Genomic DNA, 144,179 nt, shown 5'->3' on the forward strand with positions numbered 1-144,179 from the left:
TAATAGGTTCTAAGCAAGTGAAAAGGTGGACAGTTTTTTCTCATTTATTTGTTTAGGGGGTGATGTGACCATCAATTCACTCAAGACACGATACGAAGTAAACTGTGGCTTTAATAGACTTACAACTGAGCCTGCCTGTGGCCAGAAGAACTGAAGGCAGACTCACAAGGCTGCAGCACTTTATACTTCCGGTAGTGGGAGGGGCCATGGGCGGAGCCAAGGGTGGAGCCCTGTACATGCTCCTCATCTCCCCCTGTGGGCAGAGCCACGCAACGGCTCACAGACAGAGCCCACAAGGACACAATGCTATACAGTGTGAATTACATGATGTACATTCACCACAGGGGGTATGGATGCCGCTGGTTAGGCCACCATTTAATGCAAGTTCCTTTGTGAAGGTGGTGGTGAGCCGCCTTCTTGAAGGGCTGCAGCCAATCTGGTGTCGGTATTCCCACAGTGCCGTTGGGGAATGAATCCCGGTGACAGTGAAGGAACGGCGATACAGCTCTAAGTCAACATGATATGCAGCTTGAATTGGATTGGATTTATTGTCACATGTACCGAGATACAGTGAAAAGTATTGTTCCGCGTACAGTCTAGACAGCCCATTCCATACATGAATAAACATAGGACAACAATGTAAATACATAGGCACAAACAGCGGGTGAGCATACGGAGTGTAGTACTACTCAGTTGAGAAGATACGTGAAGAGATCAGTTCAGTCCATAAGAGGTTCATTCATGAGTCCGGTAACAGTGGGGAAGAAGCTGCTTTTGAACCTCTTATTGCGTATTCTCAGACATTTGTATCTCCTGCCCGATGGAAGGAGTTGGAAGAGAGAATAATCTGGGTGGAAGGGGTCTTTGATTATGTTGCCCAAGGCAGCAGGAGGTGTATACATAGTCAATGGATGGGAGGCAGGTTTGCATGGTGGACTGGGCTGTGTTCACAACTCTCTGTAGTTTCTGACGGTCTTGGGCTGAGCTGTTGCCATACCAGGCTGTGATGCAGCCAGATAGGATGCTTTCTATGATGCATCTATAAAAATTGATAAGAGTCAATGTGGACATGCCGAATTTCCTTAGTTTCCTGAGGAGGTATAGGCACTGTTGTGCTTTCTTGGGCGTAATGTCGACGTGGGTGGACCAGGACAAATTTTTGGTGATGTGCACACCGAGGAATTTGAAGCTGTCAACCATCTCCACCTCGGCACCATTGATGCAGTCAGGGATGTGTACGATACTTTGCTTCCTGAAGTCAATGACCAGGGCGGGATTCTCCAGTCGCCGACGCCAAAATCGGCCGGAGAATCCCCCGTTTCCGACAAATCGGGGGCAGTGTAGCTTTTGCTATGCTCCACCCCCTCCAAAGCGGTGTACTCTAGGAGTACGCCGCGTGCCGTATCGACGGCCTTAAGATATTTCCTGAGGCTCACCCCCAATACTCTGCCCCCGAACGGCCGAGTTCCTGATGACATGGGTCTCTCATGGTCTCATCTATCGCATGGCTGCTGCGGACTCAGTCCAGCGCTGCCACAGTCGGGGAAGAGGTGATCCGCGGGCAGGGGGGACTTTGTCAGGGACTGGGGCACTGTTGGGGGGTGGTCAGGGGCTCGTGAATCGGCCAAAGGGGGTGCATTATTTTGCAGGCCGGGTCTGCGCGCTGCCGGCGCCATGTTGCACAGCGTGGCCGCTGCAGGCCGCCACCATGCGCATGCGCGGCCACGGACCCAGTAATTCTCCAGGCCACATCAATAGCTAGAGCGAGGTGCGTTACGCTGCCTTCCTGCTCGCCCCCAGCCAAACGGAGGATCGTGGCCTTTTTGTGCCGAATCTTCCGTTGTTAAAGGCCACCATTCCCACACCGGCATCAGGACATAACCTGAGAATCGGCAAATCTAATCCCAGCTATTTAGTTTTGCTGACGTTGGGGGAGCGATCGCTGTCATTATATCATGCCACTAGGTTCATTATCTCCCTCCTGTACTCTGACTCATCATTGCCCGAGATTCAACCCATTACGGTCGTGTCATCAGCAAACATGTCGATGGAGTTGGAACCATATTTTGCCACACAGTTGTGTGTGTATAGGGGATGTTGGAAAGGAACTTGCAGGGGTGGTGTTCCCATGTATCTACTGTTGTACTTCTAGGTGGTAGACATCACTGTTTCAAAGGTGCTGTCAAAGGAGCTTTGGGGAGCTGCTGCTTTGGATGTTGTAGATGGTACACACTACTGTCACCGTGTGTCAAGGAGCTGGATTTTATAGAGAGGGGAGTGTAGCATTGCAAGAGTCAGTCAGCAGCCAGAGAACTGTAAAGAAGACCCTCCCCCCCTAAGACACCTAGCCATCCCTCACCATCCCACACAGCCATGTTACACTGACAGAAGGTCACACAGGCTGAGGGCGGTGCTTCAGTCACTCAGTAGGAAGAAATCCCACCCTCGAGAGCTGCCAGCCAATCAGATTAACCAACAGCTCTAGCAGTTGCTCAAATGCCAAAACTTGGGCCAGTGGCTGCCTCTGAAACTGTGAGCAGACCCAGGAAGAGGGTAGCCATGGGGCCAGACACAGGTAAGTTGGAGGTCTCATTCAGGGAAGTTCAGGCAACCTATGAAGAGGGGGTTGAGGTGGGTGACAGGATGTGTTTTGGAGGCCAGTCAGGGAAGAACAAAGAGGAGGGGTTAACATCTTCGGGGAGTTGCCAACAACGCGAGAAGGGTCCACCACCAAACGCTGTGCCACCTTCTTTTCTGCCTTTACAAAAGTTTTTGTTAAACAAACAGCCTGCTCACTTCCACTCACCTGCCCATGCCAAGCATTTTATAGCATGAGCAGCATACTATTTGCGTTAATTGGCTTATCAACAAGCTTTATTTATTAGGCAGGCAGTCAATCCACCCATTGCATTATGGGAGAACAGAGTGGGTGGGAAGGTAGTGGACATGTCATATGTGAGATTTTACATGCACCCCACCACCAGTGGAATCACAGACAACAAGTGTGGGGGGGGGGGGGGGGGGGCTCAGTAAATCCAGCCCAAACTTATTTTGTAACATTTAAGGGAATCTCAGATGATGTAAAAGAACATGAAGGTACAATATCACTGGCAGGAATGAGAGACCCCAGTCCATCCAGGCAACCCAGCCTAATTGCAACCCTTCTACCCACACGATTGAGCTTTGAGGGTTAAAACCTCAGGCAGAATTTTACTGGTCCCCAGGAAGTGGGAAAGGAGTTGTGAGGTTGGCAAAAATGACAGAAAGCCGCGCTGGTTCAGTTCCCCAAACATGTCCCGCCTTCGGGGGATTTTACTGATGTATGGACGGGAAAGGTGCAGAGGGCTTATCACATGGCGATGGCCAACCAGCCAATTTAAACATGCAAAAGGCCTATTCAGGGGCATTTTACTAGGCCGTCGGCATTTGGAGGAACAGATTGGGCGGCAAATCTTGGAAAGGTGCAGAAGTAACAGAGTTGCTGTCATAGGTGACTTCAACTTTCCTAATATTGTCTGGAACCTCCTGAGTGCAAGTGGTTTGGATGGAGCAGATTTTGTCAGGTGTGTCCAGGAAGGATTCCTGACTCAATATGTAGATCGGCCGACTAAGGGGGAGGCCATATTGGATTTGGTGCTTGGCAACAAACCAGGCCAGGTGTCAGATGACTCGGTGGGAGAGCATTTAGACCATAAGACCATAAGACATAGGAAAGAATTATGCCACTTGGCCCATCGAGTCTGCCCCACCATTCAATCATGGATGATATTTTCTCATCCCCATTTTTCTGCCTTCCCCCCATAACCCCTGATTTCCTTATTAATCAAGAACCTATCTATTCCGGTGACAGTGACCACAACGCCTTGACCTTTACCATAGTCATGGAGAGGGATAGGAACAGACAGTATGGGAAGGTATTTAATTGGGGGAGGAGAAATTTTACTGCTATTAGACAGGAGTTGAGGAGCATAAAGTGGAAACAATTGTTCTTGGGGAAATGCACAACAGTAATGTGGGGGTTGTTTAAGGAGCACTTGCTGCGAGTGCTGGATAGTTTTGTCCCACTGAGATGAGGAAGGAATGATAAACTGAAGGATGACAAGAGAAGTGGAGCTTCGAGTCAAGAGGAAGAAGGACGCTTACGTAAGGTTGAGGAAGCAAGGATCAGGCACGGCTCAAGAGGGGTTACAAGGCAGCCAGGAAGGAACTCAAAAATGGACTTAGGAGAGCTAGAAGGAGGCATGAAAAAGCCCTGGTGGGAAGGATTAGGGAAAACCCTAAGGCGTTCTACACTTATGTGAGAAATAAGAGGATGATCAGAGTGAGAGTAGGTCAATCAGGGATTGTGGAGGGAGCCTGTGCCTAGAGTCTGAGGAGGTAGGGTAGGCCCTAAATGAATATTTTGCCTCAGTATTCACTAGCGAGCGGGACCTCGTTGCTTATGAGAACAGTGTGAACCAGGTTAATAGATTCAAACAGGTTGATATTAAGAAGGAGGATGTGCTGGAAATTTTGAAAAACATCAGGATAGATAAGTCCTCTGGGCCAGACGGGATATACCCAAGGTTCCAATAGGAAGCAAGGGAGGAAATTGCTGAGCCGTTGGCAATGATCTTTGTGTCCTCACTCTCTACTGGAGTAGTACCGGATGGTAGGAGGGAGGTGAATGTTGTTCCCCTGTTCAAGAACGGGAATAGGGAAATCCCTGGGAATTACAGACCAGTCAGTCTTACGTCTGTGGTGAGCAAAATACTGGAAAGGATTCTGAGAGATTGGATTTATGATTATTTAGAAAAGCATAGTTTGATTAAAGATAGTCAGCATGGCTTTGTGAGGGGCAGGTCATGCCTCACAAGCCTCATTGAATTATTTGAGGATGTGACGAGACACATTGATGAAGGTCGGGTAGTGGATGTGGTGTGTATGGATTTCAGTAAGGCATTTGATAAGGTTCCCCATGGTGGGCTCATTCAGAAAGTAACTTGGAATATAGTGTCCAGTCATGGCCGCCTCATTATAGGAAGGATGTGGATGCTTTGGAGAGGATGCAGAGCAGATTTACCAGGATGCTGCCTGGACTGGAGGGCATGTCTTATAAACAAAGGTTGTTGGAGCTAAGGCTTTCCTCACTGGAATGAAGAAGGAAGCGAAGTGAATTGACAGAGGTGTACAAGGTGAGGAGAGGCATGGATAGAGTCAATACCCAGAGACTTTCCCCAGGGCAGAGATGGCTGTCGCGAGGAGACATAACCTTAAGCTGATTGGAGGAAGGTATGGGGGAGGTGTCAGGGGTAGGTTCTTTACACAGAGAGTGGTATGTGCGTGGAATGCACTGCCAGCGGAGGTGGTGGAGTCAGAGTCATTAGGGACATTTCAGTGACTCTTGGACAGGCACATGGACAGCAGTAAATTGAAGGGGTGTAGGCTAGGTTGATCTTAGATTAGGATAAATGCTCGGCACAACATCGTGGGCCGAAGGGCCTGTACTGTGCTGTACTGTTCTACGTTCTATGTTATAGCAACAGCCTGTCATGTGGAGAAACCACCAGTTAAATGGAAGTCCAGGGAAAGGGCGGGTGGAGGGATTGTTTAAGCAAAGAGTAGACGGGGGTGGGGAGGCATCCCCGGTGATTATCTGAAGGTGTTTCTGCTCCAGCAGTCAGCCCTCACAGTTATTTTTATCCTTAGCTGCTGAATGCAGTTGGCCTCCAGCCTACCTTGAACTGCGGCCATCATTCCTACTCCTCTGATTGGGCCAGCAGCTCTTGAGGATTGGGGTCATCCCTTCCAGAACAACAAACCGAACACCATCTGCTTACTGAGGTGTTGCCCCTAATATCCAATCAGCAAACTCAGTCCAATTATAAATCCAAGAAGGAATCCAGGGAAAACCTGGTTACCCAGAGGAAGGTAGAACTAGCGACCATAAATAGTATAGTTGCAATTAAGGGGAGGTTAGCTACGGACACGAGGGGGAAAGAAACAGCGGGATTTTAAAAACATTCATTCAAGGGATGTGATCTTCGTTGCTCAGACCAGCAATCATTGACCATCTTTATCTGCCCTTGCGAAGGTGGTGGTGAGCCTCCTTCTTGAAACGCAATGGTCCCTATGGTGTAGGTACGGTTAGGGAGGGAGTTTCAGGAATTCAACCCAGCAACAGTGAAGGAACAGCGATATATTTCCAAGTCAAAATGATGATTGTCTTGGAGGGGAACATCCAGATGGTGGTGTGCCCATGTATCTGCTGCCTTTGTTATTCTGGTTGATAGTGGTCATAGATTTGGAAGGAACTGCTTAAGGTGCCTTGGTGAGTTCCTGCAGTGCATCCTGGAGCTCCTGCAACATCACTGGTGGTGGGAGTGGATATTTCTGGAAGAGATGCCAGTAAAAAGTGCTGCTTTGTCCTGGATGGTGTTAAGCGTCTTGAGTGTTGTTGGAACTGCACTCATCCAAGCAAGTGGAGTGTATCACATCACCCTCCTACCTTCATAGAACCATAGAATCCCTGCAGTTCAGGAGGCAATTCAGCCCATCGAGTCTGCACTGACCAACCAAAAGAGGATCCTGCCTGGTGCCACGCCCCCACCCTATCCCTGAAACCCCATCTAACCATCTGGACACTAAGGGGCAATTTAGCATTGCCAATCCATCCAAACTGCATATCTTTGGGCTGCGGGAGAAAACCAGAGCACTCGGAGGAAACCCACGCAGACACAGGGAGAAAGTGCAAACTCCACACAGACAGTCCAAGGTCAGGATCGAACCCAGACCCCTGGCACTGTGAGGCAGCAGTGCTAACCACCGTGCCATGTAAATGGTGCACTGCCTTTGGGGAGTCAGTAGGTGAATTACATGTCATAGGACTCCTAGTCTCGGACCTGCTCTTGTAGCTACAGTATTTATATGGTTAGTATAGTTGAACTTCTGGTCAATAGTAATAGAGGTACTGGGATAGTAATAGAGTTAGAACAGCATGGTAGCATAGTGGTTAGCACATGTTGCTTCAGTGCTCCAGGGTCCCAGGCACGATTCCCAGATTGGGTGACTGCCTGTGCGGAGTCTGCACGTTCGCCCCATGTCTGCGTGGGTTTCCACCGCGTGCTCCAGTTTCCTCCCCCAGTCCAAAGATGTGCAGGTTAGGTGGATTGGCCATGCTAAATTGCCCCTAGTGTCCAAAAAAGGTGAGGTGGGTTGACTGGGTTACGGGGATAGGGTGGAGGCATGGGCTTAAGTAGGGTGCTCTTTCCAAGAACTGGTGCCAACTCGATGGGCGGAATGGCCTCCTTCTGCACTGTAAATTCTATGAATTCTATAAACGGCAGCGAGCGGCAAAAGTTCTTGGAGTGTGTGCAGGAAAGTTTTCTGCAACAACATGTGTCCAGTCCAACAACAAAGCAAAGATCGGTTGCCTTGGTTCTTGGGACTGCGTAGTTCAAGTGTTGATAGTAGGATGATAATGTCATTGAACATCAATTGGCCACAGTTAGATTTTCTCTTGTTGGAAATGGTCATTGCCTGGCACTTCTGTTGATGTCGTGGTCTCCCAGGGCAACTCCCACCTGACTGGATACCATTGTGCCATAGCCTCTGCTGGTTCTGTCCTGCTGGTGGGGTAGGGCATACCCAGGACAGTGATGGTGGTGTCCGGGACATCGCTGGTAAGGTATGATTCCATGAGGATGACTATGTCAGACTGTTGCTTGACTAGTCTTTGACACAATTCTCCCAATTTAGGCACAAGTCCCCAGATATTAATAAGGTGGGCTTTGCAGGGTCGTCAGGGCTGGGTTTGCCACTGTCGATTCTGGTGCCTGGGTGGTCTGTCTGGTTTCATTTCTTTCTGTAAGCATCGTAGTACTTGCACTGAGTTGCTTGCTGGGCTATTATACATTCTGTGCAAGTGTGCACTTGTGTTTAACATACTTTGCTGGAATGATCTAGTTTTGTCTAGTATTCAACGAAATCAAAAGGATGTGGGGGGGGGGGCATGGTTTGTATTGGGTGTGTGGGGGGGGGTCAGGGGGTAAGGTCAATTAAGCCTATGGTTAAGGGTAGACTGCAGAGTAACCCTACAACATAATTTGCTGTATTGTCCATAGAATCTCATACAGTGCAGGAGGCCATTCGGCCCATCGAGCCTGCACCGGCTGTTGGAAAGAACACCTCACCTAAGCCCACAGTTCCACCCCATCCCCGTAACCCAGTAACCCCACCTAACTTTTTTTTTGGACACTAAGAGCAATTTAGCATGACCTATCCACCTAACCTGTAGGTGGATTTTGGACTGTGGGAAGAAACCGGAGCACCCGGAGGAAACCCACGCAGACATGGGGAGAACGTGCCGACTCCGCATGGGCAGTGACTCAAGACAGGAATCGAACCTGGGAAGTTGGAGCCGTTAAGCAACTGTGCTAACCTCTCTGCTACTGTGCTGCTCACACTGACATCCCTCATTCTCAGAATTAAAAAATCCAAAATTAAATACTTGGCAAAATGTAATTATTCTAGCAAAGTACATTCAATATAACCATACGATTGCATATAAATAATTGCACAAAAGAGGTTCGTCAACCTTGTCCGTGTTGATGTTTATTTTCCATGTGAGCTACCTCCCATTCTAATTCATCTTCTAACCCCATTAAAATATCCGGCTATGCCTTTCCCCCTCATGCATGTAGCTAACCTCTCCTTAATTGCATCTGTGCTATCTGACACAAGTAATATCTGTGGTAGCGAGTTCTTACTTCTTCAGATAAAAACGTTGCCCCTGAATTCCTCGTTGAATTTAGAATTAGCCAGTGCCGGACTGAGCATTCCAGACCACAATTGTCTGGTTTCAAGCCTGCGTTGTTCATTTTACACTCCAGTGTTAGCAATGGGAATCGAAAAGAATCTTCCTACCACAGTTGTTAGCAGCGTTGTATAGGAATACGCTCATGCTGCCACGGAGGGCCATTGAGAGCAAGATGCCTAATGACCTTTGCTGGGCATCACTGAGATCTGCGTTCAGCTCTGATTGATTGATGGTCACTTAGCATCCACTTGGGTAAAATGCAGTCTCTGAGTCAAAATGCATTGCTTTGGAATTCCGTTATGAAATACAAAAATATAAACCATCGGAAATGTGTTCCTTGGCAGAGTGTATATGAATGATATATATGTATCTTGTAGCAGTCCAATATAATGCAGTATCTTGCATCGGGGAGATGGCAGTACAGTTGTGACATGTATTGCCCTAATCCAGTATTCACGCTCCAATTCTTGGAGCTCCCTGCAAACTCAGTCAAGAGATTCTAGCAATGGCCCGATATGAATCTTGTGCATTAGCGAGTTCACACGAACATGCTCCAAGGCGGCAATTTTAACAGTTCACCCGTTCACCTGTAAATGTTACCAACATTGCTACAGTGCCACTCAGCAAGTAACATTTTGAGAACTGCTGGCAGCTATTTTCAGGTCTCGTGGCAACTGCATATGCTTTTGGTTGCCTGACTGCTCAATTCTATTGAGTCTTAAGTGTGATCAGTACCGTTCGCAAATTCTTTTTTCCTCTTCTTTACATATTGCCTCATTTTACACTTCGTTTTTTTTCTTCAAGATCTCAGAGTTGATTTTCTTTCTCATTTTGACTGAGGTTTACAATTTTCAATCAGCCCAGGTACAGAGATGGCAAAGAGGGATGAGAGTAAGGGAAGTTATGAGGGAGAAAAGGATAATTAAAAGATCAGAACAAAAGAAATGAGCTATTTTAACTGTGAAGACGGCCATTTGAACAGAGATATCAGAAAATGAAGTAAAAGCTCAAAGATAAACAGCAGGAGAGCAAAGATTCCAATTGAGTTGGATAATCAGCCATGATCGTGATAAGTGGCAGAGCAGGCTGGAAGGGCCAAATGGCCTCTTCCTGCTCATGTTTTCCATGATACTATGTAAATGTATCTTTGTTATTCTCTCCAACTACTCATTATGATAGTGAGTTCCACATTCTCACCACTCTGGATAAAAAAAAGCAAAAGAGAATTTGGAATATGAGTGAATAATAAACTATAAACTATAAAAATAGACAGTAAAAGTTTCTACAGGATTATAAAAGGGCAACAAAGGAGCTAAAGTGAATGTTGTTCCCTACAAGGATAACTGGGGACTTCATAATGGATAACAAGAAAATGACAGACTTTGAGCAAATATTATGTATTTGTCTACTCAGTAGAAAACACTAAAATCATCTCAAGAGTAGCAGAAAAGCAGGGGTCAAATGAGAGGGAGGAACATAGAACAATTCTGATCACGAGAGAAAAGGTATGAAGAAAACTAATGTGCCTAAAGGCTGACAAGTGTAGCCTGCAGCCTGTCATGTTCTGTAGACTGGCCGATATGAACATCTAGTTCAAATAATTTATTATGAAACAACTGCGTGGTAAAGATAACTGGAATAAATAACTAACACTAACTAACTATTGTAGAGCTATTGCAAAATACGTCCCTCCACCAACACGACTTACTCCCAACTGCCTCAAGGCACAGAGCCGCATGGTAGATTTACACTGCCACCTGCTGGGTGGAGGCCATGCATAATATTATATACAGAATTGCTTTATGCAAATCATGACACAGCCTATGGACTTAAAAGAAGTAGCTGTAGAGATGGTGGCTAAGCACACAAAAGAAAGCAAACACAGAGGGTGAAAGCAAACGCAGATGCACACAGAGGGTGAGCTTCTGAATTTGGTGAGTGAGGAATTTAGTGCAAATCTGACCTTTTACCTAAATTAGTGGACCAAGATAGGCAGCAAGAGACCAATAGCAGGACATGAGACCTAAAGCCAGGAAGCATTAATAGCGTCAATTTGATGGGCAGATAGACGAGTAATTAGTGGGTTTGTTTTTCTCTCCCTCACTTTGTCTATAACTGGGAGCAATAGTTTAAACTTGTGGAGTATAAAAATTGACAAGTCATGTTGCAGCTGTATAGAACCTTAGTTAGGCCATACTTGGAGTATAGTGTCCAATTCTGATCACCACACTACCAGAAGGATGTGAAGACTTTAGAGAGGGTGCAGAAGAGATTTACCAGGAGATTGCCTGGTATGGAGGGCATTAGCTATGAGAAGCGGTTGAATAAACGTGACGTGTTCTCACTGGAATGACGGAGGTTGAGGGGCGACCTGATAGAGGTCTACAAAATTAAGAGGGGCGTAGACGGAGTGGATTGTCAGAGGCTTTTTCCCAGGGTAGAGGGGTCAATTACTAGGGAGCATAGGTTTAAGGTGCAAGGGGCAAGGTTTAGAGGAGATGTACGAGGCAAGTGTTTTACATAGAGGGTAGTGGGTGCCTGGAACCCGCTGCCCGAGGAGGTGGTGGAAGCAGGGACGATAGTGATGTTTAAGGGGCATCTTGACAAATACATGAATAGGATGGGAATAGAAGGATAAGGATCCCGGAAGTGTAGAAGATTTTAGTTTAGACGGGCAGCATGGTTGGCGCAGGCTTGGAGGGCCGAAGGGCCTGTTCCTGTGCTGTACTTTTCTTTGTTCTTTGTTCTTGTGCTGGAGAGATTACAACAAATAAGGTGAATTAATGAATGGTAGAATTGATGAATATTAGTAATGTTAATTAATAACAATAACGTTTATTAATATCAGCAAGGTTCGTTATTGTTCGTAAGGTTTATTAGAAGTGGTATGGTTAACGAGTAAATAAAGAAATGGATGGGTTATTCCAACCTTCAGGGTGTGCATCCTGTGCAATGTGTGAACTACAGAACACTTTGCAGGTCTGAAAAACCATTTTTGTGGGAAGTGTCATCAGTTGCAAAAGCCTGGACTGTGGGCTTCAGTACGCAAGAAGGAGCTGGATTACCCTGGTGTATCTGTGGGGTTGACAGCCTTGTGGCTTGCCAAACATTTACAGATGTGGTTATCCCACAGCTTATAAGTATGCAGAGAGAGAGTGTATAGGTGACCACCAGGCAATCAAAAAAGAAAAGACAGATTTAGTAGGAACCCCCTAAATGCATCCCGCTCTCCAACCAGCATTCAGTCCTGAATACTGATGACAGTGGTGATTTATCTGGGGAGTACAGCCAGAGCTACATCTATGGGACAATGGGTGGTTTAATTGTACAGGGGCGCACAAGGAAGACTGGGAAAAGAAGAATGATAGGTGATAAGATAATTAGGGGAGCAGATATGTGTTTCAGTGGCTGAACACGTGGATTCAGGATGTTGTGTTGCCTCCTTGGGTGCCAAGATTAAGGATCTCACTGAATCATTGCAGAGCACTGTGATAAGGGCCAAGGTTTAGAGAACCCCAAAGTGTATCATGGCGTTCACCTGACCCACAACGTTTAATAGATTGTGGTATGGGGAGCACACAGCTCACTCTACAGGTGTAGCAGACATCTAACTGTATTTTTTTAAGCAAAACAATGTTTATTCTATGAACTCAAGTTAACCTTTTTAAAACATACAGTGAACATCTTCGCAACCATTAATTCAAATACAACCCCCAAAGAATACAACACTAAATAATCCTTAAGCTTTCCTTTTAACTTCCATAAGACTTAAAAAAAACTTTCAACAGAAGCACATCAGATTTAAATTCACTACTGAGAACAGTTATCGCTCTGAATTCACCAAATGATCAAGAGATAATCTTTACATGGCAGAGAGAACAACATTACACCTTCTGTGGCTGACTGCAGCTGCAACATTGAAACGAAACAACAAAAAGCACACACAGCCCAGCTCCACACACACTCTGACATCACTGCTGTAAAAACACCCTTTTCTAAAAGGTACACCTACTACAGTTATTCTATAAAAACACCCATTTCTTAAAGGTACTCTCACATGACAACTGTGAGAATGAACGTGAACAACCACTGGTCAAGGTTAGAATTTATTTCACGACAGCTAAGGAACAAGAAAAAGGTGCAATTAAATTGCTCAGTGTAATCTACAGGCCACCAATTCGGGGAAGGATGTAGAGGAACAAATGTGCAAGGAATTTTCATGGAGGTGCAAAAATTATTTTAACATTTTGTTAAAAAAAGTAATAGTTACGCAGCGGAAATCTCCATCAGTGGGATTCTCTGGTCTGCTAGCAGCGCACCCACGCCCGTGAGGAGGCCACAGTGGAAAACCTCATTGGCCGGCTGTGGGAATGGAGAATCCCGCTGCCTGCGGGGGAACACTGCACCGGCAAACACAACTGGCAGATCACAGAATCCCACATACCGTCTTTTGCGCCAGGGTTCCATTCTGGAATTTTCCACTCCAGTTATAACACCAACTGGGAGGGCAGCATGGTGGCGCAATGCTTAGCGCAGCTGCCTCACAGCGCCGTGGACCCAGGTTCGATCCCGGCCCTGGGTCACTGTCCATGTGGAGTTTGCGCAATCTCCCCGTGTCTGCGTGGGTCTCACCCCCACAACACAAAGATGTACAGGGTAGGTGAATTGACCACGCTAAATTGCCCCTTAATTGGAGAAAAAGAATTGGGTACTTGAAATAAAAAAATAACACCAACTGGGATAGTAACATCTGTTAAAGCACAAGGGCAGGAGGTCAGAAATTCTGCCGCAATAGTTGAAGCAGCTTAGCTGAGTTGAGATGTCTGTTATTAGTTGAGATTACACTCTGGTTCTGCGTCCACTCCTAAATGCTGCCGTGGCATTCTCCTGAAAGTCCCTAAAGTACATTTATCTCCTTTGTGGGTGTGAAGATAACGAGGAATTTAAAATTAACATTGAAGTCCTGCTGAATTTTAAATTACATGGAATTTAAGAGTATTTAATGAAAGAGACTTAAAGACTGGATTTTAGATTTTCTTTTCATTTGCCATGATCAAAGAAACCTTTGAAGGGTTTACAGAAAAGTAAAATATGATGCGCTGGTAATTGGTCAAACGGTAAGAATATAAAGTTGAAGATGAAAAGTAGTTCTCTGTTCTTTGTTCTTTCTGAGTGTTTTGGCCAAGGGTGGTATCATGACCAGTACAGGCTCGGAGGGCCAAAGGGCCTGTTCCTGTGCTGTATTGTTCTTTGACGTTTTGTTGAATGGAGACAGCACTTCATAATTAACAGGAGCAGAGGGGAAATTTGAAGGTTCCCAATAATTCTCAAAGGAATAGTGTTTGTCAGCTTTTCGTAGTTAGCATATAAAACATCATCCCTGAAATGTTCTGTGTAAGACTTTCTTCAGATCTTTCACTTAATCTTGTTGATATTCTTTTCCATTTCACTTATTTGGTTGGTTAATAGGAGAAAGAACATTTTTCGGCAATTAAACTCTAGGAGGATGTAAACGGACAATTGTGAGACAAGAACTAATTTTCAAAGTAAATAATTCTGCCCCTGAAAACCTCATTAGCCAAAAGGTATCATATTCTGGAAACGAGGAAACATTTCAGTTCAATTGTTTATAATTCCAAATGCAGCTAATTAGCAGATCAAAGAAAACAAGCTTGAAAAGATCAGTTACCTTAAAACCGCAAAAGGCCTCCAGGGACAAATCACTAAAGTATTTTTAAAATTCCTCCGTCTGGAATAATGCTGTCAAGCTTCATAATTTTCAAGGTATAAATTGGCCACATTTGCATTGAATCACCAATTCTATTTGTTTTTGGACTAAAATTGTAACCAAGTGCCCTTCCAAATCTGCAGAAAGTAGTTCTGAATATTATACATGTCCAAAAGAAGATTTCATTATTTTCATAGAATTCCTACCGTATAGAAGGAGGCCATTCCGCTCATTGAGTTGCACCAAGCCCTGGAAAGAGCACTCTTCCTAGTCCCAAGCCGCCACCCTATCCCCGTAACCCAGGAACCCCACCTCACCTTTTGGACACTAGGGTCAATTTAACCTGCGCAGCTTTGGACTGTGGGAAGAAACTGGAGTATCCAAAGGAAATCCATACATACACAGGGAGAAAGTGCAAACTCCACACAGTCACCCGAGGCCGGAATTGAACCCAGGTCTCTGGCATGGTGAGGCAGCAGTGCTCACCATGGTGGCACGGTGAGGCACTGTGCCACCATGGCAAACTTTAAATCAAGGCCCCATCTGATCTCTCAAGTGGATATACAAGATCGGCTGACATATTTTGCAGAATAGGCGAGACTTCTTGGTGTCCTGATCGATATATATTCCTCAACTGACATTAGAAGAGTATATTATCTAGCTATTTATCTCATTGCCATTTGTGGAACTTTGCTGCGTGAAATATGACTGCTGCGTTCCCTACATTAGAATAGTGGCAATGCTTGGAACAAAAAAAGTGTTGGGCTGTAAAGCATATTGGAATGGTCCTAGGTCATGAAAGAAACCATTTCAATGCAAAAACAAAACACTGCGGATGTTGGAAATCTTTTTTTTTAAATTTAGAGTATCCAATTATTTTTTTCCAATTAAGGGGCAATTTAGCGTGGCCAATCCACCTAGCCTGCACATCTTTGAATTGTGGGGGCGAAACCCACGCAAACACGGGGAGAATGTGCAAACTCCACACAGACAGTGACCCAGAGTCGGGATCGAACCTGGGACCTCGGCGCCGTGAGGCTGCAGGGCTAACCCACTACGCCACCGTGCTGCCCTTGATGGATGTTGGAAATCTAATATAAAACCAGGAAATAATGGACATACTCGGCAGGCCAGACTGCATTTGTGGAGAAAAAAAAAGTTAACATTTCAGGTCTATGATATTTCATCAGATGCAAAGGTAGTTTTCTCTTCATTCTTGAACATTACAAAATTGAAAATTTGAGGCAATTTACTACTTGTTAAAACTCATCCACCACGCTACACACTTGAACTGAAGCAACAGGTTCCACCTTGCCAATGGGGATTAACAAATGTGCTCCAGAAATTCAGGTCAATTGAGAACAAAATCTGTGCTGAAACCATTTCAGGGTAGATCGATAGTTTCATTAGATTTTACCCCACCCCAATCAGCATTTACGCTAGTGCAAGCTGGAGACAAATAGCTACAAGATGGGAAGGTAGGAAGAAACTAAAGTCAGTCTTGGGAAACTGAAATAGGATGACTATTTATCTAAGACAGAATAAGCTGGCCTCGCCGTATTGGACCAACCAGTACAAGTTTTGTTCCTGAGAATTTGCAAATTAAATCTTTGCCAGACTAGGAGCCAAAGTAGACTAGGGAGTACAGGGATGAATACTGAATGAGACTTAGTTGACAGACAAGAGAATCTGGATGAGTTCAGAGGTAGAAAGTGAATGCTGGACCAGAGAGGACTTCAAACACAGATGAGTTGAAGCAGGCATGACGTGTGGAATCTATGGGCAAAATAAGTATTTTTTGAGGCAGACCCTAATTGAAAAGAGAAACTGGGGAAGGAAACTGAGAATGGAAACTGTCTTCCCCAGTTGTGAAGGAAACTAATAGTGAAAATGAGAATAGAAATGATATAAAAAGACACAGAGCCATCAGAGCTTAGTCCAGTGGTGCAGGTACAACACTGATACCGACCCGGCAATGTGGAAAATTTCTCAGCTATGTCTGGTACACAAGAAACAGGACAAATCCAACCCGGCCAATTACCACCCCCTCTGTCACCTCTCGGTCATCAGTAAAGTGATGAAAGGGGTCACCAACAGTACTACCAAGCAGCACTTAGCAATAACCTGCTCACTGGTGCTCAGTTTGGGTTCCGCTAGGACCACTCAGCTCCTGATCTCATTACAGCCTTGGATCAAACAAGAACAAAAGAGCTGAAAACCAGAGGTGAGGTGACAGTGATTGCTTTTGACACCAAGGCAGCATTTGACCGAGTATGACATCAAGGAGCCCTAGAAAAACTGGTGTCAATGGGCATCAGGAGAAAAACTCTCCACTGGTTGGAGTCATGCACAGTGGGTAGCACTGTTGCTTCACAGCGCCAGGGTCCCAGGTTCGATTTCCGGCTTGTGTCACTGTCTATGCGGAGTCTGCACGTCCTCCGTGTCTGCTTGGGTTTCCTCCGGTTGCTCCAGTTTCCTCCCACAGTCCAAAGACGTGCAGGTTAGGTGGATTGGCCATGATAAATTGCCCTTAGTGACAAAAAAAAGGTTAGAAGAGGTTATTGGGTTACGAGGGTAGGGTGGAAGTGAGGGCTTAAGTGGGTCGGTGCAGGGTCAATGGCCTCCTTCCGCACTGTATGTTCTATACCTGACACAAAGGAAGATGATTGTGATGGTTGGAGGTCAATCATATCATATTATGCAGTACCATCCAGACGAGAACTACCACCTAGGAGGGCAGCAGATACCTGGGAACAGCACCACCTTGAGATTGTACTCCAAGTAACTCACCCCCGACCTGGAAATGTTTTGCTGTTCCACACCGTCACTGGGTGGACCGACACTTCAGCAACTGCAACAGTTCAAGAAGGCAGCTCGCCACCACCTTCTGAAAGGAAACCAGGGATGGACAATGAATGCCCAGCGATGCCTATATTCCGTAAAAATGAACTTTTTAGAAGTGCTGGCACGGTCAAGAAGTCAGAGGCTAGATTCCGAAGCTGAGAATCAGCAAAAATACAGTTATTGCAGCTTTCACTGTTACTTGAAGATAACATTGATGGATCAGGGCCGTCCAGATCATAAGTGGAGGCGAGATAGTTCTGTACACACGCCACTTTTGATGAAGACCACACCTTTGAAATTTGGTTTGATTATGCAATTGACTGTGGACGAAGCAAAATCCTAGAAGAAAAGCTGAAATGCTCTGAGGAAGACAGAGCTTTGAAGGATGTTGTGACTAAGATTGATGACTTATAGATCAAGTGGACTGCTGAACCAATATGCAAGATCTGTTTTAGTTGTATCTGCAAATAACATATGATTATAGTTTATAACTATATATAATTATAGTTTATAACTGACTGCCATTTGCCTGCTGGTTCATGTATCACCTATGTTGACTCAGTTTTTGAATATTGCAGGTATGCAAGATAATATTTAATATTTGCTCTGTTTGACTCTTGTACGGTAAAACATATTTTGTTTTAAACTGTGAAATCTAGTGGCTTCATTATTTATTCAATAACTGGGATTTCAGATTTCTTCTTTCCTAAAAAAGAAATTATGGTTCAGATTGTGACAGAGAAGGTTGGCAACATTACCCAATAGTTGGCCTTAGCGACTGGAGAGGATTGGAAGTTCAGCTAGAGGTCACAATGGACACCAGGCATTGAACAATTCAGTTCAGCCTTACAGAGTGGCCAGGGAGTGGGGTGATATCAATAGCTAGGGGGCAGGGTATGTGGAGGGGAATAAAGACAAAACTTCAGTCTCCACATTTAATTGGAGAAACATCACACTATTTAACTCCCATTCGGGTAGATTCAGGGCCTCAGCAGGGAACGCCCCATCGAAGCGACATTTAATCCCAAATCTGCTCACCTAAACTCCTTAGTGCAGAAAGAGATTGGAACGCCATTTAAAAATGTTGTCCCGATCATTCGACCCCCCCCCCCCCAAGCCCCAACTGAGCTATAAGGTGGGCCTCAGGCTCCCCGCACCTGCACAAGGTACCCCCAGGCCCCGATCTGCAGTGTGGGAAAAATGCCAGCTTAGCACCCTGGCCAGAGTTCTAGCCAGTAGTGCCAAGGGGGCAAGCACCAGGGGCTTCTAATCCTCTGGGAGACCCCACCCATCTTGGTTTGTGGAGTCCAGCGCTGAACGGCGCTCACTCGAGATCTCCAAGGGAAAGGGGGTTAGATCATGGGATGGCAAACCAGACAAAGACTAGCTGTCTCACTCCAATATGCAGATTTTCTAAAATGTGATCCACCCACAATGAGCCGAATTCACATCACGTCTCACGAGATAGCGTTAGATTTTGCGAGGCAGGTAACGAAATGAAAACGAAGTGAAAAATCCTGGGTCGATCCCAGAAGAGGAATCTCCCGCAACTACCGGCTGCATTGAGCCGCGCCACCTTTTGGTGGTAATGTTGATCACACCCTCGATGTCAGACAAACCAGAGTCTATGGAGAGGTGGTGGTGAGCAGTTAAGAGTCGACCATGTTGCTGTGGATCTGGAGTCACATGTTGTGTGTGAACACACATTGGCCAGACCAGGTCAGGACTAGACAGATTTCCTTCTCTAAAAGGACATGAGTGAACCAGATGGCCTTTTAAGCCAATGAAAATGGCTTACTGCTCATCATTACACTTTTAATTCCAGATATTTATTGAATTCAAATTTCACCGTTTGCAGTGGTGGGACTTTAACCTGGGTCCCCAAAGCATTACTCTGGGTCAGTAATCCAATGACAATACCACTATGCCACCACCTCCACTTGAGTGGGATGGAGTGGAGTGGAACTAATTGGAACATTGGAACAGGAGTATGCTACTCTGTCCCTTCTCCACCAGAGCTTACTGTCGTCTGTATCTTAATTCCTTCCAGCTTGCTTTGGCCATAACCTGTTAAACCCTTGGCGAGAAAAATCATTGCTCAGTCTCAGGTTTATTATTAATTGATGTAGCAACTTCTTCAATTTGTGGGCGAGATCCACATTTCTATCTTTCTTTGTGTGAAGAAGTGTTCTCTAACTTCTCTTCTGAATATCAATTCCTTTCAACACCAAAAAATCTCAGAAATCACCTCTTAACTTTCTATATTCCAGCAAGCAAAGGCTGAGTGTATTCAAGTTCTCCTCATGGTCTGATCTTTTCGGATCTGGTAACATTCTGGGGAACTGGCTGTCCCTTGTCAATATTTCCAAGGTTGGGGTCCCAGACTGTACACAGTACTCCAGGTGTGGTCTAACTAAGACATTGAATAGCGGTGGCAAATTCTCCATCCTTCATATTCCATTAGTCTTTTTGTTAATTTCTCTCCATGGCATCACCCTTACTTGTGAACAACAAAATCTCTTTGGACTTTCATGATTCATCATTCAAAAAATATTCAGTCCTTTCTTTTGGTAAGAATTTATGTCCTTACACTGATTGCATTGAAATCCATCAGCTAGTTTGCCTCATCCCCCAAGCCATTTACATGTCTTTGCAATTTAATGCACCTGCCTATTTTACTTTCAATTCCTCCAATCTTTCGGTCATTGGCAAAACTGGTCATTTTGTATTAAGCTATAATTACAGTGATTAGTTGAGGCTGCAGCACAGATACATGAGGCCCATCACTAGTCACTTCCTTCCAATTTGAGTACACATCTAATTATCCCTATTCTCAACTCCTATCTCTTAGCCAGGTTAATAATTTACCTTCAATTCCATGAGCTTTAATTTGAGATAACAATCTTTGTGTATAGCTGAATAAAAGCAAATTGCTGCGGATGCTGGAATCTGAATCCAAAAAATGCAGAAAATCTCAGCAGGTCTGGCAGCATCTGTAGGGAGATAAAAATTATAACGTTTTGAGTGCAGATGACCCTTTGTCAAAGCTAAAGACAAAGGGCAGGATTCTCCGACCCTGGCCTGGCCTGGCCTGGCCTACGATCGGGACTCACCTATTGGCGGGCCGGCCTTTCTGTCTCCCGGCCTTTCGTCCGCACCGGCGCCTTTACTCCTGTGCCATGTTGGGTCTGGGCCGGCGCGGACAAGGGAGACACCGCGCATGCGCGGAAATCGCACTGGTGGGATTGCGCATGCGCGGAAATCGCACTGGTGGGATTGCGCATGCGCGGGTTCGTGCCGGACCCACTGCGCATGCACGCATCCCCCGGCGCCTATTCCACAGACGGATCAGCAGCTGGAGCGGCGTGAACCGCTACAGCGCCCAGCTAGCCCCCTGTAGGGTCCAGAATTGCTGATCCTGGGGCCGTGCTGACGCCGTCGGGAAATGCAACGGCGTTACCGATGGCGTCAACACTTAGCCTCAGGATCAGAGAAACCCGCCCAGAGAAAGCCTTTAGCTTCTCTGTCTTTAGCATCGACAAAGGGTCATCTGGACTCGAAACATTAGCTCTTTAATCTCCCTACAGATGCTGCCAGATCTACCGAGATTTTCCAGCATTTGCGTTTTGGTTTGTGTATACCTTATTGTGTATGTCTTATGGAAGTCCACAGTACCATAGCTATTGCCATCGACTACTTCACTTACTTTCTCAAGTGTTCAATAAGATATGACCTACCATTTTACAAATTCACATTGGCTCTTTCGAATCAGCTCAGATTTGTTCAGCCATTCCCTAATATAGATTGTAATAACTTTCTCACAACCGGAGCGGCACTGTAGCACAGTGGTTAGCACTGCTGCATCACAGCACCAGTGACCCGGGTTCAATTCCCAGCTTGGGTCACTGTCTGTGCAGTATACACGCTCTCCCGGTGTCTGCGTGGGTTTCCTCCGGGTGCTCCGGTTTTCTCCCACAAGTCCCGAAAGACGTGCTTGTTAGGTGAATTGGACATTCTGAATTCTCCCTCTGTGTACCCGAACAGGCGCCGGAGAATGGCGACTAGGGGATTTTCACAGTAACGTCATCGCAGTGTTAATGTAAGCATGCTTGGATCAGGGTACTTCCGGTGGTGTTTGTGAACTGAGCAGCCGCAGATACACAAAATCACGTTTTTTTTTGTGGGGCGCATCCCGACGGGTTTTTTAAGAAAAAAAATTAAAGTCCTGCGACATCAGCCTTGCCTCCCTCGCCCTACCTGGGCGCCAAAGTTATGTTCCACAGAGCTGATGAGGGGCAAAAAAAAAGGTGAGAGAGGCGAGACTGGTCCCAGTGTGCTGCACGTGGAGGGGGAGTGGGGATCACGACTAAGAAACAGCTTGAAAGTCGGAGCACGGAAAGGATAAGGCAAAAAAAAAAATGTTATTCAACGTTTTGTTCTCTGCTGAAAATTTGAAAAACTTTTTTAAAAAACAAAATTCCTTTTTATAAACAAAAATAGCTTTTTTAAAAAACCCTTGGGGTCTTTTCTTTGGGGGTTAAAAAAAAAAAGAATTTATTTTTCGCACGAAAACCCAGCAAAAAGAGAAAGGCACATAACAGAAATATGCCTGCAAATAATAATAAAATGGGGGGGATGACGAGATGCAAGAAGGAGCAGCAGCGAAGGCGAAGGAAAAAGGCAGGAGCTGTGGCCTAGCAATCAGATGGCCCGAAGATGCGAGACGGAGGTTCAGGCGAACCAGGAAGTGGAAAAGCTGGCGAGCCGAGCAGGAACAGGACGCGGCGACCATCTCCCCCCCCTCCCCCTCACCCGCACAGGGGGAGGAATGGAGAAGCGTGCTGAAAACGGAGATAAACACCATAAAGGAGGAGATAAAACGGAGATAAACGCCATGAGGGAGATACACAGGACGGAGCTCCACACAACAATGAAGGAGATGCTGGTGGAGACAACGGACAAAATGCGGCGAGCCATCGATGGCCTGGAAAAGAAGGTGGAGGCCCATGAGAAAACAATTCTGGAGTTGGAGAGGGCCGCCTCAGACCAGAGCGTAACTCTGGTAACTCAGGACGGCAACTCAGGAAACCAAGGTGAAAAGGCTGGTAACGACCCAGTGGAGCCGAAGAGGGAAAGTGGACGACCAGGAAAATAGGTCCAGACGGCAGAATGTTAAAATAGTGGGTCTGCCAGAGGGGATGGAGGGCAGAGACCCAACAGGCTACGTCACCCAAATGCTGGGCAACCTAGTGGGAAGGGAGAAATTTCCAAACCCCCCAGAAATCGACAGGGCGCACAGGTCGCTCCGACAGAGGCCCAAAGCCGGGGAGCAGCCCAGAGCGATTATCGTGAAGCTGCACCGGTTCCAAGGCAAAGAAAAAATCCTAAAGTGGGCCCGGCAGACAAAATAGAGCATGTGGGAAGGGAAGATCATAAGATCATTGACCTGGCCAAAAGGGCTGAATTCAACAGGGCCACATCAGCACTCTACAAAAGTAATGTGAAATTTGGGATGTTATTCCCAGCCAAACTCTGGGTGACATTTGAGGGGAAGGAGCTGTATTTTAACACCCCAGAAGCGGCTGACGAGTTTGTTAGATTGAATAAACTGGGGGAGGAACAGCCACAACGGCCATCATGAAAGCAACGGGGATGTAAAAGAAAGGAAGAATTGGAACAAAGAGCGGAGGACAGATTGCAAACAGAGACAATAAGATCATGAACTGTACATGTGTTGGGTGTACTGCGCGGGACTGTGCTGACTCATTCCCAGGCTTGTTCCATCTCTCAATGCAATGGGGGGGAGGGGGCGCCACCGTACTAATGAGGGCCAACACAGGAGGGCAGAAAGGAGAGCTGCGGCGCACCTCTCAGGGGAGAGGGAGCGCCTGGCACAAAGGGCCGGGGAGGGGGGGGGGGGGGGCGGGCATGGCAGAAGGGGGAGGGGAAGAGCGCAGAACAAAAGAGAAGCAAAGAGAAGGGCGAGGTAGATAAGCAGCACGAGCACAGGCCTCAGCGGGCTTGGAGCAGGGTGAGGAACCAAGATGGCGCCACAAACAGCCACCTGGGAGGGCCCCAGGGCGAAGGGAGACCCTGGAGTGCTCGGGCGCAGCCACGTGGCGTACACATAGCTGGTGGCCATGTTGGGTGCCCCCTGGACAAAGGGAAACCTCGGAGCACTGGGGCCCGACCTCACAGTGACCGCACATTTTGGACAGCCCCCTAACAAAGGGAAACCCTGGCGTGCAGGGGCGCGTCCACCAGGTAAGTATGGGTGATCCCGCGGGACGGAGGGGTCGGAAACCCCCCACCAGGATTGTTACCTGGAACATAAGGGGACTCAACGGTCCAGTGAAAAGATCCAGAGTCTTTGCCCACCTAAGAAGCCTAAAAGCAGACATAAGCTACCTACCTGCTGGTAAGAAAGGGCTGGGTGGGACAGATGTATCACTCATGCAATGGGACAAGGGCTTGGGGGGGGTAGCAATATTAATTAGGAAGAGGACGAGGTTTATGGAAACCAAGACAGTTACGGACCCAGGGGGACGGTACTTCATGGTCAGCGGTGCCCTGGAAGGGGCACCGGTCATATTGGTAAATGTGTACGCTCCCAACTGGGACGACACAGAACTCATAAAGAAGATCATGGCAGAAATCCCCGAATTTGACACACACCGACTGATCATGGGGGAGACTTCAACTGCATACAGGACCCACTGATCAAACCCCAGAACGGGGAAAACATCTGGCATGGCTAGGGAACTAGGAGCATTTATGGAGCAGATGGACCCATGGAGGTTCCGGTACCTGGGAGAGAAGGAATTTTCATACTTCTCACAAGTACACAAGTATACACCCATGTCGACTTCTTTGCAGTGGGAAAATCAGTGCTTCCAGGGATCATGGGAACGGAGTACTCCACGATCGTTATCTCCGACCACGCTCCACACTATATGGATGTGAGGTTGGAGACAGGCCGGGCCCAGCGCCCCACGTGGAGGCTGGACACGGACCTCCTGGCCGACAAGCCCTTCTGTCAAAAAACATCACATGCCATAGGCGACTACGTTAGTAACAACCAAAACAGGGAGGTCTCACCCTCCACATTCTGGGAGGCACTGAAGGCCGTGATTAGAGGAGAGATCATAGCCTACAAGGCAAGCAGAGATAGGGAAGAGAGGGTGTCCAGGCAACAACTAGTGGACTCCATCTTGGCAGTCGACAGAAAATACTCGAGGCCCTGACCATAGAGCTGCTGGCGGAGATGAAAAAGCTGCAAATGGACTTTAACCTGCTATCCACTAGGAAAGCAGTGTACCAACTCCGCCGGACACAGGGGACCTTCTACCAACACGGAGACAAGGCTGGGAAAGCAGGCAGCCACGAGGGAAATAGCGCAGGTAAAGGATAGCAGAGGCAGACTGATAACAGAACCAAAGGAGGTCAATCGGGCATTTGAGACCTTCTACCAGGGACTGTACGCCTCAGAGCCCCCCAACGGGGGCGCAGGGATGAAACAGTTCCTAGACGGACTGGAACTATGGGTTGTGGGGGAAGACAGAAGGGGGAGCTGGAAGCACCAATAGATCTGGGAGAAATCATGGAGAGCATCAGCTCCATGCAGGTGGGGAAGGCGTTGCGACTAGACAGGTTCCCAGCAGACTTCTATCAAAAATTTGCACCAGTCCTGGCCCCATACCTAAGAGACATGTTCGCGGACTCACTGGCAAGGGGCACCCTGCCCCCCACGCTAGCGCAGGCCACAATTTCACTGATACCCAAAAAAGATAAAGACCTGACGGAATGTGGATTATACAGACTCATTTCACTGCTGAACGTGGATGCGCAAATATTCGCAAAGGTCCTGGTCAAAAAGCTGGAGGGCTGTGTACCAGAGGTAGGCGCAGAGGACCAAATGGTTTGTCAAGGATAGGCAGCTCACAGCGAACATCAGGCGGCTGCTGAACGTAATAATGACCCCCCCCCCCCCCCCCCCACCACCGGTAGAGAACACCAGAGGTGATCGTCTCCCTGGTCGCAGAAAAGGCCTTCGACAGAGTCGAATGGAAATACCTCAAGGTACTGGAACGGTTTGGGCTTGGAGCGGGGTTCACCACCTGGGTGAGGCTCCTGTACAACGCTCCCAAAGCGAGAGTCCGAACTAACACCACCAGCTGCTCTGAATACTTCCAGCTGCAGAGAAGAGCAAGACAGGGCTGCCCCCTGTCCCCACTCTTGTTCGCGCTAGCGATCAAACCCATGGCGATAGCCGTGCGGGACGCGAAAAGCTGGAAGGGAATCCGGAGAGGAGACAGAGCACAGAGTCTCACACAGATGTGCAAGTTAGGTGGATTGGACATGATAAATTGCCCTTAGTGTCCAAAATTGCCCTTAGTGTTGGGTGGGGGTGTTAACCTTGGGTAGGGTGCTCTTTCCAGGAGCCGATGCAGACTCGATGGGCCAAATGGCCCCCTTCTGCACTGTAAATTCGATGATGCTCTATGTCTCGAAGCCACAGGAGAGACTAAAGGCAATACTGCAAATACTGAAAGTTTGGAACCTTCTCGGGCTACAAACTTAACCTGGGCAAAAAACGTGGCATTCCCAGTGAACCTAAAGGGGCAGGGAGAGCTGGAGGGGCGCCCATTCAAAATGGCCCAGAACTGATTCCGTTACCTGGGGATCCAGATAGTCAGAGACTGGACACAGATCCACAAGTGGAACCTGACCAGCCTGGTGGAGGAAGTAAGAAGAGACCTTCAAAAGGTGGGGCTCACTCCCACTCTCCCAGGTGGGGAGAGTGCAGATGATCAAGATGAATGTACTGCCAAGGTTCCTCTTCCTGTTTAGATCAAATTCCGATCATCATCCCCAAGGCCTTTTTCCAAAACGTAGACAGTCTAATCATGGCGTTTGTGTCGAGGGTATGAACCCGAGAATTCCCAAACAGACACTGCAAAGAAGGAAAATCAAAGGGGGCTCGGCTTTACCAAACCTACAATACTACCACTGGGCAGCAACGGCAGAAAGAGTGAGGGGATGGGTACAAGAACCCGACACAGATTGGGTACAAATGGAGGAGGCACCCTGTAAAGGAACAACCCTCCGGGTCCTGGCTACAGCAGCACTCCCATCCTTCTCAACAAGATGCACAATGAGCCCAGTGCCAGCGGCCATGCTGAGAACATGGGCCCAGCTGAGACAATACTTCGGGATAACCAAAATATCCCCCATGGCTCCCACATGCAGCAATCACAGATTCCCCCCCCCAGCCATGCTGGATACCTTCAAAAGATGGAGGTGGAATGGGGGCACACTGACGGTCTGGGACTTCTACGTAGGGCGCAGACAGGCGACACTGGACGAACTGACGAGGAAGTGGAAACTAGCAAAAGAACATGTAATTAGACACTTCCAAATAAAACACTTCCTCCGCAAAGAGACAGTAGGGTACCCCGGGGCCCCAGAAAGCACACTACTAGAGGACCTGATAGGCACAAGCAGCAAGGGGGGAGGGGGGGGGGGCGGCTATGTGGGAAAACATACGGACAGCTGCTGGACAGGGCCTGGCCTCCACTAAACGAAACCAGACCAAAATGGGAGAACAAACTGGGGTCAGAATGGGGACACTGGAGCAAAGCACTGAGCAGGACTAACTCCACCTCCTCCTGCACAAGGCTAAGCCTATTGCAGCTCAGTGGTGCACAGAACGGACCTGACCAGAACCTGAATTAGCAGGTTCTTCCTGGAGATGGAGGACAAATGTGAACGGTGTTAGAGGGGCCCTGCCAACCACACCCACATGTTTTGGGCTTTTCACAAACTTGCTGGGATCTGGACAGCCTTCTCCGAGGCAAAGTCCAAGGTTATGGGGGTGAGGGTGAAGTCATGCCCGAGAGTAGCAATCTTCAGGGTACCGGAGCAGCCAGAGTTACACATGGGGAAGGGGGCCAACGCCCTAGCTTTCACTTCCCTAATCGCACGCCGGTGAATCCTGCTTGGCTGGCAATCGGCAGCACCACCCACGGATGCAGACTGGCTCGCTGGCTTATTGGAATTTCTCCACCTGGAGAAGATTAAGTGCGCCACCCGAGGGTCGGAGGAAGGCTTCCTGGATACTTGGGAGCAGTTTGTCGGCCTGTTCCAAAACCCGTTTGAGGCCAGCAACGAGGAGTAAGCTAATAAGAAGTTTTAAAAAAGCACCTAGATGAGGTACCAAAAGACTGCGCAACGCGGGGGGGGGGGGGGGGGGGGGGGGGGTGCGGAAGGAAGGTGGGGAAACCATGAGAGATGGGGGGGCTACTTTTTTTCCCCGTTCTGTCCAGAACATAAAAGAAAAGCACAGCCAAAGCCGGGGGGGGGGGGGGGGGGGGGGGGGAAAGAACCACAGACCAATCCAGAGGTCAACAAACTGCACATAGGGTAAGTTAAACGAAGGACAAAATAAACCTCTCTGTATAATAAAGGAAACTAGCGCGGGCGAGAAAAATGTGTGTATATATATATACATATATATATACACATATATAAAACTGTTTATAAATGAGAAATGCCAATAAAAATATTTAAAAAAAAATGTAAGCCTACTTGTGACATTAATAATCCTCCATATGTGGAGCCTTTGGAGAGAGTACAGAAAAGGTTTACCAGGGTGTTGCCTGGTATGAAGGTTTACCAGGGTGTTGCCTGGTATGGAGGTTTACCAGGGTGTTGCCTGGTGTGGAGGGTATTAGCTTTGAGGAATTGAATAAACTGGGATTGTTCTCCCGAGAGAGACGGGGGCTGAGGGGCAACCTGATAGAAGTTTATAAAATTATTAGGGCTATAGATAGGGTGAACAGTTGGAGGCTTTTTCCCAGGGCAAAAATGACAATTACAAGGGGACACAAGTTCAAGGTCGGGGGGGGGGGGGGGGAGAAGAGATAGGTTCAATGGAGATGTGCGGGAGAAGTTTTTTTTTTTTTACACAGAGGGTGGTGGTGGCCTAGAATGCACTGCCAAATGAGGTGCCAAGTGAGGTGGTTGAGGCAAATACGTTAGCGACCTTTAAGACTTATCTGGATAGGCATACAGGATACTGCGAGACCTGGATAGAGCGGACAAGGAGAGGATGTTTCCACTTGTGGGAAAAACTAAAAGGGACGATCCTTTAAAACAGAGATGAGATGGAATTTCTTCAGCCAGAGGGTGGTAAATCTGTGGAACTCTTTGCCGCAGAAGGTTGTGGAGGCCAAATCACCGAGTGTCTTTAAGGCAGAGATAGATGGGTTCTTGATTAATAAGGTGATCAGGGGTTACGGGGAGAAAGGATGATAATGGGGATGAGAAAATATGTCATGATTTAAAGACTCGATGGGCCGAGTGGCCTAATTCTGTTCCTATGTCTTATGGTCCTTTAGACATATGAACTGACAGGTATAGAAGGACACAGGCGGTTGGTCTAGATAGGACACATGTTCAACCCAGGCTTGGAGGGCCGAAGAGTCCGTTCCTGTGCTGTATCTTTCTTTGTTAGACCATCAGGTCTATAATTTCTTGGTTTCTCTTGGCAATTTTTCTGAAATGCTGGAGTTACATTTGCAACTTTCCAACCTAAAGGGACAATTCCTCAATTGAAAGTGCTTTGGAAGATTATGGCTAAAGCATCTACAATTTGCTCACCTACAACCTTTAAAACCCACGATAGAAACCATCAGGTCCTGGGAATTGAGAGTCTTTAAGTGCTATTATTCTTTTTCGTAATACTGTTTCCTTTAAGGAGCTCTCGTCCTTGATTCAACAATTTTCCTGATATGTCAGGCATATACTGAAAATAATTTGTTTTTCCAAAAAGCTGGCATGGGCACAATGGCCCCCTCCTGCATTGTAAGATTCAATGAACAGAGATACCAATAAATACAAAAGCAGTCCAAAGTATTTAAGCTCAATTTTAATTTGCATTAAAAGGCAACAAATTTTAATTTGCACATTTATTATACATAAAAATTACAAAGTGACAGTCACTTAGAATAAGACAAACAAATGGACTATTCAGTTGTTGCATGTATTACCCTGAGGACGCTGTATCAAGCTTACACCATGAGTTGCAGATCACAAATAAGCCCCAGAATATGCAAGTGCATATTAACCCTTGAATTGGTTATTTAAACACCGCTAAATATTTGTCTAACAGACTGGCGAGTAAGGGGGGGGAGAGAAGAGGGAAGGGAAGGAAAAGTGTGGATGAGGAAGAGGAAGGAGAAATGAAAGAATTTCCCACTATTTTGCTGTACGGCAACCTTCCTTCTCCCCTCCATCATAATCCATACCCATATAAAAACAGGTTGATATTTGAATTCTAAAATAAATTCACTGGCATAAATACAATTTTAAAGTAACTGTTAATACTTTGATATTGTGCAAACCTGACCAGGAATTTTGTTCTGTCAAGGTATACATTCAGTACTGGCAGAAAGTGTTATTAACCAATGTAATCTGTATAGCACACATACCGTACACATTTATACACGTACATAGGCTAGTGTGCAATGATCAGTAACTATAACCATGATCTCCAATCCTGTACTTAAAAACAGAAAATTATACAATCTTTGCATCATGCAATTTCAACAGTCCAGCAGGTAACTTCTTATAAAATCTACTACAGTACTTTAAAAACAAAGTTTGCACATGTTAATGGCAGACTGAGATCCCTTAAATGCAAACAGTTGGTGATTTACTTTTTCTGAGAAACAGGTCTGACTATTTGGAACAGTGCTGGGAGCGCAAGGACATGTTCACTTCTGCACTAGCCAAAATAGATGGATTCTAACCATTTGTAAGGTGCTGATCGCACCTTAAACATTAGTGGTTATAGCACTTTAATGTCCCCAAATCTTCACAAGCCTCGTGCAGATTGGCATCTCCAACAATTTAACCAAACTGCTCTTAAACCTCCTCCTTGACCACATTTTTGATGACATGCCCTATTATCTCCTTCTGGAACTCATTGTCAAATGTTGTCTGTTAACACTCCTGTGAATTACCTTAGAACAATTTACTCCATCAGAAAGTACTCTAGAAATGCAAGTTGTTGCTGAGTTGTAACAACTGGTTTGGAAAGAATAACTAGAATAATTTGAATTCAGTCTCAAAGCCATAAAATCCCATTACAGTACAAGTTTAAAAGCAGCCTGCACCTTTCTCAATTGTCAATCGGAAGGGGGTGAACCCTCATTCCAAGTGCATGTAACAGCCATTTAGTTTTTCAATCTTCCAATTACTTTGGAGAAAAAAGTTCCCCCATCTTCCTAAACATTGATTATGCACCAGTTCACAATAATTAAAATTTTTAGTGTTAGTTTAAAGCAAACTTCCCTTTATTTTGGGCAGGATTTTCCAGCCTTTCCCGCTGGTGGGATCTTTGTTTCTCCGGCGGTGGGGAGGGGAAGCCAAAAAAACACCGCAGATTTTGGCAGGACTGTTATCCAGCAGCCAATGGCAAGCTGCATCTGCTGCCAGAAAACACACCGCAGGGGGCTAGAAAATCCAAGCCATTTTGTAGTTCTAGCCCCATAATTAAGTAACAAAATACCATAAAACCTGATTTTGTACAATGCATTAGTTTAGCCAAGCAGTCACTATCCAACATGAAAACCACGGGCTCAACTTAAAACAACTAAATTACACATTGCCCACAGTTGGCCCACAATAAATGTTCCTGAACAGATAGTGGGCAGCCTTACCGAGACAGGAGCCATCTGCAGAAGGAAACACTGTGGCACAATAAATTAGCTATTTAGATTTAAAACCAGGTTTAACCAAGCTAACCACGATTAAATGTGGTGATTGATGATGCCAACCCAATGCCGAAACCTTATTCCTCAATATGATATATCTTATAACAACGCTTTTTGCTTCTCTTTCAGTTAAAAATATTTTAGTTCACCCTAAAGTGCAAATAAAAGATTGCAGCACACTGTGTGTTGTACATAGTTCACACTCATTTCCACAATCTTTTATAGCATTCATTAATGTAAATGTCCTCCTTCTGTACAATAATGCTCAAGTATACCTTGTAGTGCACCACCCATTTTCTAGCATCTTTTGTGAAAGTTACAAATTAATGCTAGATTTGCCAAGCAGAACTAGGAAATATATTTAAAGTGACCTTACATACAATAAAACGGCACACCTATACCCAGTATGATACAGACAGTGGATCTCAGAAGGTTAACAGCTCCCTATATTGTTAATCAAAAATGTTCCCTCTAAATTCTACAGTATATCTGACTTCTCTAAAATAAAAAAATAAAATGAATTTTACTCATCTTGATTGCTATGTGGAAAAGGGACGGATTCACAAGCTTACAATAAATACATCACTACTCATCAAATTCTTTTCTTATAAATATAAATTTTAGAGTACCCAATTTTTTTTTTCTAATTAAGGGGCAATTTAGCATGGCAATTCACCTACCCTGTACATCTTTGGGTTGTGGGGGTGAGAGCCACGTAGACACGGGGAGAATATGCAAACTCCATACGGACAGTGACCGGAGCCGGGAACGAACCCGGGTCCTGGAAGCCGTGAGGCAGCAGTGCTAAACTCTGAGCCACCGTGCTGACCTCTACTCATCAAATTCAAAGAAAGCACTTTTTCAAAGTTTTCGATTTGCCATGATCTCTATCAGCAGGAGGTAGGATCCAGTTTGGTATTGTGAATAGAATAACACAGTTTGGTCTGAATCAATTAATGGGGAAACATTACTGCTATGGTCTGAATCCAATTAGCTCTAAAACAAAGCCAAGGGTTTTGAACTCAGCCACAAATGCAAAGCAGGACAAAAGAAGTGACATCGAAGCTTCAGAATAGCCAACTTCTGAACTTGATTTAGTTGATAAGCTGTATATAAATCTCGCCACATGGCACTTGATATCTATTACATAAAAAATGGTTGCATTGGGTATAAAGCATCATTACACCAAAAATGCAAAGTCACCACTGAAGATGAGAATGTTGCAAGTAAATTTCCAGGTTATATTCAAACATGCAATTAAATGGTTTTAAAAAAATCCCCCCCTCCCACACAGCTGCCCCACAAAAACAGACACTTAAGAACACAGACATCAGAACTTGGCTACACCTTCATTGACTAGCACCAGTGATTTAACTCACGGCTCAGCTGTGGACTTTAAAACACCTACAGGCTCCATCGAGAATTCAATAACCATCATAGAAATTTCCAAATATAATCATCCATCACTAAAACAAAGTAGGAAAATAAAGCTACATACACATTTCACCCGAAACAATCTGTCCTTGCATTGAAAACAAAGTTTTGTGCGGACTGTTGCTTATTGATCTGCACAGAACTCAAGACAGTCAAGTGCTTTGGGGAAAGAAAACAAAATGACAAGCAAAACCAAATAACTTTGGACACTATACAGAGAAGCAAACAAAACTAACTGGAATGAATAGCAGTAATATTGGTTACAGAGGTTGTTTGAGACACTAGTTCTTCAATGGACACATAGGTCCCTGCCACAAAACCCACAAAGCCCACCACACTGATCATGATGTTTTTGGCAATCCACCACCGGCTCATCCCCTCACCATAGTAGGTGGCAATGTCAAGAAGCGGGGGGATGATCAATGCTAGAGTGCTGCTACTTATAGACCCAACTAGCGTGATCACAATTTCCAGACGTGGGATCAGGATAGCCAAGGCACCTAGAAAAAAAAACCAAATTGTAAAAGAGTAAAAGCAAACAAAATGAATGAACACCATAGAGAACCCAATTGCATTCCAAACCTCAACCGCTATCACCTAGAAGGACAAGGACAGTAGACACTTGGGAACCACTATCTGGAAGTTCCCACCCAAACCACACAACAGTCTGACTTGGAAATATTTGGATTTGTTTATTGTCATATGTACCGAGGTACAGTGCAAAGTATTTTTCTGAGAGCAGCTCAAACAGATCATTAAGTACATGAAAATAAAATAAAAGGAAAATACATAATAGGGCAACACAAGGTAGTAATAATGTTAGTATTAGAATTAAATTTTAAAAGATTAGCACAATTATATGTAAAAAGAGGATCCGTTTGGGAGAGCTTGCAGAGAGTCACCATGCTCCTGCACCATCTTGTTCTTATTTTGGCCGTTCCTTCACTGTTGCTGGGTCAGATTCCTGGAACTCCCTCCCAAGCAGCACTGTGGGTGTACCTATACCACATGGACTGCAGCGGTTCAAGAAGGCAGGCACCACCACCTTCTCAAGGGCAATTAGGGATGGCCAATAAATTCTCGCCTAGCCAGCGATGCCCAAATCTTAGGAATTGTTTTTTAAATCCCAAAGCACTTTGCGGCTAAATGATTATATTTGAAGTACTAGTCAGTTATGTGGGCAAAACCAGCCAATTTGGACAGTGTGCTGCCACCAAAATAAATGACAAGTGAACTTGTTTGTTGAGAGCTGAACATTGGACACCAGGAGAACAATTCTGCTCTTCAGACATGTCTCAGAATAATTTGAACAGGGAGATGTGGCCTTTGTTTAACATCTCCTTTGTAACAATTAACCTGCAGTATTACAGCTCTCCTTCAACACTGATTGTCACCCATGTTATGTGCTCAAGTCTTAAGAATGGGAGTTGCGCTCATGACCAAAGACAAAAAGATTGCCATTGTGCCAAACTAAGTCCGGAAGTTCCATAACATTTAATAAAGAAACACACTTGAAACCATCAACTTAAATTACAATATATAACAGTGAAGCTCCTTGACTTCACCTTCAATCTTCCTGTTGCAGATACATCAGTCCACAAGTTTTAGTAGGCGTGGCCAATGGAGAGTCCTTGTGGAAAAAAAGGCTCCTTTGAGGTGACCCACTGTCATATAGCATTGTGCAAAATAGGATAGATTAAGAACAGCTCAAAACTGGGCATCTAAAGCTGCTGTGAGCATCATCAGCAGAAATGCATTCAACTAAAATTTGTAACTTAATGGGCCAGTAATATTGCCATCCAGGGGACTAACCCTGTTTCAATAAGGAGTGCATGACAGCACCAGGCATACCCATGAGTTGCTAAGGACTATGTGCATGCTAAATAGCAGAAGGGAAATGTTACAGACAAAGATAAGTAATCCCAAAACCAACAGATCAGATTAAAGTTTTGTAGTTCTGCCACCGGTAGAAAGAAGCTCCACACACATCTTCATCCTGAAATAAAGGCAAAATACTTCTGGAGATCTGAAATAAAAACAGAATGCTTGAAAGATTCATTTGATCTGGCAGCATCTGTGGAGAGAGATACAGACACTGAAGAGAAGCTCCATTGGACTCAATGTTTTTTCTCTCTACAATAGTGCCAGACCTGCTGAGATTTTCCAACAATGTTTTCATCCAGAGCCGGGATCGACCTGGGACATTGGTGCCGTGAGGCTGCAGGGCTAACCCTCTGCGCCACCGTGCTGCCCCAACTTATCTTTAATAAACCTGTGTTAACTATCTGATTCACATGCATTTTTCAGTGTTCACTAATTTTGCCTCTCTCTAATAAGCTATCAGGTCTAAACAGCGCTTGGCTGACCCATGAAGATGCTATATTACAATTCCCAAATCAAAATTTTACATATCTAAGCATTGGGGTTAGAACCACATCTCAACTGATTGCTTCAACATAGGATGCAGATCATTAGACATGACAATTCATCCACCTCCAATTAGTTTTTTAAGCTTTGAAGTTATAGCATCTTCTTCCAGTACAGCCGCATTCCACTATCTGTAAAACCTATTAAAAATTGGATCCTATGTTCATCTGAGCAGCCCATCTTTAATCTTAAAAGCCTTTACTATTTTCCATTGATCTATTTTCATATCCCATTCATCAATTCTAATCTCCCCCACTAAATTTTCTATATTTTTAATATTAGCCAGAATGGAAAGCTTACTTTTAAAGTTTAAATTATCAATGAAGCTCTGCTGCATTTTTTTCCTACTGTGTGCTCTCAATCTAATTTGAAGATTTCCCATTGTTGATCTGAAGTTTCCATTTCCTGTTTTGGCCAGTTAATCTGAATTAGCCTACTATTTTACTCATATTTTCTTAGCGGCGGCGAAGAATCCACCTTGTTCTTTTTAAAAAGTTGCAACTTTTTGCAGGAGACCAAATTACATTGTTTGGATTAAAACCCATGATGGAATTGTTCAAAAAGTTGATGCGAAAGTTAAAAATTGACCTTGCTTGCTTTTTTATTTAAAAAAAGAAACAGCTCAAAAAAGGTTGCCAAGCACCAAGTTTGCTAAGTGCTTTATAATTATGTAGACAGTAACACAGCAGGGACAGTAAGTATACGATTGGGCATAGTATAGTGGAGACATTTTATGTAGTGCAAATAATTTAGAAGAGTTATAGGTACATACAAACTCCCTCAGCACCATAAATTCTGCATTATAATCTGAATCCCTCATTATGCTACATTATACAACTCCACCATAATCTGAACAAGCATGCCATGGGAATCTTGGATGGAAACGGTTATCCTTTCAGGACAAAGGGATAAACGAAACATACCCTAATAACAAGTTCAATACCTTGGGTGGAATTCTCCGCTCCCCATGCGGCCTGGGAGAATCGCGGGAGGGCCTCCCGCCCCCTGCGATTCCCCCCCCACCTTGGAAAAATCGCCACTCGCCGTTTTTCATGGCGAACGGCGATTCTCTGAGTCCGATGGGCCGAGCGGCCAGCCCTTCATGCCCGTTTCACCACGGCAGCAACCACACCTGGTCGCTGCATTCGTGAAACGGGCGCCAGATGCCCGTTTGGGGCATCCAGGGGCCTGATTTGGACAGGAGCACCGCGACTGTGCTCCGGAGGGGACAGGCCCACGATCGGTGCCCACCGATCGTCGGGCCTGCGTCCAAAATGGACGCACTCTTTCCACTCCGCCGCCCGTCAAGATCAAGCCGCCACGTCTTGCCGGGCGGCGGTGGAGAAAGACGGCACCACGCATGCGCAGGTTCGTGCCGTCTGTGCGGTGATGTCTTCCACGCATGCGCGGGTTGGAAACGGCAACCCGCGCATGACATCATGAAAAGCGCCGTTCGCTCGTCTTTTCTGGCGGCTGGGAACGACGGGGACCCGCTTCTAGCCCCCCGGGTGGGGGTGAATTAGGTGCGGGGAGCAGTCCACGAGGCCGAGTTCATGACGGCCTCCGCGATTTTTGGCCTTGGAGAAGAATACCGCCCCTTACATCTCATTTTTGTACCTTATTTTGATGGCATATAGCTCAAGTGGTTGAAGGTGTTGAACACAAGTGTTGAACACAAGGTGTTGAAGTTATTCTTCCCTTGCCGCAAAATACAATTCAGTTGATTCATAAAAATACCTAACCTAAAACAAATAGTTACAAGTGACATTTTGCAGGGTACACAGAGGAAGAATTCAGAATGTCCAAATTACCCAACAGTATATCGTTCAGGACTTGTGGGAGGAAACCCACACAGACATGGGGAGAACGTGCAGACTCCACACAGACAGTGACCCAAGCCAGGAATCGAACCCAAGTTCCTGGAGTTGTGAGGCAGCAGTGCTAAGCACTGTGCTACCGTGGGTAATGTTGAGCCCTACAAATCATGAAAACAGTGATGTGTCAGAGAAAGATTTGGTGCACAGCTGAATGGCTGTTAGGTGAATTGGGCATTCTGAAGTCTCCCTCTCCGTACGCGAACAGGCGCCGGAGTATGGCAACTGGGGGATTTTCACAGGAACTTCATTGCAGTATTTTTTAAAAATTTAGAGTACCCAATTATTTTTTTTCCCAATTAAGTGGCAATTTAGCGTGGCCAATCCACCTAACCTGCAAATCTTTGGCTTGTGGGGGTGAAACCCATGCAGACATGGGGAGAATGTGCAACTCCACACGGACTGTGACCCAGGGCTGGGATTCAAACCCGGGTCCTCAGCGCCGCAGTCCCAGTGCTAACCACTGCACCACCCTTGCCACCCTTTCATTGCAGTGTTAATGTAAGCCTACTTGTGACTATAATAAAGATTATTAAGAGTACTACAGTGCGTGTCAGAATTAGTTAACAAAGTCGGCGTTTAAGACAAAGATTGCCAAAAGCTATAGCATGGATTAAGGGTATCCAGCAGAAGCTTGTGAAAAATCTGTATTGTGGTAACCAGAATAATTTAAACTTGAAGTGAAGTGCTTGAAAGTACAAGTAGTTTAACTTTGTGTTCAAAGCTCTGCATGATACACAAATTTCAGCTGGTTGTGCACCAATTTGCATTTTGTTGGAGCTTTATCAAACAAAATTGGCACTAAAGGAGACATTAGGGCAAAGTAATTAGAATCTAAGGAGCATCTTTTTAAAAACAAAAGAGAACATGCTAAAAAAATGTAGGAACAAGGGTTCGGCCACTTAGCACCTTGAGCCTGATTTGCCATCATTGAGTGAGATTGTGGCTGACCTCTGTCCTAACTCCATACACTTACACATGCTCTACGTCTCTTAAAAACTTCAGTCAACAAAAATCTTTCAATAGTGGTTTTGAAATTTATAATTCATGCAGCGTCAATTGCCATTTGTAGAATAGCTCCAAACATCTACCACGGTGTCTAGAGCAGCATGGTAGCACAGTGGTTAGCATTGTTGCTTCACAGCGCCAGGGACATGGGTGTGATTCCTGATTTGGGTCACTGTCTGTGCGCAGTCTGCATGTTCTCTCCGTGTCTGTGTGCGTTTCCTCCGGTTTCCTCCCACAAATCACAAAAGACGTGCTTGTTAGGTGAATTGGACATTCCGAATTCTCCCCCAGTGTACTTGAACAGGCGACTAGGGGATTTTCACAGCAACTTAATTGCAGTGCTAATGTAAGCCTACTATTGACAATAAAGATTTATTTATTTTATTTATTACTCAACTGCAAGCACATATAAAAATTAATGGATACAAAGACTGATGAAAGAAAATTAATGAAAACAAAATGAAGGGCTAAATTATATGTGGCACTGGATTCTCTGCTAAAATGTTGGGGGAGTTGGATTGGATTGGATTTGTTTATTGTACCAAGGTACAGTGAAAAGTATTTTTCTGCGAGCAACTCAACAGATCATTAAGTACATGAAAAGAAAAGGAAATAAAAGAAAATACGTAAAAGGGCAACACAAGGTAACAATGTAACTACATAACACCGGCATCGGATGAAGCATACAGGGGTGTAGTGTTAATGAGGTCAGTCCATAAGAGGGTCGTTTAGGAGTTTGATAACAGCGGGGCAGAAGCTTCTTTGAGCCTGTTCGTGCATGTTCTCAGACTTTTGTATCTCCTGCCCGATGGAAGATGTTGCAAGAGTGAGTAAGCCAGGTGGGAGGGGTCTTTGATTATGCTGCCCACTTTCCCCAGGCAGCGGGAGGTGTAGATTGAGGCAATGGATGGGCGGCAGGTTTGTGTGATGGACTGGGCTGTGTTCACGACTCTGAAGTTCCTTGTGGTCCTGGGCTGAGCAGTTGTCATACCAGGCTGTGATGCAGCCAGATAGGATGCTTTCTATGGTGCATCTGTAAAAATTGGTAAGAGCTAATGTGGACATGCCGAATTTCCTTAGTTTCCTGAGGAAGTATAGGCGCTGTTGTGCTTTCTTGGTGGTAGCGTCAACGTGGGTGGACCAGGACAGATTTTTGGAGATGTGTACTCCTAGGAATTTGAAGCTGCTAACCATCTCCACCTCGGCCCCGTTGATGCTGAAGGCGGAGCTGTAGTCAATAAATAAGAGTCTGATGTAGGTGTCCTTGTTGTCGAGATGCTCTGGGGATGAGTGTAGGCCCAGGGAGGTGTGTCTGCTGTGGACTGGTTACAGCGGTATGCAAATTGCCGTGGATCAAGGCGTTCTGGGAGTATGGAGGTGATGCGCTTCATGACCAACCTCAGGGCCACCGGACGGTAGTCATTGAGGCACGTTGCCTGGTTTTTCTTTGGCACCGGTATGATGGTGGTCTTCTTGAAGCAGGTGGAGTCCTCGGAGTGGAGTAGGGACAGGTTCAAGATGTACACAAACACTTTGCCAGCTGGTCCGCACAGGCTCTTAGTACACGACCAGGGATCCAGTCCGTACCTGTCGCCTTCCGAAGGTTCACTTTCAGTAAGGCCGATCTGACTTCGGAAGCTGTGATGGTGTGTATGGGTAAGTTATGGGCTGTTGGGGCAGATCGTTGGTTTCCTGCTCAAACCGAGCATAGAATGCATCAAGTTCATCGGGGAGGGGTGCGATGCTGCTGGAGATACTGCTCGGCTTCGCTTTGTAGTCCGTTCTGTTGTTTAGGCCTTGCCACAACCGCCGAGAGTCTGTAACACTATTCTGTGACTCCAGCTTGGTCTGATATTCTCTCTTGGCATCTCGGGTGGCTTTGCAGAAGTCGTACCTTGATTTCTTGAATAGGTCAGGGTTGCCTGACTTGGGACACCTCAGCCCTGTCCTTCAGTAGAGAGTCAATCTTGCGGTTGAGCCATGGTTCACGGTTGGGGAATGCATGTACTGCTTTCTTTGGCACGCAGTTGTCCATACATATGCTGATGAAGTCTGTGACGGTGGTGGCATACTCATTTAGGAGTGAGGGCCCGAAGAGAACACTAGCTGCCCAGCAGCCATTTAACAGCTAAATGGCCATTAAGGATGAAGGCCATTGCAAATAGGGAATTGCCAATCATAGTTAAGTGACCAGTTCACACATTCCAAGTAGATTCCGCTGGGTGGGCGTGCCATTTAACATGTGGGAGTTATTGCCTAGCATCCCAATCAGACGGATTGTGATGAAGGGTTTTTAATGTTTCACAAGTGTCCAACAGTGCCCCACTCTTCCGTTGGTACTGCCCCAGTCTCGCCACCACCCCCTATCTACCCCCTTCACCCAGTCCCCTCAGTGATCCTCGATGCGCTTAGCCTTCCTTGCTCTACCACTGTGTCTAGGTGTCCCCCCAGGAAGGGGCATCGGACTAGAACCCAGCTGGATACCGAGATCCAGCAGACCTCCGACTGCTATCTTGCCTGGGTGTTACTGACTTCACTTGATGCACATCAGCAACTATGTGATGCTGTCCATTAACTTTGGCTACCGAGGTATGTGTCTTTGAGCTGGGGGTAACAGTTGTGACTCATATACGGTGGCATCCTCTGAGCTCCCCTCCGAGGTGGTCAGCTGGAGAACCTGCGGGAAAATGGACATGTGCTCAGTTAAAGGGATGGGTCATTCAGTATTGCGATAACAACTCCCATGTGCCAGTCCTTCTGGGTGAGGCCCGGTGGATCCTCATCTCTCCGGCATGTGCCGATCAGTGTTGGTGACTACTCTGGAAGGAGGGGGAAGGGGAAGGAGGGGGTGCCATGCCAATTCACCCGTGTAGGTCTTTGACCTTCTTGCGCCACTGTGTGCTGATCCTCCTGGTCAAGCTGCCCGAGCAGGTGGCCGCTGTCACTTCATCCCCAATGACAGTGGCTACTGCATGGCTTACCTCCAGGACACTCAGGCGAACAAGTCATCCCTCCTGGCCTTGAATGCCTCTAAGAGCCTCCCACGTCTGCATCCCCGAATCGTGGAACCGGTGGTCTCGGCACCATGGCTGCAAGCTGGGTGAGGTTGGCTGCGCAAGCGCAGTTTAAGTGCTGCTCTACCTTGTTTATGGAGGACTGATGAGCAGAATCCCGGCGAATCGGCTGGCGAGCCTTCTTTTGCACATGAAGTCCGTGGGTCTCCAGAAGTTGAATAATTATGTTGTGTTGTGCTGACAGTCTTGCCGGCCGACTCTTTATTTCCTCTTGAAAACATACTTTCCTACCTAACTTGGAAGTCATTGGCAAATTTATTGATATAGATTGTAAATAATTGAGGCCTCAGCACTCCACTAGCCACAGCCCACAAATCTGAAAAAGAACCATTTATACTAATTCTCTGCTTATTATCTGCTAACAAATTCCCTACCCGTGCTAATATGTTTTCCCCTACACCAGAGGCTCTTATTTTGTGTTGTAACCTTTGATGTGACACCTTATCAAATGCCTTTTGGAAATTCAAGTATACCACTCCACAGGTTCCCCATTATCCACATTGTATGTTATTACCTCAAAAATCTCTAATAAATTAATTAAGCATAATTCCCTTGTCATAAAACCATGCTGACTCTACCCGATCCTGCACCCTGTCATAATTTCCTTAATAATGGGCTCCTAGAAATTTCCCATCAGATGTTAGTCCAACTGGCCTATAGTTTCCTATTTTAGGGGAAGCGGTTGGATAGTGGTGTTGCCACTGCACCAGTAATCCGGAGACCCAGGTACAAATCCCACCACAGCAGATAGTAAAAAAAAAAAATCTGGTATTAAAAAGTCTAACAATGACCATGAAACCATTATCAATTGTTGTAAAAACTCATCTAATTCACTAATGTCCTTTAGGGAAGGAAATCTGCCAGCCTTACCTGGTCTGACCTACATGTGGTTCCAGATCCACAGCAACGCCCTCTGAAATGGTGCAAGCCACTCAGCTCAAGGGCAATTAGGGATCGGCAATAATTCTGACCTAGCCAGCGATGCCCATATCCCATGAATGAATAAAACTTCTGGGTCTCCTTCCTTGAACTATTGAATATTCTCCAATCCACTGGGACCATTCCAGAATCCACATTATACTCCATTGGTCAATTTTTTGACCCCATTTAACTCATTTATATTCCTTTGCAGACTCTTGGTATCCTCCTCACACCTTGCTCTCCTACCTACTTTTGGATCATGTTTGTCTACAAAACAGTCTGTCTCTTTACCCAAGTCATTATATAGATTGTAAGTAGCGAAAGCCCAATACTAATCTCTGCAACACTCCACTAATTACTGTTTTCTAACTTAAAAATGGCCCATTTATCCCAACCGTTTCCTGCAAATCAATTCTCTACCCAAGCCAATATCCTCATCCTCAACAACACAAAATCCCATCTTTTGCACTAGCCTTATATGCGACACTTATCGAATACCTTTTGGAAATCTAAATACACTACAACTACTGATTCCCCTTGAACCACCCTGCATATTATATTGACCTGCTCATCTCATTAAAGTCCTAAACAATCACCGGTTTACAGACAGCAACATCTCCTTCTCCTGCACTAAATTCCTAAATTAGCACTTGTACTTTGTCACACCCTGGTCACGTCTCACTTCAATATCGAGTTCAACAAATTCAGACCATAACCTTCGCTCTTACTAGAACAGACAACAGCTGTTGGTTACAATTCTGCGATTATCATGTACACCGCATCCAGACAATGAACAAAAAACATGTCTCATTACCATTTCCTTCTACCTTGCATCAGGATTCCTTTTGTCATTAAATCTCTCCTGCTTTTCCACCCTATCACAGACCTTTGCTTTGCTCTATTATCCCTCACCCCCCCCCCGCCCCCTTCCCCACTTTTCTCAGTACCAAAAGACCTTGATCCAAAATATTCACTTAATTTCACTCTCCACAGAACTTGCCAGACCTGCTAAATACTTCTATATTTTCTGTTTTTATTTCAGATTTCCAACAGCTATAGTATTTTTCAGACGTTCTACTCAATGTTGTGATCTTTAGGATACACGATCCTAAAGATTGCATTAAAGCTTGGAAATCATGGGTCAAAGACTGCTTCTTAGTTTTGTCATGGATTATCAAAGAAAAACTGGAAAGAGAAGCTTAAAAATCTTGAAAACAGAGTCTTCAAAAAAAAAAAAGACTTTACTTACAGGTGATTATGACTAGAGCAGTTCGAACAGCCAGATTAACCCACAACTCCCAGCGTTCAGGGACCTTAGCTACTGCAACTGGGACAATTATCTCTGCTGCAACGAAGAACTGGACAGCATATGTTATGAAGATTCCGAAAGAATACAAAATCTTCACTGACTGGTACAACCTGGAAAAAAAGATTTGACAGTTAAAGTCTGGAGAGGTTTGAAAGATCAGTGTTAACATATTTGATTTCAATTTTCTTCCCTCCCACCCCCAATATTTTGCAGCATGAATACATACCACTCAGTGACTGAGTGCAATTGAAAAGCACCCAGAGCAATCCTCCTTTTTCAATTTTTGATGAGCTTTGCTGGTTTCCACATTTTACTCATGCAAAAGTACAGCAGGCTCCTATATGTCTTTAAGCTTCATCAATGGTGCTGGCAAAGCACTCACTACTGCTGACCTGTTTAATGGTGGGGAGAGTGCACCTCTTCCCCCCCCCCCTCCCCCCCAACAGCTATTTCAATGTTACCTTTTGTCCTTGCTCCAGTTAAACCTGATGCAACAGCAACATACGACAGAGGAATCACTTGGATGCTAGCCAGAATAGAAACAGCATGCGTTCAATGGCAGTATTAATTTGCTCTATTATCATCTTTATTAATGTCACAAGTAGGCTTACATCAACACTGTAATGAAGTTACAGTGAAAATCCCCTAGTCGCCACTCTCTGGCGCCTGTTTGGTACACATAGGGAGAATTCAGAGTGTCCATTCCACCTAGCAAGCACGTCTTTCGGGACTTGAGGGAGGAAACCGGAGCGCCCGGAGGAAACCAACGCAGACACGGGGAGAACGTGCAAACTTCATACTGACAGAGACCCAAGCTGGGGATCGACCCAATTTGTTCATATTTTGCAACTTGCTCGAGACTGGCCAGAATCCAAGGCCAGTGACAAAAGACTTCAATGTAGGCAGATGCTTTCCCAGGCCCGGACAGGTCCGTTTCCATGATAACAGTTAAAAATAATGACTTTTCGAAAACTATGATAATCTAATTAATGTTAGAGGCATAATTGGCAAGCCAGGGTGAAATACTTCTTGGAGAGGGTGGTGAATCTGTGGAACACACTGCCCCATAGTGCGGTGGAGTCTGAATCATTCAATGGTTTTGAGAAGGCGATAGATATATTTATGATATAAAACTGGTTAAAGGGATATGGAGAACAGGTAGGGATCTCGATTTGAGACCAGGAAGAGATCAGCCATAATCTGACTGAATGGCAGAGCAGGCTTGAAGGGCTGAATTGCCTACTTCTGCTCCTAATTCTTATGTTTCAATGACCCACTGCCCTTTGATCTCATTTCACATTCAGACTACTCTCCCATTCTCCCTCCAGCACTGAGGAATGAGAGATGATCTAATTGAAACACAAGATTCTGAGGGCTTGACAGGGTGACTGCTGAGAGGCTGCATATCAATCGAATCATGTTGATCAACATGAACCCATAGGACAACATTAAGTGGAAAAATATCTTCCTAATCTTAACAAATAAACACTTAAATACACTTAACTTGAAATTCCAAACTGCCGCGGGTTTATTATTCTGTGATAATCTATTTAGCTGTGATTTCCGAAGAATGGTGTTTCTGCAAGTAAACTGCCTGACGCAATTCAAAATAACTAAGGCAGCCTACATTTTGGGTCGCTGACTTGAGGCAAAAGAAAACTTACACATAAACCAAATCCTCAGGCTTGGTTCGAAAATCATTGGCAGCTTAGTTTTGGGATCGAGAAGATGCACCACCCTGGTTGCTAAATCCATCTGTACGATAAATTTACAAAAGGGTAGCTACACAATATAGAGCAGAAAAATTCCAGACTGAAAGCAGTGGTCAAAATAGTTAACCACTGGATACAAGATTAGCAACATTTTCTAAAAAGAAACTTACCAGCACGCTGGCAAATTGAGTGTTATGCTTCCTTTAATTTCATCCCCAAAGCGAATGTATCCCATAACTCCTAGACTCAAATACAATGATGTGACAATTGCCATGCCCGAATACAGAATTACTGGAAATTTCTGTGGTTTTGCCATATGGTTTTCCAGTGGAAGCACCTGATAATTACAACACAAGGCATTTTTTGTTATTCATTCATTCATTCACACAATGTCGGCATTGCTGAAAGGACCACATTTATTGTCCATCCTTAATTTCCTTTGAATACAATTGAGTGGCTTACAAAGTCATTTTACAGGGGAATCCACCAAATATCTTTGGGTCTAGGGTCACACATAGGCAGACCAGAACAACAAATTTCCTTCCCTAAAGGACATTATGCATCAGGCGGGCTTTTGTGATAATCTAGTAATTTCATGATCACCATTTTTTTCATTCCAGACTTTAATTGATTCAATTTTAATTTTATAGTGGTCCTGATGAGAATTTAATGTACGTCCCAAGACCATGAATCCAGCCTCGTGTCTGGGGCAGCATGGTGGCACAGTGGTTAGCACTGCTACCTCACAGCGCCAGGAACCTGGGTTCAATTCCAGCCTCAGGTGACTGTGTGGAGTTTGCACTTTCTCTCTGTGTCTGCGGGGTTGCCTCAGTGTGCCCCGGTTTCCTCCCACAGTCCAAAGATATGCAGATGTGAATTGCGCATGCTAAAAAAAATTCCACTTCAGTGCAGGAAAATGTTCATAAGTTCGTGTGGTCAATGAATGCATTGTCAAATACCGTATTTTACCAACCACACTACTAGCCTGATCCACAATCAATAGCTCCACTCACTTATGAACAATCTTCATTGGGTTGCATAGCTAAACTTAATCTCACCCACATACTCTTAGCATTGTGCAAGCTTTGAACCCACATCTCTGAGCTTCCACACACTGGCAGCCATATAACAATGACAGCCATTTCACTAGAACATATTAATGACTCACCATCACACTTGTCTTTTTCTTGCAAGAGTAGGTGGTGCCTGGAAGGAGGCACCAGGAATTAATGAAAAGGGAAGCGGTATGCTGACACATTTTAATCTCCATGGAGAAGGCACTACCAACCTTACAGGAAAGGACATAGTCCAGAGCTCTGCTTTTTGAGAAGTTTGTCCTGCTCGTGTGGCCTCTAATCATTCTCCCATTCATGTGCACTAGCACATGGAAGCTTTACTAGGTCTCCCTGGTCTAGGGCAACTGATTTGTGCAAAAGCTTTCAAATTACCAAGAACATCAGAACAGGAGTAGGCCTGTTAACCCCATGATCCTGTCCCGCCATCAAATGAGATCATGGCAAATCTATCCTAACTTAATATACTGCCTCATATTCCTTCATATCTTTGGATAACAAGTGCATCTATCTCAGCTTTAAAATTTACAAAATCTAGTATACAACGTTTGCAGAAGAGAGTTCCAAACTTCTACCGCAGTGTGTATAGAAATGTTTCTTAATTTCATGCATGAAAAGGTCCAATCCTAACTGTTAAACTAGGTCCTCAGTCCTTGACACAATAACCTGCAGAAATACTTTCCCTCCAACATAGGTACCAACGACATAGGTACCAACATACCAACGGTCCACATAGGTACCAACGACATAGGTAGGAAAAGGGATAGGGATGTAAGGCAGGAATTCAGGGAGCTAGGGTGGAAACTTGGAGCTAGAACAAACAGAGTTATTATCTCTGGGTTGTTACCCGTGCCACGTGCTAGCGAGTCGAGGAATAGGGAGAGAGAGCAATTGAACACGTGGCTGCAGGGATGGTGCAGGAGGGAGGGTTTCAGATTCCTGGACAATGGTCTACACCTGGACCAGAGGGGTACTAATATCTTCGGGGAGAGGTTTGCAAATGCTCTTCGGGAGGGTTTAAACTAGTTCAGCAGGGGATTGGGAACCTGAATTGTAGCTCCAGTACACAAGAAGCTGAGAGTAGTGAGGTCATGAGTAAGGTTTCAAAGTTGCAGGAGTGTACCGGCAGGAAGGAAGGTGGTCTAAAGTGCGTCTACTTCAATGCCAGGAGCATCCGGAATAAGGTGGGTGAGCTTGCGGCATGGGTTAGTACCCGGGACTTCGATGTTGTGGCCATTTCGGAGACATGGATAGAGCAGGGCGAAGAATGGTTGTTGCAGGTGCCAGGGTTTAGATATTTCAGTAAGTTCAGGGAAGATGGTACGAGAGGGGGAGGGGTGGCATTTTTAGTCAAGGACAGTATTACGGTGGCTGAGAGGACATTTGATGAGGATTCGAATACTGAGGTAGTATGGGCTGAGTTAAGAAACAGGAAAGGAGAGGTCACCCTGTTAGGGCTTTTCTATAGGCCTCCGAAAAGTTCCAGAGATGTAGAGGAAAGGATTGCAAAGATGATTCTGGATAGGAGCGAAAATAACAGGGTAGTTGTTATGGGGGACTTTAACTTTCCAAATATTGACTGGAAACACTATAGTTCGAGTACTTTAGATGGATCCATTTTTGTCCAATGTGTGCAGGAGGGTTTCCTGATGCAGTATGTAGATAGGCCAACAAGAGGCGAGGCCGTATTGGATTTGGTACTGGGTAATGAACCAGGACAGGTGTTAGATAGGGAGGTAGGTGAGCATTTTGGTGATAGTGACCACAATTCGATTACGTTTACTTTAGCGATGGAAAGGGATAGGTATAAACCGCAGGGCAAGAGTTATTACTGGGGGAAAGGCAATTATGATGGGATGAGGCAAGACTTAGGATGCATCGCCTGGAGAGGAAAACTGCAGGGGATGGACACAATGGAAATGTGGAGCACGTTCAAGGAACAGCTACCGTGTGTCCTTGATAAGTATGTACCTGTTAGGCAGGGAGGAAGTGGTCGAGTGAGGGAACCATGGGTTACTAAAGCAATTGAAACACTTGTCAAGAGGAAGGAGGCTTATGTGAAGATGAGACGTGATGGTTCAGTTGGGTCGCTTGAGAGTTACAAGTTAGCTAGGAAGGCTCTAAAGAGAGAGCTAAGAAGAGCCAAGCGAGCACGTGAGAAGTCTTTGGCAGGTAGGATCAAGGATAACCCTAAAGCTTTCTATTGGTATGTCAGGAATAAAAGAATGACTAAGGTAAGAGTAGGGCCAGTCAATGACAGTAGTGGGAAGTTGTGCGTAGAGTCCGAGGAGATAGGAGAGGTGCTAAATGAGTATTTTACGTCAGTATTCACACAGGAAAAAGACAAAGTTGTCGAGGAGAATACTGAGATACAGGCTACTAGACTAGAAGGGCTTGGGGTTCATAAGGAGGAGGTGTTAGCAATTCTGGAAAGTGTGAAAATAGATAAGTCCCCTGGGCCGGATGGGATTTATCCTAGGATTCTCTGGGAAGCTAGGGAGGAGATTGCGGAGCCTTTGGCTTTGATCTTTAAGTCATCTTTGTCTACAGAAATAGTGCCAGAGGACTGGAGGATAGCAAATGTTGTCCCCTTGTACAAGGAGGAGAGTAGAGATAACCCCGGTAACTATAAGCCAGTGAGCCTTACTTCTGTTGTGGGAAAAGTCTTGGAAAGGTTTATAAGAGATAGGATGTATAATCATCTGGAAAGGAATAATTTGATTAGAGATAGTCAACATGGTTTTGTGAAGGGTAGGTCGTGCCTCACAAACCTCATTGAGTTCTTCGAGAAGGTGACCAAACAGGTGGAAGAGGGTAAAGCAGTTGATGTGGTGTATATGGATTTCAGCAAAGCGTTTGATAAGGTTCCCCACGGTAGGCTATTGCAGAAAATACAGAGGCATGGGATTCAGGGTGATTTAGCAGTTTGAATCAGAAATTGCCTAGCTGATAGAAGACAAAGAGTGGTGGTTGATGGGAAATGCTCTGACTGGTGTCCAGTTACTAGTGGTTTGCCAGAAGGATCTGTTTTGGGGCCGTTGCTGTTTGTCATTTTTATAAATGACCTGGAGGAGGGCGTAGAAGGATGGGTGAGTAAATTTGCAGATGACACTAAAGTCGGTGGAGTTGTGGACAGTGCAGAAGGATGTTACAAGTTACAGAGGGACATAGATAAGCTGCAGAGCTGGGCTGACAGGTGGCAAATGGAGTTTAATGCAGAAAAGTGTGAGGTGATTCATTTTGGAAGGAATAACAGGAAGGCAGAGTGCTGGGCTAATGGCAAGATTCTTGGTAGTGTGGACGAGCAGAGGGATCTCGGTGTCCATGTCCATAGATCCCTGAAAGTTGCCACCCAGGTTGAGAGGGTTGTTAAGAAGGCGTACGGTGTGTTAGCTTTTATTGGTAGAGGAATTGAGTTTCGGAGCCATGAAGTCATGTTGCAGTTGTACAAAACTCTGGTGCGGCGGTATTTGGAGTATTGTGTGCAGTTCTGGTCGCCGCATTATAGGAAGGATGTGGAAGCATTGGAAAGGGTACAGAGGAGATTTACAGAATGTTGCCTGGTATCGAGGGAAGATCACATGAGGAAAGGCTGAAGGACTTGAGGCTGTTTTCGTTAGAGAGAGGAAGGTTAAGAGGGGACTTAATTGAGGCATACAAGATGATCAGAGGATTAGATAGGGTGGACATAGAGAGCCTTTTTCCTCGTATGGTGATGTCCAGCACGAGGGGACATAGCTTTAAATTGAGGGGAGATAGATATATAGGACAGATGTCAGAGGTAGGTTCTTTACTCAGAGTAGTCAGGGCGTGGAATGCCCTGCCTGCAACGGTAGTGGACTCGCCAACACTGAACGCATTCAAATGGTCATTGGATAGGCATATGGACGAGAAGGGAATAGTGTAGAGGGACTTTAGAAGGGTTTCACAGGACGGTGCAACATCGTGGGCTGAAGGGCCTGTACTGCGCTGTAATGTTCTATGTTCCAAGGGGCAGCAGGGTAGCATGGTGGTTAGCATAAATGCTTCACAGCTCCAGGGTCCCAGGTTCGATTCCCGGCTGGGTCACTGTCTGTGTGGAGTCTGCATGTCCTCCCCCTGTGTGCGTGGGTTTCCTCCGGGTGCTCCGGTTTCCTCCCACAGTGCAAAGATGTGCGGGTTAGGTGGATTGGCCATGCTAAATTGCCCGTAGTGTCCTAAAAAAAAAAGTAAGGTTAAGGGGGGGTTGTTGGGTTACGGGTATAGGGTGGATACATGGGTTTGAGTAGGGTGATCATGGCTCGGCACAACATTGAGGGCCGAAGGGCCTGTTCTGTGCTGTACTGTTCTATGTTCTATGTTCCCCGCGAGGGAGAGTGGGAGTGTGTTCCATCTTTGCAGGTCCTTTTTTACTTCCTCCGTCAGACTGGTGAGGTTCCATTTGTGGATCCCTTTCCAGTCATGGGCTATTTGGATCCCCAGGTAGCGGAATTTGTGTCGTGCTTGTTTAAACGGCTGCCCTTCCCCCCCAACTTGCGCGTGTACTGGGAAGATCTCGCTTTTGCTCATGTTGAGTTTGTAGCCCGAGAAGGCTCCTAACTCTTTCAGGAGCGCAACGATCCCGTCCAAGCTGCTCTGTGGGTCCGAAATGTAGAGGAGCAGGTCATCTGCATAGAGTGAGACACTGTGCTCTCTGCCTCCCCTTCGGATCCCCCTCCAACTTTTTGCTGCCCTGAGTGAGATTGCTAGCGGTTCGATCGCCAGGGCGAACAGCAGCGGGGACAGTGGGCATCCTTGTCTGGTGCCCCTGTGAAGCTGGAAGTATTGGGAGTTGGTATTGTTGGTCCTTACGCTCGCCATGGGAGCGTTGTATAGGAGCTTTACCCAAGTGGTGAACCCTGTTCCAAGCCCGAACCGCTCCAGTACCTCTATGAGGTATTTCCATTCGACTCTGTCGAAGGCCTTTTCTGCATCCAGGGAGACGATCACCTCTTGTGTTCTCTCCCCGGAGGGGATCATTATCACGTTCAGCAGGCGTCTGACGTTCGAGGTAAGCTGTCGACCTTTGACGAAGTCCGTCTGGTCCTCTGTGACCATCTCCGGTACACAGTCTTCTAGCCTTTTGGCTAGGAATTTGGCCAGTATTTTGGCGTCTCCATTTAGCAGTGAGATGGGTCTATATGACCCACATTCCGTTGGGTCTTTGCCTTTCTTAGGTATCAGCGAGATTGAGGCCTGTGCTAGCGTGGGTGGCAGTGTGCCCCTAGCTAGCGAGTCTGTGAACATCTCCCGCAGGTGCGGGGCCAGCGCTGTCGCAAATCTTTTGTAGAAGTCCGCCGGGAATCCATCCGGTCCCGGCGCCTTCCCCGTCTGCACGGAACTAATGCTGTCCATGATCTCTCCCAGTGCTAGTGGTGCTTCCAGGCCCTGTTTTCTGCCCTCCCCCACGACTGGAATGTCCAGTCCATCAAGGAACCATTTCATCCCATACTCCCCCCTTGGGGACTCGGAGGTGTACAGCTCTTGGTAGAAGGCCTTGAAGGTTTTGTTAATCTTTTCTGCTTCCGTTTCCAACGTGCCTCCGGTACCCCTGATTTGTGCAATTTCTCTGGTGGCTGCCTGCTTTCTCAGCTGGTGTTCCAATACCAATGGTATACCAATACCATGGGGCTGTTTAGCTCACAGGGCTAATCGCTGGCTTTGAAAGCACACCAAGGCAAGCCAGCAGCACGGTTCGATTCCCGTAACAGCCTCCCCGAACAGGCGCCGGAATGTGGCGACTAGGGGCTTTTCACAGTAACTTCATTTGAAGCCTACTCGTGACAATAAGCGATTTTCATTTCATTTTCAACTGGGGGCTGGCTTTGTCTCCGTGTTCGTACAGGGTCCCGCGCGCCTGCGGAGTTGGTGCACTGCTTTCCTGGTGGAGAGCAGGTCAAAGTTCCTTTGTAGTTCTTTCCTCTCTGCCAGGAGCTCTACGGTCGGGGCCTCGGAGTATTTATGGTCTACCTCCAGTATGGAGTCGACCAGCTGCTGCCTAGCCACCCTTTCCTCCCTATCTCTTTGCGCTTTGAAAGCGATGATTTCCCCTCTTAGTACGGCCTTTAGCGCTTCCCAGAACGTGGAGGGAGAGACCTCCCCGTTTTGGTTGTTCTCCGTGTACTCTGCTATGGCCCGCACTATCCTTTCGTTGAAGGCCTTGTAAGCTAGTGGGGCGCTGGGCCCTTCCAGTCTCTAGCCGCACGTCCATGTAATGTGGAGCGCGGTCTGATATCACAATTGCGGAGTATTCCATTTTGTCTATCCCTGGAAGCACGTTTTCCCCACCACAAAGAAGTCAATTCTGGTGTATACGTTGTGTACTGGGGAGAAGGAGAATTCCTTCTCCCCCAGGTGGGCGAACCTCCAGGGGTCCACCGCTCCCATCTGCTCCATAAAGTGACTGAGTTCCCTTGCCATGCTTGAGGTTTTCCCCGTTTTGGGGTTTGATCTGTCCGTCTTTGGGTCCTGTACATAGTTGAAGTCCCCCCCCATAATTAGTCGATGCATCGCTATGTCTGGGATTTCTGCCATGGTCTTTTTGATGAAACTCGTGTCGTCCCGGTTGGGCGCGTACACGTTGAATAGTACCACCGGTGCCCCATCCAGGGCCCCGCTGACCATGACATACCACCCCCCTGGATCTGTAACCGTCTTTGTCGCCCTAAACATCGTCCTCGTGCCGATCAAGATCGCCACCCCCCTGGCCCTTGTCCCATAGCAGGAATGGTAGGTTTGTCCCACCCAGCCCTTTCTTACCCGCAGTTGGTCCTGCTCCCTCAGGTGTGTCTCTTGGAGGAAGACTGTCGGCCTTCATATTTCTGAGGTGGGTGAGAACTCTGGATCTCATCCAGTTAAGTCCCCTTACATTCCAGGTGACTATCCTGGTGAGGGGCTTCTGCCCCCTTGCTTCTGTGGGATTAACCATACTTATCTGGTGGATGCGCCCCTGCCCTCCGGGGTTTCCCTTTGTTGGGGGGCCGTCCAGGATGGCTGCTATCGCTGCTCTCTCCATGCGGTCAGGTCATTGCGCTCCGGGGTTTCCCCTTGTCCCGGGGGCACCTGCCTTGGCCGTCCACTATGTGTCCGCCATGCAGGTAGTCCCCTGCACTCTGGGGTCTCCCTTCGCCCAAAGACCGTACTGGGTGGGTGCTTGCAGCAGTTCCTTGTTTCGGGCCCTTGGTTGTGGCACTTTGTAGCCCTGTTCCTTTTCGAGCCTCTTTTGTCCCTCCTTCCCTGCATCCCCCTTCCCTGGTCTCTCGCTCCCTGTGTACCCCGGTCTCTCCCTTTTCCCTCCGCCCCCCCGTATTCCCCTCTTTCTCCTATTCCTGTCCCCATTTGCTCTCCCGGTTCTGACGGGTGTTCCCCCCCAACCCCTGCCTGGCGCCTTCCCCCCCCGTTGGGGGCGCGCTGCGGCCCTGCTTTGTTGCGTGCCCCCGGCGCTAGCTTTCCTGCTAGTACGGTGGCCCCCCTGTCAGGGGTTATTGTCTCGCTTCTCCCCCGCCTGGCCTCTACGGTTTTCTGCCCGCTCTTCCCCCATCCTACCCTGCACCCCTCCCGCTTGCTCTCCCTTCTCCATTGCTCTCGTTCCCTCGTGCTGGGGCCTGGCCTCCCACTTGGAGTGGTCCCACGGGCAATGGTTTGCTCTTTGTTCTGGGTGCTCTTGCCGTGGCGGCCTGGCATTTCCTCGCCCCTCCCCCCCCCCTCCCAATCGGCGTGTCGTTGCCCCTTGCCAGGGGCCCCTCGTCCCTACCCTCGCTGGTGGTTTTCCAGCCCGTGCTCCTCGATGAACCTGTTTGCCTCAGTGGGGGCTGTAAAGAAGTGCTCCCTGTTTTGGTATGTGAACCAGGTACAGCATACCAAAACGCAAGTTGCTCCTGTGGAGAGCTGCGTTCGCCCTATTGAACTCAGCCCGTCTCCTGGCTATATCTTCCCCAAGACCTTCATAAATTCGAATGGCTCTATTTTTCCTGGCCCAGCGCAGGATTGTCTCCCTATCCTGGTATCGGTGCAGTTTAGCTATGACTGCTCTTGGGTGGTCCCCTGCCTTGGGCTTCGGGTGCAGCGACCAATGTGCTCTGTCCATTCCTGGTGGGTTGTGGAAAGTTGCCCTCCCCACTAAGTTGCCCAGCATCTCAGCCACGTATGCTGTGGGGTTTCTACCCTCAATCCCCTCTGGCAGGCCCACTATCCTGACATTTTGCCATCTCGAGCGGTTTTCCTGGTCGTCTACTCTGCCCTTCAGGCTCCCCTGTGTTGTGCCCAGTCTCGCCGCCTCCCTCTCCAGGGCCGTGACCCGGTCGCTCATGTCGGTCGCTGTTTTCTCCAGCTCCTTAATGGTCGCCTCCTGAGCTTCCAGTTTCTCCCCTTGGGCATCCAATTTCTCCTCCAGTCTGGTCAGGGCCTGCTGCGCCCCTGACATGGCCCTGGCCACTGGTGCCTGCACTGCGGCCTCTATTTCTGCTTTCACCTCTGCCTTGATTACCTGCAGCTGCTCCCTCAGTGCCTCGGTAAAGGCTGCCTTCCAGTTCCCGCTCCCCCCTGGCCCCGGGGGAGAGGGCACCTGTCTGTCCAGCTCTTTTTGATGAGGCGATACATCCGTTCCGCCGCTTCGTGAGCTGATTCGCCCTCCTGAGCTGGCTTGCCCATTGTCTCGTCTGCTTCTGGTTCTGGTGTCCCTTCTCCCTCTGCCTTGGCTCCCTTCTGGCATTTTCTCCTCCCCCTTCCCTTTCATCTTTTCTTCTCCCCTCCCCCCCTCTCTTTAACAGTTTTCTTTTGGGTTTTGTTTTTGTAAAAGTTCTTTTTTCTTCCTTTCCCCTCACTCACCCAGGATAGAGAGAGAGAGAGAGGCTTTTGTCCAGAGTCTCTTTGTTCCTGCCTCGTGTTGGGTCGGTCCCCGCTGCTCCGTCCGGGCTGCCGCACGGCGCACCCCGCGCTCTTCGCAGCCTTTACCGAGGCACTGAGGGAGCAGCTGCAGGTAATCAAGGCAGAGGTGAAAGCAGAAATAGAGGTCACAGTGCAGGCAGCAGTGGCGAGGGCCATGTCAGGGGTGCAGCAGGCCCTGGTCGCTCCTCCGCGCCCTCCGTTCTGCAGGCTGGTTCCCGCTTCGGTCCTGGCCTGCGCTCTGGTGCCATTGGGGGGGGGGGGGGGGGGGGGGGGTCCCGGTCCCCTTCCCTGCTCTTGCCGCTGCGGAGAGAGAGGCCCCGACTTCGTTACCCTGCGGGAGCCCCTCTCCGTGCGACCGCTCCATTCGCCGACCGGAAGTCTTTTTCTCATGAGGGTGTCAGTGTTTACTGAAGTCTAGGTGGTTGTTGAGAAATCTGTTGAATCTGCATTGGTCACATTTGCCGTGGGTTAGATGGTTAAAGTGTCTGTCTAATGTACAGGAGACCCTGAATTCAAATCTTAGCGGTGCCTTCATACGTTAATCAAAGATTAACTTCTTTTTTTTAAAATAAATTTTAGATTACCCAATTATTTTTTCCAATTAAGGGACAATTTAGCGTGGCCAATCCACCTACTCTGCACATTTTTGGGTTGTGGGGGTGAAACCCACGCAGACACGGGGAGAATGTGCAAACTCCACACGGACAGTGACCCAGAGCCGGGATCGAACCTGGGACCTCAGCGCCGTGAGGCAGCTGTGCTAACCACAAGGCCACCATGCTGCCCTAAGATTAACTTTTAACACTATACTCCTATGCTGCACTCAGTGACTATGTCTGTGTATACATTGTGTATTTATCGAATGTCCTATGTTTTTCATGTATGGAACGATCTGCCTGGACTGTATTCAAAACAATTCCTGCCACTGTATCTCGGTACATATGAAAATAAATCTAAATCTAATTAATTGAGGACAATAGTCCTCAATACCGGTGCCCCGCAAGGCTGCGTATTTAGCCCCCTACTCTACTCCCTGTACACACACGACTGCGTGGCAAAACTTGGTTCCAACTCCATCTACAAGTTTGCTGACGATACGACCATAGTGGGCCGGATCTCGAATAACGACAAGTCAGAATACAGGAGGCAGATGGAGAACCTGGTGGAGTGGTGTAACGACAGCAATCTCTCCCTCAATGCCAGCAAAACTAAAGAGGCGGTCATTGACTTCAGGAAGCAAAGTACTATACATACCCCTGTCAGCATCAACGGGGCCGAGGTGGAGATGGTTAGCAGTTTCAAATTCCTAGGGGTGCACATCACCAAACATCTGTCCTGGTCCACTCACATTGACGCTATCACCAAAAAAGCACAACAGCGCCTATATTTCCTCAGGAAACTAAGGAAATTCGACATGTCCACATTAACCCTTACCAACTTTTACAGATGCACCATAGAAAGCATCCTATCGGGTTGCATCACAGCCTGGTATGGCAACTGCTCGGCCCAGGACCGCAGGGAACTTCAGAGAGTCGTGAATACCGCCCAGTCCATCACACGAACCTGCTCCCATCCATGAACCCCATCTACACCTCCCGCTGCCTGGGGAAAGCGGGCAGCATAATCAAGGATCCCTCCCACCCGGCTTACTCACTTTTCCAACTTCTTCCATCGGGCAGGAGATACAGAAGTCTGAGAACTCGCACGAATGGACTCAAAAACAGCTTCTTCCCCACCAGCACCAGACTCCTAAATGACCGTCTTATGGACTGACCTCATTAACACTACACCCTTAATGCTTCATCCGATGCCAATGCTTATGTAGTAACATTGTATATCTTGCGTTGCCTATTATGTATTTTCTTGAATTTTGTTTAATTCTCTTTTCTTCCCATGTACTGAATGATCTGTTGATCTGCTTGCAGAAAAATACTTTTCACTGTACCTCGGTACACGTGACAATAAACAAATCCAATCCAATCGTACTGTGGTCTGATCACTATTAACTTGTTAATTCATATGTACCTCACATTAACCCTGAATATTAGAGCACAAGATAGCTGCTGTTAAGTTGTTTTATCATTTTGATCTCTTCTATTTTATTTGTGTTGTTCAAAACCCACGGAATCCGGTAACCTTCTCTTAGCAAGCAGACTTTGTCGACTTTAAAACAAAACATGATTGGTGCCTGACGAGATATTACAAAAAGCTTGCGGGCGGGGGTCTTGTCTGGGATCATAGCACCATTCATTCCATCAATATTATTTTGTAACTTGCTCCTTCAATCTGGGTGTCATTGGCAAATTTGGATATATAGTTTTTTTTATCCAATTAAATGTTAATAAACATGCTGAATAGTTGAGGACCCAAGACATATACTTGAGATTTACATAGACATAACAGTGCAGAAGGAAGCCATTCGGCCCATCGAGTCTGTACCGGCTCCCGGAAAGAGCACCCCACCCAAGGTTAACACCTCCACCCTATCCCCATAACCCAGTAACCCCACCCAACACTAAGGGCAATTTTGGATACTAAGGGCAATTTATCATGGCCAATCCACCTAACCTTCACATCTTTGGACTGTGGGAGGAAACCGGAGCACCCGGAGGAAACCCACGCACACACGGGGAGGGTGTGCAGACTCCGCACAGACAGTGACCCGAGCCGGAATCAAACCTGGGACCCTGGAGCTGTGAAGCGATTGTGCTATCCACAATGCTACCAAACTGCTAGTTACATCCTGCCAGTTAGAATACCTGCTCATCATCCCTGCTGTCTCCTGCCACAGCAACTTTATATGAACTTCCAGGTGTTGCTAAGTTATCACCTGTAGCTATTCCCTTTTTCACTCCTTTACAAACAAGTGAATGCTATTAGAGTATAGGTCAAAGGTGTTTGAGTGAAGAATAACTCTGGCTGTTTATGAATCAAAGACAACATTTTTTTAGTGCTTGCTAAAACATTATCCAATCATTATCTTATTGTTTTATCTTGGGGGCCCCACTCAAGTTCAAGTTGGCTATTGCACTGTATACTTATCAACAGTGACTAAACTTCAAAAGTACTAAACTGGTTGCAAAGCATCTGCAGATGTAAAACCTGCAACATAAGATACCTGTAGCTAAGAATGAAAAAGAATGCAAAACTCTGCCAGTGTGGGGACTTCCGGTGACAGCGGGCGGGAGGCAGCCACGCAACGGAGGGCTCCCGTTCGGGAACTGCATTGTCGGAGCTTTAAGCGCGCTCCCAGGCTCCATGGACGCAGAAAAAGCAGGCAGAAGGCACGCAGAAGCAACACAGGAGGCACAGCAGAAGAGGATGTCCAGGATCAGCAAGAAGACGGCCATTAAAAAGGCACATGAGGTTCCGTCGGGGAATGGAGAGGTCACCACGGGGTCATCTAGGAAAATGGAGGCTGGAGCACCAGGGGAAGCCGCATTGCCTATGGCTGAAGAAATAACCAAGGTGATGGCTGCAGAATTCGAAAGGCAGTTTACAAATCACTTGGTGGCGATGAGGAAGGAGATGAGGGAGGTTTTGAGTGTGCTGGTGGAGGAGGCGATTTCCCCAGTGATGACAGCGGTGGCGGGTGCAGTGGCGGAGGTGGGGGCGTAAGGTGAGGCGCTGAAGGAAGTGGAGGAGGCGGTGTTGCAGCATGGTGATCAACTTACCTCGATGGGGAAGGAGATGCGGAAGGTGATGGAGATTAACAAGGGTCTGCGAGGGAAAATGGAAGACCTGGAAAACAGATCCAGGTGACAGAATATGAGGATTGTGGGGCTGCCCGAAGGAGTTGAAGGGACGAGGCCGACAGAGTATTTTGCCGCTATGCTAGCGAAACTATTGGGGGAGAGGGAGGATCTCTCCCGATATGAACTGGATCGGGCTCACCGGTCGTCGACGCCTGTACCAAAGGCGAGTGAGCCGCCAAGGGTAGTGACTCTGTGCTTCCGTAGGTACAGTGTGAAGGAGAAGGTCCTGTCCTGGGCCAAGCAGAAGCGGGTGGTGCAGTGGGCTGGAGCTGGTATACGTGTATACCAGGACTTTCTGGTGGAGCTGGCGAGGAGGCGGGCAGCGTTCAACCGGGTGAAGAGGGCACTGTACATTAGCAAGGTGCAGAGCAGCATTGTATATCCAGCGAAGCTGAGGGTGACTTATAAGCTCAAGGACTTTTATTTTGGAACAGCGGAAGAGTTTGAGAAGGCAGAAGGACTGTGGCAGAACTGAGAAATTGAGAAATGGCCATGTGCCGATGTAACCGCAGGACTGTATTTTCTTATTTTTTGTCTCACTGCGTGCGGGTGTGCGGGCTAAAGGAGCCAATGTTGTATATACTTGGACAAGGGAAGTGGGGGGACTTGCACTCGAAGTGAGGGCTCTTTGAGGTGTAGGTGGATATGCGGGGTGCGTGTGCTAAAAGGGGATTTCTGGGCTTTCCTGGGGCCGGGCACCTCCGTGCTAGCCGGTTTAAACCGGCCAGTGAATGGGAGTGAGGTGGGGGGGGGGGGAAGAGAAGGGGCTGCGGCCATCGGAGCCTGGCAGATCAGGGTGGAAATTTTGGGGGGGGGGGGGGGGGGGGGGGGGGAGGAGAGAGAGAGAGGGAGCGGACTCTATGGTGGCCATGGGCGGCCCCGGACTCCTTTTTTTACCTTTGTTTTTTGTTTCCACCGTGGGAGGGTTTGCTTTATTGGATGCATATCTTGACAGGTGGACCGTTGTTTGGGGTTGTGGGGGGGATGGGATCGTTGCTGTTGTTAAGGGGATTGATTTTGTATTTGTTCCCGTTTACTGTTTGTGGGTGGGGTGTAAATTTTGGAGGAAAACGTGAAAATGGAGAATAAAAACATTTATAAAAAAAACTCTGCCAGTACAAGATCACGCAAATGGCAGTAGGTGGTCAGTGTCCACCCAAAAAAAGGAAAGCTTTGCAAATGTATACGAAAGGTTATACAAAAGTAAAATAAAATTAAGTTTTTTTTACACCAATAGCTTCTTCGACAATTATCAAACTGAATTAATTACTAATTACTATACAGGAGTCAGGTGTAATCTCCAATTTAAACATCACTGTCCAACAGGCTGCCAATATCATCCTTCGATATAATAAACACATTTTCACTCACCACACCAATGCCTTCAAATGCAAATATTGCTGTTCCAAAAAACATTGCGTAACATTTCCACCCAGCCACTGGTGGTAGATTATTGGTATATGTAGCACTCTGCAAGAGAGAATAGTGATTAAATTAGACATTTCGAAATGTAACTTTGACAACACTCTCCTTACCAGGCTATTTGAATACACGGATTAATGTCGAATTCAAAAATGAGAATGGTCAGATATTTTGTAGGGAAATTGATAAAGAAAAAAAGTGCAGGACTAAACCAGTGAGACCAAAATGCATCGTAGAAATAGTTACAAGGCTGTGCCCCTTCATTTTGAAAATAGGATTTAAACTTTGAACTGTCTGAAAATGTTGAGACAGATCAAACCAATTAAAAATAAAAGGCCGCTTTAAGGTGAAGATGAAAAAAGAACAAACAAGGCACTGTCAGGGGTACCTGGAGAAAGATATTTCCTTATTCGCCCGAGACCGACTAAAACGCATCACCGTTAAAGACATTGAAACTTAGTGTTGGATATTTTAAAAAGCGGCTGCCACAGATAGATCCGCCCAAAAGCCCCTTGGAAATACACAATGGGTGAAATATAACAGCCTAAGCTACAGCCACTGCAGAGATTGCAGGAAAGTTTTCTGCAGAGGAAACAAGCTAAAATCTGGGTGCGGCTCTCTCTCTTTTGGAATATGTGTAATACAGTACCCAGTTCAGAAGACAATGTTAGAAACCTACCAGCGAACGGAAACCTCGCAATAACTGCAATATCATCTACATCTGACCACATCCACAAAACCAGCTAATCTAAATTCGCCACAGCGTTTAAAAATCTACATTTCAAAGACAATCAAAGGACACTGATCTTACATTCTCCAAACTTTTTTTCCTACTGTACTCTTACCATCTCTTATTTCTGATACGTGTGTGTGCGATGTCACCCTTTTAAATATTTATCTTGGATTTTGTGGTTACAAAAATTGATCTTTAACTCAAGCAAACCATAGTTGATTGACTCCTTATAACTCAGATTAAATAGTTAAATATATTCTTATTCAGAAAGGATATAGCCTCGCAAAAAAAGAAACTCAAACCTTTGTGATGAACAGAGAAGGATGAAAGGGGGAGCCAGTTCAACACTTTTCACAGTGGTACCCAAAAAACACAAGAAACCAGAACACTCACATAATCACACCTCTCTGGCTTGGGAGGTTGTTGCCCAGAACGATAGCATAGCGGTTGTCCCCTCCTCACCCACCCCTGCAAGTGCTATCCAGTGTAGGAAGCAGATGACTGATCTCATTTACTCTGCCAGATAAGTCCTCTCAGATCCCTCCCTCTCAGCATGGCATTGTGTATTCAAAAGGCAACTCTCTTCTTCACAGATCGCACATTTAGTCACAGGGGACACATCTCCACATTTGCTCTTTTTAACAATACTTTCACAACACCACCATCCCATCGGTCTCATTGCTGACACTTCTGAGGAGAGCACACCACATACAGGGAATGTGCATTTCACCCAACCTCTGTGTCTTCACCATGTAACCCCACACCCAGTCTCATCTCACATCTCACCCCTGGGCGAACTTTGGAAACTTGTAAGAAGAGGAGGGGGTACCCCTAAACTCCTCAACCCCAGGCTCAGTACTGATCAAAGGTGGTGATATTGGAGAGTCCATGGATCCATCAGCAGAGTGCTCTCTAAGACCAGCAGCTCGGCATGGAGTGGGAGGACAGGAACCAGTTTGTCTCAGCACAGTGGTGGACTGTGCATCAGGAGCATTGCTGCACTTTGGCGAATTGGGGGTGGTCGCCCTATGCACGCCACTGTTTATCAATCGGGCTTGAAACTCACGTGATTTGCTGTGGCATCGAGCAAGATTGAAAGGCCAGATGGGATACCAACGCACAGCTATTTTAAAGAGCATTCATGAGTTGCAAATGAATGCAAACTGTTTTCACGCCACCCGTCAGCAGGAAGACCCATTCGCTACTCAGAGAATTGCGACGGGAATTTACACTGGCAGGTTTCAACTTTTTGGCTCCAGCTATATTCTCCGCTTACTAACTCTGACATGTGCAAGGTGGGAAAATGCTTCCCTTTGTTTCTGATTTCATGGTAGAAGGGAGGCATTGCCATATTGGTATTGTCACTGGACAGAGTAATGCTCTGGGTATGAATCCCACCATGACAGATGGTGAAATCAAATTCAATAAAAATCTGGAATTCTCCACTGCCTGTGCCAGTAGCAGGATTCTTGATCAGGTGGAGAATGGCATGCCACCCAAGAAACAGGATCGGTGCCAGGCTCCAAGCATGCTGCTACATTCCGAGGATTTAGGGTGCTGATGTTCTCTTCTGCCGCTGCTAGGCTGCAGAATGAATGCCCAAAGAGCAGTCCAGTTAGTACAATTAAAAATCACTGCATTTTCACTTACCCTTTCCTTACATCTGCTGCCTCAGATAAAGTGTTTAAAGTAGCAGCTGTTGCAAATGTCAAGAGACTTCCTAAAAGTCAAAACATTTGAACGGGCATCTACTCCCCTGACAGCCTTTGAAATGCAAATTTTCTAGTCAATTTCATGCAGTAAGACATTTCAATACCCACTGATGACAGCTTTATTGGTCCAGACAAAATTGCTTGGTGGATTGCTTATTTATCTTTCTCTTCATTCTTGAATGCATCACCATTATCCTGCTTTGATTCCAACCACAATGTTTATAAAATCTCTTGCTATGACAGCTGCTCATCACATCAAATGCAGGTAAGTAGTTTCATTTCCATTTTTTCACAGAATAAAGCACTTACTTCCCTGACACTTCAACAGCTGCTGCTTTAAACACTTTAATCTGACGGAGCAGATGTTAGGAAAGAGTGGGTGAAAATTCCATGATTTTTCACTGTACTGCCTGGACTGCTCTTCAACTTTCAGGCAGGGGTAACCCATTATTCCTGTGGTGGGGGAGGATGCCCCTCCTCGTCAGTGAAGCTAAACAACGCTCCAGGCAGAAACAGTAAGAGATCACTGCTTCTTCACTTACCTGTCCCTTACACCTGCTGCCTCAGACAGAAGTGTAAAAAGTAGCAGCTGTGACTTCATAGAAAGCCGAAACACATCACATCACATCTCAGATCCTTTGTTCTGTAAGAACTCTGTTCAGGTTCAAGGAGAAATGGCTTTTCATAGGCTGTAATTGATAGGGTAATAGCTTCCAAACAGACAGGTGTCTGGATTGTGTATTTTCATCGCCCTTCACACTTGAATGCATTTCAAGCACTCTGCTGTGAACCTAACCACAATGCTTACAAACATCTATGATCAACAGGTTGTTACAACATCAAAAACAGTTAAGTGCTTTCTGCTGTGGTGAAAGCACACATCTCCCAGATGAAGGCTCTAATGGGGGGCTGGCGTGGGCAGGTGTCACTTTGTAGGGGGGGGGAAATGATCGACCCTCTGGTGGACTTTGGAAGCACCAACATTACATACTTATCCGCTTAATCCACCATCAGGGCCACACTTAAAAATACTTGCACCAATCCACGGCCGCATGACTCCCTGTCAAGAGGGCTGGAGCATCATGGAGGGCATGGAGAATCGGTTGTCCAGCATGTTAATCGGATACAAATGGGTTCAAATGACCCATTTGCATCTTCCTACTGGTGCTGAATGTGTAGCTCACTTGGGGGCTGAAGCATCGGAATGCGATCAGCACTCGGCACCAATCCAGTTTTCTGCCTGACGCGCGATGCTCCACCGCATCAGGCACTCCTCTACTGGCGGCGGAGAAAACAACACCGCTATTGGCAGCGGAGAAAACAACGCAGTTACAATTTTAATACATTCAAAGAAAAAGCAGAAAATGCTGAAAAACTCAACAGGACAGTCATGGTGAAGACAGAGATTATGAAGTTGTTGAGCTCAATAAAGTCCAGATGTCTGTGAAGTGTCAAGTCGAGCGATAAGGTGCTGTTACGTGAGCTTGTATTAAGCTTTGCAGAACACTGTCACAAGCCATGGGCAGAAATGTCAGTGTGGGAGCAAGGTCGAGAATCAAACTGACTCATAACTGGAATCTTGGGGTCAGGCTTGCAGGCTGAACCATGAAAGAGGTCACCCAGTCTGTGTTTGGTCTTCCCAATGTAGAGGAGACAACATAGTGAATGGCAACTTCACCCTGTTCTATGTTGCTATTTTTTCTTTGCTGGGTTGGCCTTGTTCTGTTTCTCTATCCCTTCATGTTGCATTCAGATGGTTGCTATGTAGCCATATTCATTTGGACACATACTATATTCATTACCACTGGAATGGAAGCTAAACAGCTGGCTTGTAATGCAGAACAAGGCAGCAGCGCGGCTTCAATTCCAGTACCAGCCTCCCCGAACAGGCACTGGAATGTGGTGACTAGGGGCTTTTCATAGTAACTTCACTGAAGCCTACTTGTGACAATAAACCATATTATCTCAATGGGTCAGAATTAATTTAATTCCGCGTCACGTGGGGAGCGGAGAATCGCGCCCTGTGTGTTGAAACCAGACCTATGAACACCAGTTGCAGCCACCGTCAAAGGAGAAGCCGGTGTTAAGATTTCTCCAAGAACAGCAGACCATTGTGTGGTAATGTTACTGGAACTTTTCTAGATTAGAAAATTTATAAAGACTGTTGGCTTGGATTTGGGTTCACTGTCACATGTACCGATGTACAGTGAAAAGTATTCTTCTACTACACTGAGTGTGATTTAAATTATTCACGGCAGATTCTTCAATAACCGTTACTTCTTTTCTATTGTCTTTTCTATTGTCAAGCTCAAGACTCATGCATTTAAGAGTCTCAGGTCACATTTTGAAAGAAAAACTGAATACAATACTGATTTTCTTTCTCTAGTATTTTTCAGTTTTCAAATTGGTCTTGCAAAAATCAGATACTTCTACGTTACAAATGCACATGCTATTCTTGGTACTCAGTTCCGGATTCTGTCAGGGTAGCTTTAGCAATGAAACAGAAAACAGAACAACTTAAAGGAACTTTGTACATTACATATCAGTAGGACATTTTATGAACACCATGCACAATTTATTGACTCATACCATTATATTGGAAATATTTCTCATGGATTTGATTTCAGATGGCAAACACCACAGACAGGCAAGATTTGACCAAATATAGGATGAAGTTATGCTTGGATCTTCCTTGTGTTCTGATCCTGAAGGCAGGTCTTTTGTGATTATTTGCCACACCATGGCAAAGTGATGTGATTTTAAAAAAAGATAGCATGCCGCACGAGTCTACCGCAGCGGCCAGAAAAGGAATCGAACCCCATGTTGTTGGAATTAATCTCTGATCTTCGCACTAGCTGTCCACCACAGTATTAAACAATACTTTCAGAACAGCACCAAAGAAACTGCAGACTACTTAAAAAAACTCCATAGAACAAACACTGTAATTTTAAAAAATCACATCATAGAAAGCTTAAAAGGGGAATAAAAGATTACTCACAGAGAAGATGTACCAGTAGATCAAAACGAGGCTCACACACATGGCTAGGTTGGCTAGCAAAGAAAATGGTGCCAGGTATTTCCAGTTGCGAATGTATACCAACAGAGTAATGAATGGCAGAAAACTAAGCATGTACAAGCGGCTGTCCATACTTCCAGGTTCCAATGTTGTGGCGTTTTCATAGCAGTTATTACTTGTAGAATTTGCTACATCCACAATCTTAAAAGAAAAGTAGTCATGCAAAGGTTTAAACATATGTCACACAGAAATGCATCTTTGTCATTTGTTTTGCCCCTGCTAAACTGTGGCAACAAGGCTGTGGTCCTTGCCTGTTCCTCACATTATTGGGTTCTGAAGTTCTCCAAAGGCCAATTTCAGGGTAACTGACTGAAGGCAGGATATCCAGATGAATTAATTTTTGAATTCATGGTAAAATCATGGACTCAAAATTATATTCAAAAAGGGACCAATATTCCAAATTTTGCAAGAAAGGAAGTATAGCTATCCTACAAACTGGACACCTGCACAACTGGAGTCAACAAATGATCAAATAGATCAGAATTTTAAACTGAGACCAATACTTATTTCACTTTCCTTCTCCTACCGGCCCCCCAATTTCCAAATTTTTCAAACATATAACATCAATGGAGTCTCTAACCACCATGCTTGCCAGCTTCACTCAAAAGGCAGTATACTCAGCTCAGGAGATTGTGGGTTCAAGTCCCAAGGGCAGCCAGTGGCGTACTGGCAATGTTGTTGAACTAAGAGACCCAGGGTAATAATGCACTGCGGACCAGGGGTTGAATCCCACCAAGACCGATGGTAAAATATGAATTCAATAAAAATCTGGAATTAAAAGTCTAATGATGACCATGAAACCATTGTTGATAATCATAAACTCCCATCTGGTTCACTAATATCCTTTAGGGAAGAAATTCTGTCAACCTTAGTTGGTTTGGCCAAATCCACAGCAATGTGATTGATTCGTAAATGCACTCAGGGATGTGCATTAAATGCTGGCTCAGCCAGCGTCGTCCACATACCATGAACGAATGCCAGAATTTGAACAAGTGTAGTAAACAAAGAAATGCTGCATCATCCAGTACTACCAATCATATGAGATGAAAACTGTCCGCGTCTTCAGGGTGGGAGGTGCGAGAAATCTACTTTTTTGGTGAACATGAGTTTTGAGTGACATCAAATAATTACCTGGTAATTTATTCAGTTACTTGATCAGCTTACAAGCAGTGGCTGTACTGCAGGAGTAATCAAGGGCTGCTAAAAGCAGAGGGTGAGAAAAACACTAGGCACAAATCATAGCTGAGGTGTTAAATGAGTACTTTGCATGTGCCCTTACTAGAGAAGAGGATGCTGAAATATAACAGTAAAGGAAAATAAACTAGGAATATTTGCTCAGATAAAAGTGGATAAACGTTCAGCAACACTCAGTGGAAAGTCTGGATATGACCCACACCAAGTAAAGGGGGAAATTGCAGAGGATCAGGGCACAAAGCTTCTTATCCCTCCGAAATGGAAGCAAGGCCAGAGGAGTGTTTCAATTGTTACACTCCTGTTCATAAAAGATTAATTGCCACTTAAAAAAGTATGGATAAGTAAAGAAAAATCAGGATGGATTAGTTAAAGGAAATCACTTTAATTAATTTAATTCAGGTTCTTTGATGAAGTGTCCAAGAGGATTAATTTGGATAGTGCAGTTGGCGTGCATACAGACTTTCAAATCTATTTTATATGAAATACCACATCTCATGTGTCAGCGAGAATGAGTGCAAGCATGAAGAGGGGGTTTGGAAATAAAGCCTCCATCTATAATCACATCAGCCATGGTGAGCTATAGGTAGACCAAGGTTGATATGGAAGTGGGTGGGGACAAGAGGTAAAGCAGCAAAGATTTATTGGCTCTCAGGTGTGCAGGTAGTCTTTGGGAAGGGAGTTTAAAGCTGGAATCAAAAAGAGTCTGTTGAAGGTTTCAATGGAAACAGCTAATCAGATAAGTAATCGAGTTTTTGAACTTAATAAATAAAACTAATATTCTTGAGGGACCAGTGCCAGGGGAAAAGCTGCAGAACAGCATTTCTATTGACACATTACAAATCATATAGGGCTTACAGCAACATCAAATTCACAGGTCTAAAAGATAAAGACATTTTACCCTACTCTTTTTAGCTAAGATTTATGGAACAAAACAGAGGCACTGCTCATCTGCACACAATAGACATATTACATTTAGCAACTGTGTGTAATTCCGAAGGGCCTCATTGCAGAATTTTAATCTGGTTATTTTTGGCAATTCTTCACACTTATGAAAGCTTCTGCTCGACAATATTTTTAATATGTATTTATTTGGGAAAGTTAAAATAATACACTCTGCGACAGCAAAAATAATGTTTCCTTCTACAATTTTCCAACAATAAAACAATACCAGCTGCAACATGGGAGTTGGTTTATCCTTTCTATAGAGTACAGAATAGCAAATTGAAATATTTAAAAGTATTGAATCTTTCCCCCAAATTTGAATTTCCTGTCATCGTGTCTATATGATGCAATGTGCAGAGGCCAATGTTAATGAGGCAGTCACCGAAATCAGTGTCACCATTTGCAATGGTATGAGTAGTAAAATATTTTTCTGTCAAATTAAGAATATTGTACAATGCTGTTAAATTATAATTTGTACTCCATGGTTTAACAGTCATGGTGGGGTTACCTATAGGGTGCACACAAACTGATAATACTGTTGCTGCTCTTAATATTAATGATGCATACTGCCTATATAACCAGATACTAACAATGAGAGTTATAGGGCGGAATTCTCCGCTCCCGCACGGCAACGGGAAGGCCGTCGTGAACTCGGCCAAGTTTCACGACGGCCTCGGAGGCCGCTCCTCGCACCCTATTCAACCCCCACCCAGGGGGCTAGGAGCGGCGCTCCGTAAATCTCGGCCGCCGGGCCTTGACGCTTGCGTCAAGAGTGACGTCAACCGCGCATGTGCAGATTGGCCGGCTCCAACCAGCGCATGCGCGGCTGACGTTACGATGGCTGCCAGCTCCAACCCGCACATGCGCAGTTGCCGTCTTCCCCTCCGCTGCCCCGCAAGACGTGGCGGCTTAATCTTGCGGGGCGGCAGAAGGGAAAGAGTGCGTCACTTGGAGACGCCAGCCCGAAGATCGGTGGGCACCGATCACGGGCCAGTCCGCTCCTGAGCACGGCCGTGGTGCTCACTCCCCTCTCCGCCCCCCACAAGCTACAAACGAAGATTTGGCGCCATGTTCACGACGGCAGCGACCAGGTGTGGTTGCCACCGGCGTGAACAGGTCGGGAACGTCAGGCCGCGGCGAGCGATGATTCTGCGAGTGGTTGGGGGGGGGGAGAATAGAGGGGGTTGCCAGGGCGGCGTGTTGTGAGTCGCCCGGCCCTCCTGCGATTTTCCTACCAGGTGTGGGGAGCGGAGAATTCCGCCCATAATTTTATTGGGTCGTTTTGGTGAATTGATTGATGAATCTTGAGAGGGAAAAAATAGCATGCTGAGCGAGGGTGAAAGTAAAACGGCGTGGAGGGGGTAATCTTAAAAATATTCCGTCATGGGATGTGGGTGTTGTTGGCTGGGCCAGCATTTATTGCCCGTCCTCAATTGTCGAATTGAGTGGCTTGCTAGAACATTTCAGAGCGCCTTTTTAAGAGTCAACTACATTGCTGTGGATCTGGAGGCACACGCATGGCAGGCCAAAAGGACAGCAGGTTTATTTCCCAAAAGGTGAGTTAGTGAACAAGATGGGTTGTTAAACAATAATGGTTCTATGGTCACCATCAGACATTTAATTACAATTTTCTTTCATTGAATTCAAATTCAATTTGGGTCATTACCTTGGGTCTCTGGATTATTAGTCCAGTGACAATACTGTTATGCCATCGCACACCCTCCCCACCCTCGCTCCACATGTTAGGTGGATAAACTGGAGAAGTTATTGCCATTATCCTTGGAGCAGAAATGGTTCTAAAGAGATTTGATAAAGTGTTAAAAAAATGATAAATAATTTTGATTGAGGCAAGGAGAACCAGTTTACAGTAGTAGTAACCAGAAAACACTGATTTAGTATGATTGGCAAAAGATCAGAGGCAACATGAGGAAGAACCTCTTGCAGCAGATGAATAGGGTGTGGAATGAACTGCCTGAAAATTTGGTAGAATCAGATTCAAGACGAATGTAGTACTTGAAGGAAAAAAAGCACAGGTCTATGAGTATGAGCATAAATGTGGGATTAACTGTATTGCTCTGCAAAAATGGGTTGAATGGCCTCCTTCTCCATTGTCGGGATTCTACGATTCTACAAAGAACCTGCCCAGGTCTGACAGGCTGAATAACCTCATGCCCATGCTGCATAATTCAATGACAAACGCATAAGTTATTATATGCAACATTCCACATTTACATTCCAGTATCACTGTGATTAGATAGGTCAGTGCCTGAAGTCAGGAATTCCTTCATGTAATGCTCCTTATGAGTTAAGTAAGGTTGGGTAGAGGTGCACGGTGATGGTTTTACCAGTGTCGGATGACTACAATCCAGTGTCCAGTCAAGATGATTTATTAACAGCGCTGCTAACCTACCTGCTTAATGTTGTCAGCCAGAAATACAAAGTAAACGCAGCAAAACCCCAGTTGGGTTAGAATCAAAAAGAACTCCACCAAAAGCCTGTAAGAAAATAGCAGTAACAATCACAGACTAAAGTCAACTGATTTGGCTAATATGCTTAAATACAAACTACGCAGTTATGTATTATAAAAATATCTAAAATATCGAGGTGGCACAGTGGTTAGCACTGCTGCCTCACAGCTCCAGGGTCCCGGGTTCAATTTCAGCATCGGGTGACTGTCTGTGTGGAGCTTGCACTTTCTCACAGTGTCTGCATGGGTTTTCTCCGGGTGCTCCAGTTTCTTCCCAGAGTCCAAAGATGTGCAGGTTAGTTGGATTGGCATGCTAACTTGCCCCTTAGTGTCCAGACGTTTAGGTGGGGTTATTGGGTTACAGGTGGAGTCGTGGACTTGGGTAGGGTGCTCTTTCCAAGGGCCTGTCAATGGGCTGAATGTAAATAGAACTGTAAATTCTATGATTCTATAGTAAATTTAGTATTGGATTATGACAGTCCTGTAGCGAATAGAAGGAAGCATTCATGATGTAACCCTAATCATAGTTGTTTCCTGAGTTGGAAGGAGACAGCAGTACACTGGGATACGTGGAATTGGGTGCATCAGGGCGAGGGCGATAATTAATGGTATCCAATGAATGGAGGAGTGAAATAGGAACAGAAAAAGAGGGAAGAACAAAAATAGACATTTTATCAGAGGGCAGCACGGTGGCGCAGTGGTTAACATTGCTGCCTATGGCACTGAGGACACAGGTTCGATCCCCATCCTGGTCAATGTCTGTGTGGAGTTTGCACATTCTCTCCATGCCTGTGTGGGTTTCACCCGCACAACCCAAAGATGTGTATGTTAGGTGGATTGGCCACGCTAAATTGCCCCTTAATAGGAAAAAAATAATTTGGTACTCTAAATGTATAAAAAAAAAATGGTAAAGTTCAGCAGAAATGTAGCGTTGTCACTTGCACATTACATTGTAGCACAACTTTTCATTCATCCATATCCAAACACTCCAAAGATTCAAATACCTTCCAACAAATGAATGTCTCCGCAACCACAGACTGGGGCATTCTTCCAAACTGTACATCACCGCGTTTCCATAATCCAGAAAGGGTTTCTGTAATCTAAGTTTAAATATTAAAAAAATTAGGATTCCAAACACTCTTTCCCATGAGACAACAATTTCAACAAAATATATCTTCCCCCCCCCCCCAACCAATTCCAGATTTTGTATTGAATTGCAATTGCAAATATTTCACAAAATTTTGCAATTCCTCCAAAGAACACAGTTAATTCCAATTCAATTGCTCAGATAGAGCAATCAGATAGAACAGGAAATAGCCAACAGTGTTGCAGATCGATTAATCCAGAGAGTGATATCGATCTGAGTTTTGAAAAAATATGAAGAACTGCAGTCCACACAGGGGAAACAATAACATTTACTGCAGGTTTATGATTGTTTAATAATGACTACTGGAAAATTTTAATACATTCTTTTATTTTCATGAACAGTCCAGAAGGCATTCAGCCCATCGGGTCTGTACCAACCCTCTGAAAGAGCATCCTACCTAGGCCCATTTCCCCCCCGCCCTATCCCGACACATGTTTAGACACCAAGGGGCAATTTTCAGCATGGTCAATCCACCTAATCTGCACAACTTTGGACTGCGGTAGGAAACCAAAGCACCCGGAGGAAATCACGAAGACATGGGAAGAACGTGCAAACTCCAGTCACCCTGAGTCCCTGGCTCTGTGATCATAGAATCATAGAACTTACAGTGCAGAAAGAGGCCATTCGGCCCATCGAGTCTGCACTGGCTCTTGGAAAGAGCACCCGACCCAAGCCAAAACTCCCACCCTGTCCCCATAACCCAGTAACCCCATCCAACACTAAGGGAAATTCTGGACACTAAGGGCAATTTAGCATGGCCAATCCACCTAACCTGCACATCTTTGGACCGTGGGAGGAAACCGGAGCACTCGGAGGAAACCCATGCACAACACGGGCATACTCCGCACAGACAGTGACCCAAGCCGGGAATCGAACCTGGGACCCTGGAGCTGTGAAGCAATTGCGCTAACCACTATGCTACCGTGATGCAGCAGTGCTAACCACTGTGCTGTCCCATTATTAGCTTTGAACCAGAATCCATCCAGTAAAGAGAACTAAAAGGTTAACTGAATAAATTAGTAAATTAGAAATCAAAGATTGGGCATTACAGACCAGGATGGTCTTCGGGCTCTCGGCTTCTTAATTAGGCAGAGGCCCGAACAATCTCTGTCCACTACTATTCTTCCGCCTAGCTGAACTTGTTTCTAACTCAACAATTTCTCCTTTAATTGGTCTCACTTCCTGCAAATAAAAGGTGTGGCTATGGGTACCTGCCTGGGCCCCAGTTATGCCTGTCTTTTGGTGGGCTATGCGGAACATTCCTTGTTCCTGGTCCACTCAGGCCCTGTCCCACAACTCTTACCATTACATCAATGACTGTATCAGTGTGGCTTCGTACTCGTGTTGGACCTGGCAAAATGTATCCATTTTGCTTCCAATTTACACCTCTTTCACCTTCACATGATCCATCTCTGACACTGTGGGCAGCACGGTAGCAGAGTTTTTTTTTATTCGTTCTTGGGATGTGGGCATTGCTGGCTGGGCCAGCATTTGTTGCCCATCCCTAATTGCCCTTGAATTGAGTGGCATGCTCAGCCATTTCAGTGGGGGGCAGTTAAGAGTCAACCACATCGCTGTGCGATGTCAAATATAGGCCAGACCAGGCAAGGACGGCAGGTTTCCTTTCCTGAAGAACATTAGTGAACCAGATGGGGTTTTATGATAATCGGCAATGGTTTCATGGTCATCATTGAGATTTAAATTCCAGATTTTTATGGAATTCAAATTTCACCATCTGCCATGGTGGGAATTGAACCCTGGTCCCCAGAACATTACCCCGAGTTTCTGGATTACTAGTCCAGTGACAATACCACAACGCCACCTATGGCACTGTGGTTGGCAGGACACATAACCGTGTCCAATTCATTGCCCGCAATTCTACACTCACCTCTTCCACTCCCTCCAAGAACCATGATAGGGTCAATTTTGTTCTCACTTTTCATTCAACTAGCCTCTGCATTCAAAGGATCATCCTCTGAAATTACTGCAAACTGCAATGTGGGCTCCTCTACATTGGGAAAACTAAGCACAGACTGGGTGATCACTTTGTGGAACACCTTCGCTCAGTCCACAAGCATGACCCCAATCTCCCTGTCACTTGCCATTTCAACATTTCAAGTCTGGGTGACTCTTAGTCACAGCTAGAGAGAACCCCATTTCCAGTTCTCTCTAGCTGTGACAAAGAGTCAAGATCAAAACATTAGCTGCCTTCCCTCTCCACAGATGCCCAGCATTTTCTGGTTTTGTTTCAGATTCCAGCATCTGCAGTAATTTGCTTATAGGAACAGGAGTAGGCCATTCAGCCTTCGAGGCTGTCCTGCCATTGAATGAGATCACGGCTGATCTGTGGGCTAACTCCATAAAACTGCCTTTGGCTCATTTCCCTTAATATCTTTGCTTAACAAAACTCTTATCCATCTTAAATCAAACTAAAATCAACTGTTCTAGCTTCAACTGCTGTTTGTAGGAGACAATTCCAAACCTCCACCACCCTTTTGAGTGAAGAGGTTCTTCCTAACATCTCTCCTGAATGGTTACCCCTAATTTTTAGACTATGCCCCCTAGCTTTAGAATCTTCAACCTGTGGAAATAGTTTATCTTATCTACTCTGTCTTTCCTGTTAATATCTTAAATGCTTCGATCAGATCACCCCTTCACTTCTAAATTCTCACAAAAACAGGCCGAATTTGTGTAATCTCTCCTTGTAACTTAATTCCTGTAGTCCAGGTATCAATTTTATAAACCTACGTTGCACTCTCTCCAAGGCCAAAATATCCTTCTTCAGTTGTGGTGCCCATTACTGCTCACCGTGACTCCAAGTGGAGTCTAACCAGGGTTTTGTATAGCTGCAGCATAACCTCGATGTCTTTATATTCCAATCCTCTAGATAAAAGGCTTTCATTCCATCAGCTTTTTTGATTATATTCTGCACTTGTTCCTAGTATTTTAAAGCTCCATGCACCTGAACCCCAAGTTTCTTTGGGCATCCACTGTACCTAGCCTCTTTCCATTTAGAAAGTACTCTGTTTTATCCTTTTTTGGTCCAAAATGGATAACCTCACACTTGCTCACACCGAATTCATCTGCCACAATTTTGCCCATTCACCTAGTCTGTCAATGGCCGGAATTCTCCGGCTGTTGCAATTTTCTTTTCCCAGCTGGCAGCGCACCCCCGTGGGTTTCCCGGCAACGTGGGTGGCTTCAGTGGGAAATCCCACTGACAAACAGTAGGGAGATAGAATCCCGCTGCCATCAAATGCCGTGCTGCCGAGCAACACGTGACTGGGGACCGGAGAATCCAGCCCAATATTTCCTTGCAATTTTATGCCATCACCTTTCTGTCTATAATGCCACCTAACTTTGTATCAGCAAATGTGGATATATGATTTCTATGCCATCGTCCAAGTCATTCATGAATGATGTGAATAATTGAGGCCCCAACACGGATCCCTGTGATACACCACTCGTCATCTCCTGTCAATTAGAGTACTTACCCATTATCCCACTCTGTCACCTGTCACTCAAACCAATTTCCTAACCATGTCAATAATTTGCCCTTAACTCCATGGGCTTCCACCTTAGTTAACAGTCTCTCCTGTGGGATTTTATCAAATGTCTTCTGGAAATCCATATCAATAACATCCATAGACATTCCCCTGTCCACTACTTCATTCACCTCTTCGAAAAAATTTTAAGATTAGCTTCCCTTCACAAATCCATGCTGGTTCTACCTGATCAACCAGACTTTGAAGTGTTCAGTTACCCATCCTGATTATAGACTCCAGCAATTTCCCCACCACAGATGTTAGGCTAACCGGTCTGTAATTCCCTGGTTCCCCGTTCTTAAAAAGGAGAGCGACATGTTTAATTTTCCAATCCAGAGGGACTACACCTGAATCTAAGGAACTCTGAAAGATTATAGTTAGGGCATCTTCAATATGCTCCCTAGTTCCTTTAACACCTTCAGATGGAAACCATTTTTATTTGCTTTTATCTACAGTAAGAATCTGACCCTGCATGCAAATTTAAAACCGTGCATTAAGTGTTAGAGAACCAATTTTCAATGCCCAGTTTGGGTTCCAGAAGACAGAAATTCCAGAGATATATAAAAGGCATTAGATAAATGCAGGTTATTCATTTAGTTCCACTTAGAATAGAAGGGGGGAACATGCAAAAGCCACAGTAAAAAGGATATATATGTGCTCTACTATTATGGAAAAAAGTTATAAAGTTGATGAAACAGAAATTCACTCACCAACAAAAAATCATTTGAATCCCCCATAAGTCAACCCTTTAAGGACTGTATCAACAAATCTGCAGCATTATAGGTGTACAAATGTACAAGTTCACGTTACATGGAGAATATTAGTAAAATCACAACTTACTTAGCACATAGATAGTGACTGCATTTGACCAGCAACTGCATGCAGTGCACAGCTACCACTGCCATGATAATTAAGCTGATTGGACCGAGCTGTGGATAACGGAAAACTGAATTAAAACCTTATCTTTAACGCTGCATGAAAATATTATGAGATTTTGATTGACTCATTTATCTCCCTTATGTTTAATCTGTTTTGTAAAGTCTATTTGAACAAGCATTTTAGGCATCACACAATTGGAGGGCCAACAGAACCAGAGTAAAATGACATAAAGTTCAACCTCCATGCTGCTCACTGCCAGTTCAAAATTTAGCCAATTACAAGTCACAATGGCTGAAGGGGGGAAAAAGGGATTCATTAATTAGTAACACATTCATTTGATACCCCACCTTCTCTGTGGTATTCTAACAGTTTCCATGAATTGGCTACTGATATTGTAAAGGATATTCAGTCTAACAAGTCCAAGATGGCATTTCACACAACTAATAGTTCAAAGACAAAGGGCACGATTTAATAGAAATGAAACAGAGACCCGTGTCGGGCGTGTTTAGCCAGGTGTTTCCTGGCGCTGATGGCGCAGAACCACCCCGCTATTAAATGGGGCACAGTTTCATTTATGGGCCTGGGCGAAGAACGCCCGGCTGAGGCTGTTACTAGTCTCATTTCCTGCACTAAATGGTGCCCAAATCTCTAGACCCCCCCCCCCCCCCCCACTGGGCACTGCCAAGGTGGTACCCTACCCAGAGCCCGACCACCCAGGAGCCCCTGATCGTCTGGGAGCGCCCCCCCCCCCCCCCCCCCACCACCACCACCACCAAGTGCCGGTGGTCTACGTTGGTGGAGACCAGTGCCAAATGGCGCTCACTCGGGGTCTTGAGGCGCGGGATCGAGGCACAAACATATTCAAGTGGGCCTGTCTGCACACTTGAATCTGCATATCTGAACCCGCCCATCGTTAGAGCTCATGAGGTGTAACAAGGCTGTTAAATCTTGTGCAAGGCCATTAGATCAGGTCTAAAGTATCCTCGATATTGAAATTTGCATTTTAATCTGCTGCCAGAGTTTATCGAGCCTTAATTGTTTGCTGGAGCAGGAGGATCTAATAGACTGGGCCAAATGGGCTTAGACTGACAAGTGGAAGGTAACAGGAGCACAAAACGCCACTGAATGACCATCTGCATCATTTGCCGATCACCTACCCCAGGTTCACAAAACAGATGCCAAATGCTTCGCCACCATCTAAAAGACTCCAGTAAATTTGCAACATATTTTTCACTCACTTGGATGGGCACAATTGCAACAGCTGAAGCTCAATGTAAGCCTACGGTCAAAGTAATGCACTGAAAAGAAAAGACTACTTTTTGGGGGTAGTGAATGGATTGAAGAAGATAAGACTGGCAAAAATAAAATTGAAGTAAAAAGATAGAGAACAATACTGGGCAATTTGTTGACTGTTGCCCACGGAAAAAGTTGTCACATTCCACTGGTTTCCATCTGCATAGCTTTTTTCCTACCAGTATGACTGAAGTGATACCCACGTAAGTCAAGGGGAAATGAAGCGAGGTGTGTGCTGACTACACACAACATTGACTTGTGTGTTGTGCTCTCCTTTTGCAACCAATCAAGCATAAATATTTTTGTTTTTACCACTTGAAGTTGATGACATGCAATGATTAAGCATTTTCTATGAAACATTCGGCATGTATGAAATGTATTCAATCTTATTCATCGGTCATAGTGGATATGGGTGGGTTTCCTCCGGTTTCCACCCACAAGTCCTGAAGGACATGCTTGTCAGGTGAATTGGACATTCTGAATTCTCCCTCAGTGTACTCGAACAGGCGCCGGAGTGTGGCGACTAGGGATTTTCACAGTAACTTCATCACGGTGTTAATGTAAGCCTACGTGTGACATTAATAAATATTAATATATGCCCGATTTAAATCTTGCGGCCCATTGAGATGAAGGAGAGCCACTCAAGCAGCCCACTTACTAGTCTGGGTTGCCCATCACTGGTCTAGAGGTACAGGAAAATAGGGGTGTAGATTAATAAGGTAACAAAAAAAAAAATCATGCACTAGGGCTTATTTCTAGAAGAATACAGTTGAAAAGCACAACAATTATATTAAACTTACATTCAACGTTGGTTTAAGCCACACTCGAGTACTGTGCACAGCTCAGGTTTTCATATGATAAAAAGGGCAGCACGGTAGCATGGTGGTTAGCATAAATGCTTCACAGCTCCAGGGTCCCAGGTTCGATTCCCGGCTGGGTCACTGTCTGTGCGGAGTCTGCACATTCTCCGGAGTCTGCACGTTCTCCCAGTGTGTGCGTGGGTTTCCTCCGGGTGCTCCGGTTTCCTCCCACAGTCCAAAAGATGTGCGGGTTAGGTGGATTGGCCATGCTAAAAATTGCCCGTAGTGTAAAAAGTAAGGTTAAGGGGGGGTTGTTGGGTTACGGGTATAGGGCATACAGGTATAGGGTGGATACGTGGGTTTGAGTAGGGTGATCATTGCTCGGCACAACATTGAGGGCCGAAGGGCCTGTTCTGTGCTGTACTGTTCTATGTTCTAAAAAGAGTATAATGGTACCAAAGCACATGCAGAAAAGGTTCACAAATATATGTCACTCAAAATGAGAGGATAGAGTATTAGGAAAGGCTTGCTATTTTTACTCTTTAAAAAAACCAAAAGACCTAATAGCTATCTTTAAGGTGATGAAAGGTGTTATAGAGTAAAAGTAAAGTCATCATAGTCCCAGATAGGCTGCTTTCCCCTTTGAGGGGGAGAGCTGGCTGGTGGTGATTCAACCTGAGGATCACCACACCTCAGGTGAGGGGTAAAGTTGAGAAGGCAGGGCCTTCATGAATAACCTCAGCCAGTATGGGTATTGAACCCATCCCGGTGGCCTTGCTCTGCATCACAAACCAGTTGTCCAACCAATTAAGCTCAATCAATGTTTGCTCAAAATGTCAGAACTCCTTCCTTAACGCTATGAGCAGAAGGTCAGCAGATGTTTAAGGCTCACCTCCTTTCATTCCCAGGGGCTATGAGAGAATGTGCAATGAATGCTGTCATGCTAGCCTCAATCACAACAAAATAAATCAAGCAGAGAAGTTGGCGGTGTAAAGGATTAAGGTGGGAGATTTGATGGTAAGAATATTAGCAATTTGAAATGCATATGGAAAGAGCAGTAGAACAGGCCGGAAATAAATGGTTGTTGAAATAATATCAGGTTGCCTAGCAGGCTGGGCTTTGTTGTGTATAAATCTAAGACACCATGTTAAAAGAGCAGAAGTGATTTTTCCACCAACCCTGCCTTCCCGCTTCCCATTTTCTTTCAAAATTATGGTGCAGCAGAAGCAATAGGTGCAGGACCAGGTTGAATGAGAGCAGGGCAAGTGGTGGCAGCCCTAAAGATTGCAGGTCTACGGGAGAGTCAGAAGAATGCCAGAGAGGAAATAGCAGGGGCCTTAACATATATCTTTGTATCATCTTTGGCCATAGGCGATGTTCCAGAGGACTGGAGAATAGCCAATAATGTCCCTTTGTTTAAGAAGGGAAGCAGGGATAATCCAGCTAATTATAGGCAGTGAACCTGGTGGAGGAACTGTTGGAGAAGATACGGAGGAACAGGATTTATTCACATTTGGAAGCGAATGGACTTGTTAGTGATTGGCAACATGGTTTTGTGCGGGGAAGGTCAGGTCTTACCAACTTGAGAGACATTTTTGAGATGTCAAATTATTTATAAAATAAATTTAGAATACCTAATTATTCTTTTCGCCAATTAAGGGGCAATTTAGTAAGACCAATCCACCTCCCTGCGCATCTTTGGATTGTGGGGGTGAGACGCAGGCAGTTGAGCTGCCAAAATTAATTGATGAGGGAAAGGCTGTGGATGTCATCTACAAGGAATTTAGTAAGGTGTTGGACAAGGTAGCGGGTGCCTGGAACTCGCTGGCGGAGGTGGTGGTGGAAGCAGGGACGATAGTGACATTTAAGGGACATCTGGACAAATACATGAATAGGATGGGAATAGAGGGATACGGACCCAGAAAGTATAGGAGATTTTAGTTTAGACGGGCAGCATGGTCGGCACGGGCTTGGAGGGCCGAAGGGTCTGTTCCTGTGCTGTACTTTTCTTTGTTCTTTGTTCTAAGGTCACTCACGGCAGACTGATACAAAAGGTAAAGTCGCATAGGATTCAGGGTGTGCTAGCTCGATGGTTAAAGAACTGGCTTGGCAACAGGAGAGACAGTAACAGTGGAAGGGAGTTTTTCAGGATGGAGATCTGTAACTAGTATTCCACAGGTATCAGTACAATCTGGCCATTCAAGTCCATAGTTCCATGAAAGCGGAAATGCAAGTGGATAAGGTGGTCAAGAAGGCTTATAGCATGCTTGCCTTCACTGACCGGGGCATTGAGTACAAGAGTTGCCAGGTCACGTTACAGTTGTATAAAACTTCAGTTAGGCCACATTTGGAATATTGCATGTAGTTCTGGTCGTCACACGACCAAAAGGACGTGGATGCTTTGGAGGGAGTGCAAAGAAGGTTTACCAGGATGTTGCCTGATTTGAAGCATGTTAGATATGAAGAGAGATTGAATAAATTTGAATTGTTTTTTCCGTTGGAGAGATAGAGGCTGAGGGGAGACCTGATTGAGGTCTACAAAATTACGAGAGGTATAGACAGGGTGAATCGTCAGAAGCTTTTTCCCAGGGTGGAAGACTCAATTACAAGGGAGCAGCAGGTATTCAAGGTGAGGGGGGAAAGTTTTGGGAAGATGTGCAGCGAGAATTTTTCACACAGAGCATGGTATGTGCGTGAAACACAGTGCCAGTGGAGGTGGTGGAGGCAGGCACGATAGCAACATTTAAGATGTATCTTGATAGACACTTGAATGGGTGGGGAATGGAGGGATACAGATCGTTTGGGCAATAAGTAGTAGGTTTAAATAAGGAATCTGGATCGGGGCAGGCTTGGTGGACCGAGGGCCTGTTCCTGCACTGTAATGTTCTTTGTTCTAGAACATAGGGATGGCAGAAGCCAAGGAACAGAGGTTATGATGGGTGAGGGACCCAAACTTGGTAGGGGTAGACCAGGAAAGCCATTTGAGGTCAAGGGCATCAGAAATTCTAATACAAGTTAAACCCCTTTCTCTCTCTTACCAAACAGCAAGAGCTTAAATAGATTGGGGAAGAATTTCCAGAGGACCCCCTAAAGTTACAGCAGGTCAGCAGAACCCCAGATTCCAGCCAATCATTAACCGCAGGCACAACTGAAAGTTTCTGAAAATGAAGAAGCCATAGGTTTGGTATTTGGTTGAGCAGTAACCATTTTAGAAGGAACACATCAACATCTTTACTCCTTGCAAGTGAAATTGATTGCGCTGATTTCCCTCTTTCAAAAATGTCTGTGGTTTCCCTTTCTTATTTCCTCATTTGAATCACCATTTCCTTACAATATCACATGGTTAATCATTCCCATTTCCCACCATTCAAAATTAAAAATGATTATACAGTTCAAGGATTTGTGAATGTTTTCTACAATAAAACAGCAACCTTCCTGTAGTTGAAACCTTTAGGTAGGTATGGACATGAAGGAACAGAGAAATTCAGTCTTTGATCGGATGATAATTTCATTATTGCCAGGACACTGCTTACAGTACCAATACATTCAGGAATCAGCATCAAGTCTGTTCTTGATGTGCAAGTTTATGTAGTTACAAAATGACTCGTATTATTTTTTTTTAAAAACCCAAATACAAAGTAAAAGCATCTCACCACAATACCCGCATTCTTCACTGCCAATGGAAGGCTAAGAAGCCCTGTTCCTATGTTGCCTTTCAACAAATGAATTAACGTCTCAACAGTCCTGAAATGTAAACAAAAAATATCATCCTCATATTGTTTACCTTACATGATCTTACAGTCCAGTCTGAACCAGACACCTCAGCCCCACAAACTGAATCTAGAATTTAAGAGAAAATTGCAACTGTGTGGCCCTTTGCCAATTTCAGCAACACAGTCATAGCGTAAAAGTGTATTGAATTCAAGCTACTAAAACTCATTCTGTTAACTATTTCGAAACACAACCTTCAGAACAATAACATTCACAGCCCAGTCTGAATCCAAGAGGCTTGACTGCACTGCCAATGAACAATTAGTATTTTTTTTTTGATGAGGTTTTTTGGCATAACAAACAACCACAATACAAAAAAAATAAGAGTACAAAGAACAGTAATCAAAAAGACAGCCGCCAACATCCGTCCCTCCAAGGCCTGCCTACTTAACCCCCTACTCTATACTACCCTAGTCCCCCCACCCCCCGACGATTAATTCCCCGCGAAGAAGTCAACAAATGGTTGCCACCTCCGGGCGAACCCTGACACCGACCCTCGCAAGGCGAACTTGATCTTTTCCAGGCCGAGAAAGCTTGCCATGTCGGTTAACCAGGCTTCTGACCTCGGAGGCCTAGACTTCCTCCAAGCCGTAGTATCCGTCGCCAAGCTACCAAGGAGGAAAAGGCCAAAACATCTGGCTCTCCCTCCTCCTGAACACCCAGGTCCTCCAACACCCCAAAGATCGCTACCCCTGGACTCATTTCCACCTTTGTCTTCAATACCCTGGACATGACATCCGCGAACCACTGCCAATATCCCCCAAGTTTTGGGCATGTCCAGAACAAATGGACATGGTTCACTGGTCCACCCGTACAATTAGTATTCTTGAAGATACAAGAGTTCCATTTTGCAACTTTATAGCGCTTACGTTGTGCCAGTTCTTTCATTTAGACGCTGATAATTTCCACAATTATCAGATGATCTTGAAGAAACATCAGGCGAAGAGCTCATGCTGTCATGATCCGGACTGTTTTCTGTGGAACTATAATCATGATAGTCTTCACTTCTCAGCTTTTTAGTCGACATGGTGGCAGTTTCTCGACAGCTGTGTAAAAATATAGAAATTAAAGTAAGCTCAGCAAAAAAAATCAGCACAGAGGAAAAGCAAGAGGTATTGTTTTCCCAAACAAGCTATACTTTGAAAATGGAAGTATATTTTGATTCAATGTTAAAAATGCAAAAGACAATGTCATTTCATTATATGATAGCATCATAATTTCATTTCAGATCATCTTTATGTGGCTAGATTAATTTTCAAATATTGACCAGTTCCAAGAGAAACGAACATGAAGAAAACTTTTTGGAGATGGTCAGCTAAAACTGCATCCTTTACAACATTCTTGCCTGTCTTTTTTTTTTAAAATAATTTTACTGGAATTTTTTTTACAGAAAATATAAAATATAACAATGAAATGCAACAAAATAACCCATAACAACTGTAACACCCCCCAGACCGTATCAACGCATGTATCATATCCCCCCCGCGCCAACAAGAGAACTTAAAAATAAATTAAAATTAAATAAACAAACATAGTCATCGTCTTCCCCCCCCCCCCGCCTTTTCCCTTTTCCCTCCCCCTCCCGAGTTGCTGCTGCTACTGTCCCAGTACCCTATCGTTGAGCCAGAAAGTCGAGGAAAGGTTGCCACCGCCTAAAGAACCCTTGTACCGATCCTCTCAGGGCGAATTTGACCTTCTCTAGCTGAATAAAACCCGCCATGTCATTGATCCAGGTCTCCACACTTGGGGGCCTCGCATCCTTCCATTGTAGCAAGATCCTTCGCCGGGCTACTAGGGGACGCAAAGGCCAGCACACCGGCCTCTTTCGCCTCCTGCACTCCCGGCTCTACCCCAACCCCAAAAATCGCGAGTCCCCATCCTGGCTTGACCCTGGATCCCACCACCCTTGACACTGTCCTCGCCACCCCCTTCCAGAACTCCTCCAGTGCCGGGTATGCCCAGAACATATGGGCATGGTTCACTGGACTCCCCGAGCACCTGACACACCTGTCTTCACCCCCAAAGAACCTACTCATCCTCGTCCCAGTCATGTGGGCCCGGTGCAGCACCTTGAATTGGATGTGGCTAAGCCGCGCACATGAGGAGGAAGAATTAACCCTCTCCAGGGCATCAGCCCATGTCCCGTCGTCGATCTGTTCCCCCAGTTCCCCCTCCCACTTAGCTTTCAGCTCCTCTACTGACGCCTCCTCCACCTCCTGCATAACCTTGTAGATATCAGATATCTTCCCCTCTCCGATCCAGACCCCCAAAAGCACCCTGTCACTCACCCCCCTCGCGGGAAGCGAAGGGAATCCGTCCACCTGCCGTCTAGCAAATGCCTTTACCTGCAGATACCCGAACATGTTTCCCGGGGGGAGCCCAAATTTCTCCTCCAACTCCCCCAGGCTCGCAAACCTCCCATCAATAAACAGGTCCCTCAGCTGTCTGATGCCCGCTCTGTGCCAACCCTGAAATCCCCCATCAATGTTCCCCGGGACGAACCTATGGTTCCCCCTTAACGGAGCCTCCATCGAGCCCCTCCACTTCTCCCCTATGTCGCCTCCACTGGCTCCAAATCTTGAGGGTAGCCGCCACTACCGGACTTGTGGTATACCTCGTAGGAGGGAGCGGCCCCGGCGCCGTTACCAGGGCCCCCAGGCTTGTATCTCCACAGGACACCCTCTCCATCCGTTTCCATGCTGCCCCCTCCCCCTCCATCACCCACTTGCGCACCATCAACACATTGGCCGCCCAGTAGTACCCCGAGAGATTGGGTAACGCCAGCCCCCCCCCCCCCATCTCTACCCCACTCCAAGAAGACCCGCTTCACCCTCGGGGTCCCATGCACCCAAATAAAGCTCATGATGCTGCTGGTCACCCTTCTAAAAAAGGCCATAGGGATAAAGATGGGCAAACACTGGAAGAGGAACAAGAACCTCGGGAGAACCGTCATTTTGACGGACTGCACTCTACCCGCCAACGATAGCGGCACCATGTCCCACCTTTTAAATTCCTCCTCCATCTGCTCCACCAGCCTGGTAAAATTAAGCTTATGGAGAGTCCCCCAACTCCTGGCCACCTGCACCCCCAGATATCTGAAACTCTTCACTGCCCTCTTAAACGGGAGCCTCACAATTCCCTCCTCCTGATCTCCCGGGTGTACTACAAATACCTCGTTCTTGCCTAATTTTAACTTATAGCCCGAGAAGCCCCCAAATTCCGCTAACAGCTCCATCACCCCCGGCATTCCCCCTTCTGGGTCCGCCACAGGCAACAGCAGGTCGTCCGCATACAGCGATACCCGATATTCCTCCCCACACCGCACCAGACCCCTCCATCTCCCTGCTTCCCTCAACGCCATAGCCAGAGGTACAATCGCCAGCGCAAAGGGCAAGGGGGACAGGGGGTACCCCTGCCTGGTCCCACGGTAGAGCCTAAAGTACTCCGATCTCCTTCCATTTGTAACTACACTCGCCATCGGAGCCGCGTAGAGCAGCCTCACCCATTTGATGAATCCCTCCCCAAATCCGAACCGTTCCAACACCTCCCACAGGTACCCCCACTCAACTCTATCAAACGCTTTCTCTGCATCTAGCGCCACCACTATCTCCGCCTCCCCCTCCACTGCCGGCATCACGATAACATGTAGCAGTCTCCGCACATTTGTGTTGAGCTGCCGTCCCTTGACAAATCCTGTCCGATCTTCGTCTATCACCCCTGGCACACAATCCTCTATCCTGGTGGCCAGGATCTTCGCCAGCAACTTGGCGTCAACATTGAGGAGCGAGATAAGCCTGTATGATCCAAACTGCAAGGGGTCCTTATCCCGCTTTAGGATCAGAGAGATCAGTGCCCGCGACATTGTCGGGGGCAAACCCCCCCCCCTCCCATGCCTCATTGAAGGCTCGCACCAACAGGGGGCCCACCAGATCCGCATACTTTTTATAAAATTCCACCGGGAACCCATCCGGCCCCGGGGCCTTACCTGACTGCATTTGTCCAATCCCCCTGACTAGCTCCTCCAACTCTATCGGCGACCCAGCCCCTCTTGAACCCGTGGGAAACATAGCCTGTTCATGAAGCTCTCCATCCCCCCTCTCCCCATCGGAGGTTCCGACCGGTACAGTTCCTCGTAGAAGTCCCTAAAGACCCCGTTTACTTCTGTCCCCTTCTGCACTACATTCCCACCCCCATCCGTCACTCCACCAATTTCCCTAGCCGCATCTCGCCTACGGAGCTGATGCGCCAACATCCTGCTCACCTCTCCCCATACTCATATACCGCGCCCTGCACCCTCCTCCACTGTGTCTCCGCCTTTCTGGTGGTCAACAAGTCAAATTTGGCCTGAAAACTACGCCGTTCCCCCAGCCACCTCTCCTCCGGTGCCTCCGCGTATCTCCTGTCCACATCCAGGAGCTCCTCCACCAGTCTCTCCCTCTCCTTCCTCTCCCTCCTTTCCCCATGGGCCCGGATGGAGATCAGCTCCCCCCGGATCACTGCTTTCAGAGCCTCCCAGACCATCCCCACCCGGACCTCCCCTCGTGTCATTGGTATCAAGATACCCCTCAATACTGCTCCGGACCCTCCTACACACCTCCTCATCAGCCAGCATCCCCACATCCAGGCGCCAGAGCGGGCGCTGGTCCCACGCCTCCCCCATCTCCAGATCAACCCAGTGTGGAGCATGGTCTGAAATCGCTATGGCCGAGTACTCGGCATCCTGCACCCTCGGGATCAATCCCCTGCTCAGGACGAAAAAATCTATTCAGGAATAAGCCCTATGGACATGAGAGAAAAAGGAATACTCCCGCGCTCTCGGTCTCCCAAACCTCCAGGGATCCACCCCTCCCATCTGGTCCATGAATCCCCTCAGTACTTTGGCCGCCGCTGGTCTCCTACTCGTCCTTGAACTGGACCGGTCCAGTGGGGGATCCAGCACTGTATTAAAGTCTCCCCCCATGATCAGGTCCGAAATGCGGCCCAACAAGCGCCTCATGAAGCCAGCATCATCCCAATTCGGGGAATATACATTAACCAGCACCACCTTCTCTCCCTGCAGCCTACCCGTCACCATAATATATCTGCCCTCCTTGTCCGACACCACCTCAGCCGCCTCGAACGCCACCCTCTTTCCCACCAGAATCGCCACCCCCCGGTTCTTCGCGTCCAAACCTGAGTGAAAAACCTGCCCCACCCACCCCTTCCTCAGATGAACCTGGTCCGCCACCTTCAAGTGGGTCTCCTGGAGCATAGCCACGTCCGCCTTCAACCCCTTCAGATGAGAAAATACCCTAGTTCTCTTAACCGGCCCATTCAGCCCCCTCACGTTCCAGGTAATCAGCCGGATCAAAGGGCAACCCACCCCCCTACCCCGCCAGCTAGCCATAGCTTATCGACTGCTCACCCCAGGCCAGCTCGCCTCGCCCGACCCGTTCCCCATGGCGATAATGCCTCTCCTCTACCCCCCCGGCCCACACCAGCTCCTTCCTGGCCATTCCAGCAGCAACCCGGTATACATTCTTGCCTTTCAAGGAGATTCTAGATCGACTCTGGTTTCCTGTCGTTAATTTTAAGACGAGCAATGGCTTTCCGTACTCACCATGCTGCTCACCAAAACCCTCCAATTGGAATATCTTATCAACATATAGAGTCAAAGAATGAGACAGCACCCCCCACATACCTGGGATGAGAGACTTTAGTTGTCATTCACTGAAATCACCGTGCACCCTTTTTAGTATAGTTTAATATAATTTCCTTACTTTTGTCCTCGTATTCTTTTATTAAAGTCAAGCACATAATTTTTTCCCCCCAAAAGAAACAGCCTTCTCATTTTCTCCTGCCAACTTCTGCTTCACTTTAAAACTGTAACACTGAAACAATTAGCTTCCGATTGGTTCCTCTTCCGACCAAAATGCTTCACTTATCTGGCTAAATTTGAATCGGCCCATTTCAGTACATTTCCTCCTGAAATCTGTTCAATATTCTCAATATTTACGCATGCTGAGTTTCACATCATCTGGAAATTTTGAAATTATGCCCTACATACCCAGATACAGGTTATTTTTAATGTGACAACAGAAAGAGCAGTGGCCCAAAAACTTATTCCTGAACACCACTATACACCTCCCTCCAGAAGACTCTAATTTTTCTATCCTTTGCAAATTTTGCGCCCGTACAGCTAGTGTATTTAATCCCTGGCCGTGGATTTTGCAAACAAGCGTGTGATACTTTGTCATTAGGTATTGAAAGTCCGCACACACACACACACATCAACTGCAGTACCCTTCGTCAACTAGCTCCTTTCTTCCAAGAACTACATCGAGTACGCTTTGTTGTTGTGCAATTGTATATCAACCTTGCCCTCCACACCTACCAACAGTCTGTCCTTTACAACATTCTTGCCTTTCAAGGAGATTCTAGATCGACTCTGATTTCCTGTCGTTAATTTTAAGACGAGCCATGGCCTTCCATACTCACCATGCTGCAACCACTTGATGCAACAGTCAAGAAAGCCCAGCAACATCTCTACTTCCTGCGGAAGCTAAAGAAATTTGGCATGTCTGCATCGACTCTCACAAACTTCTACAGATGTGCCGTAGAGAGCATCTTATCTGCTACATCACAGCTTGGTATGCCAACTGCTCTGCCCAAGATCGCTAGAAACTGCAGAGTGTGGTGAACTCAACCCAACGCATCACAAGCTTGCCACCTGCACTTTGATTCTGTCTACACCTCCCGTTGCCTCAGGAAGACAGACAGAATTATCAGAGACCCCTCCCACCCAGGCTTTGCCTTCTTCCAGACCCTTCCATCAGGAAAATACAGAAGTCTAAAGACCCACACATCCAGACATAGGAACAGCTTCTTCTCCACAGCTACTAGACTCCTCAATGACTCTCCCTTGGACTGATCTGTTCCCCGTAAAAACACTATTCACGACGTCCTATGCTGCTCTTGCCAATGTATTTGCTTTGTTTGGCCCCTTGTTCCGCACTGTAACCAATCACAGTTTGTCGATTTACCATTTGTCAATGTACTCTGTCGATTATTTTTTTTGTCTACTATATACGTTCCCTTGGCTGCAGAAAAATACTTTTCACTGTACTATGAATCAAATCAAATAAATCAAATCATATATACCATACTTCCTCAATAAGTTGGGTCTCTTTAAAGTCAATGGCCAATGGCAGTGAAAAACAGCGACATATTTCCAATCAGGATGGTGCGTGACGTGGCAAGGAACCTGCCCGTTTGCGTGCTGAGATGCATTTGCTGCCCTTATTCTTCAAAGTAGTAGAAGTTGTAGATTTGGAGGGTGCTGTCAAAGGATCCTTGGTGAATTGCTGCAGTGAAACTTGCAGATGGAACACACTTCTGCCACTGTGCATCAGTGGTGGATGGGATGCCAATAAAATGGGTTGCTTTGTCCTGGATGGTGTCAAGCTTATTGCGTGTTGTTGGAGCTGTACTCATCCCGGCAGAGATGACTATTCCATCATACGTCTGCCTTGTGGACAGGCTTTTGGGAGTCAGCTGGCGAGTTACTCTCTGCAGACTTCCCAGTCTCCTGTCCGCTCTTGCAGACACAGTATTTCTATGGCTGGTTCAGTTCAGTTAATGGTTAAAGATAACCAACCCCCAGGACGTTGATGATGGGGGATTCCGCTATGGTAATGCCACTGAACATTAGGGGAAATGGTTGGATTCTCTCTTGCTGGAGATGGTCATTGCTTCACACTTGTGCGATGTTACTTGCCACTCGTCAGCCCAAGCCTGGATATTGTTCAGGTCTTGCTGCGTTTGGACATGAACTGTTTCAGCATCCAAGTCATCGCGAATGATGTTGAACATTCACAGCGAATAACCCCACTTCTGACATTATGATGGAAGGAAGGTCACTGTGAAATAGCTGAAGATGGCTGGGCCTAGGACACTACCCTGAGGAACTCTTGCAGTGATGTGCTGGGACTGATGATTGACCTCCAACAACCATAGTCATCTTCATTTGTGCTAGGTATGACTCCAACCAGGCTTTCGCCTGATTCCTATTGACTCCAGTTTTGCTCCAGTTTCTTGATGCCAAACTCAGTCAAATGCTGCCTTGATGTCAAAGGCAGCAAGTGAATCACATCTCACCGTTGCAGTTCAGCCTTTTTGTCCATTTTTGAACCAAGGATGTAATGGGGTCAGGAGCAACAGAACCCAAATTGGGTTTCAGTGAGCAGGTTATTGCTAAGCAAGTGCCACTGATAGCAATTTGATGACCCCTTTCATTACTTTACTGATGATCGAGCGGTAATTGGCCAGATTGGATTTGCCCTGCTTTTTGTGTATGGGACATGCCTGGGCAATTTTCTACACTGCCAGGTAGATGTCAATGTTGCAGCTGTACTGGAACAGTTTGACTCAGGACGCAGCAGTTTTGGAGCACAAGTCTTTAGTACAATTTCTGGAATATTTTTAGGACCAATAGCCTTGTCAGTGTGCCTTCATCCATTTCTTGATATCACGTGAAGTGAATTGAAGGCTGGCATCTATGATGCTGGGGACTTTTGGGCAAGTGCTCAGTGACAGCAAAGAAGTGGTGATATTAGCTACAAGTCACGATGGTGTGTGCCTCAGAGAGGAATATGCAGGTGTCCCTCAACTGTTAAAAATATGTGCCAATATCTTAAAGGCCAGGTATGATGTAATGAGCTTTGGTTAGCAACATCCATATATCATAAAATTAATTCTGACAAGAAATAGGCCTCCTCTCAATGGATTAATCCAGTGATGTTACAATATCCTTGACAGTGCAATTCAATAAAATATTGTCCATCATAATGGAGGATAATTGAGGAGGTCTGGAAAAATAGATCTGCATAGGTCGAATGGCTTTGGGCAGCCAGACACAAGCTGATTCATGTTAGAACTTCTGAGGCATACTACGTTGGTTCTATGTATCTTTGGTTACATTTGAACCAATTTCCCAATTGAAAATTAACATACACAAATATCAGTATCTCACAATCCAATCAAGTACGCTCTACTTACTTCGCTCAGAAAATAGAAAGCTAGTTTCACATGGAATTATATATTTCCCTTGCAGGTTTAATTTTCTTACCCAATGCCAGCAAAGTCAAGAATCAACAGGTCAGCAAAATGAGAGGTGTAGTCAAGAGATTAATGCTGCAAACTACTGCGTGTGTTGACCAGCAAATTCTGAAATTTGTGGAGAACTGACCTATGTTTTCAAATCTGGATTACTTAAAAAGAGTCATCCAGACTCGAAACGTTAGCTCCGTTCTCTCTCCACAGATGCTGTCAGATCTGAGATTGTCCAGCATTTTCTGGTTTTGCTCCTGAATTTAATATCTGATTTACCGTTAAAAATAGTACAAATTAAGATCTGGCTCTATTTTTCTTTCCCTCAGGTGAATAAAAAGCTCCCCTGGCAAAACAGTTTCTCGCTCCACTGACGCTGGGGAGACCTGCCAGCATTTTGTTTACAATTCCCAGAAAACGGCTTACAATTATAGGCCATGTTTAACAGAGCTATAAACGCTTCACAAGACAGCAACAAACAAAACCTGATACCGAGCCCCATTAGCAGATATTGGGGCAGGCAGTGATTAGTTTTAAGGATTATTTTAAAAAGATAAAATAGAGTCCAGCAGGTGAAGACATTCAAGAGCTTGCGTTCTAAGCACCTACCAGCACAGAGACACTGACTGACGATGGAGCAATTCACAGGAATGCTGAAAAAGCTAGTGACAGAAACCTCGATTACTCAAGAGGGTTTGTAGTCTGAAGAAAATTATAGAGACAGGGAGAAGCTGAGGCATGGAAGGATTTGAACAGAAAAACAGAATTTTAAAGTCAAAGCATTACTGGTGCAGGCCCTTGTCTATTGTACTCCAAGGCAGCACGGTGGCACAGCGATTAGCACTGCTGCCTCACAACACCGAGAACCTGGGTTTGTGTGGAGTTTGCACATTCTCCCCGTGTTTGCGTGGGTTTCACCCCCACAACCCAAAGATGTGCAGGGTAGCTGGATTAGCCACACTAAATTGCCCCATAATTGGAAACAAAAGGCAGCACAGTGGCACTGCTGCCTACGGTGCGGAGGACCCGGGTTCGATCCCGACCCCGGGTCACTATCCATGTGGAGTTTGCACATTCGCCCCGTGTCTGCGTGGGTTTCGCTCCCACATCCCCAAAGGTGTGCAGCGTAGGTGGATTAGCCACGCTAAATTGTCCCTTAATTGGAAAACAAATAATTGGATACTCTAAAAAAAAATTTAATTGGAGAAAAAAAATTGGGGACCCTAAATTTTAGAAAAACTCTTATTGTACTCGGGGGGGGGGGGGGGGACTGCAGGGCCCACGGTTAAAACCCAAACACAGTCAGCCCTCACACTGGGACGAACTGAGGGTGACCGAGGGACACTCTGGCCCCGTGCTCAATGTCCAGAATCGGGAAAGCAGCCAGGCCCAGTCTGCCCATCTTACTCAGACACAATGTGAAACATTCCAGCAGAGCCGCCAGCCGCGATTTCCTCACCTGGATTTCCCCGACTGAAGGGTTCGGGGGAGGCTGTCTCCTCCCTCCCGAGGCTGGTGCGGGTAGGGGGCTCGAGTCTTCCCGGAGCCGGTGCGGGGTGCCCGGGCTCGGCGACAGCGTGCTGGGAACGGAGCCGGTGCCTGCGGTTCTCCCCGATTCTCTCACTTTCTGTTCATTCCCGAGGACGCAGCTGGAGGGCGGCCCAGCCGGCACCGGGGTCACGTGCTGATCATTGTCACGTGCTGATCAGCTGACCGGGGGCACACACTCCGCTCGAGCTGGATGTGGGAGCGAGCGCGCGCGCGCGCGGGAAGAGAGACGGGTCAACCGTCAGCGCCGGAATACCGCGCCCCCCTCTCACCGCGCCCCCCCCTCCTCTCACCGCGCCCCCCCCCTCTCACCGCGCCCCCCCCCCTCTCACCGCGCCCCCCCCCTCTCACCGCGCCCCCCCCCTCTCACCGCGCCCCCCCCCCCTCTCACCGCGCCCCCCCCTCTCACCGCACGCCCCCCCCTCTCACCGCGCCCCCCCCCTCTCACCGCGCCCCCCCCTCTCACCGCGCCCCACCCCCTCTCACCGCGCCCCCCCCTCTCACCGCGCCCCCCCCTCTCACCGCGCCCCCCCCTCACCGCGCCCCCCCCTCTCACCGCGCCCCCCCTCTCACCGCGCCCCCCCCTCTCACCGCGCCCCCCCCCTCTCACCGCCCCCCCCTCTCACCGCGCCCCCCCTCTCACCGCCCCCCCTCTCACCGCCCCCCCTCTCACCGCGCCCCCCCCTCTCACCCGCGCCACCCCCTCTCACCGCGCCACCCCCCCCCTCTCACCGCGCCACCCCCCCCTCTCACCGCGCCACCCCCCCCTCTCACCGCGCCCCCCCCTCTCACCGCGCCCCCCCCTCTCACCGCGCCCCCCCCTCTCACCGCGCCCCCCCCTCTCACCGCGCCCCCCCCTCTCACCGCGCCCCCCCCTCACCGCGCCCCCCCCCCTCACCGCGCCCCCCCCCCCTCTCACCGCGCCCCCCCCTCTCACCGCGCCCCCCCCCTCTCACCGCGCCCCCCCCTCTCACCGCGCCCCCCCCCTCTCACCGCGCCTCCCCCTCTCACCGCGCCTCCCCCCTCTCACCGCGCCTCCCCCCTCTCACCGCGCCTCCCCCCTCTCACCGCGCCCCCCTCTCACCGCGCCCCCCTCTCACCACGCCCCCCCTCTCACCGCGCCCCCCCTCTCACCGCGCCCTGCCTCTCGCGCCCCGCCTCTCACCGCGCCCCGCCTCTCACCGCGCCCCGCCTCTCACCGCGCCCCCCCTCTCTCCGCGCCCCCCCTCTCACCGCGCCCCCCCTCTCACCGCGCCCCCCTCTCACCGCGCCCCCCTCTCACCGCGCCCCCCCTCTCACCACGCCCCCCTCTCATCGCACCCCCTCTCATCGCCCCCCCTCTCACCGACCCCCCTCTCACCCCCCTCTCACCGCACCCCCATCTCACCGCGCCCCCCCCTCACCGCGCCCCCCCTCACCGCGCCCCCCCTCTCACCGCGCGCCCCCCCCCCTCAACGCGCCTCCCCGCGCCCCCCCTCTCACCGCGCACCCCTCTCTCACCGCGCGCCCCCCTCTCACCGCACCCCCCCCCTCACCGCCCGCCCTCTCACCCGCCCCCCCCCTCACAGCCCCCCCCCTCACCGACCCCCCCTCTCACCGACCCCCCCTCTCACCGACCCCCCCTCTCTCCGCCCCCCCTCCCTCCGCCCCCCCTCCCTCCGCCCCCCCTCCCTCCGCCCCCCCTCTCTCTGCCCCCCCTCTCTCCGCCCCCCCTCTCCTCCGCCCCCCCCTCTCCTCCGCCCCACCCTCACCGCCCCCTCTCTCACCGCCCCCCCCTCTCAGCCCCCCTCACCACCCCCCCTCTCACCGAACCCCCCTCTCACAGCCCCTCGCCGCCCCCCTTCTCTCCGGCCCCCTCTCTCCGCCCCCCCCCTCGTCGCCCCCCTCTCTTCGCTCCCCCTCTCACCGCTCCCCCTCTTTCTCACCGCTCCCCCCTTCCTCACCGCCCCCCCTTCCTCACCGCCCCCCTTCCTCACCCGCCCCCCCTTCCTCACCGTCCCCCCTCCTCACCGCCTCCTGCCCCCCCTTCCTCGCCGTCCCCCCTTCCTCGCCGTCCCCCCTTCCTCACCGTCCCCCCTTCCTCACCGTCCCCCCTTCCTCACCGTCCCCCCTTCCTCACCGTCCCCCCTTCCTCACCGTCCCCCCTTCCTCACCCCCCTTCCTCACCGCCCCCCCCTTCCTCACCCGCCCCCCCTTCCTCACCGCCCCCCTTCCTCACCGCCCCCCCTTCCTCACCGCCCCCCCTTCCTCACCGCCCCCCCTTCCTCACCGCCCCCCTTCCTCACCGCCCCGCCTTCCTCACCGTCCCCCTTCTCACTGCCCCCCCTTCTCACCCCGCCCCTCCTTTCTCACCGCACCCCCCTTCCTCACCGCCCTCCCCCCCTTCCTCACCGCCCCCCCTTTCTCACTGCTCCCCGTCACGCCGCCCCCACCCCCCTCTGGCCCCCCCCACCCTCCCTCTGGACCCCCCACCCTCCCTCTGGACCCCCCACCCTCCCTCTCGTCCCCCCCACCCTCCCTCTCGCCCCCCCATCCTCCCTCTCGCCCCCCCACCCTCTCACCGCTCCTCTCACCCCCCCACCCTATCACCGCTCCTCTCACCCTCACACCCTCCCTCTCGCCCCCCACCCTCCCTCTCGCCCCCCCACCCTCCCTCTCGCCCCCCCCACCCTCCCTCTCGCCCCCCCCACCCTCCCTCTAGCCCCCCCCCACCCTCCCACTCGCCCCCCCCACCCTCCCACTCGCCCCCCTCACCCTCCCTCTCGCCCCCCCCCACCCTCCCTCTCCTTCCCCCCACCCTCTCACCCCCCACCCTCTCACAACCCCACCCTCTCACCCCCCCTCCACACCCTCTCACCAACCCCACCCTCCCTCTCACCCCCCTACCCTCTCGGGTGCTCTCACCCGCCACCCTCCTACCCTCTCACCCCCCATCCTCTACCTGCTCACCCCTCTTTCACCTCTCCTCTTTCACGCCCCTCACACCCCCTCTCTCTCACCGCCTCCCCACCCACTCAACCCCCCTTCTCGCCCCGACCTCATCCCCCTCTCATCCTCCACCCTCTCCCTTCTCCCTCTCATCCCCCCCACCCTCTCACCCCCCACCCTCTCAACCCCCCCACCCTCTCAACCCCCCACCCTCTCAACTGCTTCACTGGGCAAGGAATTCCATAGATTCACAACCCTTTGGATGAAGAAGTTCCTCCTAAACTCAGTCCTAAATCTACTTCCCCTTATTTTGAGGCTGTGCTGCCTAGTTCTGCTTGAAAATGAAATGAAATGCTTTCACCCGCCAGTGGAAACAACCTGCCCGCATCTATCCTATCCCCTTCATAATTTTATATGTTTCTATAAGATCCCCCCTTCATCCTTCTAAATTCCAACGAGTACAGTCCCAGTCTACTCAACCTCTCCTCGTCATCCAACCCCTTCAGCTCTGGGATTAACCGAGTGAATCTCGTCTGCACACCCTCCAGTGACAGTACGTCCTTTCTCAAGTATGGAGACCAAAACTGAACACAATACTCCAGGTGTGGCCTCACTAACACCTTATACAATTGCAGCATAACCTCCCTAGTCTTAAACTCCATCCCTCTATCAATGAAGGACAAAATTCCATTTGCCTTCTTAATCACCTGTTGCACTTGTAAACCAATTTTTTGCGACTCATGCACTAGCACACCCAGGTCTCTCTGCACAGCAGCATGCTTTAATATTTTGTCATTTAAATAATAATCCTGTTTGCTGTTATTCCTACCAAAATGGATAACCTCACATTTGTCAACATTGTATTCCATCTGCCAGACCCTAGCCCATTCACTTAACCTATCCAAATCCCTCTGCAGACTTCCAGTATCCTCGGCACTTTTCGCTTTACCACTCATCTTAGTGTCGTCTGCAAATTTGGACACATTGCCCTTGGTCCCCAACTCCAAATCATCTATGTAAATTGTGAACAATTGTGTGCCCAACACTGATCCCTGAGGGACACCACTAGCTACTGATTGCCAACCAGAGAAACACCCATTAATCCCCACTCTTTGCTTTCTATTAATTAACCAATCCTCTACCCTTGCTACTACTTTTCCCTTAATGCCATGCATCTTTATCTTATGCAGCAACCTTTTGTGTGGTACCTTGTCAAAGGCTTTCTGGAAATCCAGATATACCACATCCATTGGCTCCCCGTTATCTACTGCACTGGTAATGTCCTCAAAAAATTCCACTAAATTAGTTAGGCACGACCTGCCCTTTATGAACCCATGCTGCGTCTGCCCAATGGGACAATTTCTATCCAGATGCCTCGCTATTTCTTCCTCGATGATAGATTCCAACATCTTTCCCTACTACCGAAGTTAAGCTCACTGGCCTATAATTACCCGCTCTCTGACTACCTCCCTTTTTAAACAGTGGTGACACGTTTGCTAATTTCCAATCCACCGGGTTCACCCCAGAGTCTAGTGAATTTTGGTAAATTATCACTAGTGCATCTGCAATTTCCCTAGCCATCTCTTTTAGCACTCTGGGATGCATTCCATCAGCTCCAGGAGACTTGTCTACCTTTAGCCCCATTAGCTTGCCCATCACTACCTCCTTAGTGATAACAATCCTCTCAAGGTCCTCACCTGTCATAGCCTCATTTCTATCAGTCACTGGCACCCCCCCACCCTCTCACCCCCCACCCTCTCACCCCCCCACCCCATTCCCCCACCCCCTTTCCCCCCACCCTCTTCCCCCACCCTCTCACCTCCCCACCCTCTTCCCCCACCCTCTCACCTCCCCACCCTCTCACCTCACCCCTCCCAGCCTCTCCCTCCCCCCCTCCCTGTGCATGGTGCACAGTGGTTAGCACTGCTGACTCATGGCGTGAGGACCTGTGTTCAAACCCAGCCCCGGATCACAGTCCGTGTGGAGCTTGAACATTCTCCCCTTGTCTGCGTGGGTCTCACCTCAACCCAAAGATGTGCAGGGTAGCTGGATTGGCCACGCTAAATTGGCCCTTAATTGAAAAAACGAATGTGGTACTCTAAATTTATTTTTAAAAATAAATAAAAGTGAGATGGGTCGGTATGTACCACACTTGGTCGGGTCCTTGTCCTTCTTAAGGAGCAAGGAAGCAGAGACTTGAGTAAGGGGTGGAGGCAACAAACCTCTGGATGGGGAATCATTAAACATATCTCTAATGGTCCGAGAACTTCTTATAAAATTCAGTTGGAAAGCCATCTGGGCCAGGCACCTTGCCAGCCTGCATCAGCCCAATACCTTTCAAAGTCTCGTTGGAGCGTAATGGAGAGTCCAACTCTTCTCTACTTTCCGACAGCTGAGATGGGCGTACTGTCCAGAAAATCAGACATGACCCACTTGTCTGAGGGGGGCTCTAATTATTACTGGTCACTGTAACAGGACTTAAAAACTGCATTGACCTGCGAGGGACGGAATCAAAATTGCCACCCGGATTAAGTATCGGGGATCTTACGGGGAGCTGTTTGAGGTATGAGCTGGAAGACAACTGGCCGCCTTCCCGTACTCATAAAAAGTAGCCCTTGAGTGCTGCAGCCGATGTACAGTCTTGCTGGTAGACAGTAGTTTTTCTGCTCATGTAGGTGCAGTGGTTCTTTGGTTTGATGAGGTTTGAGCATGTTGCATGGTGCATATCTGGACACTTCCCCCTATGTCCATACATAGAGGGCCAGTATAAGGATTTCTTTGATGTAAATCTTGTTGCTTCCAACTCCTTGTGCCCTTGATGGAGTTGCTGGGTATACTATTTCTGCTGCAAAGTGGGGATAATGAACCTCTGGCCATGCAGCATCAGTCTGTCTTGCATCAGTAACTCCTCATAGTGAAGAATGTTTGGAGCTCGTGGGGAATCTCCTTTGATGACTCAGTCTAGCCTTTCATAATGACATCATGGAGATGCCTGCATGTGAACTCCACCTGTCAAGTAGCCTTGAACTTGTCAATTCTATGGGACAGCAGTACTCGAATCATCATGATGTCAATTTCTTCCTCATGATCTGCCTGGTCAGTGGCGGGTAGGTAACTCAGAGAGGGGCTCAGCAAGGTGCAACTCCTTACAGCGCCTGTAGATGACACTGAGGTTGCAGCATTGTAGCTTGAGCATCATGCACTGCAGACATGCTAGCGCAATATGAAGAGGCTTTTTGAGAATAATTATGAGTGGCTGGTAGATGAAGTCATGAAATTTCTGACAAGTGAAGACTCCGGCAAGAGGTTTCTTTCGATCTGGGTGTAATAATTTTCAGTGTCAGTGAGGGCCCTTGATGCAATAACTACTGGTCTACCATTGGATGAACTGGGTCGTTGAAAATCCTGACTATGCCATCTTCCTTTACTGCCGATACCATCGATGAAACCCACTCTCTGACCTCATCTATGGGGCTATGACATCCAGTCTTGTCATCTGATCCAGTTCGTCGTCGTCATCCTTTTGTTTGGGCAGCACGGTAGCACAGTGGTTAGCACTGTTGCTTCACAGCTCCAGGGTCCCAGGTTTGATCCTGGCTTGGGTCAATGTCTGCGGAGTCTGCACGTTCTCCCCGTGTCTGCATGGGTTTCCACCGGGTGCTCCGATTTCCTCCCACAGTCCAAAGACGTGCAGGTTAGGTGGATTGGCCATTCTAAAAAATTGGCCTTAATGTCCAAAATGGTTAGGTGGGGTTACTAGATTACTTGGATAGGGTGGAGGCGTGGGCTTAAGTAGGATGTTCTTTCAAGGGCCGGTGCAGACTTGAAGGCAGCACGGTAGCATTGTGGATAGCACAATCGCTTCACAGCTCCAGGGTCCCAGGTTCGATTCCGGCTTGGGTCACTGCCTGTGCGGAGTCTGCACATCCTCCCCGTGTGTGCGTGGGTTTCTTCCGGGTGCTCCGGTTTCCTCCCACAGTCCAAATATGTGCTGGTTAGGTGGATTGGCCATGATAAATTGCCCTTAGTGTCCAAAATTGCCCTTAGTGTTGGGTGGGGTTACTGGGTTATGGGGATCAGGTGGAGTTGTTGACCTTGGGTAGGGTGCTCTTTCCAAGAGCCGGTGCAGACTCGATGGGCTGAATGGCCTCCTTCTGCACTGTAAATTCTATGAAATTCTATGAATCCCCATTGACTGGCTGCGGGATTGGAGAATCCACCTGCTGGTGAAGGCGCGCCGGGTCGGGAAATGCTGCTGGCAGACCGGAGAAGACCGCCCCAAGCCTCTTCAACACTCTCCATTCTCTGGCCTTGTTTTGCTCGAGCGAGAATGCAATGAGTCTGGTGAATAGTGGGGAGGACAAAAATGAGAACCGCACCAGGTGCCAAAAAGTTTGCGATGCAACCGGCCTGCTCCCCATTGGCGAAATCAGGATTCCACTGTAGCGCGGCGAGAAACCAATTATCACCACTTAAACCTTATTTCCATACAATGAATGGGAGCCACTCCATATCCAACAGCCTCTCGTCAATCAGCAGGTGGTCACGCCGATTAGTACTCCTTCTTAAAAATGTGAACCTTGCTGAAGGGCTTCTGTGGGCAGCCGTGAAGGTGAGTTGCCATCTTCGCTCACAGACTAAGAGCCTGGGGTCACTGTGCTTGCCACTACAGTGCTCAGCGGGGAGTGGGGGCACCCTTGGCTGGGCTGGGCCACCATGGGGGTGGGAGTTAGTGTTGGGAGGGGGAAGGATGGTCCGCTGGGGGTCAACAATGCGCAGCTCCGCCATGCCAACGCCTGGACCTTGTGTATCTGTTCCGGGGGCAATCCTTGTCCCTGCCTGTCTGCCTCACTAACCACCCCCCACCAACTGCGGAGGCCTCTGATCATGTGGCTGGAGGCTAAATTAGCTATCATGGCTTTTGTGTTTTTTTTCTAAATTTACCCAATATAATGTTGCACGTTTTACTGTGGTTGTAAAACGCGTTTATTGGAGTGTATTAACACGCCTCCGAGTTCGACGTGTGCTTAACACTACTAGGCTCTGTTCTATGTAATTATTTAGCTCTGGAGTCGCCAGTTGCCGTATAGGCAACGTCACAAGTATTCCAAGGTCAAGTTCAAAGTAATAAAGACGATACACCGATTAGTAAGGTTCAAACGATCAATATTTATTATACAGTTATAATAAATACTCATGCACACACTAAGAGACTAAGCTATAACTAAACTTAAGTGAACAGAATACTTATCTAACAGGAACAGGCAAGGTCAGAGAACGAGGCCTTCGTCCTGGTCTTGTACTGCAGCCTTCAGCAAGCGTTCTGGTACTTGGGAGTCTAGTGGGCTTGGATCGCGTAGCGAGCGTTGAACTTATGGTTTCGGCGGCTGGTGCTCAACGGCTGGAGTCAGGATGCAAGATGTCAGTCAGAGCCGGAGCACGAGTTTAACAGACCGGGCTCTGTGGGGGATTTGCTTTTATACCCCTCTCTAATGTCCTTGCCCCCTTCTAGGCGGGCTCTACCTTTCGGTACCGATTGGAACGTTTCCAAACGGCTACCTTCGAAATCCTCCAATGCGGGGGCTTCCCTCGATGTTGGGGGGTGGTTTCGATATTCGTTACTCTGGTGCCATCCTGTCTGCTCCACCAATTAAGTGCTACATTGAGATGGAAATGTTGCCATTGTGTGTGCCTGGATCTGGGCTGCCTCATCAGAATGTTAAGCGCTTTGCCATTAACACCTTTGGCTTGGAGATCTGCACCTGGCCAGAAAACTGGTTTGCTGCTTGCAAAATGCTAATTAGTTGAGAGCAGGCTGTCTGTTCTCACTAAACAGGCTTTCCCTGCTGTCTTCCATTTTAGTTTGGCTCTGTGTCCATTTTGCGTGGCCAGCATGGCTACATTCCCTCCTTGTGATCCTCACAATCATACTATTGTGAAGGATCACCTATGTACTTTGCCTTCCTTGTGTTCTGACCTCTTGCCAGTTCCTGTTCTACTCTATTCTTAAACTATGGGAAGAAGAGAAAAAATTTTTTAACTAACATTTCTACTTGGCCCTATGTCAAAGGGACATGCATTACTACAACTGGGAACCTCTACCTATCACTATTAACCTTAACCTTAACTTAACATTTCATCACTCTAAAATCTTAACCATTCACACCACAACATCACACTTCCCAACTCGGCAGTCGAGTATGGAACAATATAATACATGGCTGAATTTTATTTACAGAGTGTTGTAATCAGTGAGGGGTTGAGGGGTTTGGTGGAATCCGAAGATGGGGGATTGAACTCTATAGATGGGTGAGGTGCTGGAACGAGAGGCTCTCCTCTTCCATTTCCTCAACCTGAGGGTCTGCACTAGTATGATGAGGATCGCGATCACCAACAGTGATTCGATTATATAGGACATGGAGTACCACGTCATGAATTTAGTGCACCAGGTCTGAACCTCGCTGATCAGAGCTGAGCACTGGGGGTTTGCTGTAATTGAAACATTTACGGTGGGGGTTGTGGGGGAAACGTGTCTTGTTTCCACACATATACATATGACATTAAACAGTAATAAGTGGGCTTCCATCATTTTGCTGTTCTTCTTTCTCTTCCTCCTTCCTCCGGTATTGACAATCCTGGCTTCGACCTCTGTCTCGTCCTTTGAAACCTTTGGGATCAAGCACAGTATCTGTCAATACACAGTTTAAGACCTTTACTTGTTAGTGCATCTGTCTTTCAAAACCCAATTGACCCTTTAAAATGACTGGCTAAGTCACACCCTGTGACTCCCCTCATTTTTTTTTTCAAAAAGCGAATTTAAAGACCAGCATACACCTAACAATCCTTCCTTCTGCGAGCCGTCTCGCAGGCTTTGCTGATTTACCATCCGAATGTTCCCGGATGTAAATAGCATGTGGGATGGCGGCCGAAGGGCTACCTAACTTAAAATGAAAACAAACTTTGAAACAAACATCCGAATGAGTTGCGTATGGGCCGCGACGGGTACGAGTTGGATGGGATCCCCGGGTAGGGCGTGCTGTGCCGTACCCGAGCTTGGCTGACCAAGGGTTGGTTCTCAGACAGGGCGGGTCCTCAGTGCCGTTTGTCCACTGCCTGAGTAACCTGGAAAGAAACGGGTACGAATGTGTTGACCATGACTTGCAGCCTCTATTTCGCCGAATAGAGGGGCACCTAAAAAACCAAGGGAGCCAAGATGCTCCAACTGAGGACATCACTGAAGTTCTCAGAGATATCTGCAGATAAACTATTTGGCGTGTGGCCTTACAACTTTGGAAAAGATCTCCAATCAAACCGAAGTTCTCAAAAGTATCTGCGGACAAACTAACGTGTATGTGAGGTGGTCACAATCTTTTCAGCTGAAAAGAAGATGTCCATCCTCCAGCTGAACAATGTACAATCCTGAGACAAACAAACATAAAACGAAGACAAACATACGTGCAGGTTCCATCAGAAAGGACATCGTTTCCCTCAAACGATTCCTATTTTACATCATCTGGACACCTCACTTTGATTCTGCCTCTGTGAACAGGGTCACAAAGGGGTTGCCGTGTCGGGATTCAGACATTGCGTCGTCCTGCTCTCCCGGATCCCACACCCTTGTGTGGATCAGGCATGAAACTTTGGAATTGTGTGACCGGGGGTCACTTTCATCATTGCGGACAAGTCTGTAGGAATTGTCCCTGTGCCATTGTGTAGTGTCGAGTGTGTTGTCGGGGTAGTCGGGGTCGGGTGGTGGTTCTGGGTTTTTAAGGTAAGTGACTTCCATGGGGTCAATGGAGTCGGGGTCGTAGTTGGTGCAGTGTGGGCTGTATGGCTGTGTGCTGTCGCTGTCTTCAGAGTCAGTGTCAGTCCTGCTGTCTCTGCTGTGGCAGCTTGTGGGCGTGTCGGGGCGTGGTCTGTAGTGGTCTGTGGGCGGAGTCGTGGGCGAGTCCGTGGATGAACTGGTCTGTGAGGGGGATGGTGGAAAAGTGTCTCTGGTGGGCGGGGTGAAGTGTTCTGCTGCATCCAGCAGGACATGGTGAGCATGGTTGGCCTGTGTTCCATATGCCTTTAACTGGTTTATATGGAACCACGCGGTCTTCCCATTAGGATATTTGATCCTGTAAACGGAGGGGCTAATTTTGTCCGAAATTGAGTAGGGACCGGAATATTTTGGAGCCAAAAAACTGCTGGGGTTATAAACAGATAACATTACCTGTTGCCCAACCTGGAATTCTGTGGTGTGTACGGTCTTATTGAAACAGGCAGTACGTTGCTGTCGGCGTTTCCCTAGCTGGACTGCGGCTGCGATCTGTGCAGACCTCACAGTCTCAACTAGATCTTTAACTGCCTTTTCATGTGTGAGGGCCGTCACTTCGGGGCTTGTCATGTCCAGTCCTAAAAGGAATTCTGTACCTTTCATAGGGCGTCCGGTCATGAGTGTGTGTGGTGTGTATCCTGTCGATGTGGAGACAGTGTTCCTTATGAACATAAGTGCAAATGGGAGCACTGAATCCCATGTGGAATTGTTCTGTTGAACCATTTTCCTGAGGGTCGTTTTTAGGGTCCGATTCATGCGCTCCACAATCCCGCTGGACTGTGGATGATACGCAATATGGAAGTTTTGTTTTATGCCGAATATTGTCAGGACGTTCCTCATGACCCGTCCTGTAAAGTGAGATCCCTGGTCCGAATCGATACTTCGGGGTAAACCCCATCTCGTGAAGATGTGGTGGGTCAGGATCTTTGCAGCTGTCTTAGCTGTGTTTGTTCGTGAGGGAAATGCCTCTACCCATTTGGTAAAGGTGTCGATGACCACCAGAACGTATTTATAGCCATTCCTACAAGGGGGCAATGGACCTATAAAATCGATCTGGAGGTTTGTCCAAGGGCCGTTAACTGGGCGAGTATGCCGAAGTTGTGCCTTCTTAGAATACCTCTCCGGGTTATTCTGAGCACAAATCAGGCAATTCTCAATGTAGTGTGTGACATCAGTCCTGAGATTAGGCCACCAACAGAGTTGCCTGAGGTGCCTCGTTGTTGTATCAATTCCCTGATGCCCGTGTCCGTCATGGAACAAGGCAATCATCTGATTCCTGTCCTGCTTCGGGACCACATAAAGTTGATCCTTAATGATCACACCCTCATGTGTGGTCAGTGTGTGTTTAAAGTGTTCGTACGCAGGCACAAAGTTTCCCTTGAAAACCTCCCTGAGGTCTCCGTCCTGTTTCTGTGCTGCTACGAGATCTTTAACCTCTGTTTGTGAGACTTGTACTGCGCTCACAGGGGCGCTAGCTGGTGCGCTAGCTGGGGGGGTCCATAAGTGTCCTCTCCTGGAACCTGCCTTAGCCAACGCGCCGGCTTTTACATTCCCAGGGGGTGATGACCTATGGTGGCTGCGAACTTTTATAATGCCGAAGGTCCTGTCCTTCGCTTTCTCTAGGATATGCTGGAGTAAGGGGGCTGATGGAAGGGGTTTTCCGTCTGCGGATACAAAACCTCGTGTCCTCCACTGGGGCAGAAAATCTGTTAGGCTATTGCAGACATATAAGCTGTCTGAATATATGTCTGCTGGGCTGGGGAAAGAATCGGGGTGGTCCACTATATACGCTATGGCTGCTAGCTCTGCTGCCTGCGCGCCTAAGTGACCTGGTAACTTAAGAGCTATCTCTTCGAGAGCGCGCCCCTGCGCGTCCTCTACATAGATGCCGCATCCTGTGATACGCTCACCATTTAAAACTGTGGAGGAACCGTCTACATAAATCCTCAAGGGTCCACACGTGTCTGTGGGCTGGGGGCTTTGTTTTGGGTTCCCTATCTTCCTGGGGGGTGTTTTGGCTAAAAAGGGTCCTGTGTTATGCAGGGGAGCTACAATTTCACAGTCATGGGGCTGTCCGGGGTATTGGAGGTTGTCTGCTAAATATGTGTGTGTGCATGTCCGTTTTACTGTAATGTCCCGTCCTTGTAAAACTAGGGTCCACCTAGCTGCCCTAATCTGGCTAACTGAACCGTCCTTCAGTCGACCGTCTAGTAGTAGCTGTGTGGGTGTATGTTCGGTTAGAATGGTGATGGGGTTTAGTCCGGTTATGTATGAAAAGTACTGTACTGCCCAGAAGACAGCAAGGAGGTGCCTCTCACAGGCTGAAAATCCTTGTTCAACCGGGTCTAACAGTCGGGAGGCATAAGCCACTGGTCTTAGCTGCTCGTGCCGTTCCTGAAGCAACACGGCCGAGAGGGTCAGATCGGTGCTCGCTACCTCTATTGCGAAAGGGGAAAGTGGGTCTGGGACTAGCAGCGCGGGTGCTGCACTAAGGGCTCGTTTTAACTCCTCCACAGCCTCTGTATGCTGCGGAAGCCATTCCCAGGGGGCTCCTTTCTTAAGGAGGTCTGAAAGTGGGGCGGCTTTTGTCGCGAATCCGTCGATGTGGTTCCGACAATAACCAACCAGTCCTAAAAACGACCGGAGGGCTGAAACATTCTGGGGAAGGGGCAATTTGACGATCGAATCAATTCTTTTGAATTCGATCTCGCGTTTGCCGTGCGTGATGACTGTTCCCAAATACATCACTTTATCTGCCAAAATCTGGGCCTTTTTCGGGTTAACTTTACAGCCAATTTCAGTCAAGAGTTCCAGGAGTTCGGCCAGAAGCGAAATGTGCTCTGCCTTTGTGTCTGTCTGCAGTAGTAGGTCGTCTACATACTGTACCAGACATTCGGGTCGGGAAAATTTTTCTAATCCACTTGCCAGCTGTCGGTGGAAAATGGAGGGTGAATTGTGGAATCCTTGTGGGAGGCATGTCCACGTGTACTGCTGAGTTTTAAAAGTGAATGCGAATTTGTATTGGCACGCTTTTGCCAATGGTATGGACCAGAATCCGTTACTGATATCCAATACCGTGAAGTACTTGGCGTTGAGACCCTGCTTGAGCATGGTCTCGGGACTAGTAGCTACCGTTGGGGCTACTGCGGGGGTTACTTTGTTGAGTTCCCGATAATCGATGGTCAGACGCCATGATCCATCGGGCTTCCTCACTGGCCAAACAGGGGCATTGTTGGTGGAGGCTACCGTTCTCAGTACACCTTGGTCCAACAAGCTACCTATAACCTTTTCTATTTCCACCTCTGCCTCGAGGGGAAATCTATATTGCTTTTGCGGTCGGGGGTCCTGTCCGGTAACATGAACTTGTCCAGTCATTCTGCCACAGTCATGACGGTGACTTGCAAATGCTGTCCTGTGTTTATTTAGTAGGGCCTTAATTTGTCTGTCGGTGTGGAGTGTAGTCAGGTCGAATGAGTACTCTCCCACTGCGCTAATCCGATTAGCGTAGTCTCCTACTGTGAGGGTGGCTGGTGCTCTGTCTGCTCTAGCCATTCGCCAGACACACTGGTTCACTGGGTCGAACGACAAGCTATGAGCGTTCATAAAATCTATCCCCAGGATGTGCTCTGCTGTCCGGGGAAGATTTACTAGAACTACGGGGTGCCTTGTGCTAATGTTCCCTAGTTGAATTGCTATGGGTGCTGTAATGTGCCCCTGCTGCGATGTCCGGTGAACCCGCTAAGTGTAATGGTGGAGGTGGTCGGCCACGTGTCTGAGTGTGCCGTGGTCGTGGAGTTAATGGTGGTGCGGGATCCTCCTGTGTCCCACAGTAACTCTATGGGCTTCCCTTTGACTTTCGCTGTGACTACGGGCCTCCCTGATGAGTCCCATAGTGTGTCACAGACCCAAGTGGGGGAGCCCGAACACCGTCAGTTCGTCTCGTCCACATTGGTGGGTCCTGACTGTACTGTAACATTATGGATCGGTTTTGACTTATTGCGGTTCAGAGTGCCTGTCTGCTGGCCTCTCTGAGATCGCTGGGGTGCATTGCACTCTTTTGCCCAATGCCCTAACTGTCCACAGTTATAGCATTCCTGTCCTTTCTGTTGTGGGCTGCTCTTGCCTTCATTTACCCATGCGGGCTTCTGGTGCTCTCTGACTGCTTGGATATCTGCAGCAGCCTGAGCCTCTTCTGGGGATCTAACTTTGCCTTTTGCCTGAAGCGATTGCTCCCAAGCGCGGGACAATCTTTTCAGGACCCATTTTTCGTTATTGGCCTCTTCTGAGGGGTCATAGCTATTGCAAGCGCTCTGTCCTGCTTCTGTTGCGTGTGAGATAATTGTGCGCGTCCACTTAACCATGTTTTCGCGGGTTAAATGCGCTCTATCTAGCTGTCCGAAAACTGCGCTGAAATGAATCCACAGCCTTCCTGCGAATGCTGTGGGGTGTTCGGATCTTTTCTGCCTGCACTTATTCAATCCTTCTACGGGGTCACCTCTATTGTACCCTATGGCATCTAAAATGGCGGTGTGCATCTCCTCTAGGCTGCCTCCTGCCACGTTCTGTGGGTCGGGGAGGGCTGCTACTACACTCTGGTCTAAACTCAGCACGGTGAGCTTAACCTGCTCTCTCTCATCCAGGCCGTACATGGTAGCCTGCTGCTTTACTTTAGCGAAAAACTGGTGGGGGTCTGCGGTGGGGAGGAACGGAGTGATCTTTTCACAAGCGTCCCTTAGCTGGGTTACTGTTAAAGGGGTGGTGTAGGTTATGTCTGGGGCGCCTTCGGATTCGGCTTTTCTCTGCGTGGTTACGGGATTCATGGGTGCGGTTATGGTCTGAGCTGTGGGGGGTTGGGGTGCCTGTCGTTTCTGCTGAGCTGCGGGCGCACATGTTCCCTGAACATAACGCTGCGCTGTCTCACTTAATTCCTGCCAATCTGGGGCGTTTTCTCCATCTAACTGTGCTCCAAAGGTGCTTTGGAAGCCATTCTGCACCGAAAGCAGAGATTGCAGTTCCGCAATCTGTTTCCTGCATTTCGCGTGGTCAACTGTGCTTTGTCTTTGTTCGGTCGTTGCAGCATGGAGTGCTCTCAAAGCTGCTTTGAGATCAGAACATTGCCTCTGCAATGCCTCCACCTGCTTTTCCGATTCCTGTCTTATCAGAACGGCACGTTGCACGTCCTGATAGGCTTTCTCATACTGGGTCTGGGAACTGTTCAGATGAGCTAGACAAGACTGGTGAGCCCTCTTGGCATCATCCACCTCTCTATCCTTCTCTGCCAACTTCCCTTTTAATTCCAGGTTTTCTTTCTCGATGTCCCTGACATCGACCTTACTCATCCTATTCCTCTCTTCTAAATCTGTCCGGAGCGTCCTGATGACCTCCTCTGCGCCTCGCAACTGTGCCAAGCAGGACACAATCGCCATCGGCTTGCGTGCTTTACCTAGGTTCTTTTTGTGTATTTGAGAGAGGTTCTCCCACCAAGTATGACCTATACTCCCGGGACCTGTCTCCTCATTTGCACAAAACTCTTTCCAAAGGGGCCATCCCTTTCCTTGTAAATATTTGCGGAGTTCCAGCTCCCACGTGGGACACTGGCCTACTCTGCTACTGCTGCTGGTCGCTGCGACCACAAACTTTGCTGGATCCATCAGACGTTCCATTGCCTGCATGGCCATTTCCTCTGACTCTCTTTGTATAATTTGGAACAGGGGGTTGCTGGGGTGGTGTTTCGAGAAAAGGGTACGGCTTACGCTATTTTCCGATCACAAAACTACCGAAAGTTTGTCGCAACAAAAAGCTTTCAGTTTTACCTTACAGCCCTGTTAGTACGCATGCACTAAACACACTTCCGAATTACGCTTATTATTTTGAACACCTTGAATACTTGTGATCTCTTTCTTTCTCTGCAATTTGGAGTTCTAATTCAAATTTCAGGGTCCTGGACACTGTGGTGTTTCCACTTACAACAGTATCCCACCAGAGTCGCCACTAAATGTTGCACGTTTTACTGTGGTTGTAAAACGCGTTTATTGGAGTGTATTAACACGCCTCCGAGTTCGACGTGTGCTTAACACTACTAGGCTCTGTTCTATGTAATTATTTAGCTCTGGAGTCGCCAGTTGCCGTATAGGCAACGTCACAAGTATTCCAAGGTCAAGTTCAAAGTAATAAAGACGATACACCGATTAGTAAGGTTCAAACGATCAACATTTATTATACAGTTATAATAAATACTCATGCACACACTAAGAGACTAAGCTATAACTAAACTTAAGTGAACAGAATACTTATCTAACAGGAACAGGCAAGGTCAGAGAACGAGGCCTTCGTCCTGGTCTTGTACTGCAGCCTTCAGCAAGCGTTCTGGTACTTGGGAGTCTAGTGGGCTTGGATCGCGTAGCGAGCGTTGAACTTACGGTTTCGGCGGCTGGTGCTCAACGGCTGGAGTCAGGATGCAAGATGTCAGTCAGAGCCGGAGCACGAGTTTAACAGACCGGGCTCTGTGGGGGATTTGCTTTTATACCCCTCTCTAATGTCCTTGCCCCCTTCTAGGCGGGCTCTACCTTTCGGTACCGATTGGAACGTTTCCAAACGGCTACCTTCGAAATCCTCCAATGCGGGGGCTTCCCTCGATGTTGGGGGGTGGTTTCGATATTCGTTACTCTGGTGCCATCCTGTCTGCTCCACCAATTAAGTGCTACATTGAGATGGAAATGTTGCCATTGTGTGTGCCTGGATCTGGGCTGCCTCATCAGAATGTTAAGCGCTTTGCCATTAACACCTTTGGCTTGGAGATCTGCACCTGGCCAGAAAACTGGTTTGCTGCTTGCAAAATGCTAATTAGTTGAGAGCAGGCTGTCTGTTCTCACTAAACAGGCTTTCCCTGCTGTCTTCCATTTTAGTTTGGCTCTGTGTCCATTTTGCGTGGCCAGCATGGCTACACCCCCACCAACTGCGGAGGCCTCTGATCATGTGGCTGAAGGCTAAATTAGCTATCATGGCTTTTGTGTTTTTTTTCTAAATTTACCCAATTCATTTTTTCCAATTAAGGGGCAATTTAGCATGGCCAATCCACCTACCCTGCACATCTTTGGGTTGTGGGGGTGAAACCCACACAAGCACGGGAAGAATGTGCAAACTTCACACGGACAGTGACCCAGGGCTGGGATCGAACCTGGACCTCGGTGTCGTGAGGCAGCAGTGCTAACCACTGTGCCACCGCGCTATCCCTAAGCTATCATGGTTAAATGAGCACTTTGCACATCCCAAGTGGATTCCTGTGCATGGGCGGCTATGTGGGAGTCAATGCCTAGCATCCCAATCAGACTGTGATGCATGGACACTATGCTTGAACACTGCGGGAGATAACACTACACAAGTAGGAGACGAGATCCAAACACCCAGGGGATGGACCCTAGCACTGGGGACTTGTCTATGACCGGAGGGTGGGTGGGCGCTATTGCAACGGGACTAGTGCTCGGTCCAGGTGAAGGTATGTGCGGATATCAGGGGTACAGGGTCTGGGGCTCGTCGAGGGGAGTTCACTGTGGCCAGGTGTGCAGGGGCAGAGCATTCCAGGTGTGGAGGAGGGGGGGAATCAATGGGAGAATGGAGGACCCTGGAGTGAGAAGCTCCGCTGTTTGTCAGTCTAAAACCCTCTTCCAATTCCTTACAGATATTGAACGATATGGACGGCATTTTGCACCCCACAGAACAGGCCCTAATGGTGCTGCTGGTCGGCCGGGTGGCCAGACGCCAGAGACGATGGCAGCATCAGTCTGCAAAGACTCGAGGCAGCGGCCCATGTGCTGGACCCCGCCCCACACTCTGAGGACTTGGCGACCCACCCATCAGGCCAGGATGAGACATGATTTGGGGCGGGGAGGGGGAGGAATCCTGCAACGGCCCAGGGTGTACTACATTGCTGGTCGTTTGAACAAGGTGGATAGCATATGCCACAAGAGGCTCTGCCTCAACAATGAGACGGTGTGACACCTGTGCCATGTCCTTGCGAACTTGGCACCACGTGAGAAGGAGGTTACCCACTCTCTGTGGCCGTCGACATCACCGCATCCCTGAATTTCTATGCCTCTGGATCATTCCAGGGCTCGAGTGGGGATCTGCGTGGCATCTCTCAGGCCACAGCCCACACGGATGCTCTGTTTGCCTGGGCGGAAAATACATCAGGATTCTCCGCCATCGTCGGAATGCCCCAGGTCCAGGGGCTGATAGGCCACACACATGTTGCCTTGCACACACCAGGCCTGCTGGGAGTGCCTCACATCAATAGGAAGGGGTTCTACTCCCTGAACATACAGCTCGTATGTGACCACAATATGAGGATCATGTACGTGTGTGCACACTTCCAGGGATTGAGCACGACAGCTCCAGCCTGGGGCAGTCAGACATCTGCGGCCTCTTCGAGGCCCACCCCAGAATGGCTGGTTTGCACTTTGGGGATAAGGGGTACCCACTGAGGACTTGGCTAATGGCGCCATGTAGAGGTCAATATTTTTCCTGCTTCTTGACTGTGGTAGAAAGACTCAACAAAGTTCATTATGACAAAATAACTAGTCTTTATTTACGAAAAGACTGCATGCAGTAATGGGTGTAACTTGAGTTCAGAGAGCAGTTGTTACCAACTGCTGATTCCTCTTCAAGTCCGCGCTTACACAGAAAATCAGTTCAGTATTTATGCATTATCATTATCAAGATTGCGTGACGACAGCTTAGTCAGGAATTCAATCAGAGGTAGAAACATAAGCAATGTCATAAAACAGGCACAACCTGCTGACCTTCTAGGACTCTTTGTCTCATCACTCATACCATTATCTTGTCCTTTGATAGAACATGAAAAGGTTGGTTACTCCTTCTTCCCTGACCTTATCTTGTCTTACTCATACAGCCCTGGGTCATGATGAGTTAACCTTATCAGAATTTACAGAGGTCAGGCATTTTGGAATAGCCTGACCTTCTCTGATCTTTTTCATTCTTTAAGTTATGCAGTCAGTCCAATCAGGTCTTACAGGGGTCTGGCATCTTGGAATGGCAAGGTCAGCTTTTCTTGCATTGTACCAAGTAGTTGACCAGTTTTCCCATCATGCCATTACTTAATTCATACAACATCACATTCCCTCCTTTTGTCATATCATGACAACTAGTTAAATAGGTATATCCATGACTCGATTGAAAATGCATTTACACAAGCAACCAAGCAATCCTATCCCTAGTAGCAGTAGTGGTAGTAGCATGAAGGCCTTAAAGATCCAATCAAATAACCCATGACCCACCATCCTAACCAAACTGACGGGTTATAGTTGTGAAATTCACTGCCAATCTCTTGAGTTTGATCGGCCTATCTCTTAATGTGGTCGGCCAGGCTAGTGATATTTTCAGAGCCATCTGGTATATAAGTACAGCACTCCTGACCTACAAGAGCGCACGTTCCTCCCTGCGAGGCTAACAGATAATCCAAAGCCAGCCGATTTTGTAATGCCACGGTCTGGACAGCCACCAGCTCAGCTGAGACCTCGGCCAGTGCCTGTCCAGTTTCCCTGGCTTCTGCTGCTGTTACGTTTGCCAGTTGTTCCAATGCTGAGGCCATGTGGATCAGTTCGTTGGCCGGCTTGCCCGTTCCACACAATGGACAGGCCATCATGAAGAACTGTTCTGTTTTAGTAATAGTCCTTTTGGCTCGCGATGGGTAGTGCTTAAGGGAGGGTAGGTGACTGTGGTAAACCACTGTTACACCTGTATTAGCTGATGTAATGTAGGACCTGTACTACAGGTTCGCCGGTAGTCCCTGCCTGCTGGCTCCGCCCAGTAGGCGGAGTATAAATATGCATGTCCTCATTCAGCAGCCATTTCGCCAGCTGCGTGGGAGGCCACACATCTTAGAGCAATAAAGCCTCAGTTGTATCCAACTCTAATCTTTGTCCAATTGATCGTGCATCAGTGACACATTTGGGGTACGACATATCCCAGAAAGTAGGATCCTGTCCAATCAATAGGGAGCCACGGGTATGCTTTAGTGCCGCATATGAAATATGTTCCATTATAGGCCGTAAAATCATCAGCAAATGTCATTCAGGGGTTTGGGGATGTCTGTCCCCAGGAACTATTAGAGGTTATATTCCATACCCTGGACCAATCACAGTTAAACATGCCCTTGTTGGATATGCCTGGTACCGGTCCTTGCCAGTCAACTGTAAGGTTGCACCTACTTTGCCCCATCAACTTTCCTTTCCCTGATTTATTAAAACACATGGAACTTTGAACATCATTCGAGTGGATGGTGAGGGAGGGTGGAGTGAAGGCATGATTAAAAGCAGGCTGATACCAAGCCGAAAATCTAGTCATGTCATAGCCAGCAGATCTCTATATTTCCATATCTCTCCTGATCCCTGTTTGATTTTGTTGTAAAACCCATTCAACTGTCTCTGTGATATGAAAGGGGGGGATTGGAGAGGTATTCTTTCCCTCGAATGGATGGGGATGTGGGTACAAACTCGACACTTGCTTACATTCAATTTTTCCGCATAAAGATATGACATATATAAATAGGTTTTGGCATGCAGTTCACGAGTAATTCGTTTTTTTACTACCGAGTGGCCATTAAGGCCAAATATTCCAGAGACTCCAAAAACTATAATAAAGATCTTCATCCTGTGTTCGCGTCTGAGTTGGAGACTATCTTCTTGCAATCGGATAGATGTATCCAACTTGAACATCCTTCAAGCTTGACGGAAGTCGGTGTAGTTAGTAGTACTAGAAAAGGTCCGCTCCAGCGTTGTCCTAGTTTCTTTCTATTTCAGTTCTTCACCAATACATAGTCTCCGGGTTCGATCACTGGGTATCGAGGGATGGCTGTCCCTGCTGTTACTGGGAGAGGTGCCTGTTTCACCTGTGAGTGGAGAAACTTCAGAGAAAGTGTTACTTGCTTCAAATAGTTCTACATCTGTTCCCCCATCACATGGAGGTCTACTCCCTCCAGGGGATTTTTATGGGCATCCCAGGGAGTCCTCATTGGCCGACCATAGACTATCTCTGCAGCTGACAGTCCGGTCCGCGAATATGGAGTCACCCACATGTGAAACAGTGCCAATTTAACCCAGTTTCTTCAGTCAATTTAGATAATTTTTCTTTTAAAGTCCCATTGGTTCTTTCCACAATTCCTGCTGCTTGCGGGTGATACGCGCAGTGCAGTTGCTGTTTAATTACGAGCACTTCGCATAATTCAGTGTTGATCCGAGCCACAAAATGTGGTCCATTATCTGAGCTCACCATTTTGGGTACCCCAAAACAGGAATAACTTCCGTTAACAACAACTTCACCACCGTATGTGCAGTACAATTCATGGTGGGGAAGACTTCAATCCATTTACTAAACACATCGATTATTACTAAACAATATTTATAGCACTGTACTTTTGGTAATTCAATAAAATCAAGCTGTATACAGGCAAAAGGGCCATCTGGTAAGGGAGTGGTTCCTGGAGGGCATTTAATGCCTTTACCCTTATTATTTTTCATGCAAATGAGGCATCGATCCAGCCGCGTTTGCGCTGCTGTATTCAAATCTGGGTGCCACAAAGTTTTTAGGAGTAGCTGTACCATTCCCTCCTTGCCAAGATAGGTACAAGAATGCAAATAATCAATAAGTACCGGCAATAAAGAATCCAGAATACAAACTTGACCAACTGGAGTAAGCCAGAAGTCCCGTGTCAAGGCGTGCGAACACCCCATTGACTTCCATAGTGCGCACTCAGAATCAGAGTAAATTTTGAACCACAGTTATCTCTGGCATGCCCTTTGTCCTTAATGCAGGTACCTGATTTAGAGCCTGATTAGCCCCATTGGGAACAATCAAAGAGGCTGATGCAGCCGCCACCTTAGCAGCTGAATCAGTATGGGCATTCCCTAATTGAACAGGAGTGTCCCCCTTCGTGTGCGCAGCACATTTAATAATTGCCAATTGACGAGGAAGTTGAACAGCATCGAGGAGATTTTTAACCCAAAGAGCGTTTTGAATGGGAGCTCCTGCAAAGGTGAGAAAGCCTCGTTGTTGCCAGAGGCAGCCAAAATCGTGGGTCACGCCAAAGGCATACCTAGAATCGGTGTAAACGTTTGCACTTTTATCTGCGGCCAAAATACACGCTCAAGACATGGGTCTGGAAGGCAGCTGCTTCCCGAATTTCAGTGTCTGTTACAACGGCATATCCCGACTGTGGGATACCAGTGAGAGAAATGGAGGAACTGCCATCAACATAAAAAATGAGATCTGGATTTTCAATAGGCCGATCCGTTAAATCCGGGCGAGGCGCGGTAAGGAAGTGATTCCTAAGCAAACTATCGTGCGGTAGGTCAGCAAAGTTATCGGGGGGGGGGGTTGCTCAAGGAACACAGCAGGATTTCAGGTAGAACAGTAATGAAAAGAGAGGTAGGGGTTCTGCAATAGTGAAATCGCATAGCGGCTCAAGCGAGCTTGAGTCAGATGCTGGGTTTGCTGAGAGGTTAGGAGAGCCACAATGGAGTGCGAGGTATGCACTTGTACTGGCTGGTGAAGGGTCAGATTAGAGGCCGCCTGCGTTAACAAATGTACAGCCGTAAGAATTTGGGTGCAGGAATGTAGACCGCGACCTACAGGATCCAATTTATTAGAATATTAGGTGACCGGGCTACGCCGGTCACGGTGTTCTTGTGTCAGAACACCAGTGGCACATTCATCAAGAACATTAACGTATAACTGAAAGGGTCTGTCATACATCGGTCGTCCTAGTGCCGGGGCGGTAGCCAGGATGTTTTTGAGAGTAATAAAAGATTGCTTTGCCGAATTGGGTAGTTCAAACTTAAGAGGAGCATTTTGAGAGGAGTAAGGAGTAAGTTCTTTAGTATGGACAGTAACATTCGGAATCCATTGTCTGCAAAAATTCACCAGTCCTAAAAAGGCTCTTATCTGTTTGGACGAGGTGGGAAATGGGGTCTGCAATATAGGATTAACACGTTCCTGAGTAAGGAACGATCAATAGCACTTATTAGGACACACAAAAATTTGACCTGCCGTCGGCCTTTATGAACTTTAGCGGGCGGGATCACATATCCCCACGAATAGAGACGGGTGAGCAGTAAATGGTGTCACACTGATTAGTGACGAAGTCAGGGCTGGCAAGTAGTGAATCATCAACATATTGGATGATGGTGGACCCCCCCAGGTGGTGCTAATGTTGCTAACTGGGAGTGCAGTGCCTGTGAGAAGAGGGATGGAGAATGAATAAAACCTTGTGGGATCCTAGTCCAAGTGTACTGGTTGCCCTTAAATGTGAAGGCAAACAAATACTGTGATTCAAGGGCGAGGGGTAAGCAGCCTGTGAGCGGTAACCAAATTCCGGAGGGTCCGTGCAATCCGGGCGATAGTAACGTGAATCTGTCTGAGAGCCTTGACCTTTAGGAGGTCTCCTTTGAGAAGGACGTTGGACAAACTCGGACATAATTCTAGGGGTAGTGTCTTTGTAACAGGCCTCACGGTTGCGACCATTGCTCCAATAATAAGACACAGCCTGTTTCATTTGAGATTTAGAACTGTCAGACCAATCCATGTTATTAGTTTTAATACTGGATGCTACGTGGTCAGGCAATACCTGCATTAGTGGGGCATTGAATTGGGGAGACTGTGCGCCCTCATTAAAAGCAATATCCCCGGAGTAAAGAGTGTAGACGCCACAGAAGCGGTCAAAAAATTCTGGGCCATCTTCCTTAGGAGCGGGGGTACAGTCAAGTGCTTGGAGATGTCCACGGGCTTACAGAGAGCCCGTTTCAGCGCCAGGAACATTAAAGCGCGCTGATCCTCCTCCGTCTGGTGAGCAGCGCTAAAGGTCGCTCATGTGTCTCTGTGAAGTCCCAATTAATTCTTCCACTTTTCCCCTAACTCCGGGGGATGTGAGGAATAAATCAGTAAATACTGATCACATGCGGTAGCCCCGTACATGGTCGCAGTTCGTCTCAAAAATTCAGTGAACCCTTCTGGGTCGTCTTTACAGAAAGGACATTGGGCCATGATCAAACATAGTTCCTGGAGTTTAAAAGCCTGCCACACCTCAATGAATTGATCGTCATTATCACCAGCGTGGGGGTTGATAACACTCCTAATGGGATAATTTGCGGGTGGGGGTGGTGGCGGAAAAGCCTCCTCCTCTTTAGGTTGGAGGGATAAATCAAGAAGAGCCCGATTGACAGAGGTGAAGGGTTGTTCCATATTTAGGAGTTGCGTTTGTGACCGGGTGCGTGATGCCACAGGAGAAGTGGCAGCGGGACCGTAAGGGGGAGGCTGGACTTGGAACGGTGGCAATGAAGCAGCGGGGAGCGCTGGGTAAAGGGAGGATCTAGGGGCTGACTCCTCTTCTTCCTCCGTATCGCATGAATAGGGAAACATCGGCATGCCAGGGCAACTGGGAGGATCCTCCTGTTGTTTAATCTGATAGGCTCGCCCGACCTGCCTATTACTCGGCGCTGCCTTATTACTGCCCTGCTGTTTCATCTCATGATGTTTCCTCTCCCAAAGTTCACATTCCAATATTAAAGTTTCGCAATTCTTTGATTTCCCGTCCACGCACTCATCAATTCCTTTTCTACGGGTGTTATCCCGCCAACTCATTAATAGCGATTGTTCGTGGCGCCTAGCCAACTCTTTTTCCATTCTGAAATTAAAGATTTCCATTTGGAACCTACATTTATTTCCCAAATAGCTTTTTCTGCTGCAGTGCAATGTTCCAAGTTCCATGTGCCACCTAGTGGCCAAACATCTTTACCCAATTTACTATTTAGTGCAGCAGATAATTGTCAGAAATTACGTTCCTGAGAAGGGGGGTATCAGAACACGTAAAAAGCAAAGGTGAATTGCCCCGTTTTGTCTAAACTCTGTCCCATAATGTCGGTAAACTGTGCCCCTGGTAAAAAAACAATTCCTGGCACCAAAATTAAATCACAGGGTCCCTGACCCAAACTAAACCTGTACAACCCTGATCCGGATCGAAAATGAGATCAAGAGGTCCCTGACCTGAGGCTAACCACAATTGGGTCCCTGACCCTAAACACTCTACTCACAGTCCAATTTAGATTCGAATACCGTCACCTGTTAGTGTCCTCCGTCGGGGACGAGGGGTCGTAGCACTGATCCGAGAGAGAGACCAAGGTGAATCTTTCCTTGTGCCGGCGTCCATCTCTTCCCTCCGGGTCATGGCTTGATCTCTTCTTCAATCCCCCACGGACTTCACCCAGGGTATTGGTATTTGCTCGCAGCGCCAAATGTAGAAATCAATATTTTTCCTGCTTCTTGACTGTGGTAGAAAGACTCAACAAAGTTCATTATGACAAAATAACTAGTCTTTATTTACGAAAAGACTGCATGCTGTAATGGCTGTAACTTGAGTTCAGAGAGCAGTTGTTACCAACTGCTGATTCCTCCTCAAGTCCATGCTTACACAGAAAATCAGTTCATTAAAAGGTTGGTTACTCCTTCTTCCCCTACCTTATCTTGTCTTACTCATACAGCCCTGGGTCATGATGAGTTAACCTGATCAGAATTTACAGAGGTCAGGCATTTTGGAATAGCCTGACCTTCTCTGATCTTATCCATTCTTTAAGTTATGTGGAATCAGTCTTATTAGGTCTTACAGGGGTCTGGCATCTTGAAATGGCAAAGTCAGCTTTTCTTACATTGTACCAAGTAGTTGACCAGTTTTCCCATCATGCTATTACTTAATTCATACAACATCACAGCCAGTGCAGAGGCCGGAGATCGAAGCGGAGACCTGGTACAACGAGGCCCATGTGGCCACCTGAGCTACCATTGAGCGGTGAATCGGACTGCTTAAAATGCGCTTCTGATGACTAGACTGCTGTGGTTGTACCCTGCAGTACACCTCACAGAGGGTGGCCCACTTTGTGGTGGTCTGCCGTGTCCTTTACAACCAGGAACAGCAGTAGGGCGACGTGCTGGAGATGGGGGGATGAGGAACCTGTGGCCACCGCTGAGGAGGAGAAAGTGGACGAGGATGAGGGTGATGAGGAGGTACCAGACCAGCAGGGGCTGGAGGATAATCCCGGGGATAAACTGGGGATCAGCCAGTGGCTGTAGGACAGGTGATAGCATTGAGGTCCCGACAAGCCCGGAGGACCATGGAGCCCCTCATACTCGCCCGCTTCACATTGAGCGTGGCCTGGTCCATGATTGCGACCTTCTCCGCCCTCCTCATCATTTCCCAATCTCCCTGACCATGTTTTACATCACTCCAGGGTGCAGGAACTGTGTCAGTACCGTCAGCGGGTCACTCTGTCGAGGGTGGTAATGATAACTTGCAGAAAGCTGAGCACTGCTGTTCCTCAATCTATGCCAGACTGGTGGTGGTGAATGTTTGCCTGGAGAGATGGGCCAAGGGCTCCGAGTTCAGCCCGCATTGCAGAAGAAAGTGACAGAGGCGTTGTACTGGTTGTGGTGAAGAGTTTTTAATGTGTGGTGATCCACTGTGTGCACCTGTATTAGGGGATGTAAGGTAGGACCTGCACTATGGGTTCGCCGGTAACCCCTGCCGGCTAGCTCCGCCCACAGGAGGCGTATAAATATGCGTGTCCTCCTTCTGATCAGCCATTTCGGCAGTTGCAGTAGGAGGCCACGCATCTGACTGTAATAAAGCCACAGTTGTACCAATCTGAGTCTTTTGTGCAAATGATCGTGCATCAATTTATTACGGTCAGATTTACTAAGAGATGGATATCAGAATCAAACCAGATCGCCTGCAGCTGGATCCGCACTCGCCCGAAGCAGAAAGGACTTTAATCACTGGCTAGCTTGTTTTGAGGCCTACATCAACGCTGCGAACCCCATGCCAATAGAAGCTCAGAAGATTCAGGCTTTATACTCCAGGTTGAGCTCCAACATGTTCCCGTTGATCCAGGAAGCCCCGTGTTACGCTGAAGCGATGACACTCCTAAAAGAGAACTACGCACTGAAAGCAAACACACTCTTCGCCAGGCACGTACTCGCCACTCACGCTCAACTCCCTGGTGAGTCTATCGAAGACTTCTAGCGGGCTCTAATCCCACTCGTACGGGACTGTGATTGTCAGGCCATTACGGCCACTGAACATTCCAATCTCCTCATGCGCGACACATTCGTAACGGGGATTGCGTCGGATCCCATCCGACAACGACTGCTGGAAGCGGCCACACTCGACCTAACAGAGATGAAAGCTTTGGCGCTCTCCGTGACGGTCGCATCTCGAAACGTCCAGGCCTACCCCGCTCGCTGCTCGGCCCAGCCGTCCTACCCCTCCTGGACCCCGCAAACGAGCCCCCGGCTGGGGCCCTGCCGACTCAATATGCCTGCGCCGCCCGCCAATCCGCGCACCCGGGGGTCCCCGCTGCTACTTCTGCGGTCAGCAGAAGCACCCCCCGCCAACGCTGCCCGGCCCGTGCCGCCACTTGCAAGTCCTGCAGTAAAAAGGGCCACTTTGCAGCTGTGTGCCAGGCCCATGCAGTCGCCGCTATCGCGCCTGCAATCGCCCCCTCTCCCCTGCCGAACGCACAATGGGCGCCGCCATCTTCTCCTCCCGGGGCCACGAGCGACCAGTGGGCGCCACCATCTTCTCCCCCCAGGTCCACGTGCGGCCAGTGGACACCGCTATCTTCTCCTCCCAGGGCCAGGTGCGGCCAGTGGGTGCCGCCATCCCCACCCCTCACTCCACGTGCGGCCCATGGGTGCAGTCATCTTGCCCCACCCCCGCAACGTGCGCTCCATGGGCGCCGCCATTTTGTTCCTGACAGGACCCCCGGGCGCCACCATTTTTTCTCCCCCACGGGGCTGGAACGCCAGATCTGGGTCTCCGATCTCTACATCTGAAACCTCGGACAACCACCCGCAGCCTGCCTCGATGACACTGGACCAGTCTCGTCCTCACAACCTGGCCACCGCTTCGACGACGGTGAAAATCAACGGGCACGTGACCTCTTGGCTGCTGGATCCGGGAGCACCGAAAGCTTCATACACCCAGACACGGTAAGGCGCTGCTCCCTCGCAGTCCACCCCGCCAACCAACGGATCTCCCTGGCCTCCGGATCCCACTCTGTCCTGATCCGAGGGTTCTGCATGGTCAATCTCACTGTCCAGGGCGTAGAATTCAGTGGTTTCCACCTCTACGTCCTCCCCAACCTCTGTGCTGCACTATTGCTGGGCCTGGATTTTGAGTACAACCTCCAGAGCCTCACCCTCAAATTCGGCGGGCCCCTACCTCCACTCACCATTCGCGGCCTCGCGACCCTCAAGGTTGACCCCCCCCCTCCCTCTTTGCCAATCTAACTGGATTGCAAGCCCGTCGCCACCAGGGGCAGACGGTACAGCACCCAGGACAAGACCTTCATCAGGTCCAAAGTCCAGAAGCTGCTTCGGGAGGGTATCATCAAGGCCAGCAACAGCCCCTGGAGAGCTCAAGTGTAGTAGTAAAAACGGGGGAGAATCACAGAATGATTGCGGACTACAGCCAGACCAGCAATTGGTATACGCAGCTCAACGCTTACCCCCTCCCACGCATATCTGAGAGGTCAACCAGATTGCGCAGTGCCGGGTCTTCTCAACATTTGGCCTGAAATCCGCCTACCACCAGCTCCCCATTCGTAAATCGGACCCCTACACTGCCTTCAAGGCGGACGGTCGGTTCTATCAATTCCTTAGGGTTCCCTTTGGCGTCACTAACGGGGTCTCGGTCTTCCAAAGGGAGATGGACCGAATGGTCGACCGGTACGGTTTACGGGCCACGTTTCCGTACCTAGACAATATCACCATCTGCGGCCATGATCAGCAGGACCACGACGCCAACCTCGCTAAATTCCTCCGCACCGCCACTCTCCTCAACCTTACGTACAACAAGGAGAAGTGTGTGTTCCGCACGACTCGCCTAGCCATCCTCGGCTATGTAGTCCAAAACGGACTTCTGGGGCCCGATCCCGACCGCATGCGCCCCCTTATGGAGCTTCCCCTCCCCCACTGCCCCAAGGCCCTCAAACGCTGCCTGGGGTTCTTCTCCTACTACGCCCAGTGGGTCCCAAACTATGCGGACAAGGCCCGCCCACTCATACAGTCCACTCAATTACCCGTTGCAGCCGAGGCACAACACGCCTTTGCCTAGATCAGAGCAGACATAGCCAAGGCCGGGATGCATGCAGTAGATGAGACACTGCCCTTTCAAGTTGAAAGTGACGCTTCAGACGTCGCCCTCGCCGCCATTCTAAACCAGGCAGGCAGACCCGTGGCATTCTTTTCCCGCACCCTTCATGCCTCTGAAATTCGGCACTCATCCGTCGAAAAAGAGGCCCAAGCTATCGTTGAAGCCGTGCGGCATTGGAGGCTTTACCTGGCCGGCAGGAGATTCACTCTCCTCACTGACCAACGGTCGGTAGCCTTCATGTTCAACAACACGCAGCGGGGCAAGATCAAAAATGATAAAATCTTGCGGTGGAGAATCGAGCTCTCCACCTATAATTACGAGATTTTGTATCACCCCGGCAAACTCAACGAGCCCCCCGATGCCCTATCCCGAGGTACATGTGTCAGCGCACACGTAGACCGACTCCGGGCCCTGCATGACAGCCTTTGTCACCCGGGAGTCACACGACTGTACCACCTCGTCAAAGCTCGCAACCTGCCCTACTCCGTCGAGGAAGTACGGGCAGTCACCAGAGACTGCTAGGTCTGTGCGGAGTGCAAGCCGCACTTCTACCGGCCAGACCGCGTGCGCCTGGTGAAAGCCTTCCACCCCTTTGAACGCTTCAGCGTGGATTTCAAAGGGCCCCTCCCCTCCACTGACCACAACATATATATCCTCAGTGTGGTCGATGAATACTTCAGGTTCCCCTTCGCCATCCCATGCCCCGATATGACGTCTGCCACCGTCATCAAAGCCCTCAACACAATCTTCGCTCTGTTCGGATTCCCCGCCTACATCCACAGCGACAGGGGATCCTTATTTATGAGTGATGAGCTGCGTCAGTTCCTGCTCAGCAGGGGTATCGCCTCCAGCAGGACGACCAGCTATAACCCCCGGGGAAACGGGCAGGTAGAGAGGTCGGGACGGTTTGGAGGGCCGTCCAGCTGGCCCTACGGTCCAGAAACCTCTCAGCCTATCACTGGCAGGTGGTCCTCCCTGATGCACTACACTCCATACGGTCACTACTGTGCACCGCCACTAATAACACACCTCATGAACGTGTTTTTACCTTCCCTAGGAAGTCCACATCCGGGGTGTCGCTCCCGACTTTTCTCGCAGCTCCCGGACCGGTCCTTCTACGTAGGCACGTCCGACGCCACAAGGTGGACCCCTTGGTGGACAGGGTACAGTTGCTCCACGCCAACCCCCAGTATGCCTACATGGAGTTCCCCGATGGCCGCCAAGATACTGTCTTCCTCAGGGACCTAGCTCCCTCAGGTTTCACTCCAACACACTCCCCCACCCACGCGCCACCCTCCCCTCCCCCGGCGCTCCCAACATTAGCCCCACCAGGTCTATCCCTCCTTCCCCTGCCCACACAAGAGGATGAGGAAGATTTCAGCACGCTCCTGGAGTCATCAGACTCCTGGCCATCACCAACACTGCCAGCACCGACGTTGGCGCCACCAGCACCGCCAGCACCGACATCGCCGCCACCGTTACGTCGCTCCCAGTGAATCACCCCCAACCTACCCACATCTCCCCCTTTCCCCCAATGTCCTCTCAGTGTGCGCCAGATGCACATCAGAGGTGGAGGCAGCCAGCTGCTTACCACATCCCGTGGCCTTCGCTGCTCCTGGTAGGCATCCTCTGGAGGCTCTGGGACCGGAGGACCCCAGCACACTTGTCACACGTGCCACCCTGTCCTGTGTGCTGACTGCAAGACGCAGCATCATCACAGGAGTGCAACCCAGGGGAGCTTGTGCCCATCATCCCCACTCCATGGGATGGGTTTGGGTTGACACACAGTGCCCCCTCCTCCCAGTCCGTGCCCATAGGGCCCTGGGGTTACCTCGGGAAGGATGTTCAAGCTGGTTCAAGCCCCAGCTGCCCCTGCGTAATTTGGTTCTGCATACCCTGGTGGCTCCCCGATATCTGCACCATGGAGATGACACCCTCGTCGATGCTCCTCAGTGATTGGGCCATGCTCTACAGTGCCTCGGCAATGCCCACCCGCGATTGGGGCATGTTCCGCAGCACCTCATCAAGGTCAGCCTGGTACTGTGTCATGTCTCCCAGTTAGTCAGCCATTCTGCTGAGGCCGTCAGCCATGGCCGGCACCAATTGGACACCTCCGCTAATGCAATTACGCCATGCACCAGGCTCTCCACCCTAGCAAGCTCGGTGCCACGCATTGCTGGTGACATCTCCTGTGTGCATAGCCTCTGGGGCCCCTCCAATCGTCCAGGTCTGCTGGAGTGTTGCTGACATGAATGTCCCGGCCACTCCTTAACGTCTCCATCAGCTCCGGGACAACCTGGCCTACGCTCAGCCTTTGGATGGGACCCAGCTGTGTCCTGGGATCTGGCAGAGCTCCGACTGCTATTACGCCTGGGCGTTACTGCCTCCACCTGATGTACATCAGCAGCAGTGTGGTGCTCACCAGATTGTGCCCAAAGCCTGCCCACTAACATTTCCCACCAAGGTGTGTGTATCTGCACTGGTGGAGGGCAAGGATGATAGCTGTGACGCATCGATTGTGACATCCTCGGAGCTCTCCTCAGAGGTGGTCTCATGGGAGGCAGGGGACGGGGCCACCACAGGTGGGCCAGGGCCGTTGACTACAGGGCCAGCTGGAGAATTGACTTGTGGTCAGTGGGAGGGTGGGTCAGTCTCTATGGCATTAATAATCACATGTGACAGGTCCTCTGGGTGGAGCCCGGTGAATCCCCACCTCTGCGGTGTGCGCCAACCTCCGCATTGGTGACCGTTCTTTCCTCGGCCACCCATGTCACTTCCAGGCCCCGTTCCTTGAAGGCTATGTGGATTCTTATGTCCAGCATCCCTCCGCCGGTCTGGGTTCTCTCCCAACAATTGTGCAAGAGCTTCTGCTGTGGAGACACAGAGAGGGCATTGTTAGTCACACGCGTGGTTCACAGTGGTGGGGCAGGTGGAAGGGTTGGGCGGGTTGAAGGGGTGGGAAAGGGGGGTGAAGGGGGGTTGGGGAATACATGGAGGGTTGTGGAGGGGGTGGTTGCTCGCGAGGGGGCGGAAAGACCTTGGGGTGTGGTGTCAAATCACGCGTGCGGCCTGGTGTCATTTGTTGACCTTTTTGCGGAACTGGAGGCCGCTCCTGGTCACGCTTCCCGAGCTGACGGCTGCTGCCACTTCACCTCAGGCGGCACTGGCTGTCCTGTGGCTCACCCTCCAGGACCCTCAGGGGAACAGAGCATCCCTCCTGGCCTCGACCACATCCAGGAGACTCCCCAGGTCCGCGTCTCCAAAACTTGGAGGCGGACATCTTGGCGCCATGGCTGCAAGCTGAGTGGGGTTAGCTGTGCAAGTGCTATTTAAGTGCTGTTCGACCTTGTTAGGGAACTGGTGTATGAGGTGCCGGCGAATCGGCTGGCAAGCCTTCATTTGCGGCATGAAGCTCGTGGGTCCTTGCTACGTGGACCAATTAACGTTGTATTGCGTTGCCAGCTTAGAAACCTTTTGGAAGAATCCCGCCCAATACGTTATACTTCACCTGAGTTTTTGCCTTAAGAATAAAGTAATCCTCTTCGCTACTTGTTATCCATATAAAATGTAGAAGCATATTTTCTTGTGTGAGACAATCAATCTCAAAATCCCTTCTCTATTAATCACCTTATCTTATCACAGCTATGGAATCATGTGGTAAGCAGTTTAAATTTAAAACTACAGATTGCCAGGAGAGGGAGCACTTCGCAATGTTTGCTCAGAAGGCGGCTGAATGTGCAAGACTCCTTTTTGGACTCACTAGCTGGAAGGAATTTCCATTGACTGTTAAGCATAACCTTCTTAGGCAATCCTTCAAGATGGAGGATGACGTGCTTTCACTCTGCTTTGCTGAGTTCTGAGCATGATCTGCAGACTCTGCCACAAGCGAGGCAGGTGGTCTTTGAAAGTGGGGCAGATCAGCCGTTTGGATAAAATCAAATTACTGCGGTTGCTGGAATCTGAAACAAAATATACTTGACAATCTCAGCAGGCCTGACAGTATCTGTGGAGCGAGAAGCGAGCTGACGTTTCGAGTCTGAATGGCTGTCAAAGCTAGAGAGAAAACTGTTGGACTCGATTTTAAGTCCGGAAGCATCTAATCAGAAGCTGAGGAGCTGTTGCGTTGGGCTTCACTGGAACATTGCAGCAGGCCAAGGATGGACATGTGGACATGCGAGCAGGATGGTGAGTTGAAATGGGAAGGGACAAGAATGTCTGGGTCCTGCTTGTAGACGGACCGAATGTGTTCTGCAAAGCGGTCACCCAGTCTGCGTTTAATCTCTCTAATATAGAGTAGACCGCGTTGGTAGCAACGCATGCAATAGAGCAGATTGAAGGAGGTGCACGTGCAGTGCATGTGGAGCTGTTTGGAAGTGCTTTCTCCCTCACCTTGACTTCACCTCTTTGTGTTGCTGATGACTTCTCTCGATGTGTTCAGCGCCAATGCCAGAATGACTCTTCTACATTGTGGTTGATCACAGGTCAGCGACTCCTACAAATTGGGGGGGATGTTTGACCTCTTCATGGATACTTTGAGGACTTCACATGGTGTTTACGATGACCTTCTGGGAATCTCCTGAAGCAACCAGGTTCCATGTAGAGCAGTTACTTAGTGAGTCCGGTGTCAGGCAAATGAAGATCCTGCCACTGTCAATGGGGCTTCCCATTGTAAGCACCCCCTCCCCAGGAAATCTGCGGCGGAGGTTCACCATCGGCGGGATCAGGATATCCCACTGGTGGGGAGAGTCGGAAAATTCTGCCCACACACCAATCGTCTGCATCTGCGTCATACAAATTGATCCTCCCAAACAACAGCATGATCAGCAAGCCTTCATTTTTATTTTCACTTCTGCAGGTATTGGCTGTTTACTTGGCCTCATCTTTACCGCTTTAAATGCAGTTATTGCTTTAAGACAGTGACCTTTTGTTTTAACATCAGGCTGTCAGCAGCCAATCGGTTCTGTCTTTGAGTTTCCCGTCTTTTCTGGTTTTGGTGAGTCCCCAGCCAATGTGGGTTATTTTTTCTCTGACGTTTGAAAATTCACTGTAGAAACCTCTTCGACCTCAAGGTCATTTTTTTTTCTTTTGTTTTTGTTCTGCAAGTGTTGCTATTTTTGAACTTCGGGTCATCTTCAGATTGCCGATCCTCTCCCAGTAATGTTTCCACCAATTTTGAGCTGGAATGGATCCTAGCGATGGCGGGTCGTTTTTCAAAAGCATTCAGAACTATTGAAACTGCAGCAACTCTTGCCGGGGCGAGCCTCGGTTTTTATTTTCTTTTTAACTTTGCAGGGCCTTGTTGCTTTTAAATTTTGTGGTACTCACAACAACTGGGGCGAAGTATGCAGCATAACGTTGGATTTATCCTTGTCGGGTGGCGTGATGGCGCAGTGCTTAACACTTCTGCCTTACTGTGCTGAGGACCCGGGTTCGATTCTGGCCCCGAGTCACTGTCTGTGAAGAGTTTGCACATTCTCCTCGTGTCTGCGTCGGTCTCACCCCCACAACCCAAAGATGTACAGACCAAGTGGATTGGCCATACTAACTTGCCCCTTAATTGGGAAACAAAATAATTGGGTACTCTAAATTTAGAAAAAAGAGGATTTATCCTTGTCGCCAGTGTAATAACTTAAGGGAGGAACAGGTTGGATACAGATAGACTTAAATATTATTGGGAACAAATATTGAGGTGCTTAGAGGCTTGTCCGCTGAAAGCCACTGCCCTAGTGCCATCCCTCTGTTTATTAACAAGGGGGAGGAACAACCAATCCAATTACTACACTCAAGCTTACTAACGGACAAGAAAACTCTCAGTAATCCGAGATTAGAATCATGCCTAGGAACAATGTGCCTACTCTGTAACTTGTTTCGCTGTGGTGCGAACAAAACAAGTGTTAAGCAGAGGCCAGAGTATGTCTTTGGTCTAAGAACCAAATACCATCCCTCAAGTCCAAGACAGAAGGACCAATCTCAGAACAGTTCTCACTCAGAAACTAGGCTTCAGGCATCGTCAACTCCTCTGAAGCATATAAGCAAATGGGCCTTTCACTAAACCCCTGAACACAAGGGCCTCTTCCAACCAGCTCTTGCAGAACAACATTACCCCCATCAATTAAGATGAGGGGAAAACTGTGGACCACTTTTAATATTTTGGGAATGTAGTAGTGGACGGGAGTTTCTCAAAATGGAGAACTGTGACCAGTGGTGTTCCACAGGGATCCGTGCTGGGACCACTGTTGTTTGTGATATACATAAATGATCTGGAGGAAGGTATAGGTGGTCTGATTAGCAAGTTTGCAGATGACACTAAGATTGGTGGAGTAGCAGATAGTGAAGGGGACTGTCAGAGAATACAGCAGAATATAGATAGATTGGAGAGTTGGGCAGAGAAATGGCAGATGGAGTTCAATCCGGGCAAATGCGAGGTGATGCATTTTAGAAAATCCAATTCAAGAGCGAACTATACGGTAAATGAAAAAGCCCTGGGGAAAATTGATGTACAGAGAGATCTGGGTGTTCAGGTCCATTGTACCCTGAAGGTGGCTGCGCAGGTCGATAGAGTGGTCAAGAAGACATACGGTATGCTTTCCTTCATCGGAAGGGGTATTGAGTGCAAGAGTTGGCAGGTCATGTTACAGTTGTATAAGACTTTGGTTCAGCCACATTTGGAATACTAGTCGCCACATTACCAAAAGGATGTGGATGCTTTGGAGAAGGTGCAGAGGAGGTTCACCAGGATGTTGCCTGGTATGGAGAGTGCTAGCTATGAAGAGAGTTTGAGTAGATTAGGATTATTTTCATTAGAAAGACGGAGGTTGAGGGGGGACCTCATTGAGGTCTACAAAATCATGAGAGGTATAGACAGGGTGGATAGCAAGAAGCTTTTTCCCAGAGTGGGGGACTCAATTACTAGGGGTCATGAATTCAAGGTGCGAGGGGAAAAGTTTAAGGGAGATATGCGTGGAAAGTTCTTTACGCAGAGGGTGGTGGGTGCCTGGAAAGCATTGCCAGCGGAGGTGGTAGAGGCGGGCACGATAGCATCATTTAAGATGTATCTATGCAGATACATAAATGGGCAGGGAGCAGAGGGATACAGATCCTTAGAAAATAGGCGACAGTTTTAGATAGAGGATCTGGATTGGCGCAGGCTTGGAGGGCCGAAGGGCCTGTTCCTGTGCTGTAATTTTTCTTTGTCCTTTGTCCTCTCTACAAATGTAGTCAAAGTTGATTAAATTTATTACTGCCTCCAGCATGCACACTCAACCTTTGACTGACTGAGGAAATGAGTACTTGAGGACTAGGATTTTAAACGCAAGACTAAGGTCATGATTACCAGAAAGCAGTGGAATTTCACTTTTATGTGCTTTGGAGTCTTGGACAAACTACAGCAGGTACCTCAAAGCACAAGAGAAATAGCACTAGCATTGCCTTCATAAGACTCTTCAAATCAGAGGTAAGCAAGGCGGTTCAACAGCAGTGTCCTCTCCCAGGCCAAGATGCGCAAAATAGAGGTACTAATCACTCAAAAACAGATTCAGTATGCCTGACACAAGACAGATGAAGAAACTGCTCTGCTCAGAACTGGGTCGCAACTGCAAGGCATTGGAAACATTTCAGGGATGTCCTCAAAGTATCCCTGAAGATGTCAAACACCTCTGTGAGTCATGGGAGACCCTGGCTTGTGACCCGGAGAATGTCCACTTTTAAGGAATTCATCAGTGGAATATGCAGAGGTAAATTCAAGGTATGAGACAGTGCATGAACCTCCAAACAATCCATCTGCCCAAAACTTCAAGCACCACCTGTGCTACATGTGGTAGAGTCTGCATATCACACATTGGACTGATCAGAGCCCATAGAACTGGAATTGAAACAAAGCATCCCTGATCCCAAGGGACTGCCGAAGCAGTAAAAAGAAATACACAGACCAAACCATTTTTAAAAATTCATTTTTACTGGATGTGGGCTTCACTGACGAGGCCAGCATTTGTTGCCCATCCCTAATTGCCCTTGAGAACGTGCTGGCGACCTGCCTTCCTGAATCGCTGCAGTTTATGCGGTGCAGGTGCACCCACAGTGCTGCGGAGTGAGTTCCAAGATTTCGACCCAGCGACAGTGAAGGAACGGTGATATATTTCCAAGTCAGGGTGGTGAGTGATTTGGAGGGGAACTTCCAGGTGGTGGTGTTCCCAGGTATCTGCTGCTTGGCCTTAGATGGTAGTGGTCATGGGTGATGTGTTGGGTATGCTGGGTCTGTGAGTACTGTGTTTACCATAGCAGTGAGAGAGACAGGCTTCCAACACTTGGAGAAATGCAACTCTATTTTATTGAACTACCAACTGTTGAACATACTTGAACTGTGGGTTGACACTATGCTGAGTTGACTGGAGACCTGAGGCTAACCTGACCAGACTATCTTACTACCACATGGTGGATGTTCGTGTTGTTGCTACACGGGCTCTGGCTGTCTCAAAGGCTGCATCCCAAGAGAGCGAGAATACTAGTGCCCTCTGGCTTTATAGTGGCCGCGTCGTGCCTGGTGATTGGCTGCTGTGTTCTGTGTGTTAATTGGTCATCCTGTGTGTCAATCAAGGTCTGTCTGTGCACCAACATATACTTGTGTGTATATTATGACAGTGGGGTTGGAAGGTGCTGCCAAAGAAGCCTTGGTAAGTTCCTGCAGTGCAGCTTGTAGATGGTACACACGGCTGCATGGGTGCATGGGTGTTGAAGGGAGCCAATATTTGTGGAAGGGGTGCCAATCAAGTGGGCTAATTTGACTTGGATGGTGTTGGGTTTGTTGAGTTGGAACTGCACTCACCCAGGCAAGTGCATTTTATTTTATTTAATCACACTCCAGACTTGTGCCTTATAGATGGTGGACAGACTTTGAGAAATCGGGAGGTGAGTTACTCGCCACAGGATACCTAGTCTGTGACCTTCTCGGGTAGCCACAGTATTTATATAGTTAGTCCAGTTGAATTTCTGGTCAATGATATCCCCTAGAATATTGATCAGGGGAATTCAGTGATGTTTTTGTTGAAACAGTAACATTTACTTAGTGTCTCTCATTACAGTCAAGCCTGTGGAAGCGTCACAGAAGTAGTTTTAGAACATAGAACAGTACAGCACAGAACAGGCCCTTCGGCCCTCGATGTTGTGCCGAGCAATGATCACCCTACTTAAACCCACGTAACCCGTATACCCGTAACCCAACAATCCCCCCATTAACCTTACACTACGGGCAATTTAGCATGGCCAATCCACCTAACCCGCACATCTTTGGACTGTGGGAGGAAACCGGAGCACCCGGAGGAAACCCACGCACACACGGGGAGGACGTGCAGACTCCACACAGACAGTGACCCAGCCGGGAATCGAACCTGGGACCCTGGAGCTGTGAAGCATTGATGCTAACCACCATGCTACCATGAGGCCCCGTTTTATTGAAACTGTTTTCATCTTTAATCCTTCCTATTCTTTGTGTTCCTTTGATTTATAGGTGATGTTTAACTCTGCAGCAGAAAGTGAAGTATTTGATTTGGGGTTTGGTAATACTCAACTAAGGCAAAAGCAAATTTTGCAAATAGCAAGTGACAAGTCATTGAATGTCACGTGATTGAAGATCACATCAGCAATGTTGTATGATCACATACAATGTGATAAAACATCACATTGTTGAACCTCCAGGAATATGTCAAACCAGAGTTGGTAACTCTACTTTGTGCTTTGGTCTGAATCCATCTCTGGCTGGTGAGATAAAACATCTTTGGAATGTTCAGAGTGTGGGACCAGTAAGAAATTAATATGAACAATCTTAAATCCAGTCCTTTGTGATTACGTTCCCACAAGATAAACTCTGGCTTCAATTTACATTCTTAGACAGGGAGATTCCAGGATGACTGGCATGGTAAAACAGGCACAGGGCAGAATTCTCCCAAGTCCCCACCGGCAGGTTTGATGGTGGGCATTGGAGAAGAATATGGTGGGATGCCCAGAAATTGGTTTCACGCTGGCATGAATATACAACAGAATCTTCAGCTAGCGACCAACATGGCAGGATTGAAAACCCACTAAAGACAGGAGGGCCTAGTTTGCATCCCGTTAATGACATAACCCCCTTTATGTCACTGGGTCATGGGAGCATGCTCCCCCCCCCACCACCCCCAACGGTAAATTTGCCCAGTGCCAGGAGGAAAGCATGCCAGTGTGAAACACATTCGCAACAAGGTGGTATGCAGACATTGGGACTCATCTGAACAATGCTTGGGGCTGCCTCTGGAGTTCAGGAGGGGCCACCCACAACCCTGGACCATGGGACACCATAGCAGTGGGTCAGGTGAGCATCTGCAGGTGGATCTTCCACATTAGGTGTCCTGGAGGAAGTCCATCTTCCAGCCTTGGAATGTTCCTGAAGATTCACCTTCGATCTCAGGTGGTCAACCTTCCGGTTTCAAAGTGCCACCAGAAATCTATCTTCATTGCCAGGATGTCCACTACTTTCTTCAGTAATGGGTCAGTGATGTTGGGCACTTTTTCAATATGGCACCCGGACATGAAAATCCAGTGAAAAATCACTAGACTGTTGATTTTTAAAAAGTATTTTTATTGAAGTATTTCCAAAGTATTTACCAAATAATGCAACAAAACCACAGGAATGGTACAGCTCAGCAAAAATGTCTCAATATGCATAACAACAGAGGGGAACAGGAGAACAGCAACATGGCTTGCCCAGGACAATCAACTGGATGCCTCTATGTGCACCAGCAAAGAACAAGAGAGAGAAGGATAAGGCCCTTGAAACATGGTAAAATGGTGCACGCCGTCCCCAGTGGCGTACTGGATCTAAAAATATTGGTTGCCAGGAGACAAAGGGGGCCCACCCACAACTACAATGCTATCATTTAATTTTCATAACGAATAAATAAAATTTTCCAAAAATACATATGGAAAAAAGGGTACAATTAAAATTTTTGTGGAAAAAAGTGTATTTCTTAGTAATTACAGTGTACATGTACTGTACATATTACTGGCAGTAGATACCAAATGTAAATACAGAATGTTATAATTGAATTTTTTATTTTCATTTTTTAATTTTAAGTAATTGGTTGATATTTTTAAATAGTTTACTGCACAATTTACACATTGATAGTTCAAAAGCACAATAGAGCATTGCATGCAGTCCACTATATTAAGAGCAATCGTTTGTGTTCGCTAGATGATTGTGCGAATGTGCCAATAATTGCTTCTGCATCCAATTCATCTAACAATTCCTTTTCAATGGATAGCAACATGTATGATTCCAAATTCTCCTCAGACAGCGAATTTCTTAACCTTGTCTTTACGATCTTTAGCTTTGAAAATGTCCTCTCACATTGGACTTGAGTAACTGATAGTGTGCAGATGACTTTATAAAGTTCATAAAGGTTATCATATGCCTTGTCATGAAGTCTGTTGGATGCCAGAATATTTAGTACACACGATGGGCAAGTGCTGCAAATTTTACAATTGTTGCAACTGGAATCCATATTCTCACCATCATTAAGCAATAGCTTTAATACATCAAAGTTTGAAGCAAAAGAAAACAATTCCAATATTACTTGATCTTTGCTGATTTGTGGAAACAGCTTAATAATACCTTCCAATGCTTCATCTTCAAGGCCCTTCTCTGCAATAGTTTTAAACTTTTCTGGGTCCAAGAAGGACAAATCTTTATACAACTGTTTGTGTTGTACAAAGCGTGATTCTAGTGACTGGACAATGCGATCCATTATTAGGTTAAACACATTTACTCGAAAATCAGCTAGAGAATCTGAGGAATTTCTTTCATCATCAATAAGCTCATCTGCCATTCTTTTCTTCTTCCTCTGCCTCTTAACTGGCAATGCTGTTTCCAACGCATCAATTTCCAATGTTTGATTTTCATCCATATTCATCTGTGAAATCCTGTCATTACATTTATTTACAAATTCCAAAGCCTTGCTGTGAACGTTATCAAATGTTCTTGTCTGTTCCTTCAACTTTGTTGTAGCTGAATCTACCAAACTCCATGCAGTAAACATATCTAAACCACTTGTCTGTAGATAACTTGATTACGGGGTTGTAGTTTCAAATATATACAAGTAAGTAAATGCTGTCAATATGGTTTCAAACTTTAGAAGACTTTGAAGTAAAACATTTGCATCATGTTTTGTTTTTGCGTCAAACTTTTCTGAATCTTGTATCATTGATAAGCATGTCAATAGATTTACCAAAGTACTGGCAGCGGCATCATCAAAACATCCAAATATAGTTGTTGCTGCATTGGATTTTCCTGACCATCTGGTCTCACCAATTAGCTTTAATCGTTTCATTTTTTTCTTGTCTGAGATGTTTTCCAACAACTTCTATCCATACAGCCATTCTCTTGTATGATGCTTTCACAAAAGTTGCTATATTCTGGAGCAAATTGAAAAAAGAAACTGCAGGCACACAACATTTTGTTGTTTCAATTATCAACAAATTCACGACATGGGCATAGCACCATATATGAACACCATATATGATCAGCCACATCAACAATTTTACTTTGTCAACCATTATACTGGCCATGGTAGCTTGCAGCGCCATCTGTGCTATCAGATAAATATTTTTGGGGGTCAATTTTAAGATGCTGTAATGTTTCAATCAATTGATCAAAAAGTCCATGTCCTGTACCATCATTACTTGGCACAACTGAAAGTAGTCGCTCACAGATAATACCTTTAAGCACATACCGAATAATAATGCTAAACTGATCGATGGATGAATTATCTTGTGTTGAATCAACCTGAATAGAATAATATTTTGCTTGAGAAACTTCATGACTAATTCTTTCTTGTATCATATTCTTCATAATTTTGATTAACATGTTATAGTTGTTTTACTCAGGTATGTAACAAGTACACCTCAGCCTTTACTTTGAGCCTTTCCTTGTTGCTCTAATCGTTTGATTCTTTGTTTAGACTTGTTTTGCACTGCAGAAACGCGAGCTGCCATAATGGGGTCATATTTTGCCATCAACTGCACTGCAGCTAAAACATTGACATGATTCAGAATCTCATTATCTAGAGTGTAGGCTGATTCATTTCTGTGACCTCGAAAAGGAAGTGCTTGCTTGCCTAACATCTTTATGATGTCTATAATCCTCATGACAATACTTCTCTGCTTCAATACTTCTTTCCTTTTAATTAGTGATGCTGCAAAAAATTTATCTAAGGTGCCATCATTAACCACACTGATATATTGCTGAGCATTTCTGACATGTGTTGTTGTCGATTCATGTAAAGTCAAGCTCTGGCTAATACGCCTGTGGTCACTAAAGCCACGTACAAAGGGTGATGGATTACAAGTGTTGGGAAACTCAAAGGCTAAGCAGTATGAACAATATAAGCATCTATTTTCTTTGTTATATGTTAGCCATTTTCTTGGGACTGTCATTCATAATTTTCCTCTCATACAAACGAGCATCAATTGGCAGATCATCAAGTGGCTGAAGTGGATGTTCAGCAAAAAACTGTTTTAGCTTTGCTCGTGATGGATATTGGAAGATTCCAGTAATTGATCTTTCATTTTCTTGCGTAGGTTCATTTACAGGAGGTGCTTCAGAAACCAAGTAATTTATGCTTGAAGGAATATCTGATTCCCTGTCACTAGTTGAAGCTATGTGTTCAGATGTTGCAACTACAGGTAGTACAGATACCGGAACAAGGAAGCCAGAAGAATTATTGGGCCTGGGTTGATTAGTAATGGATGCACTTGTATTTGTCTCTACATTCAAAGTAGCTCTTCTCTGTCCTTGTGACTCGCATGTCATTGCATCATCACCATGAGCATTGTTTCTTGCTTCTTGATTATTTGTTGCAGAACTGGATATTGATGTGGATTGTGCTTGTGGTATTATAAACTCTGTAATAGGCCTGCATTGCTTGGCTGATTCCTTCCTTTTGCTTCTTTTTGTTCTTTGCGTTTTAGTGACCCAGATTTATGCTTTTTCTTTTCCATGCTGGTAGGGGTAATATTCCTGAAATAAAAACTTAATTAAAAATAGCCCACATTGGGAAAAATGAATATTGATGATTGCAAGAATAACTTGAAGGAACGCCAGATAAACCCCTACTTGATAAAAAATATAAAATACTTACACTTCAATAGTCTATGTTCATTAGTCAATACTACTGTGGCCTATGCAGCTTCAGAAGAGGAGACAATCCACTGTCCAGTGTTCTCACCAGCAAGCAACTGAGACAACTGTTGAAACTTAGAAGTTTGGTCCGACTATAGTAAGACATTAAGAATGGTCCCACAACCAAAGTTAACATGTCCAGTTTGATACCAGTGTAGTGTTACAAGTCGCAACCCTTTGAGTTTACCGATCATGGCTTATCACTTCAATATCTTTGACCTCATGATTCACGGTCAAAGGTACCGCTTCTCCTTTTCGGTGACCTCACGACCCTATGTACTGCTTGAAGAGGGGGGGCGAGGATAGTGGCGCGGGAGATGGACCGCACATTGTTGAGGGCCCTGTCCACAACTGTAGGTGGGAAATCACGGTTGAGGAAGAAAACACATTTTCGAAGCACCATTTTGGAAAGTCATCATCGGAAAGTGGCATCATGCGATGGAGGCGAAGAAGTTGAGAGAAAGGGATGGAGTCCTTACAGTGTGTCGGGTGTGAAGAGCTGTAGTCCAGATGTGGTTGACTCTTCACTAACCCTCAAGGGCAATTAGAGATGGGCAATAAATGCTGGCATAGGCAGCGACGCCCACATCCCATGAAAAAAAAAAACAATGGGCGGGATTCTTTGTTGCCCGTTGCAGATATCGTAATCTGCAATCGGGTGGAGAATCCCTGTATACGACCGAATCGGGGACGGCATCTGTTTTTCTAACCCTGCCACCCACCACCATACCAACCATCCACCCACACCTTGTTGTGGCTCTACTCATCTCCTCTAAGGGATGTCTAAAATACACTCCTTTCTCATAAACGCAAGTATTACAACACATAGAAAAAAGGGGCAAGGCTATGCATCAACCTCATATCAGTTTACCGCCTCAATATTGGTTTTGCCAAAGTAGGCTAACAGGCGACCTCCTGCTCAAATATTGTACACCCTTGTCAGCAGAAAATATAACAACATGAAATCAACAGCACAATCACTAGGTAATAAAGTCCAGGATTATTGATGAACTGCAGGATAATAACACCATGCATGTCACTTGGAAAGGCTAATACCATGACAGCATCGCCGAACAATCTTCAAGATTCCTCAAAAGTTTTATCAAACAAAGTGGCTTCACCTCCACCATGTCGTCGCCCAGTACCCCAGGCAGCAAGGGACCTAGGCCTTGACTGGGGTAGGATGTCTCAACATGACCTCCAACCCCTCATGATGAGCACCGTGGACAGGATAACATAAGGTTGGGGCCTCCAACCAATCCCAGGCCTCGAAGACTGGATCTAATGTGCTCTATTGAACCTGAAACGGCAAGCCTTCAAATTGAGATTGTGAAAGCATAGAACATAGAACACAGAACAGTACAGCACAGAACAGACACTTCGGCCCTCGATGTTGTGCCGAGCATTGTCATAAACCAAGATCAAGCTATCCACTCCTTTCTGGTGTGCTCCATGTGCCTATCCAATAACCGCTTGAAAGTTCCTGAAGTGTCCGACTCCACTATCAGAACAGGCAGTCCACATCCTAACCACTCTCTGAGTAAAGAACCTACCTTGGACATCCCTCCTATATCTCCCACCCTGAACCTTATAGTTATGCCCCCTTGAAACAGCTACATCCACCCGAGGAAATAGTCTCTGAACGTCCACTCTATCTATCCCCCTCATCATCTTATAAACCTCTATTAAGCTGCATCTCATCCTCCTCCGCTCCAAAGAGAAAAGCCCTAGCTCCCTCAACCTTCCCTCAAAGACCTATCCTGCAAACCAGGCAGCATCCTGGTAAATCTCCTTTGCATCCTTTCCAATGCTTCCACATCCTTCCTATCGTGAGGTGACCAGGACTGCACACAATACTCCAAATGTAGTCTCACCAGGGTCATGTACAGTTGCAGCACAACCCCGCGGCTCTTAAACTCAAGCCCCCTGTTAATAAACGCTAACACACTATACGCCTTCTTTTTTTAAAAATAAATTTAGATTACCCAATTATTTTTTCTAATTAAGGGGCAATTTAGCCTGGCCAAAGTTCCAAAGTTCCACAACTTTTTGGGTTGTGGGGGCGAAACCCACGCAGACACGGGGAGAATGTGCAAACTCCACATGGACAGTGACCCAGAGCCGGGATCGAACCTGGGACCTCAGCGCCGTGAGGCGGTTGTGCTAACCACTAGGCCACCTACTCTACGCCTTCTTTACGGCTCTATCCACTTGAGTGGCAACCTTCAGAGATCTGTGGGCATGAACCCCAAGATCTCTCTGTTCCTCCACATTCCTCAGAACCCTGCCGTTGACCCTGTAATCCGCATTTAAATTTTTTCTATCAAAATGTATCACCTCACACTTATCAGGGCTAAACTCCATCTGCCATTTTTCGGCCCAGCTCTGCCTCCTATCAATGTCTCTTTGCAGCCTATAACAGCCCTCCATCTCATCCACTACTCCACCAATCTTGGTGTCATCAGCAAATTTACTGACCCACCATTCAGCCCCCTCCTCCAAGTCATTGATAAAAATCACAAATAGCAGAGGACCCAGCACTGATCCATGTGGTACACCGCTTGTAACTAGTCTCCAGTCTGAAAATTTTCCATCTATCTGTCTTCTATGTGATAGCCAGTTACTTATCCAATTGTCCAAATTTCCCTCTATCCCACACCTCCTTACTTTCTTCATAAGCCTTATCAAACGCCTTACTAAAATCCATGTATACAACATCAACTGCTCTACCTTCATCTACACACTTAGTTACCTCCTCAAAGAATTCAATCAAATTTGTGAGGCAAGATTTACCCTTCATGAATCCGTGTTGACCATCCCGGATAAAGCTGCATCTTTCCAAATGGTCATAAATCCTATCCTTCAGGAGCTTTTCCATTAACTTACCGACCACCGAAGTAAGACTAACCGGCCTATCATTACCAGGGTCATTCCTATTCCCTTTCTTGAACAGAGGAACAACATTCACCACTCTCCAGTCCTCTGGCACTATCCCCGTGGACAGTGAGGATCCAAAGATCAAAGCCAAAGGCTCTGCAATCTCATCCCTTGCCTCCCAAAGAATCCTTGGATATATCCCATCTGGGGACCCTAAAGTTTTTCAAAATTGCTAATACATCCTTCCTCAGAACATCTACCTCCTCCAGCCTACCCGCCTGTATCACACTCTCTTCCTCAAAAACATGGCCCCTCTCCTTGGTGAACACTGAAGAAAAGTATTCATTCAACGCCTCTCCTATTTCTTTTGACTCCATGCACAAGTTCCCACTACTGTCCTTGACCAGCCCTAACCTCACCCTGGTCATTCTTTTATTTCTCACCTAAGAGTAAAAAGCCTTGGGGTTTTCCTTGATCCGATTTGCCAAGGACTTCTCATGCCCCCTCCTAGCTCTCCTAAGCCCTTTTCGTAGCTCATTCCTTGCTGCCTTGTAACCCTCAAGCGACCCATCTTCCTTTTTCCTCTTGACAAGACATTCAACCTCTTTTGTGAACCATGGTTCCCTCACACGGCCATTTCCTCCCTGCCTGACAGGGACATACCTATGAAGGACACACAGTATTTGTTCCTTGAACAAGCTCCACTTTTCATTTGTGCCTTTCGCTGACAGTTTCTGTTCCCATCTTACGCTCCCTAATTCTTGCCTAATTGCATCATAATTACCCCTCCCCCAATTATAAACCTTGCCCTGCCATATGGCCCTATCCCTCTCCATTGCAATAGTGAAAGACTGAATTGTGATCACTATCTCCAAAGTGCTCTCCCACAAACAAATCTAACACTTGGCCCGGTTCATTACCCAGTACCAAATCCAATGTGGCCCCACCTCTTGTCGGCCGATCCACATATTGTGTCAGGAAACCCTCCTGCACACACTGTACAAAAACTGCCCCATCCGAACTGTTCGACCTATAGAGGTTCAAATCAATATTTGGAAAGTTAAAGTCACCCATGACAACTACCCTGAGACCTCCACACCTATCCATAATCTGTTTTGCAATTTCTCCCTCCACATCGTGCGGATCCTCCGCTTTCGTCATTATACGTAGTCTGACTTATCCCGATGCGCCGGACACGAAAACATTCCAAGAAGTAACGGAATTGGTGAAAGAGCACTACGACCCAAAACCACCCCTCATTTTGCGTAGGTACAGATTCTACACAGCGAAGCGGGAAGACAGGGAGTCAGTCACGAATTTCTTGACCCGCCTGAGAAGGCTGGTGGAAAAATGTGAGTTCGGCCCGACGCTAAATGAAATGCTTCGGGACCAGTTAGTGTGGTATAAACGACCTCACAATACAGAAATGCATGTTGGCGGAAACAGAGCTAGACTGCAGGCAGGCGTTACAGCTCGCACTGTCCCTAGAAAAGGCAGCAAGTGGGGCGCAGGAACTACAGGGCATGCCAATGGAGGTAGATACCTGTGAGAGGGACTACCACAACGAGTCCTGCTGCCAGATAGCCGCTCTCAGGAAAAACCTGAGGAATAGAGGGAAAAAGGAAAACCCCAGAACTGCCCCCAAGTCTGCCAGGACTAACTGGAGACAGAGGGAAGTACCGGCTGAGGCTCCCCCAACAGAGAAGGACCGTTTCTGGCACCAGACAAAGTGGGGTAACAACGACAGAAACCCTAGAAGGAGGTGGCAAAAGAGGAATAGCAGGTGGGGACGCAGGGAAGTACACAACCTAGATGCCCCATCTTCCTCCGAAGGGGAACAATTATGTAATATTACAACAAAGAAAGCAGAACCCATTAGGATTACCCCACGGGTGAACGGGCGGCCGACAATAATGGAAATAGACACGGGTGCGGCCATATCAGTAATGGGAGTGGCAGCATTTAGAAAAATCAAAGATGGACTCCAGCCACTAACCCTAACAAAAACATTGACGAAACTTAAAACCTACACGGGGGAACCCCTGGAAGTTCTAGGCACGACTCATGTACCTGTGGAATATGAGAAACAATTGCTCAGATTACTGTTGACAATAGTAGAGGGCTCCGGACCGAGCTTAATTGGACGGAACTGGCTGAAAGACCTGAAATTAGATTGGATGAAAATTTTCCAGAGTGGAAGCAGGCTGTTTAGTGGAGTACTCCAAAAATACTCGGAGGTCTTCCAGGAAGGTTTGGGGGAAATCATAGGCGCCAAAGCAACTTTGCACGTGGACCCAGAAGCCCTTCCGAAATTTTGTAAGGCCAGGCCGGTACCTTTTGCATTAAGGAAGAAAGTAGATGACGAAATAGAAAGGTTACGGCGCGACGGCATTATCAGACCAGTACAATTCTCGGAATGGGCAGCGCCGGTGGTACCAATTTTGAAGCCAGACCCGAAAATAGACGACCTATATGCCAAATTGGCAGGTGGGCTTTTGTTCATGAAACTGGACATGAGCCACGCCTACCTGCAGTTAAAACTGGACAAGGGCTCCCAGAAGGTCGCTACGATCAACACCCTGAAGGGCCTTTTTCGTTATACTAGGCTACCTTTTGGAGTGTCATCAGCCTGCTGTGATGATATGATCTGCATACTCGTCTGCCATTGGGCCAGAACGTCGGCTTACCATTGGCCCTGGTCGGTCATGTGCCTCTCGACCGATTGGCCGAGAGGCTGAGTTAACCACGCCTCTATCAACGAGGTATAAATGCTCAGAAGCCTGACGATCGTTCCTTTCCACTGTAGACGATCGCCAGGCTGTGTTCTAGTTAATTGAAGCCTGACATTGGTAAATCACTCGCCTCGCGTGCAATCGATGGTGCATCACCTGCGCTATATTCCAGCGTACGATGGAAAATATTCTGCAGGGACTACCGCAGGTGGCGATTTATTTGGACGATGTCTTAATCACGGGTAGGACAAACAGGGAACACTTAAGGAACCTGGAGGAAGTGCTCGGGCGTTTCGCAAAGGCAGGCGTACGGCTAAAAAGGGAAAAATGTGTTTTTCTGGCCCCACAAGTGACGTACCTGGGATATAAAGTAGACGAGTCAGGCTTACATCCATTAGAAGACAGAGTAAGGGCAATAAAAGGAGCCCCAGCTCCCACCACGGTCCAGGAGTTACGATCATTTCTAGGGTTGGTAACCTATAATGGAAAATTTATTGAAAATAGGGCGTCCATCCTAGAACCCCTCCACCAGCTACTAAAAAAGGAGCAAGAATGGAAATGGTCCACCCGCCAAAACCGAGCATTTAGGGACATTAAGGAACAGCTGTCATCCTAAAATGTCCTAGAGTATTATGACCCAAGGAAGGAGTTGGTGGTCACTTGTGATGCATCCCCCTACGGGGTAGGGGCCGTCTTAGCCCATAGAGGAAGGAATGGGGAAGAACGGCCAATAGCCTATGCTTTGAGGGCCTTGGCGATGGCTGAGAGGAAGTACGCCCCAATCGAGAAGGAAGGACTGGCAGTGATATTTGCAGTAAAAAGATTTCACCAGTATCTGTACGGGCGAAAATTCACCATAGTGATGGACCATAAGCCGTTATTAGGGTTATTAAAAGAAGACAAGTCAATACCCCTGATTGCATCAGCTAGAATCCAACGCTGGGTGTTGCTACTGGCGGCATATAGATACATTCTGGAACACAGACCGGGAACGCGAGTAGCACATGCAGATGCTTTGAGCAGACTTCCCCTCCCGGACACTCTGCCGCAAATACCAAAAGTAGAGGAGACAGTAATGACTCTAGATTTTTTGGACACCCTACCAGGGGCTGGTTTAGCTCACTGGGCTAAACCGCTGGCTTTTAAAGCAGACCAAGCAGGCCAGCAGCACGGTTTGATTCCCGTACCAGCCTCCCCGGACAGGCGCCGGAATGTGGCGACTAGGGGCTTTTCACAGTAACTTCATTAAAGCCTACTCGTGACAATAAGTGATTTTCATTTCATTCAGTAGACGCACAAAATATTCGGTTGTGGACGCAAAAAGACCCAGTTTTAGCCAAGATGAAGCATTTATTGCTAACAGGGGAACTGGAAAGACCAGTGGAGCCCCAGATGCACCCATACTGGAGCAGAAGGGACCAAATAACCGGAGAAGACGGTATCCTATTATGGGGAGCCCGGGTAATAGTCCCAGCTCAGGGCCGTCAGGCAATCTTAACTGAGTTACATCACGGACACCCAGGGGTGTCTAAAATGAAGATGCTAGCTCGAAGCTACGTTTGGTGGCCAGGTTTGGACACAGACATAGCAGCCTTGGTACGTCGGTGCCAGGAGTGCCAACAGGGGCAAAGAGTGCCACCAGCGGCGCCATTGCACCCGTGGGAATGGCCAGGCAGACCGTGGACCTGCCTGCATATTGACCACGTCGGCCCTTTCATGGGCTCAGTGTTTTTGGTGATAGTGGACGCCCACTCCATATGGTTGGACGTCCACCGGGTAAACACGGCAAGCACAGCATCGACAATTGAAAAGCTCAGGGCCTCGTTTGCAACACATGGACTTCCGGAGGTATTGGTGTCGGACAACGGAACGGCATTCACAAGTGGGGAAATTGGAAAATTCCTGATGGAAAACGGAGTTCGTCACATCGCCCGGGGCCGGCGTAAATCCCGCCCCCGTCGTGGTTGGAATTCTCCGCCATCCGGGAATCGGCAGGAGCGGGAATCACTCCGTGCCGATCAGCGTGCCACCCGCGGCGATTCCCCGGCCCGTGATGGGCCGAAGTCCCGCCACTGACAGGCCTCTCCCTCTGGTGGGAATTGGAGCACCTCTGGTGCCGGCGGGATTGGCGGCGCGAGAGGGCCCCCGGG

The 144,179-nt window shown here is 47.6% G+C and overlaps 1 protein-coding gene and 1 long non-coding RNA gene across 2 annotated transcripts; both read right to left on the reverse strand.

Annotated features, from left to right (window-relative positions):
* Positions 1-14,243: 14,243 nt before the first annotated feature.
* LOC119965392 lies at positions 14,244-20,536 on the reverse strand. Its single transcript, XR_005460509.1, has 3 exons — positions 20,483-20,536; positions 20,238-20,362; positions 14,244-14,295 (listed from the first exon to the last, which is right to left on the reverse strand). It is a non-coding gene; the product is annotated as an uncharacterized LOC119965392 (long non-coding RNA).
* An 8,746-nt stretch (positions 20,537-29,282) lies between these two features.
* Positions 29,283-92,401, reverse strand: slc36a1 (solute carrier family 36 member 1). Its single transcript, XM_038796112.1, has 11 exons — positions 92,166-92,401; positions 82,489-82,665; positions 81,502-81,592; positions 75,717-75,805; positions 71,189-71,284; positions 70,128-70,212; positions 65,504-65,722; positions 60,010-60,108; positions 45,077-45,243; positions 43,135-43,304; positions 29,283-33,081 (listed from the first exon to the last, which is right to left on the reverse strand). The coding sequence occupies exons 2-11, from the start codon at positions 82,644-82,646 to the stop codon at positions 32,813-32,815; spliced, it is 1,443 nt and encodes a 480-aa protein (XP_038652040.1). The 5' UTR covers positions 82,647-82,665; positions 92,166-92,401; the 3' UTR covers positions 29,283-32,812.
* Between the last annotated feature and the right edge of the window lie 51,778 nt (positions 92,402-144,179).

The sequence above is a fragment of the Scyliorhinus canicula genome, chromosome 4 (assembly GCF_902713615.1).
Source record: "Scyliorhinus canicula chromosome 4, sScyCan1.1, whole genome shotgun sequence".
In the NCBI taxonomy this organism is placed as follows: domain Eukaryota; kingdom Metazoa; phylum Chordata; class Chondrichthyes; order Carcharhiniformes; family Scyliorhinidae; genus Scyliorhinus; species Scyliorhinus canicula.

Bases quoted from the DNA above. Each gene is read 5' to 3' on its own strand.
- slc36a1 (XM_038796112.1), bottom strand. From the start codon at position 82,646: ATGTCGACTAAAAAGCTGAGAAGTGAAGACTATCATGATTATAGTTCC. The intron at 65,723-70,127 runs GTAGGTTAGCAG...TTTTCTTTTAAG, and splicing joins TGGCTGACAACATTAAGCAG to ATTGTGGATGTAGCAAATTC. The intron at 33,082-43,134 runs GTAAGTAAAGTC...TTTTTTTTCTAG, and splicing joins TGCTCTAGTCATAATCACCT to GTGCCTTGGCTATCCTGATC.